Source organism: Cydia pomonella, chromosome 1, assembly GCF_033807575.1.
Source record: "Cydia pomonella isolate Wapato2018A chromosome 1, ilCydPomo1, whole genome shotgun sequence".
In the NCBI taxonomy this organism is placed as follows: domain Eukaryota; kingdom Metazoa; phylum Arthropoda; class Insecta; order Lepidoptera; family Tortricidae; genus Cydia; species Cydia pomonella.
Window position 1 is genome coordinate 28551136 of NC_084703.1, and position 126564 is coordinate 28677699.

At 36.6% G+C, this 126564-nt stretch overlaps 2 protein-coding genes across 4 annotated transcripts; both read left to right on the forward strand.

Annotated features, from left to right (window-relative positions):
- Positions 1-21916: 21916 nt before the first annotated feature.
- LOC133527901 (acetylcholinesterase-like) lies at positions 21917-121272 on the forward strand. 3 transcript variants are annotated; one of them, XM_061865111.1, is made up of 4 exons: positions 21917-22232; positions 72551-72632; positions 109534-109709; positions 112614-121272. In XM_061865111.1, exons 1-4 carry the CDS (start codon positions 22043-22045, stop codon positions 112766-112768), a joined length of 603 nt encoding a protein of 200 aa, XP_061721095.1. In that variant the 5' UTR covers positions 21917-22042; the 3' UTR covers positions 112769-121272. The 3 variants fall into 3 exon arrangements, with proteins under 3 accessions (XP_061721095.1, XP_061721089.1, XP_061721082.1); XM_061865105.1 differs by lacking the exons at positions 109534-109709; positions 112614-121272 and adding an exon at positions 103263-105067 and having other exon boundaries at positions 22177-22232; XM_061865098.1 differs by lacking the exons at positions 21917-22232; positions 72551-72632 and adding an exon at positions 103263-105063.
- Positions 59746-60858, forward strand: LOC133529694 (uncharacterized). Its single transcript, XM_061867477.1, has one exon. It carries the CDS (start codon positions 59932-59934, stop codon positions 60715-60717), a length of 786 nt encoding a protein of 261 aa, XP_061723461.1. The 5' UTR covers positions 59746-59931; the 3' UTR covers positions 60718-60858.
- Positions 121273-126564: the final 5292 nt, after the last annotated feature.

Genomic DNA, 126564 nt, shown 5'->3' on the forward strand with positions numbered 1-126564 from the left:
ACTTAAAACATGACACAGCTACTTACTATGCTTACCAAACATTACTTCACAAGCACCTTTCGGAAAATGGGATATTTGCATCAAAAGTCATATACGTCACTGATGGTGCCTCGCAACATTTTAAAAATAGGTTAAATTTTGTAAATCTTATAAATCATAAAGGTGATTTTAATACAAACGCAGAGGCACATTTTCACGCAACGTCTCACGGTAAGGGGACGGCCTTGAAGGGAACCTGAAACGTTTGGCAACGCGTGCAAGTTTACAGTTACCTCCAAGTAGAGCAATTAATTCACCAATGCGTTTGTACGATTGGGCTCCAAAGACGATATTAAAAGACAGAGAATTTTTTTGCAAGCCAGGTTTGATTCCGCAGTCACAATCTTAGGAACAAAAAAGTTACATGCGTTCATTCCAAAAACTAACGGCCTTCTTGTGAAAAGAACCAATTCTAGCATAGATTCTCACTGTAAAATAGTAAAAATTGTAAAATAAAACTGTTTTTTTTATTACAATGTTTACTATTTTACAAGTATACGCTGTCTTGTGTTTCCTTGTATTGGCGGCAAAGCCGTGGAAAAGTGGTTAAAATGTGAGTACTGTGTTGGAAAGTGAAGTTTAAATTTATCGCTAAACATGTGCACCTTAAAAAAAAGGTATTATAACAATCGTTATTATTTTAAGTCGGTTATAAAGGTTAATATACCGACGAGTTATCGATACAGTCATATGAACATTTTGTCAAGCCCTAGCGTAAATAACTGCAGGGGCGGCCTTAGCCTCTGCGAGGCTCCGGGCGAAAAATATTTGTGAGGCCCCTGTTTTTAGTACTAAATAAAAAAAATTGTAGGTCGCATCACGGAAACGCCTTGTAGACAGTCCAAAGGATCGTTAAAGCGAATAGCGAGGCAGAAAGCCAAGCTCCACCTAGGACAGAAGATCCGGGGCATCAAATCTCGATGGCTTCCCATTCGAAGCTGAAGACTGAGCTGCAAGATAGCAGAGCTTGGAATCGAACTCGCAGAGTGAGTGAGGCCGACGTTTAAGCTCCGCAAAGATAAGGCCGGCAGTCCCGAATGTGTAGAGTTTCCTGCGAGCCTGAAGCCGAGCTGCAGAAGAACATAACTTGGAATTGAACCAGTGGCCAAGTGTAAGCAAGACCGAAAGCCAAGCTTGGCTTAGTGTTTCAGTAAGGCCTATAACTTTCCTGCAGCGCATTTAGGCGTGGCCAAAGGCTGAGTTAATGAAGAAAATCAATGTCCAAGTGTTTTAAAACGCAAGACCTAAGACCGAGCTCCACGAAGGACCGAAGGATTTCCGCATGCGGCTAAGAATCGAGCTACGAGAGATCAGAGCTTGTAATCGGACAAACGGCTGAAGGCTTAAGCGTCCGATCGAGGAGCGTTTCCATACAAGGTCAAGCTACAGGAGAGCATATCCTGGAAATTAATCAATATGATCTCGATTCTCTTGCTACTCAGCCTTTGGCATCGCATGGAAGCGCGACTTGCTTGGATGTTTTGGGCCTTCAGCCGTATGCACTTTTTCAAATTTCAAACGGCTGTGCACCCTGTGCTGTAAATCGGCATTTGCCCTCAGGATGCACAATTCGGACTTTATACCTGATATGGAGCGCGGTCTTCGGCCACCTAGAGCCTTGAAGCACATTCTTGCGATCCGCGAAACACACCATCTTTTGTTTGTGTCTAAGCTCTGCCGTTCTGCATATCGCTCTTCAGCCTTTCGGTTCATTACTAAACAATTAACCATTGTCATTTCCGAATTCAACCCTTCTGTAGCTCTGCCTAGGGCCCCGCACTACGGTGGTGGGTTCTCGAGGGCTGGAATCTCCCTCTCGTTGTCCGATTTTGGTCCGGCGCAGCAAAACAAAAAAATTACTTCATTAAAAATGATTGCAAAAATATAATAAGCGATCGTGCCATGACTGTTTTTTTTTTATTAAACCCTCTTAGATCTTTTTACGGACGTTTAAGAGTCCGTCTTAGATAACTTCTGCATCGACTTTGACTTACTATACTCATGTTTCACGTAAAAAACTACTCAGCCTGTTGCGCGACGGCCCCCGCAAGCGCGAGGCCCCGGGCAGTTGCCCCGTTGGCCACCCCCAAAGGCCGCCCCTGAGTAATAGTTTAGGTTTTTACACAAAATATTCTAAATTATTGACTAATATGATGAAATATTAACACACAATCATGATACCGCCGCTGATCCTGATAGATAGAAATGGTTGCCACTAAAATGCAGGCAACCCTACTTTTTGGTACGTACGTACGTTCGTTTGGTGGTTAGGTAAGTACGAAAGTACATCCTCCAGCCTGAGTATCACATGGCATACGGGGCGCCGCATAATAGAGCGCGGGACTACTGCCGCATTGCGTCCCCAAATTGCATTCACAACTGCGCAAATTAAAACATATTGCGGGTATGCTAATGTATTTATGAGTTGTTTTTCATTTGCATAACCCGAGCGCCACAGACACGCTCCATAAAGATACGAGATTTTTAAAGTCAATCCTATGTTTACATCATTTTGAACTTATTATTTAATAACCGATGATTTGAAGATAGAGTATTATATTTAATAATGAACGAGTATTAAGCAGAAACCTCTGCAAACGATATAACGAATAAAGAAAAACTTACGTCTTGGTAGTTTAGTCACTTGGTAGAATGGGTATTTAGCATCCTACGAGTCGCTAGTTCGAGGCTCGCCCGAGGCAGTGAATATTTCCACTTTTATTTCTAAGCATTGTGATTATTATTTTAGTAGTTTATTTGTATGTGTAGATGTGGTGGGGCATGTTGAGCACATTTAAGTTCACCGCTTTGTAATGTTAAAACAGTTGGTCTTAGAAAAATAAAATTTACTGAAGTATAAAACATTTATTTGAGACAAAACGTCATCAGACATAATTCTTCCGTTACGTATAAAAAACAACAAAAGTGAGAATAGTCAGATATGCTCAATTTATTATGGAGGTAAGTTGACCATGCCTGTGGGGTAAGTTAATCAAGGAAAAAATATATGGATAAACGAAACTTTTAAACATAATTTTGAAAAGTAATTTGACGAACGAATTTCTTTGCACTTATTAAATAACAAATAAACATTACTACATAATATTCATTAATAAATTGAGATTGAGACGAGTAGCCCCATCACAAATTGCACAATTCCCCCTTGCCACTTTTTTTTAGTAAATGTTAGATTATAATGAGAACCTAAACGTTAATATAGTTACTAAAACACAATAGATAAGTAATTTTTCTAAGTACTAAATAAACTACATCTTTTGTTGAAAGTTTAGAAAAATAAATACTACAGCTAACTGTACCCCTAGTGTAAATAAATTCGATTTTGAAACGTGATGTACACGTTTGCGTTTAGTCTCATTTTGTATTGGATTTAGAAAGAGCGCGCCAAGCGGGACGTTTTGGAAACTCAAAATCCTATACAAAATGAGACTTAACGCAAACGCGTTCGTCACGTTATGATGTCGATAAAATTTACACTAGGGGTACTGGGGCCTTATTCGAGATGCACAACTGTCAAATTTCGCGTCCACATCAAATCAACACTTGATTCTATCGCATGTTGATTGTATCAAGTGTTGATTCTATCAACTGTGGATATTATCATTTGGAACAATCAAAACTCATTAATAGAAAAAATAATCAAACAAAAATCAACTTTGTTTATTACTACTATATAGTTTGAAATGGCTCTGAACTCGAAGTGGTTCGGTTTGATTTGATTGTCACCTGACTGTGGATTGCTAATGTCAAATTTTGACAAGTCTTGATTTTATTGCTAGACTTTATTGTCCATGGGCTTGGGCACCATCTTGGATTTTTTGACGTACGACAGGGAATACCCTTCCTTTCCTACAATATATGGCATAGAGTAAAGCGTCTTTTTTTTTAAAACATAAGTTTACAGGAATCAGCGACATCTTGTATTCGATAGGATAAGTAATGCGCTATGAACAATGCGGCGGCGAGTAGTGAAACTGTACCTGACAACGTCAATCAATTAAAAAGTGACCACACAGTTGATGGTCGATAAAGGCGATTATTAATTGAATTTTAACGACAATAAAGAACTATTGACATGCGATCTTTTTGTTGAACCCACACCTACACGTCGAATAATGCTCGCTCCACATATTCTCCTATAAACGCTCAAAATTGTAAAAAAAATTGATGCAATTTACCCCGCACCCAGTCTCAAGTTGCTTCTAAACCACATTCACGAACCAAGTTGTAACCTAACACATCTGTAAATATAAGGCATATGATTTAGAGATAAAGTCCGTTTTTTTTAAATTACGAGATGGTTCATGAATAACCTTTATTACTATAAAAATAATACTACATTTGTCAAAAAATTTTTCTGTATTGCGCTAAAATTACATAATGCATAAAATTAATATAAAGATAGGTACCATAGTAGCTCGCTCACTTGGTCTATCAACAACTATTTTAATGCTCTTTGTACTCGTATACGCGACCCCATTGTATGTATGTACAGTCGCCATCAGATATATCGGAACGCATGTATGAGATCTCAAATTATTAAGATAAGACCTACTGTACTGTCTATATTACTTACCAAGACCTAAGTACCTATTATTTATATGTACCTACACAAAGAGAATTTTAACATATTAAAAGGAGATTAAATACATATTTTGTTATTCAACTACAAATAAAATAAAATTTATCTTTTTCAGTTAACACATTTTTTTACCGATTTCTTTAATAAAATAAAACATTAAAGTATTATGTGACTATATTTCATTGTCTTCGGTCTAGATTATTTACTGATGTTCCAATTTCCTGTATCAGTTTGGTACCAGGAAATATAAAAACTACACCTCTTCAAAAACTTTGCTGGTAGTTCGACATCTGTAAGTTTAAATATAAAACATGATAAAAACACTTAAGTCAAAAACGTATACATAAAATATTTGCCCTATATTCTGGTCGCTCGGTAGGGTGCCCAGAAGGCTGGGTGCATTTCCGCGCTCGTTAACAATGCTGATCCTCTGGTCACCAGAAGCCTATATAAGGCGCTCTCATAGAGCCACGCTAGTGCCCTAGAGTTTCAAATTCAACCCCAAGTGCCACAAATATGTAGTTAAGGGTTTAAATTCTGGATCAAGAACATGGAATACTGTTCGCTAGTAAGGCCATAGGTATTAGAAAAAAATAATAGTAGGAGACGGCCGTGGTCATGGTAGGTGGTACAGGTGGGCCAGGCAAGCTCTGAAATTATGCACCTATTTTACTATAACTTTGTTCACCTGTGTATATTTACTGTTTCCATGATAATCATTTTTAATATGTAGCCCGTGTAATCGGGCTGTATAATTGGTCTCATATTTTTTAACACAAAATCATAATTTTAATTCAATAATTAATGTTTTACATATTAATCATTAATGTACCTATTTTGCAAAATTTTCTTGCATATAATAATATTGTTTACTTCAATTGACGTGTTTATTATTTTCGTTACTATGTCAACGTTAATACTTAAAAAATTATAACGTGAAGGTTGAGTCCGCAGTACAGTTACAGTTTACGTACATAGTGGCATTAGCACAGTCGGATTAGGACCAAACTCGAAATGTCTGAACAGTCATGAAATTTGGTATGTATATACGCCCCTTAAAGGCCCCTTTTTCATGCCCACACCATTTGACATTTGGGGACCTCGAGGAACCGCAGCCATCTTGGAAAATGTGGACCATCCAGGAGAAATTCGCGTTTTACTCTAAATCTACGTTCTTTATTCAATAATCGTGTAAGGCACCATTCAAGCTTATAAAATTCTACATAAAATAGTTTTAGACATCTTTGCGAAAAAAAATGATCTTGCTTTAAAAAATACTTGCTAAACCCAGATTTAGCCCTTATACCCTTTCATGGGATATTCTCTTAATAGGAAACTTGGAAGAATAAAAATTCCACTTTTAACTATACATTTGTACATAATCTACCCCAATATCAATATTTTACTTGACTGCAACTTAACCAGAAAGTAGGGTTATGGGTATAAGTACTGAGGATTCAGGACACCCTGTAGCTTAGCATACTGGACGGATTTTTTAAATGACGTATTATTTAGCCCTAAACCTTTTTCTTCCGTTAATTTTAGTAACTTTGTATTGCATAGCACTTGTATACTAACTGTGGATCTACTGATGTCTGTTTTACTGTACTCCGCTCAATAGTTTAGGCGCTAGAAAAAAAAATGATTTAATATTCGGAGTCCTCTCAAAGCGGCTGTATTGATTTTTCTTTAATAGAACAAGTAAAAGTAGGTTGTGAATGGCAAGAGGAATCTAACGATACGTCATTTAAAAAAATCCGTCCAGTATCCTAATACCTAGCTACTGGGTGTACTGAATCATCAGTACTTACACCCATAACCCTTCTTTCTGGTTTAGTCACAGTAGAGTAAAATGTTAATATTAGGGTAGACCACGTACAAATATATCCCTTTACGACCGGTTCGATATAATTCTGCAAATTACTTTTAAAAAATCCTGCCCGCAAGTAAATTGTCTTTTCGAGCTCAGACCTATTCCGATCGAATCTGCAGACATTAGCGACACGTTTCAGTACTAAATACCGCAGGTCAGTAGGATCAGTCCGTCGCGAGACTGCTTTGAAGATGGTGGCATTTTTTGATGGGAGCAGTGGCACACGTAAGTTCTTAATTTTGTATAATTTTGGTATCAAACTTGTTATTTAATACTTAATTATTACAGTAAAAGAGTTATGTGTGTTTATTTATCACAAATTAGAGTAACAATAAGTTATTAAGGGGAAACTACATGCTCGTAAAAAAGAAGTGCACGAATTTGTGGGTTCGGCCGTAGCCCGTAAATCGATGGTCATAACTATTTGCAAGTTTTTGTCTATCCGGCTTCTGCGCAGAAAATCAAATCAAAAGAAATAGTCATATGTTTGATAGTTTTATAATACTTTTCGTTTTGTAATGTTAGATTTGTGTTTTTTTAAGCGTCCATTAAGAGGCAAAAAATTCCTTGAAATTTTGTGCAATAATGATACGAGTATATCACATGTTGAGGAATTATACGATGACCTCGAAGAATTCCCTTATTCGCTTTTTGAATGAATTGAAAACGAAATCAAAGAATCAACGACGAATACGATGAGATGTACCTAAAGATCTGCTGATGGTGACAGACCCAGTGTCACTAGTTCGGAGGAAAGACAACAAATATGTTTTCCTACTGTCCAACTGCTCGGGAACGATCAGCATTAAGGTTTTCAAGAGATGAGAGAAAAAAGATTCGGTCATACGTGTATGTTACAGCTTCAGAAAAAGTTATGAACTAATAAACCCATGGGAGACCTTTTTTTAAACAAGGAGATGGACACTGAAACTAAATTCTTTCTTTCTTTTTACATGTGAATGAATCAGTATTCATTTTATGGATATTCGCTTGATTGTGATGCCATAGGCCGTCCTAGGTGCGAAATACTGGATTTACTCGATTTTCGCTTCAAAATCTTAGAAATGTTGGTTAAACCACCAAGAAAACGACGTAGTGAAGCATGTCTGAGGCGTCTGAGTGATGTTTCAGATGATGCTTCAATTTGACGATACCAAATCTCCAAGAGCCCGCCAATTTCAGACTGCTTCAGACTGCTTCAGCAGGGCTATTACTCGTTGTATTAAATGCAACGTGTTCGTTACACATCAAAATAATTTTTTCAAGCATTTCCTTTAGATGTAGTTGAATTGAGAGTACTCTACAATTGTTGATTATTGTTTTTAATCATTCTTTAATCGTTAAGATGTTGATTCTTAAAGAAAATTGTGATAATTATGCTAAATTGAATACTGATTACTTCATATGCTATGCATGTGCAGCATACACATGCATTGTTCTGTAAAATGTTGCGTTTTAGTCATATTATTTTACAAAACTCAATGAATTTGCACATTCGTGCATTTCCAGATAGTTCCTGAACGTCACTTTCGTGCACGCGATTTTTTTTATGATAAAGGACACTAGGATTTTTTTCAACATTTTATACGCGTATTTTATAACAATTAAAAACGGTTCACATGCATTTTTTATGAATCTTTGCAAAATATTTTTCCCGGCCGTAAAGGGGTATAGTTAAAAATAGAATTCATATTCCTCCGAGTTTCCTTTTAAGAGAATGTCCCCTGGAAGTGTATAAGCGTTAAACTTAGATTCAGCAAGTATTCTCTATAACAAGATGTATTGTTCTGCAAAGATATCGAGGACTTTTTTGTGTAGAATTTAATAAGTTTTAATGTTGACTGTTGTGTTGATGGTACACATTTTCCAAGATGGTTCGGATTCCTCGAGGTCCCCAAATGTTAAATGGTTTGGGCATGAAAAAGGGGCCTTTAATTTATATACATAATAAATTTCATGACTGTTACAGAGATTTCGAGGTTGGTCCTAATCCGATTATGCTACATTGTGCGTCCGCAGCAAATTCGGTTCTCCATACAAATGTAGTTACGCTCTCATTTTAAAATGACTTGCTAGATTGCTCTGAAACTTTGTACTTACAATAGGATATGGTATGTCTATGCCTATAATTAATTTAAAACATAAATGTGAAATGAGAGCCAATTAAGTTCAATATTAAGAATATGTGTCGTTGTTGACTCGCCGACAACGGAATTGAGAATTTGAGGTGCCATGTTCTGTGCTGTGTAGAAAATCCTGAAATTATAAAGGATTTGTCTTGGCTAGTTTTTACGTATAGGCTACGTATCACCGAAACGTCACAAACACCACGAAGGTTCGGCTTGTACGGGCCCTCGTTTTTCCTATATTCTTATACGCTGCGGAGACCTGGACTATCCGAAAGACAGAGGAGAAGACGATAGACGCCCTAGAAATATGGTGCTGGAGGAAAATGCTGGGGATATCCTGGACCGAGTTTCGGACTAATGTCTCCATCCTTAAAGAACTCCGTATCAAGCAGCGCCTTTCGACTCTCGTAAAGACCCGCATACTCAGTTTTTTCGGTCACGTCTCGAGGAGGAACAACGACTCCATAGAGCGTCTAGTGGTGCAGGGTAGAGCAAACGGAAAAAGATCGCGCAAAAGGCCACCTATGCGATGGACTGACCAAATCAAATCTGCCATGAAGGGTCCCCTGAACGCATTTGCTAGAATGGCCCCCAACCGCGAAAAATGGCGAGAAATCATACGGCAAGCAACATCTGCGCCTGATATCAGCAGTTGACCACGACGCTCTGCAAAGAGTACAACGACAAAGAAGAAGAAGACGTATCATATTTGTCTAAAATTTGGTTTGTTGGTACACACACAAGGGATAGTCTCTAGCTAGGTACGGGGTGCCACACTCGTCAGCGCGACGGCGATATTTTTTACCTTTTACCTAAAAATCTCAAATTTGTGTACGGGCTCAGCTCCTGTTTCGTCTTAAGCCTGAATTTAACAGATTCTGACTCACAGGGGGCTTTGAGCATGCTGTTGCGTTCGTTTTCAAATTTTGAAAAAAAGAACTAGCCTAACAACACAATAAATGCTTGTTTTTCCGCATTCTTCACTATATCTCCCTGTCTCACTACTATCTGACCTTCTAACCCAGAGGGGAAAATATACCGTATTGGGGCTACTCCATCTTCCTCATGATAATATATTTTACTTTACTGAAAAGCAATCGGTACATGATACAAGATGCACATTCTTAAGAGCCGGGGTTAGAACCCCCGAACCATTGGTTTTAAAAAGAATCTTTGTATATAATTTGTATTTTTATAATAAATCTGTTTTCTTGTTGACATTTTGTGGTATTGTATTGCTTTATGTTAATTGTCAAGATATTTCTTTCATCCTGGACGATTGTCACATGCGTCACATGTACGTTTTTATGATAGATCTACATCGACGCAACTGCATGTCATTGTCAAAGAGCATATAATCACTACGTTTTAAGAGACGGGACTTCCATACTAGCGAGTGGAATCAGTTTGTTTCGCAAATCATTACCAAAATGTACGACAAAGAACTGTCAAAGAACCATAGTACCAACATAAGCGATTTAAATAGTGTAGTACGCTACACGCTTACGATTCTTATCGATATCGATAAAATGGGGAGGGTTGAAACATAGGCTCCTGTCTATAAATTTTGTACTCGAAATCAGGTTAGCATCGAGTCCACATTTAAGTTGTATGTTATATAGTGGATAGTTCTTAATTGGACTACTATCTGGTCGGGCTTAATGTGGACCCGAATTATTTTAATACAGTTTTTAAGTCGTGTTTTTTTATTTTATTAAATGCTTGATTTTCATAATGATGTGCACATACATGTTTGAATAAATGTAACTTTTCTATGGGAAGATGTATCAGGTCTTCGTTCCCAACAAATTTGGCCCACTGCCTGCATCTGAAAACATACAGCCTTGGAAAAACATGACTTTATCTACAGTTTTTATTCCATGTGTTTGCTAATGAGATGATCAACTGATTATTTCGCGCTAATATGCATCTATAAATCATGTTTTTCGGCATCCAGTTATCAACAGCCCTTTATCAATGCTTTAACTTTTTATGTATTTATATGTCTGTTAATCATGAGTACGAGTCGGCCTTGTTGGCAGCGACCCTGCCTATGAAGCCGATGATCCCAGGTTCAAATCCTGGAACGGGCATTTATTAGTGTGATGAGCATGAATATTTGTTCCTGAGACATTGGTATTTTCTATGTATTTATAAATACTTATAAATTAGATCTATGTACATATATATATACATTATTGCACAAACTGACTTAGTACTAAAGTATGAATGGCATGTGTTGTGCATGCATGGCATATATATATATATCGTTGTCTAAGTACCCACAACACATGCCATTCATACTTTAGTACTATGTCAGTTTGTGTAATAATGTCCTATAATATTTCTTTATTTATCATAAAAACAGAGATTAATTTTCTTACATTTTAGGTTAATATATTAAATAATCACTAGATAAAAAAAATATGTTAACTAATGACCATTAATGCATAAGTAATAGATAATTTATGCATTATTAATCTTCGACGAATTAATTATGATCATATTGCATGCTAGTTCTAAGGAAATTTCACATATTTAATTTAATTATTTACACTGATGTACAAATAAAACTACAGTTATCGATAGTTATAGTACATCCCTAGTTCACAACGGAAAATAATGTAAAATATCTAATTTTCGATGTGTTTATAGCCTGCTGACCCAAAATAAGGTCAAAAGTATCTAAAGCAATTCTTACCAGTCTTCATCCAAGGGAAATTTCGCCATAAAATCCCTTTTTTCGTGATTTTCTCGAGTGGCTCGCTTGCCACATATTTCACACTTAGTAAACCGTTTTCTCGCTGGCATTGTAACAAACTCGCTCTTTACTCTGATCACGGTTGACTATTTTCGATTTTTGCACTAAATAATAAAGAAATTACACGAAATACCCGAACAAAACATTGAAGCCTTCAAAACAAACAAAGCAATTAGGCTGACAGTAGACTTGATGTAAACTTGACAGAATAAATAGCACTGACGTTTTCTTTTTCTTCGTTGGCAATGATTTGCGAAACAAATTCCATACAAAACTTTTTTCTTCCTAGTTGCGTCAGCCTGATCGGAATTTGGCAGCTAACTCCATCTTGCGTCCAGTAGAAGAATCAAAATCGTACAGGTAAAACTACTCTCTGCCTTAGGATCCCCTTTTAAATGTCATAAATCCAAACATGGCAGCCATACCCATCGACAAAAAAGTCTACCGTTGATCTAATTTCATTTGACAGTTAACTAATACGTATTCGACACGCTTATATTTGACAACTAGAATCCTGACTAGAGCTGGGACTGCGTACCAAAAGTACGTCTCTGTTACTCGTACCAAAAGTACGTCTAAAATACCAGTTTTACGAGTATGACCCCCAATAGGCAGTTTACGTATTTGCCGTGCTTAGGCGTCTTACAAATAAGGATTATTTATACAAATATCGACTTATTATTTCGGTAAGGGTCGGAAATATGGTGACGTTTTGAGTGAAGGCTATGAATCTATTGTCATATTTTTGTTATATATTATTACATTATTTTTAGATACAACAGACACCCAGACGACCATCTGTTAACAACATTTTATTTTACCTAAAGTAACGGTAAGAATGGAGGTACGAGGTGATAAAAGTTTCATATTTGTTTTATTTCAGAAATCAAAGTCCGTACTTTTAAATACTCGACAAGCTAAAAGTAGTCTATTACAAATAACCTGTTCCAAAAACTATTCCGGTACAACGCCCCGCCTCTAGTGTGGATATTGTTCACTGACAGGTGGTGATAATAGCAATTCGACAAGTCACAATATTTCTCACATCAAATGGAAATCAACACGAAACGTCACTTTTAGCATGTCGAATAAGGGCCCTGTTTTTACTTTTGAGTCCGAAAAAACGTAGCATGCTACTAACTCCTGTCCCGTGTGGCAACTGGTAAATAATAGGGGACTGTACCCCTCCCGCGGACCGTACTTTTCGCCATATTGGGTTCCCGCGTCGCATGTTTTGTTTTTCATATGCGGAACATTGACTTATATATACTTACCTACTTCGTAAAGACGGGCACTACGGAGTGGGCAAGTCCGTTGGAGCTTAAATCGCGTTTGCTCTCAAACGCAAAATAATCGTGAGCCGTACGGCGTAGTGTGAAGTTGTCACTAATGCCATTTCCAATTTAAAAAAATGCCTAGTTGTGTCGTGCTTAGGGATCGTGATAGGGAGGATCAGTTTGTAGTCATGTTTGTACAAAATGCTACAGAAAAATCTAATAAGTAGATTGACGATCATTTTAATTGATTATGACCCAGTATTTGGTCCATGGCTTTTACCCAATGGCCTAGTTCGTTTTAGATTTCATCAACTCCTAATACTTACCTCTAACATCCTGGCGGGTGCTGCCTCTGCGTGCGCTCGCAGTACCCCTTATATTTCATTAAAGTGTCAAAAGGGCCTCTGAGTTTTGGCTTCGGCTCCGCGCACGCTTCCCAAATGTCCGGAACACCATAGTGATAGGAAAGACAAAACATTTACATGTATAAAAATAGTATCAAAAATAGTATCATATCTTGTATTATACAGCTGTGGCAACAATCGCAACATTCATTAAATTTTTACTAACGTTAGCTATACAATTTTCACTATATCTTCGCCCTAATAAAGGGACAAAGGTCTCCCTCGAGCTATTTTGCTTGGCGTATTTTTTGAAGGCTCTGAGTGCAAGTCTTTGGGCATCTGCCACGTACAGTCAGTGTCAAAAGTAGCGGATCAAACAACGCTTCAAAAGTATGTACCATTCTGTAACAGCTTAACAAAAAGTAAGGTTTCTATATGTAATACAAATTAAGACGGTAAAATATATATTTCAAGCGTGAATTTAAGAAATTTATCGATAGTTAGAAAAGTTATCAGGAATATCAGATACTTTTGGCGCCTTATTTCATCCGATACTATTGATGCTGACTGTACCTACATTCTAGAAATACCTACTCATCAACATTTTCTTTTAAATAAGTTCCATCTTTACTCATTTACGACGTTGGCGGCGGTGTTGATTTGTTATTATTGCATAACAATTCCTTACATAAAATTCGATTTCATCGTTGGAGGTAAAGTCAGCTGTAGAATCTGGCTTGAAATTAGTTACGAACTGGCTTAGTAAAAACCTGCTCACATTAAACATATCTAAAACTAAATATATTAACTTCTCTATCACTAGTTCCAATCAGCCGAAATTTCCTTTTACACTTAAAGTACATAAATGCTCCAATGGTGATTTGCAAGGTGGTGCAACTAACCCTGCTATTTGTAACTGTGAATTGCTAGAAAATGTTGATCAAACCAAATATTTGGGAGTGATAGTTGACCGACATCTTTCTTGGTCAAGGCATATTCGCTATCTGTCAGACCGTATTCGCAAGCTAATATTCATTTTCAAAAAAATAAGGCGTGTTTCTGACCCACACTTTCTTAAATCGGTCTACATAGCATTAACACAATCATTGCTTACTTATTGCATACCGGTCTGGGGCGGTGCTGCTAAAACACACTTGCTTCCATTAGAACGTGTACAAAGAGCGATTCTAAAGGTCATGTTCTTTAAACCGATTAGATTTTGCACTAGAACACTTTACTCCATAGCTCGGGTCCTATCAGTCCGTCAACTTTATATTGAGCGTGTTTGTCTAAGACAACACAAATACGTCTCTAATCAAAGCGCACGTCGCCTAGGTGGACGTAGAAAACATAAAGTGTTCGACTCAGTTGCGCACAATACAGTTTTTTATCGTCGTCAACTTGACTTCCTTGCACCCTTCCTTTATAACAAAGTCAACGAATGTTTATACATTCAAAATGATAATAAACACTGCTTGATAAAAAATATCCGTAATTGGACTCTGACCCTAAACTACGCTAACACTGAAAAACTCCTTGAAATTGTAAGGTGATTGGCTAGATTGATTCTGTAAGATAAGCATTTAAATAAGTTTTTCTTCTTCTTCGTACTAAAGGTAAAATAATCTTGTAACAGTTGGTCTTATCAATAAAAAGCGATCTAATCAAAATATTGCAACCACTCATAGTCTTATATACGTAAGGGCTATTGTTGACCAACAACCAGCAGTAGGTATATGTATGATAAATTAATAATATATAATGAAAAGTTCATCACACAAGCACACACACACACACACACACATTTCTGATATTGTATACGTATATACTTAATTAAGCAAAATGATTATCCAATTTTTAGATTTGTGTACCAACTAACCTTTGCTGCATTTCTAAAAATAGCGGTGGTTCCCTGATCCCTATAAGACAGGTTTACCTAGTTTAGGGCTCAGGACACTATTCCTAGGCTTTCCAACAATAGAATGCTTCTAAAAATGTAATACTTTTCTACTGTGTAATAAGCTGCAATTTTGATACCTAAATAAATCATTTTTCATTTTCATTTTCATTTTCATAAAGAAATCATGAATTCTAATATCAGTCGAGATGACGTTTTATTCGAAATGAAATGACAATTGCAAACAGGTGTTATCAATGTTCCTGCGAACGAAACGCAACTGCCACTGTCGCACTAATATAGAGAGAGATGACTACGTTAACGATTGGCTTGTTAGCTACATGGGCTGAACATATAAATAAAAAATACAAATAAATAAATAAACGGATTTTATTTCAGGTAAGCACCCATATAAAATAAAGTGATAACCAAACACAAATACCTATAAAATGTAATAAGACACAAAGTGTAAAAAGTAGAATAGCTGTAAAGCAATAATTAAATATTTAAAATTACAATAAAAAATAAATATGTATTACATTGTGCAATGAGGGGGGGGTAAGTGAAATTTTGGATACGAGGGTGGTAAATGATGAGTGGTGGGGAGGGTGGAATTAAAGACCCGAGTTTGCAATATTCTTACGTTATTCTTATGTTTTTCATCACACTTGCAAAAAAAAAACTAAATTTTAAGCGAAATAATTCTTTAATCCGTTGACTAATTTAACTTTCATCCGCCATTTTGTAAATTCTTGACAGGTTAAGCATCGAAGGCACAGACCTATTCGCCACGATTGAAAATTATGTAAAAATATTTTAACGGCTGTTAAATTAATCACATTTAATTTTAAACATAAACAAAAATGTTAAATTATATTATAATCATATTATTATTATTATTTGTATGTCTTTCCATATCTCGGGACCATGGGGTCCCGGACCTTTGGGAGGCATGCGTGGGCAGAGGCCCTTTTAGTCAAATTTGATGTTATGTAATACACCAGCTACAACCCATTCACGGGCACAAATAGATACCCGTAAATCGGTCCCAGCTGGTGTAGGGGCTATTGTAAATAAAGTGGAGAAGAGGGCCGGTTATGGTGTTGAACTTTGGCTGGTCAAAAGATTGGGCTATTGTAAAGAGATCCGGACACCTTCCATAACAATGCTTAAACACGTTATCGAGGCAGGCGGTTACTTGCCGCTGACTAGATGGGCCCCTGAAACTGCCGTCGTAAAGACGACCAGGAGCAACACCGGTGTGAGCGGCTCAGGGGTGTCGAGAGGTGTGCGCCGCTTTCTACCCAGTGGCTGATAGCAGCCACTGTGCCAACTCGCGTCTTATGCATCTTTCACTTCCACCCCCGGAGCATATAGCTCTAACGATTCCTCTCTGGACGGCCAATGAAGGCAAGCCAGAGCTGAGAGTCCTGCGGGTCCCCTTGGGGTCCACTCCGACCGACGAAGACACGCCGGAGACGGAGACCCTGCCCGACTCTCGGGAACACTCGGGTCCGTGGGGTCATTACTCCCCAACAGATCGCCACAAGCTGCCCTGCGGGCTTATTATTAATATTATTGACGTTTTATAATTATATGTTTGCATGCCAAATCATTGACGATCATAATGTAAATTCATATAGATTAACATAAGAATAATTTATACTGTAATTTATCGTTATGAAAATAAATAAATCTAAATCTAAATCTATAAACGTCAGTATTTTCAGATTAAAACTCATTTATTATACTTGGTTTGTATCAATAAGTGACGTAATAAAAAAGGTATAACTCTCTAAGGATTAATCCATTACTTCCCCGGGAACAATATAGCCCTTTGTCCTTCAGTACACTTGAATGAAATTAAATATTTTTCGAGCAGGTGTGATGAAAATAAAATAAAACTACTTCCGGTTCGCATCTTGATGAAGAGACATATGAAGCATATGAAGGACATGAGCATGGATATTTGTTCCTGAGTCATGGGTGTTTTCTATGTATTTAAGTATTTATATATTATATATATCGTTGTCTAAGTACCCTCAACACAAGCCTTATTGAGCTTACTGTGGGACTTAGTCAATTTGTGTAATAATGTCCTATAATATTTAATATATTTAATATTTAATATCTTATACCTTTAAACGAGCAATTCTTGTATATATATATATTTCCGGGATCTCGGAAACGGCTCTAACGATTTTGCTGAAATTTGGTATATGGGGGTTTTTGGGGGTAAACAATCGATCTAGATTAGTCTTATATTCGGGAAAACGCGCGTTTTCGAGTTTTCATGCGTTCTTCTTACGACGCAGAATATGGTCGCTATTTTCGTGATGCCGGCCACTGTCCGTCTGGTCTGGTCCAGCGGGTTAAGACGCGGACTGCTAAACGAGTGTTACGGGTTCGAATCTCGCCCGGTGACTAACTTTTTTTTTTTTTATATGTTCAAGTTTATATATAATTTTTTAATTTTTATTGTTTTAGACAAGTTTAATTTAGTAAAAAATGTAGTTAAGATTATCACCTATACACCACCATATTACAATAAATAGTTATAACCGAGCTAAGCTCGGTCGCCCAGGTACTTTCCACTTAAGTGTCCACAAGGACAAAAAGCGATTAAGATAGTGAACAAAAACAGTTGTTTTTTAAGAATAGTACGTAGGTACTTTTCTGAGTTGGCGCGATGAAAACATTTATTATTCTAATTTTGTAGGCGTGATTGATACGTATATATAACCACGCCAAATTAAATATTGTAATAGTAAAATATGAACTAAAATATGCAACTTTCCCGGTGTATAAAGCGTACCTTAACGTACCCTAAAATAACGTTTTCAATGCTCTCGGGTTTTGCAAATACATCAAATATAGTAAAATCAATAGTATCAAACTTCGCAGATGTCATAAAAGTTACCTTTCGGACAGGAAGCAACGAGTTAAGCCGTAGCCGATACCTAGAGTCAATAACGACGACAAGCTCAATCAATGTATAGTTAGCAGTAAGTAAATTGTTAGTATCAATACGTATATAATGTCACTCCTTTTAACATGTGTAGCTTGACTGTAAGTGTTAATTTAAGGAATAAATAAAAAAAAAAAAAAAAAACTTGCATCAAACAAACATAACAAATAACGTTATGAGATCTAATTCTATGGCTTCATTTTTATTACAATTTACAATCAGTAACTAATCAGTCAATTTTCTTTAGCTAAGTGATATTTTTCTGATTCACCGATTTTCGATAAGACGTCTTTCTTTTCTGAAATAAACTTATAAAAATCAACGCAACTTAGGTCTTTGAAATTATATTTCATTTTTATTAGAGAAGAAACCTACTTGTACACAATATGCCGATAAATACTTAAATTCAATGAGGTGCTTCCTTACATGAAAAGTGTCCGGGGTCCGGGAAAACCCGGACGGATGGAAGCCCTATACACAACTAAACATAAGAAACCATTTTTGTACAAGCTGATGAAACTGATACGCTTACCCCGAGCTTCACACTCGCTAACCCAATCAAAAATATGTAATTCAAATGCAAAAAAAATACAGAAAGTAATATCTGCATACACGTCCGGGGATCGAATTTAGATCGTCGCTGTTACGAAATTTATTCAAAAGGGGGCCGTGACGGAAAATAAAAATTCGCCCAGCCGCCATCCGCCAACCATCCGATAAGGAATTTCGTTCCAATAAAAAAAAGTATAACAGACGGAAATACCCTCTGTTTAGACCGATACGGAGTAGTATGACTTGATAAACAAACCCTTATTTTAAAGTGAAGAAAAATATCATACAGTACATATGGCGCTACTTTACCGTACTAGTGTGATAATTAACTATCTCGAGAATGTAAAGGTCGTGCCATATGTACTGTTAAACGTTGTACGATACACGTGCTTCCTACTTTCCGATCTTGTATCGTAAATAGGTATTCTTTCATACCCGTACGTACGGTCAACCAATTTGATTCCTAGGCTACTATAGAACCATGTCATGATGACTTCTACGACAGTGCTTATTGAGTGATGCATGTCATGTATAGAGTAGTTAAAGCGACAAGGTTCTATAGTGGCCTAGGATTCAAATTGGTTGACTGTACATATCAGCTTAGGGAACCTACTGTATACGTAAACTAAATAGTAAGTATGATTTAATAAAGTTCACTGACGAAGACCTTAATACGATGCAGGAAAATTGGATCGCGTCCGGAGTTTTCCACGTGACTGCACCAACCAGTCAGCTTTGAGCCTTAGTACGCGAACAGCCGCGCCGTCGACGCCCAGCACCGCGAGCCCTATGATATTGGTTTTTGCATCTGACAGCACGATGCCTTTGACCGTTTTACCGCATTGACCAGTATAATTGAGTATTTTATCTTGAAAATCATAAATATAACTGGGATTGAGTGTATAAATCGAAGCATTTCACTGTGAAACACTTAGATAAAAATACATAAAATGTAAAATATGTGATGAAATTGAAATTTACGATTAAATTATGATTTTAAATTATGGTGTCTGGTATCCCGATTTATCTTAGCGATTACAAAACTCATTAGTGTTTGGTGAACTGGTGTAGTATGTGTGGGGGCACACGTACATAGTTCTAGTATATAACATCATGTACGCGTTATATTAACAAAATATATTCGTATTTAGACACCAACCGTTGTGTCATTGATGCCACATCTTACATGGCGATCCTGCCAGTGCGGCCTTGCGCTGCACTGGCGGCGCGTTGCCTCAGCCAGAAGGGAACAAGAACTAATTTCAAGATTATTATTTAGACTTATTGTGTCACATTTTCTCTCATTTAAGTATGTTGGTGCTCTATCAATATTTTGATACTTTAAGTACTAGTTCTAACATTTGCCTATAACTTTGATTAAGTACGTGAATTTCTTAATACCTGAATCTCATGAACAGGACGTGTGTAAAGAAACGGATGAACTAGAAGTTCTGGAAAATATCAATAAAATCAAAACATTGAAACGTAACGAGTTACTGAAAACCAATATTTAGAAGAAATCTGTGGAGTGACTGGTCAGTAGTAATTTGATATAAAAATATCTTGGCGAAACATGTCTATACACATATGTCTTTGTACTGTACATAGTGCACGTCAATGTATATTTAACTCATTTCCTTAGGTACCTTACGTGTGCACAGAAAATCAAAAATATTGTCTAGTATCAAAACTATAATTCCTACTACACAAAGTGTGACCAGCCCAAGATTTTTTGAATTTCCCGCCAAAAATGTGTGTAATATTTCAGTAGCCAGACTATAAACAATACTATAGCTCTCGATTGAGACGTAAATCGTATGCCATGTCATATTTTGGGAAACATACGTTATGCCTAACGATACATTTGACAAAATGATACTTGGTAGAATGAAACTTGACCAAGTAATTTTTTGCCAAACAATAACTTGCCAAAAAAGAGATTTGCTACCTGTAAAATTGGGATAAGTTGTTTTGCCAAACATGAAATGGAAATGATAATATGGGTATAATAGTTTGGGATATGATACTTTGGGAAAAGTTATTTGGCCTTTCATTAATAAAACCAAATTTTGACACAAAATCGCTTCTGTAAAATGGCTTAAATCGCATTTAGAGTGTTATTTATGCCTTTCGGGTATAGAACATTGTTGGAACATTTAGCAAACCTGCGGCTTAACCTAGCATATTGGCTCTCAATGGCAATGCCCTAAACTTCCTTTCTAAATCACTATCGTCTTTAAGACGTGGAGTATACGAGTATGCCCCAAATATGTACTTCAATTGCTGCACTCTGTTTAGTGGAATACCATACTATTTAATCTCCGGTACACTACTAGGCACTTTATTTCCCTCGTTAAAAACCATACACTCGGATTTCGTTATATTGTATATTTCTAGGTCTTCAGGAACAATCTGAAGAGTTTTGATGATCATCAGTGAATGAGTGAGTGAGTGAATTAGTGATTAAATCGGTTTTTTTTAGATATCAATAAAATCGAAAATATAAGAGCTATGCAATTGAAATTTTTATGTTTAATAGGTCTACTATTGATATCATATCCCGAGAATTTTGTTTATGTGGGATAATCCAAATCCAAGTTATGAGGTTTCAAAAAAACGACGGAGCGCTTCGAGAAAAGGTAGGTAGTGCAACAAAATCTTCTCTTAGTATAAAGACGTACGCTGCGAAGGTACTCCCTTGTGCTTGTAATGTACCTACATGATACTTATAGACCCCATTTGGCCTGTTCTGATAGAATGGTAACAACATCCAACATGCTCCTGGTCGATTTTTTTTATAAGTATATAGTAAAAGTAGCCATTACTTTAAATCGGTGCTTATATAATTTTTGTTTCAACCAATAGAAGCATTTTAATCTCAATCTTTATTATTATGATAATAAAAAAGCAACCCTTAAATTGTAAAAAAATATTATAAATATTGCAAAGTATAGATTTGTTTGTTGATATTGAAAGTCGCGGAGCGGGGTAACGGTAAGTAGGTAGCAAAACTTTAAATATCCATTCTGATCTTGGATGCGCCCCTGATGCGACTTTAAATCTCAACGAAAAACTCTATACTTTACAATGTTGAAGATTATTTGTTTTACTTTTAATGTTTGTGGTCTTTTTTGCTTAGGGTTTTTTTATTAATAGCTAGTTATGGACATGTTAGCTGGTGTTGCCATTATATTTCGCCTTTTGTTCCAATTAATTTAATTCCTACATTTTATGTAGGAAATTGTCTTGAATTTATGTGTAAGTACTCATACGAAAGGAAAATCACTGCGTTTCCTCTATAACTGCATTAGATTAAAATGGTTACAGTGTTAGTGTTATAGATTGGTTTTAAAGAAAAATACTATATTTTATGACAAAATAGTGTTTTATTTTAGTAACTTACCTATTTTTACAGACATACCGTGTGCTTACCAAGTACCAACTTCAGGGAGTGACTAATTAGAATTTTTTATGAGTGTATCTAGATCGGCGTGATAAGAAGATGTCGCCATATGTGCGGCGCGGTGCGGCGTGGCGTGGCGTAGCGTGGCGTGGCGTGGCATGGCGTGGCGTAGAGTAGTGTCGGTAGCGCCGGGCCCACAATGCACGTTGTTTATCCGCTGGGGCGCGGTGCGAGGGCGCGGGCGGCGGGGCTCGCCCGGGCCCAGTCAGTCTCTCTCCGCCGCCGCCAGCTGCAGCCGCCCACGTTGCCCTTGCCGCGCGCGCCCTTCCTGCCGCACTACAAACTGACACTCCGACCTTCAATTCGAGAGAACGAGACGTCGATACAAGGTTGGTTCACTTTCAAATTTGAAAGCGATGCGATCCTAATATTCTTACTCCGCTTTAGTCAGCATCTCAGTTTCTCTGTATTTATTGATGAGATTACAAGAGTAAATAGGTAATAAGCATTTTTATGATTTAAGCACCATTGATAAAACAATGCCTACCTATATAAAACCATATTGAACTGATGATGTTTTTTATAACTAGTATTGTTCTGAATCTTGCCAGCGTAGATTATAGTTAGAAAGCGCTCATCAATTATAATTTTCTTGGTCCCTTGGTCCTGGATCCCATAAAAGCCCCTACAAGTTATGTTATTATGAGTGAAATTGACTGCTACCAGTGCTATTTATTAGCTTATGCTGTTTTATTTAATGCGAAATTATATTCTGATGTGAGTGTGTATTTTAATATACTTTTGTACTTATTTATCATTTAATAACGATTTATCAACTAACTACATAAGGCCGCTGCCTTTTGAGGGATATAGGAGAGTGACAGCCCCTATGTATAACATATTAGTAGTCTGTTACATAAATATTTGTTTATGTATTAGTTATTAAAATTGGTTTAATTATTGTAATGCTCGCATTTAAGTCGAGTGGGGTCGTGAGATGAGACACGAGAAAAGTGGGGAGCAGAATGGGGTAAGCGCACGTTGTTGATGGGTGGCTGGGGCGGCTGCGAGGTGTTTGCGAGGCGGTGGCGGGATAGGGCCGGCGGTAACTAGGGTAATGGAGGCGATGCGTGCTCGCGCCGCGCGCCGCCCGATGCCCGCCGCCTGTGCGAGGGAGCGCGGCAAGACCGAACGCGACCATTCCACCGTAATTGTTCTGAAAGCCTCGACCTTGTACTTTACTTCGCCGCTTCGCTATTCGTCACTTAGATTTTCATCTACTCACCGAATAGATAAAATCAATGTTTGCGTGCTAAGATTATCTTAGCCGGGACTCGGACTTCCGAGTCTCACTCACTTGAGTTACCAGGTTACGGCCAAAATATATATCTTTTAAAAAAGTTCGGCATGTTTTCGTACGTTTTTCTTATTTAACTGTTAGCGTGTAGTCAGGTGTAATAAGCAGAGTATTCTTATTCAAATGAGAAAAAAAGGTCGTAAAGTTCTCGTGGGCCCGTACATGATTGTTTGGTAGTTAGGTGCAAAGCTTAAGGGAGTAATATCTGAGATATGATTTTAAAATTTTAGCCATACTTATGTGCCTTAGACGCAATACGTGATTCTTTAAATTAAACTCTCAATATTTATACCTATAATGAGCCACAAAGATCACACAGTGAAAGAAAACGTAACAATAAACGTTTTCTTGAATAACTATAACTATAACTTTCGGTAAATTTTTTGAGATATGTACTGTTTATTCGGTTGTCAGTTCTCAGTCGTCAACAAAGTTATACGAGGCTTTGACTATTATTCTATAATGAAGCCCACTTCTCGTGCAGTTTATAGTAGGATTTATAACTTTAGTCACCTTTTTATTAATCTTATGGTTGATTATGAATAAACAAACAGAAAGAATTGCCTTTTCTATTTTTGATTGGAGGTATGTAAATAAAATTTACGTCGATGTTCAGTTGTATGTTTTTTTCATATCAGACCATATTTGTGTGCTAAGTTTTTTTTATACCACGTTAGTTAGCATCCGGCGGCACCAGGGAATTCATACTTCCAGGAACTCTCATTAACTCCCACAAATTATTAATTACGTATTAGTATTTCAACCATAAAAGAACAGAACTTCTTTTTCAGAACGTTAGTACTTAACGTACTAGAATTCACTACAGCAAATCGGCCAAGTGCTACATGTTTTCTACACCGTTTTTGCAAAGCTGTGGTGTGGTTAAGTAACTATGCCTGATCAATATAAATGACAAGGTCGCGCTATCGTCCTTCATTCTGGATTGTTTCATTGACTAAGTACCTCTGTGCTGATACATAATGATTTCACATGTCGGCAGTAAGTGTTTGATGCGGGGAAGTGTTGCGCGAGGCCACATGCGCTTGACCTTCGGGGCAGGTGTGCAGCACTGGTGTCGCCGCGCGCCCAGTGCCCACACCACGTCCGCCCCGACTCAAATTACCTACAGCACCCGTATCGATTCATATGAAATAATTGGATGCAGGAAGCGCATCTTTTACTTCATGAATCATCATCGACGAATAAACAACAAACTAAAATAGGCGATACGGAGCATTTGGTAATTCCACGTAAATAGATATGGTGAGAAAATAAAGGAAAACGAGGTCATGATGAGATAAAAGTCAATTTGGGAAAATATAACATTTGCTTTAAAGGAAGACGTATAATAAACCCACTTGGGCATAATATAGTGCAGCGGCTAAAAAAATCGCAGGGGAGCTGAACTTATACGGTATATCGCTACTTAGGGTGGCAAATATGGCAACCCTATGAGGAACAGAATATTAAGATCTTCGCAACGTGCCTTGTTTTTGGTCTTGTTTTTATTTTTAAAGCATTAGCTTTTCTCCAGAGGCTTCGGTTAAAATAGTAGTAAGACCCTCCAAATTGAATTTCTGGAAACAATTTATTGAATACCAGCGTGTATTGCAGCTAGTCCTTAGTTTTTATTTAGCGACCATAAAGGCAGCGTCAAAATGAAATTGAACATTTCGGAGCTCCGCATTTTCATACATTTCGGAGCTTCGCATTTTCATACTACACAAAATAGAAAATATTAATGGTTTTATGCACTTGCTCCTTTCGTCAAATGCGTGTATAGTGTAGAGTTGTTTAAACCCCTTTGAACAGCTCTTAAAAGTGCTAGCAGCAATATATAATCATGTCATAACTGTCTTATAGTCAGCAAGTGAAAAGCTTAGATACTTTGTAGGGATAAATACGTCGCCAGGATGTTGAAAGCGTAGCTTGACAGCAGTTACTGTTTTATCATATTATGTTTGTATGGAATCTAAATCGCAGCTACTTGTCTGTTTGAGATTATCAAATTACTAGCTGAGGTATCCGGCTTCGCTCAGGGAGTTGACACGAGATTGTGTGATAGTTGGGATAAAAATTATTTTAACTACAATACTTCTACAATTCACAGTATTTGTTTATAAACAACATTTTTTCCAAACTTTATAAACAACATTTTTATAAAACCGGGGTATATATTATGTATGTATAATTCTTTTGAATTTCCTACTCGTGCGTAGGATATGTATAGTTGACTGTAAAAAAAAAACAAGAGTATATTATCTTGATGCCGAAATTTTTAATATAGTTTGTCATTGCGCTTTGTCGATTGTAAAAGTATAGGCTAATTTGATTGGTAATTGCATTCTTTTAAATTGGAATTGCATTACTAGAGATCAATGGTATTCTCAGGGTAAATAAATAACTAAATAATAAATATTATAAGACATTATTACACAAATTGACCACGTCCCACAGTAAGTTCAATAAGGCTTCTGTTGAGGGTACTTAGACAACGATATATATAATGTATAAATATGTATTTATAAATACTTAAAGACATAGAAAACACCCATGACTCAGGAACAAATATCCATTCTCATCACACGAATAAATGCCCTTCCCAGGATTTGAACCCGGGCCCATCGGCTTCGTAGGCAGGGTCACTACCTACCAGGCCAACCTGGTCGTAAAAAATACTGTCCCTTGTCCTTTCCAGTCGTTAGTTCGGCATCGATGATGTTATTCAATAGCTCTTTGACGATCATCCCAGGTACATAGTTTTAGTGAGTTGAGATTTCTGAGTAGTAAGATAGGAGATCCAACTTCCGTCATCAGTCAATCAGTCCAAAGCATTGAAAAAAGAATAAAAATTTGTTTATTTCGATGTTAATCAGTTGGTCTGCTTTTCACGGTGCTCACTCTCGTTCGTTGGGAACGTAAAAGTGCTTCGCGCTCTTAAACTATTTCGTTTTTGCGCTGCTCTATTTTTTTTTTTGAATTGGCAATATCTCGTCTTTTTTTACGTTGTCATATGTGAAATATAAAAATTTACATGTATTTTTAAGAAATACACTAAATAAACTTTAATCACCTTTCACACTTTTTTCGATTTACCTACATCGATATTCAGCCACTGTATTACTTTGATTACCCAAACTTCACTGTTTGTTTTTATTCATTGGCTACCTACTACCAATGGGTATTGGGCATACAAAAAAGACTGCGAATATTCCATAATGATCTGGGATGTTAGGGGATGTTCCCGAATGTTCGAACCCACACGGACCGTGCTTTACATACCTATTTCAACAAATAGGTAGCTACGTCCATACAAAAAAGGCTTTGACTAGTTTACAATGTTCTAGAACATTCCAAAACATTTGAGTGTATACTGGAACGATACACAATGATCTAGGACACTCCAGACTATTTCCGAACGTTCCACAACATTCCGAAATGTTGCGGGATGTAACCCCACGATGAATCTTGCTTTATATACTCCTACCAATAGCTCGACTCATACAAAAAAGGCTTCGAATGGTCGATAATAATTCAAAATATTCCAGAGTATTCTGGAATGTAGAAATCTAGATATTTCTCCTGAGAAACCAGGCCGTCTAACCAACATGCCAATCGCTTACGCTCCATCGCGAGTTAAACGCAACTGGCACTGTCGCACTAATATGGAAGAGTGATAGAGAGACAAAAAGCATATCGTTGTCTTGTCGTTTGTCACCTTGGCTAGGCCGGCAGGTACCTACAATTTATTTGTAAATATTTCACGATCTATTCTGAACTTCCATTTATTAACTAAAGGTAAATAATCGAGCTTTCTCGGAAAACTGGCTAAAACTGGAATGTTTCCCTGAATCAGGCTTTCTATCAGTAGTTTAAAAAAAAATCAAATGAACGCAAAAATAATATACTTAAACAGAGCTTTATCACGCACCCATTTCCTAAATGTTCCCTTATATTCGATTTCGGCCATAGGAAATGCTTTCTGTAGAAATTACATCCAGTTTCGCGACGTCGTTCTTCTCGATTGACCATAATTTATATCCAAGAATTCAATGCTCACAAAACTTACCGGATTAATTGACAGCTATAATATTATAGATATTCAATAATAATTTCAGATTTTTTTTAAAACATGTTACTTATGTAAAGTTTGTCCAAAGTTTATATCGCACGCGCACACGTTAGACTAGATACTCGTAAGTTTGCATGCCAATCGACTATAAAGAGTGTCCACAAACCGATAACGGAAGTTGCGAACAAGGAATATAAATCATTACGAAACTTAATCCTCAAGGAGCTTAGTTAAAAGCATTTAAGGAAAAATGTGTGTTGATTCGCAACTAGTATAGAAAAAAGAAAAAAAATCCGTAACTCGCGGCTGGTTGCGAATCGCAAATACGTAAACGGCCGGGAGGAGTTTGCTTAGTGCTCACTCTACCTATACAAGCTTCTTACTATTAAATTTAGAGAGAACAAATAACGTGAACATTGTATAAGGGCGAATCAACTATGTATTTTGTATCCAATCAACTTTATGACATAATATGGACTATTAGCATTCTTATAAATTGCAAATATATTTTCAACATACTTGCTCTAAACGACGTTCACCGATTCTTGGCTAATAATCTTAGATATTAAACACGCGTGCTTTTTGAGTATATTATAACACTCGTGCTTTTTCATTATCTCATCCGACTGAGTTAAGAAGGTAACTGATTGTTAATAATATGCATGGAAACGGAGCCTTCTTAATTTGGTCGTTTTGAGCAAGTGTGTTGGAAAAAAATAAAACACCAGCCATTTTCAGCATTTGTTATAAAATTGGAATAGTACCTATTGCATGTTTTTAGTTTATATATTGACGAAAATGTTATTTTCAAGCATGAAAATGAAGAACACATAAAATATTCGCTGCCAGTAATACTAATAGAGGCAAGAGCCGAGAACGGATAGCCTTTTATTTACCATCAAAATCGGGTGAAAAATAATTGGCGGTATATGAAACTTTTATTCAATGGAAAATCAGCAAAAACGCGCAGTCTTTCTTGGAAAACGTGTTGGTAGCTTACTTCAATAAACTGGCGAATAAGTGCCTACAAGCCCAGCACGTTTTGGTGCAATTATGCACCAGCACAACAGCACGAGTGCAACAGTACAACCACCACCCCCGAGGACATTTCGTATGTTCATCTGTCTACATGAATTATTTTCCCTAATTGTCCATATTCGGCTTGATTTGACGTGGATTTGTTGTATAATCTACATCAAGAATATGAGCAATGATAATTGTGCAGCGAAACAGCAGTAGGGTGAATAATTTGTTAATAACTTGTCATTAGTCAGTCACAAAGTTTGAATTCTCTCGCTCAACATAAAAAAACGCGATATAAACCCTGTCAATCCCCTTAAGAGTCCGTAGCAAGCTCGGTCGAATTTCATCGGTACGATAGGATGGCTTCTTTGTGAGGTCCGTAAAAGTCACGTAATCGGCGTGCTACAGCTGCTACGAGATTCGTGACGTCACCGTAGCGCTACGAAATACACCGTAGACAACGTGCAATTCACTTACGCTCCGTAGCGATCGAAACGCAACTGTCACTGTCGCACTAATACGGAAGAGCGATAGAAATACACAAATCATTTCGTATTCGAAGCGATAGCGATTGCCACCTTGGTTAGGCCGGCAGGGTGCCTAGCCAAGATGCCAATCTTTTGCGCTATGACAACAAAACGCTTTCTTAATATATCACTCTACACTTTAGTGCGATAGAGATACAGATACTCTTCGCACCCTGGTAATGAACCGTAATGTAAAAATAAAAATACTTTTTTTGTCACGTAATTCGGACGTCTTACTGCTATACGAGACTCTTTGAGGTTATGATATAATTAATGATAGGCCATATTTTGGTGCATATAAAATATATGTGTATAGTTCTTGTCATCTATAAGATGACGCGCAGATTTGTCAAATTTAACCTTTAATAACATGACATTACGAGTCAAGGCACGCATCTTCGTAAATGACACGATCTATAGAATAAATGCGTCTGCGCTAAAATCAGTTAAAATTATGATATTTTTAATAATAAAATCAGCCGGCATATTTTTTTATACCGTGCAGAATAATTGCTATAATAATATTGTGAAAAATCATCATGTGTTTAACTAATTTTACATTATATTAAATATAAATATACATATTTATGTTTCCTCGAGTGTTCTAAACTAAAAAACTGGTGCCCCTTAATAAAAATGTACTACTGTAGAATCTAATGTTTCAAAGTATATATTCATAATTTATTTGTAACTTCTTAATGAGGACTGGGTTCGGTAACTGTTCGTACCTTTGGCACAAGTGGGGATGGAGCGAGTCGGCGGCGTGCGAGTGTGGAAATCCGGAACTGACTATACACCACATGGTGTTCGAGTGCCCCATCACCAAATACAACGGACCCGCTGAAGATTTCAAAAACCTAACGAAGAATGCCAGTTTATATCTTAATAATTATACATTTTGATTTATTTTACCAGTCCCGAGGCCCGATAAATAAATTTTTGAAAACTTTATACCTACTATATAAACACAATTTTGTGATTTATCACATTCCAAATACAAATATACTAATATAATTATATAGATAATAAAATCAACTGCCGGTTACAAGAGTACGAAGTACGTCTTCTTAATTAATTCTTCAGAATTGTATTATTTTTATGTTTCGAATTTTATTTAAACATGTTATTCAAATCAAAATAATAGGGTTCAATTGAGTTTTAAGCCCATAATCAGATAACCATCACTTTTGGAGCGTTTATTACACTTACACAACAACTTGAATGAGAAAATATTACAAGGAAATCAATTTTGGGAATCAAGGGAATGAAACAAATCGACAGGGGACTGAAATATAGTCAAGGGAAAGATGTCAAAACGGCAAGAGGACGAGAAAATTAAAATCCCTTCCATTTTCACGCCCCTTGTCCCCAATTACAGTAACTTAGAGATTAATTATTAATGAAATTTATTTTTACTGTTTTTTATCCAAAAATAAGTCTCAAAACAGAAATACAGATGAAACACATATACTAAACATATGATTTTCCTTCGACTCACTAAAATACTTGATTGGGAAACCAAAAGTGTTATTTGCCACAGTAATAAAATTTTAGGTATACTCGTATATATATTTTTTATAACCTTTGCTATTTAGATTCAACTAAAATTGAGTCTTGTCTCGGTTAATAAATGTAGAAAAGTTATGGAAAAAAAATGGAGGCGAGTAGCCTTACCACGACTACCTTAGCACTGTCAAACTGACATATTCGGTAACGTCTGCGCAACTGACTTTCTATACATCTCGCTCGCACTACTATGCGAGTACGAGCGAGATGCATAGAAAGTAAGTTATGCACACGCTAGCAAATCTGGAAGTGTCAAACTGGTGGTAGCCGTAAGGTGATTTCAATATCTCGGGTACTTCTTCGCATAGAATGCGGCAAAATTGACCCTTTGAAGAACGAATGATATTTGACATTTGTTTAAATTATTCCAAATAAAACATATACCTACGAAAAAACTTAATTACTAATTACGTTATTACTAAATTGTATGCATTAGATTAAATTTATTTACAGTGATGAAAAAGATCCTAATTTGAGAACCTTGGCTCAAAAAGAATAATTTAAATCTTTTTTGAATATGCACGCTCATAAAACTACCCTTAATGGAGTAAATTCTTAGTAGTAAGTAGATAATTTAGGACAGAACAGACTGACCTTTTAGATTTCGTGAGTTCAAGCCATATATCATTAGCTTGCGGCAGTTTACTGATAACTAATCGCTGCGTTACTATAAGTTAGATTTATCGAATTCAGTATCTTTTATTTCCCGTGTTGTAAAAAGAGCGATATTTTATGAAGTGAATGTTTAATATATGTGTCCATTTAAGCTAGGGACGGTTTGCCTATGCATTCAGGTGAGTATACAGTTCTCACGCATACATTCTAAAAGAAGAAAGCTTGCGTCAGAACTGGATTAAGGGGAGTATTAATGGACCCATCCAATCGTTTTGAGATCTCGAACGACATTTTAAGACGCGCGAGAATTATTTTTGTTCATAATTGTTATGCAATAATATTCGAATGTAATATAAAAATTGTTCTGATATTAAAAATCGAATAAGTATACAAGACATTAGAGTACTTTATTTGCGTAAATTTTCAATTAAAACTCACAACATTAATAATAAACTAAAACTAACTACAATTAAAATAACTAATGCAAAAAATTAAAAATACCTATCAAAATTTTGCGCCCTTGGTAGGGTGCCCATCACGCAGGCAGCGTTCCCGAAGACACTGCCTACCCGGTCATAATTTCGCTATCAATCCTTTTTTCGCTTATACTTGATTGTACTAACTGTAATCCATAAAGTAAACAAAAAAATCTAAAAACATAAAACCGCTCCATCCATCGGTTAATGGTTGTCGGTACTGTACAGTCAGCGTCAAATACTTTGTAGCAACCAAAGTAGCCAAATAGTTCGGTACACCATATATTTAGTATGGTGTACCGAACTATTTGGCCATTTTGACTGCTACAAAGTATTTGACGCTGACTGTACAATATCGACAACATTCGCACCACGCGGCACTAGCTCCGCTGTGTGCTTTAAACGGCAAAGACAGAAAACATTCTGTCTAAACCTTTACGTAAGCTTTCCTATAACTAAATACGTGCACACAATGATACAATTAACGCGCACAAACAGGCTGTGAAAGACAGTGCCTAAAATCGTGCCACTGCGGAACGAAGACGAGCGAAGGTCTCCGATTGGTTCAGAGGATTAAAAAAGTTATAATTATAATTAATTTAGTTATAATTATAACTTAACTAATTATAATTATAACTTTAATTAGGGAAAAATGAATATTATACACGCGTGAAAGTTATACGGTGTGTGTGTGTGTGTGTGTGTGTGTGTGTGTGTGTGTGTGTGTGTGTGTGTGTGTGTGTGTGTGTGTGTGTGTGTGTGTGTGTGTGTGTGTGTGTGTGTGTGTGTGTGTGTGTGTGTGTGTGTGTGTGTGTGTGTGTGTGTGTGTGTGTGTGTGGTGTGTGTGTGTGTGTGTGTGTGTGTGTGTGTGTGTGTGTGTGTGTGTGTGTGTGTGTGTGTGTGTGTGTGTGTGTGTGTGTGTGTGTGTGTGTGTGTGTGTGTGTGTGTGTGTGTGTGTGTGTGTGTGTGTGTGTGTGTGTGTGTGTGTGTGTGTGTGTGTGTGTGTGTGTGTGTGTGTGTGTGTGTGTACCAACTATTGAAATGATGCTTTTACCGACTTCGCAATGTAATTAAAACCAAGAACAATATTTTGGTATGTTAAGTTAGTAGCTCTTATATTAATTTGTAAGCAGATCCAGAGGAATTTTTCTGTCGTTTCGTTTTTTGGAAAATTTTCAAAATTATAGATAGATATTGGCATGATCATTTGATATTTTACCAGTCGCTTTTCGGTGAAGGAAAACATTGTGAGGAAACCGGACTAACCCCAATAAGGCCTAGTTTACCTTCTGGGTTGGAAGGTCAGATGGCAGTCGCTTTCGTAAAAACTAGTGCTTACGCACATACTACTGCACCGTATTCTGATGATTGTAATAACAGGTTAATAATCTGTTGTAATATGGATCAGTCTCAAAAGTGACGTTACTGGTTGAACAAATATCCATAACATCCATATCAAATGCATATTAAATTCAGAGCCTGCTATTACAATCAGTGAAACATTCGTGTACGAGTGCCATGTACCTATTTATGTGCATGCCGGCAGTGTGAGGCAATTGAACTATGGTCCATAATACATACGCCCTTTCTTTCAAACTCCGTTAACTTTGAGGTATGGCCAAGTAAGTACTTACATTTTATTTTATATAATGTAAGTACTTACTTGGCCATACCCCAATTGAAGGAATCCACGGAAAATAATTGGCATAGTGCATACAAAAATATATTTTATTATTTCGTAAAAAGCATTAAAATGCTTCATATAGCGCCCATGTAACACGGGTATTTATTAAACTCAACCAAAAATTTAAAACTTCGACATATCAACATCATATTGAACATAGATCTCCTTGAGATGAGATAGTACTTGCTTTTAGTAGAAAATGTATCAACTCATACTAAACACTAATTATTATGTAAACATGCCCTAAGGCAAGTGTACACGCTGGTTGGGGCCTTATCAAATAAAATAAAAGTAAATTATTGAGCATCTAAAATGGATTTATAATACCGGTCTTTGAGAAAGTTACTTAATTTAAGCTCAGCAATTCACCCAAAAAACACGGTACACCTAAATATGCATTTGTGCAATGTGTGACCATTTCAATTTTTGAGTGACCAAATTCATTACGAGTAACGTAGTTATCTGATACGGATTCGCACGCCAGTCAGATGTGTAAGCGAGACAGCGCTACGCACGTATCTATATGTATAGCTATGTCCCGCTCGCACAAGGGAGCGGCGTGCGGATCCGCATCCAATGTAAAGACCGCCTAATGTTGTGTCACACATAGGTATAAGTATTGTTAACAATTGAATCACTGCATAACATGAGCTCATGACCATTTGTTATGTTCCACAGCAGGATTGTAAGTATGGGATTCTGGGATTCAGTTAAGAGGCCGTTATCGATTTTAGTCGCAAAAATGTCAAATTGATAGATTTAGTCCTAGTTTCTATGAGCACGTCTTATTATCTTTCATTTTAATGAATATTTTTTTTTTTTAACACACTAATTAGTAATGATTTTTTTTCTGATGGACGTTTAGGTATATGCGCGTAAAGCACTGATTTTGTCGATCTTATTTGTAAAATTCGTAAAGTTTGACAGCTAAATGGTAATTTTGTATTAAACAGATCCTGTACTTCAACTTTAATAAACTACAATTTTGTTATTATAAAGTTGAAGTAGTGTAAATGCTTTCATTAGAAGAAGGAGGTGGGACGTTGCCAGTGTGTCTACGCAGGTAGCATCCCACAACATCCGTCCCAGGCTCCAAGGAACCAAGGACACCCCATTAGTCCTCTTGCCATCATCCCTAATAATGTCATTAAAATTAAATACAATCGTATTTAAATAAAAGGCCGAATTCAAGTTTTCGCCTTTTATATTAAATCTCTCCTAAAACTTTTTGGACAGCGTCTTCGGAGAGAGTTTATGAGGTATTACAATTTGTATTAAATAATTTAGCCCACGAATCAAATAAGTACCTAGAGTGAGATTTCTCTTTCTTGGACAGATCTGTTTTCTACGTTGCTAAGCGGCGGTGGTGTCGCATCGCGAAGGCGCGCGGACTCGGCAAACTAAGGTATCTGGGGGCACGGCTGTGCCCCCGTCAAGATGAAACAAAGGGTAAAAGGCAGTGCCTATCTTTTTTCTGCACGTTTCGTCGTATTTTCGAACCCTCATAGTTTCGGTTTCAATTACGCTAGAGAGCCGGAATTTTTAAAGTACTATGTAGTCAGTAGACTTATCAAAAATACCAAGTTTTATTATGCTACCTATTATACTTTATAGATACCTTAATTTTCACTGTCCGAACCATATGAAATCCGTGTCATAGAAAAGATAGACTACTTCCTGGAGTCTTAGAAGGCTGAAATTTGGCATGTAGAGACGGGTCTGTGTGCAAACACATGTGGTCATCTGAAATCTGTAACTTTCACCCTGCAACTCCTTAAAATGAGGGTACCTAAAATACCTACAAACCATACATTGCTTCCTGAAGTCCTAGAATCTTGAAATTTTGTGTGGTAGCAGTAATTGGAATGTTAATAAAAAATACAAAAAGTTTCAAAGCGCTGATTTGAACCCGGTTCACGTAAAGCAGTCCAGTAGCGCCCTCTATAGAATTGCCACTGTTTCTTGTCGTAAACTTTCAAAACCTTACAACTTGTTACAACCAATAACTTAATGAATGTATATTTTAGGATTCCATAGCAAAAATAGATTTAAGCAATATAGTCAGCGTCCTGAATTAACATATCTTCTTTCTTTCTTCCCAAATTGCAATAACGGAACCCCGTATAATTTTGTTATGTCTGTCTGTTTATTAAACCCTATGTGCACTCCATAGGTACCTACATGTAACTTAAAGTGTAAAAAAAACATTTTTCATTAAATCATCATATTATAAGTTTTTAAAAATAAGACTGAGGGTTCCATAAAAGATTTTTGATGAAGTGAATAGGTACTTTTTAGAGTAATGGCTTCGAATGTGCTCACAAAATTTCACGAAAATCAGTTGAGTACCTAATGCGACCTAAAATAATAAAAAAGAATATTTAATAGGAAAACATTTTTGTTTTAAGTGAAACAGACGCTTAGCTCGTGCTTTGCAGTTGCTTGGACATTAAGAAAAATGAAATTTAGGTAAAAAAAAGTTATAAATAATTATCGCATGGATGTCTGGGATTCGAACTGGCGACGCCGCGCTTAGCAAGCAAGGATTTCCTGGCTGCGCCACGGTAGCACATACAATAGAGCCTGAAATTTGGCTTCTTAACGCAAGCAGCTAATGAGTTTCCAAACCATACGTTACATTTCTAATTTCAAAAATGGAATGTCTATTCTATATAGGCACGTCTGCGCACATCTTAAACCACAGAGCAAAGAGGGTTTGAAATGGAGGTGGCATATCAAAGTAAACTTTGTGGCCACAGTAAATTTACTGCCATCTTTCGACACTTGATTAAAACTTTTAGAACGCCATTTAAAGCCCATAGTTTTTTTTCAAGCTCTAACTCTATAAAGCCATCATATTGATTAAACAGTACAGCTTGGCCGTTTCTTTGCTGTGACATTAGTCATGCTAGCGGTCAACTTTTGTGACAGCAGTGAAACGGCCAAGCTGTTTTTTTTTTATATAGACCGAAAGTCAAAACTCAGGATTCAAATCGCCGAAGTCCCTAGAGAAAGGTCTCGAGATTGGTAATTAAACGACGACGACGCTTAGACGCTACGACAAAAATCCCTTTGCTGAACACTTTAATCAGTTATTGCCGATGCCGAGGAGGAAATGACTGCGGTTACAATGAATATTTGTGACCGGCTCGGGCATTTCTCAGTATAATAACATCCGGTTTTTTAGATTTTACTGAGTTTGATTCCCAGCTTGTTTAACCCTTTATACGCCATAAGGGTGTCCGAATTTATGCACAATTGAACTCTATCACATTGAAATAAAGTTCATAATCAGGTGGCCAATATATTCCCTCCGCCTTATAAAGGCTTAACTGTTTAGATGTAAGGGTTTTTTATTTTTATGGTTCCTAAGAACAAATGTATCTCCTAAATCATTGCATGTTTTTTCTTTGTCACTGTCACTCTATTTTATTATAAAAAGATACGGAAGCTTCCTTATGCGTGGTGGTCCTGCACATGTACATATGACCGGTATTCATTTAAAATCATGATATTTTGAGAGGTATTTATTGGCAAAGTAACGCAATTAATTTAACCAAAGAAGAGCACTCTCGTAAAAAAACCGGCCAGGTGCGAGTCGGACTCGCGTACCGAGGGTTCCGTACGAACCTGTAGGTATCTTATACCATTAAACAAGCAATTCTTGTATATTTATATATATATATTTCGGTGATCTCGGAAACGGCTCTAACGATTTCGATGAAATTTTCTATATGGAGGTTTTCGGGGGCGAAAAATCGACCTAGCTAGGTCTTATCTCAGGTTAAACGCGCATTTCTGAGTTTTTATATGTTTTCCGAGCAAAGCTCGGTTTCCCAGATATCTTATAACGAGCTATCTTATCTTTAAACGAGCAATTCTTGTATATATATATATATATATATTTCTGTGATCTCGGAAACGGCTCTAACGATTTCGCTGAAATTTGGTATATGGGGGTTTTTGGGGGTATACAATCGATCTAGAGTTGTCTTATGTTTGGGAAAACGCGTGTTTTCGAGTTTTCATGCGTATTTCCAGCGGCGCAGAATATGGTCGCTAATTTCGTGATGCCGGCCACTGTACGTCTGGTCCTGCGGGTTAAGATGCGGACGGCGACGGAAGAAACGAGTGTTACGGGTTCGAATCTCGCCCGGTGTCTAATTTTTTTATATTATATGTTCAAGTTTATATATAATTTTTTAATTTTTATTGTTTTAGACAAGTTTAATTTAGTAAAAAAATGTAGTTAAGATTGTCACCTATACACCACCATATTACAATAAATAGTTATAACACTTATAACCGAGCAAAGCTCGCTCGCCCAGGTACTTATTATTATATGATGTAACTAAAAATTTACGGTTTTCGCAATTTTTTCTTTATTTGTGCTATAAGACGTTACTTCGTACCAAATTTCAAGATTCTGAGTTCACGAGAAGTACCCTGTAGGTTATGATTCCCTTGCGAGTGTCGAAAGTTTGCGGAAATTTGCGGCATACACGGCTGTATCTTTTGATTGCGTTGGCTTAGACGTTTAATTTTTTCACAGCTCCAAGGGACAGTAGACCTGAGTATTTTATATAAATTCCAAGTTGATTCCTCCATGCGTTCCTGAGAAAAAGGGTCTTGACAGACAGACAGACGGACGGACTAACAACAAAGTGATCCTATAAGGGTTCCGTTTTTTTCCTTTCGAGGTAAGGAACCCTAAAAATGTATCAAAATGATTGCTCAAATATGGGGCAAGTTTAGCGGAACACCAGCGCATGGCGCAGCCCGCCGCACTGCGGTACACACGACTCGTCTACTACGATAAAATCGCGCACACCGCTTACACACAATTAATTGACGACCTTCAGCGGATACTCTTTACGACAGAGTTCTTGCCGTGCCGATCTGCTTACCACCTGCTAAGTAACTAGGTTACTTAACCTATAATAGGCTAGTTGCATAACTAGTCTATTAACCTACTTTTTTGAAACATCAACAGTAAAACGATTTGTTGTTTTGGAGATATTTTATGAGAAATTATTACTTGTCTATGTATATGACCGTTTCTAGTGATGACGCTAATGCATCAATTTATGTAAGTACATATTTGATTTGATTACTCGTATAAATTTACAGATTTGATTTATTTCTATCACTTTATATAATACATTTCAATAAGTTGTTCCCAGTATTATTCCTCAAAGTACGTGATATACAATACCTGTAGATTCATTATTGTTCTTTCGTTATACTTAGTTTATTTATTGGAAACGTGTAGAAATGGCATAGGTAGTTATATTTATTTCTCTTTCATTCATGGCATGAGCTATGTTTTTCACTATTTTTTTTACCGGAAAGCTGCGAAACAATTTAATTTTACGCTGTACCCCGAACTGACAGTACGCGCGAATAGTGCGATACAAAATGCTTATACGTGTACGTGGCTAAATTATACATTTCATAATATATACGTAAGTTTGTAGTGATAAGAAAGCGGGTTTGTCAGTAACTGTATTTGTGACTTTGTGACAATGAAGCCAAAGGGCAAAGTTTTGGCTCATTTCAATGAAAAGACAGTAAATAATAAAAAAATTCGCACGTGTAATTTTGGCAAAACTGTTTATAACTTTAAAAAATGAAAATCAAGCTCAACGGACATCAAAGGTGAATACAGACAATACGACAAATCCTTCACGTCTGGCAGATACTGCGACTGACTGTTGTTGATTAACCCAAATATATTTAAATAACATTTAATGATATGACTTATGAATGAATGAATGAATGATGATAAGACCCGGGCTTTTAAAATATGACTTGTTAGAATGACCGAACTAGCGTTTAATAGAACAAAATGGCAACCATTGTTAAGTCCAGAAGATTTGAAAATTACAGATATCGTTATGACCGATCTACCTATTAAACGAACAAAATAGTTTTTCAAATTAACTGCGATATTTTAGACCGAAACGGCATTATCTTAGTGTTTATATATTTATCCTTGTCGTAGGCGTAGAATGAAACGAAATCAACTCGCCATATTTGTTCTTAATGGCCAACAACAGGTGACAATAACGACACACAATAGTTCACAATATATAAACCAACCTTGTATTCCAATAGTACCTAACGTCGATTTGTTCCCACAGGCCACAGTAACTTTTTATAAGACGTATTTTTTGTAATCTTTGTGACTGAATCTATATTAAATAAAAACCAGTACACGCACCGGCAGAGTTGTAAATAAATACAAGTGAGCTGTGCGTATAGACGCACAGCATCTATGCAGCACCGAGCTGTGCGTGTCCGAACCTGCTCGGTTCGCCATCTCATAGGGAACGTCGTAAAACACAACGTCATCAATGCACGCACGCAGCTGGTTTGTCTCGTCTGAGTTGCAACGCGTGCACGTCGCGCGCACGCGCTGGTCACGCAAGCGGTGTGTCCTCTCTTACGAGAATTCCTATTTTACATTACAACGCAGCGGGACGCGCATGTGCACGTCTACGCACACGCATCCGGTTTGGCCTGGCCTTTAAATGATAACTTACAAATAAATAAAATTGCTGCTGACAGGATACACCTATGTCTATTCTATGTCTAATTAATTGTCAATAAAGTATATCAGATTTTGAGTGAAATGGCTGTGACATACGGACAGCAAGACGCACCGAAGAGTTGGTGAGAGTCAGAATGGCGGGTGTACCTAAATAAAATTAAATGAAAACCATATCATATTTTTGTACCTAATTTGTACTATTTAGTACCTCCTTTAAAAAATTTTTACCTCACGGTACTTAAAGTTATCACCAAAAAACAGGTCACCCGCCATCCTGACAGTCAGAATGGCGGGTGTACTTTATTACGCTATGTTCCCGTGGTTATTGATAAATTCTATAAAAGCCAAATTTTTGTACCTTCATATTCAATTATAATACGAGTCATTTTATTTTTGGTTTCCAAGTTTTACTCATTTTATATTTTGCTTGCTATTACAATTTTGCAGGCGTTATAATTTTTCAAATTATCGATTTCATTTTTAAGAAAAAACGCTAAAGTACAATTATTTCTATTACGCCAGGATTTAGTACCTTTAATGTTTAATCTGTTAAGTTCAAATAACTCAGTAAATCATGTCTTAAAAAAGGCTAGGCGCCAATTCAAAGAAATCTTCCTAGGAAAAATCATTTTTAAGACATGATTTTCTGAGCTATTAGAACCGAACAGATTAAACATTAAAGGTACTAAATCCTGGCGTAATAAAAATAATTGTACCTTAGCGTTAAAAAATGCTAGGCGCTAATTCAAAGAAATCTTCCTAAGAAAAATCATTTTTACGACATGATTTTCTGAGTTATTTGAACTTAACAGATTAAACATTAAAGGTACTAAATCCTGGCGTAATAAAAATAATTGTACCTTAGCGTTTTTTCTTAAAAATTAAATCGATAACTTGAAAAGTTATAACGCCTGCAAAATTGTAATAGCAAGCAAAATATAAAATGAGTAGAACTTGGAAAGCACAAATAAAATGACTCATATTATAATTGAATATGAAGGTACAAAAAAGGTACAAAAATTTGGCTTTTATAGAATTTATCAATAACCACGGGAACATAGCGTAATAAAGTACACCCGCCATTCTGACTGTCAGGATGGCGGGTGACCTGTTTTTTGATCATAACTTTACGTACCGTGAGGTACAAATTTTTTTAAACGAGGTACTAAATAGTACAAATTAGGTACAAAAATATGGTATGCTTTTCATTTGATTTTATTTAGGTACACCCGCCATTCTGACTCTCACAAGAGTTGATTACGGAACCCTGAAAAGGTGCAGGAAAAAAACCTATTTGGCCCTCTGTTTTTAAAGAATAAAGAGTGCCTTACCGAGCTGGTGTTGTGAATTTGTTTCGGTAACGTAAAAAACTCGACCCGTTAGGGGTTATATTTTTAATAACGTTCAGTTAATGTTATTTTGTTATCTTATATTATGCCTTTATAAGAAGTTTCCAAGAATTTGTAATGTATTCCAACTTTCAACCCCTTTTTAAGCCTGTTAGGGGAAGAATTTTGAAAAAACGCTGAAGTTCCTTTCTTGTGTTTTAATAATATTATTACAATGCAAGAACTCTGGGCATATTGCCCGTGTACAAAGTTTCAAGTCCCGCACTCAAAAAAAATCTTGATCTCCATACAAAATTTCAACCCCTTTTTCACCACCTTTGGGGATGAATTTGAAAAAACGCTGAAATCCGTTTTCTTGTATTTTGATATATCTATTTACGAAGTTTCGAATTTTTAGCTTAAAATATAACTTGAACCCCATACAAACTTTCATCCCCTTTTTATCCCCCTTTATTGAATTTCTCAAAATCGCTTCTTAGCTATTGTACAATTTATAAATGCAACCTAGTGTGTAAATTTCAACTTTTTAGTATTAGTAGTTTCGGCTCTGCGTTGATGAGTCAGTAAATCAGTCAAGACACGTGCATTTATACATATATATATATATATATATATATATATATATATATATAGATATGAAAGTTATAGAGGTAGTCTTTTATTTTATCAAGCAGTATTCGTACGATCATATACGACGGTCTCGTAAGAAGTAAGAACGAGGCATGTAAGGTTGTAACTCACTCTAATCTATAGATTGCAATAGGTAGTTAACCGGGTCGTGTAGACGCGGCCTGCGCCGCCAGCGGCTATAATTATTGGCTGTTTGCTTTTTTCTTAGTCGATACGTATTAAAAAAAAGAAAAAAACAATACAGTAATAACTTTTTCTCCAATATGCTCGGAAATGTTCACCTTATTGTAGCAAAAATAGTACGGGAAGTTCTTCGTTATGGTAAAACTCAAATTAAAAAAATTCAAACCATTATTGTCGTGTTTTAGCGGACGGGATAGTAGATTATTTCAGAGGCCGGGAAAGGACAATTCGTGGACGAGTTTCGATTTCCGTTCCGACAAAGAAGACGAATCCACAAATTGCTGTTCCTGCCGAGGTATATATAGTGCTTTTCTCCAAATATGCGAGGAAATCAGGTAAAATAATCATAATTTAAACATGAACCAGCACTCAAATCGTACCTTCACATCAAAAACCTCAACAATAATTTCCCTCTTTAATTATTTTTTAAAAGTTAAAGGCATAACTATTCTGCCATTCAGTACCATTCAATATTCGCTCAATCAATATAATTGTGCAATATAAGCTGTATATTGCACAATTATATTGTTACCAACCGTACATTTGTCGATCATAAAAAAGATGGGTCTGGAATGCTGCTAGAAGGTAAGAGGATTTTTACAGAAATCCCACAAACCTTCCACAATGTCGGCTGATTAATAGTTTTTTTGGCTGTTTGAGTAGTTGAGTGTATAAAAGTAATTGGAGAGCTGAAAATTATGCCCAGCTAATAAAAATGACTCAGGCAGTGTCTTACGTGAGCGAATAACTCGCGAACGCGAAGCGAAGCGAAGCGGCGCGGCGAGGCGCGGCGCGGGTGAATTCAATCCTTTGATACCTATGGAAGTGTCCTACGTGGGCGGTTTCCGAATGCCGTTGGGCCGCCGCGCCGCGCCGCGTCGCATTCGCTCACGTAAACCGCTGCGTAAGACTTGTGTTCCGAAAATGGATAAAAACGGTGTCCAAAGGTCTTATTCGAACTTTGTATCTAAACTACGTCATAAAGCTGACCAGCGGGCCCTATTCTAACAGACATTCATGTTATTGTAAATAATTATCATATATATTATATATATTGCCTAATAATAACAAAGTATCGGAAAAAGTTATATGAGTAATTTTTCACAGCTACGAAATATATATATTTTTTTTGTTATCACCCGTTATGCCTTGGCAGATATAGCAGCAATTCGTGGATTCGATTTCACTAAACGAAACTCAGCCACGAATTGCCCGTTCCCGGCCTCTGCAATAATGTACTAAGGAACCGAACAGGTCTACAATAATAAGCGTGTTCTGATATCTAAGCTCTAGGCTGTCTTTCATTTTAACCTGAGCTTTTAGTTTTAAATAGAAAAATGTAGCTCCTTCAGTTTCTACAGGCATATAAATGCTTATCGCACGAAAAAAGCAATAAAAGAGATTTTACCGATTACTGTAATCGTATACATGAATTTCGCCTTATCTGTAGGTAAGTTCCGCTGTCAGGAGTTAAGTGAGCTTAGCACGAAAAGCGAAGGTTACCTGTCGGACTTTTTGTCTTTAGTTTTTCTGTGTAATGATTAACATGTTTTATGGTCTCCTTACGGTTTCACGTGTAGCTTAAGTATTTACATATCTCAATGTGGTAGCAACTAGCAACGTTCTTTCGGGGCGTATGCTTCAGTGAGTCGAGTGCCTACTCGTATTAAATCAAGTGCGTATTAAATTAACCCGAATACTATACTTGAGAGGCTGTCTTTTTTTGTTATCCTTCTCAATCGATCCTGTTACTTGAGCCAATTAAATGTCGATATGGGACTAATTGCAATAAATGCTTAAAATTCAAATTGATTCCCATTATACTTCCAATCATTTGCCATTCAATTATAGTATTTTATGAATCAGTTGTATAAGAGAAATTAAAAAAGGGCGAGTGCCGTGGTTAAAAATTGAGCCGGGGATTAATTTTGTATGGAAGATCGATCTCGCACCGATATTTCAATTTTGCCGCCTTACTACTGGCAAAGCTGGCTTGCTTGCTGAGCTCGTTCTTATATAACTGTTCAGAAATGTACGAGTATTAATTCGGAGGTAGGGAAAAATGTATTTTCAGTAGTAAATTTCCACTTTGAAAATACTGTTAAATGAAAATTGTTTTGCGGTATGAAGGCTGCTCCTCCCGCAAACTACCGTAAAACTGAGTAACTTTGAACCATTTTTTATATTCATATGACACTTTCTGAGCAGAAAAAAAAAAAACAATCTACAAGATATAAGATATGATATGGTTTTTCTGAAATCTATTTTAATTTAAATAAGTGAAGAAAAATAATTCTGAAGGCCGTTGGCGTCGGGTGCTGCTTGAATGTGCAAACTGTGGCATAGTCTTTGATTTTATTAAGCAGTATTCGTACGATCATACACGACGGCCTCTCTCTCTCTCTCTCTCACATACTGACGTTTATAAATTATTATTTTTCCTATTTTTCCTAGGAAGATTTCTTTGAATTGGCGCCTAGCCTTTTTTAAGACATGATTTACTGAGTTATTTGAACTTAACAGATTAAACATTAAAGGTACTAAATCCTGGCGTAATAGAAATAATTGTACTTTAGCGTTTTTTCTTAAAAATGAAATCGATAATTTGAAAAATTATAACGCCTGCAAAATTGTAATAGCAAGCAAAATATAAAATGAGTAGAACTTGGAAAGCACAAATAAAATGACTCATATTATAATTGAATATGAAGGTACAAAAAAGGTACAAAAATTTGGCTTTTATAGAATTTATCAATAACCACGGGAACATAGCGTAATAAAGTACACCCGCCATTCTGACTGTCAGGATGGCGGGTGACCTGTTTTTTGATCATAACTTTACGTACCGTGAGGTACAAATTTTTTTAAACGAGGTACTAAATAGTACAAATTAGGTACAAAAATATGGTATGCTTTTCATTTGATTTTATTTAGGTACACCCGCCATTCTGACTCTCACAAGAGTTGATTACGGAACCCTGAAAAGGTGCAGGAAAAAAACCTATTTGGCCCTCTGTTTTTAAAGAATAAAGAGTGCCTTACCGAGCTGGTGTTGTGAATTTGTTTCGGTAACGTAAAAAACTCGACCCGTTAGGGGTTATATTTTTAATAACGTTCAGTTAATGTTATTTTGTTATCTTATATTATGCCTTTATAAGAAGTTTCCAAGAATTTGTAATGTATTCCAACTTTCAACCCCTTTTTAAGCCTGTTAGGGGAAGAATTTTGAAAAAACGCTGAAGTTCCTTTCTTGTGTTTTAATAATATTATTACAATGCAAGAACTCTGGGCATATTGCCCGTGTACAAAGTTTCAAGTCCCGCACTCAAAAAAAATCTTGATCTCCATACAAAATTTCAACCCCTTTTTCACCACCTTTGGGGATGAATTTGAAAAAACGCTGAAATCCGTTTTCTTGTATTTTGATATATCTATTTACGAAGTTTCGAATTTTTAGCTTAAAATATAACTTGAACCCCATACAAACTTTCATCCCCTTTTTATCCCCCTTTATTGAATTTCTCAAAATCGCTTCTTAGCTATTGTACAATTTATAAATGCAACCTAGTGTGTAAATTTCAACTTTTTAGTATTAGTAGTTTCGGCTCTGCGTTGATGAGTCAGTAAATCAGTCAAGACACGTGCATTTATACATATATATATATATATATATATATATATATATATATAGATATGAAAGTTATAGAGGTAGTCTTTTATTTTATCAAGCAGTATTCGTACGATCATATACGACGGTCTCGTAAGAAGTAAGAACGAGGCATGTAAGGTTGTAACTCACTCTAATCTATAGATTGCAATAGGTAGTTAACCGGGTCGTGTAGACGCGGCCTGCGCCGCCAGCGGCTATAATTATTGGCTGTTTGCTTTTTTCTTAGTCGATACGTATTAAAAAAAAGAAAAAAACAATACAGTAATAACTTTTTCTCCAATATGCTCGGAAATGTTCACCTTATTGTAGCAAAAATAGTACGGGAAGTTCTTCGTTATGGTAAAACTCAAATTAAAAAATTCAAACCATTATTGTCGTGTTTTAGCGGACGGGATAGTAGATTATTTCAGAGGCCGGGAAAGGACAATTCGTGGACGAGTTTCGATTTCCGTTCCGACAAAGAAGACGAATCCACAAATTGCTGTTCCTGCCGAGGTATATATAGTGCTTTTCTCCAAATATGCGAGGAAATCAGGTAAAATAATCATAATTTAAACATGAACCAGCACTCAAATCGTACCTTCACATCAAAAACCTCAACAATAATTTCCCTCTTTAATTATTTTTTAAAAGTTAAAGGCATAACTATTCTGCCATTCAGTACCATTCAATATTCGCTCAATCAATATAATTGTGCAATATAAGCTGTATATTGCACAATTATATTGTTACCAACCGTACATTTGTCGATCATAAAAAAGATGGGTCTGGAATGCTGCTAGAAGGTAAGAGGATTTTTACAGAAATCCCACAAACCTTCCACAATGTCGGCTGATTAATAGTTTTTTTGGCTGTTTGAGTAGTTGAGTGTATAAAAGTAATTGGAGAGCTGAAAATTATGCCCAGCTAATAAAAATGACTCAGGCAGTGTCTTACGTGAGCGAATAACTCGCGAACGCGAAGCGAAGCGAAGCGGCGCGGCGAGGCGCGGCGCGGGTGAATTCAATCCTTTGATACCTATGGAAGTGTCCTACGTGGGCGGTTTCCGAATGCCGTTGGGCCGCCGCGCCGCGCCGCGTCGCATTCGCTCACGTAAACCGCTGCGTAAGACTTGTGTTCCGAAAATGGATAAAAACGGTGTCCAAAGGTCTTATTCGAACTTTGTATCTAAACTACGTCATAAAGCTGACCAGCGGGCCCTATTCTAACAGACATTCATGTTATTGTAAATAATTATCATATATATTATATATATTGCCTAATAATAACAAAGTATCGGAAAAAGTTATATGAGTAATTTTTCACAGCTACGAAATATATATATTTTTTTTGTTATCACCCGTTATGCCTTGGCAGATATAGCAGCAATTCGTGGATTCGATTTCACTAAACGAAACTCAGCCACGAATTGCCCGTTCCCGGCCTCTGCAATAATGTACTAAGGAACCGAACAGGTCTACAATAATAAGCGTGTTCTGATATCTAAGCTCTAGGCTGTCTTTCATTTTAACCTGAGCTTTTAGTTTTAAATAGAAAAATGTAGCTCCTTCAGTTTCTACAGGCATATAAATGCTTATCGCACGAAAAAAGCAATAAAAGAGATTTTACCGATTACTGTAATCGTATACATGAATTTCGCCTTATCTGTAGGTAAGTTCCGCTGTCAGGAGTTAAGTGAGCTTAGCACGAAAAGCGAAGGTTACCTGTCGGACTTTTTGTCTTTAGTTTTTCTGTGTAATGATTAACATGTTTTATGGTCTCCTTACGGTTTCACGTGTAGCTTAAGTATTTACATATCTCAATGTGGTAGCAACTAGCAACGTTCTTTCGGGGCGTATGCTTCAGTGAGTCGAGTGCCTACTCGTATTAAATCAAGTGCGTATTAAATTAACCCGAATACTATACTTGAGAGGCTGTCTTTTTTTGTTATCCTTCTCAATCGATCCTGTTACTTGAGCCAATTAAATGTCGATATGGGACTAATTGCAATAAATGCTTAAAATTCAAATTGATTCCCATTATACTTCCAATCATTTGCCATTCAATTATAGTATTTTATGAATCAGTTGTATAAGAGAAATTAAAAAAGGGCGAGTGCCGTGGTTAAAAATTGAGCCGGGGATTAATTTTGTATGGAAGATCGATCTCGCACCGATATTTCAATTTTGCCGCCTTACTACTGGCAAAGCTGGCTTGCTTGCTGAGCTCGTTCTTATATAACTGTTCAGAAATGTACGAGTATTAATTCGGAGGTAGGGAAAAATGTATTTTCAGTAGTAAATTTCCACTTTGAAAATACTGTTAAATGAAAATTGTTTTGCGGTATGAAGGCTGCTCCTCCCGCAAACTACCGTAAAACTGAGTAACTTTGAACCATTTTTTATATTCATATGACACTTTCTGAGCAGAAAAAAAAAAAACAATCTACAAGATATAAGATATGATATGGTTTTTCTGAAATCTATTTTAATTTAAATAAGTGAAGAAAAATAATTCTGAAGGCCGTTGGCGTCGGGTGCTGCTTGAATGTGCAAACTGTGGCATAGTCTTTGATTTTATTAAGCAGTATTCGTACGATCATACACGACGGCCTCTCTCTCTCTCTCTCTCACATACTGACGTTTATAAATTATTATTTTTTCGTGTATGTTTATGTATTGTATGTAATTAGTTAATAGGGAATTATTATGCGAAACTCTGCCTAGGAGGCGCCACTACTTCAATCCATAATAATCTGAGGGTCTACCGCGAAACAAGAAAATCGAAATTTCGTATTCGAGCGATGAATAGGCAGATAAGTAATCAATCGTGGCTGAATGCCGGATGGGTCTGTACTTTTTTTGTACCTTCGATGCCTGACCAGTAGGGTTAAGATGGTCGGCTCTTTATCATTTGTCACCATACCTGTCCCGTTCTAACAAGTATGTAAGTGCGAAAGTGACGGGCATAGTGACAAGTGATAAAAATAGAACCATGATGCCTCCGCTGTCAAACAATGATAATATGGCGGGCGAATCTTTGTCACATCAATGTCACCGTGTTTAAGAATTATTTAGCTTAAAATGTAGTTTTTTCTTCGTAAGTGTGATAAAATAGTAGATTCTTAACCAAGGGGTGAAATGGTGCTTTTCACCCGAATTAAACACTCTACTTAACCAAACAAGGCAGCAAAATCATTAATTAAAGTAATAGATCTACGGCTACGTTTTTTCCCTTAGGACTTAGTCGCTCGGAGACTTCGCTTGTCTGAAGATAAATAATCCCTAACGAAAATATTTAGATTGCAATATTTACAACGGGTAAACTATATTTTTTATAATTACTTTTCATATATTATTGTTTGATATATCGTTATTTTAACGTAATAAATGACATACTACCGAAATATAACGGCGGCTAATTAACGACATACATTATGTTATTATTGGTATAATAATATACGTTGCCATAATTAATTATATACTCTAAAAGCATATTATTTTTTAACAAGTGTCATCACATAATTTGTGTGGCATAATCAGTTGCATGACATAAATGGGTCAGGCTAGGTTGGAACTGCGAGTTAGGAAAACTTGAGTTTAAGCAGATATAACAAAACACGTGTACATTATTTTTTCCTGTTCTCAAACATATACTCAAACAAGCCATTAACTAGCAAATTGCTCGAACATCACTTTCTATAGGAGTTAGAAGATTTAGTAACTTTTTAGTACTTTGGAGGACAATTTCTCCCAATAGGTTGAGTTTGGGCAGCTAAAAAAAATACGTGTCCGTTATTTTAGACTGCTCTATAACATATATAAATATAAATCAAATCGGAACCGGACAGTTGGGTACCTTTCCTTGTAAGTTTACTTCACGTTTCCAGAAATATAGACAGGACTGTTCGGACGTCATCTTCCGAAGAATTCGTGGTTAGTCATTGGTTAGCCAAGTTTTGTAATAACGTACCGCAGCAACATCAGCGTTCGAGGAACCCGTGATCGATCATTGGTTAATCAAGTCAATTCTCTCGAGAGAATAACTTTCGAGCAAATTGTACAGCGTAGCGGGAGGTATTCAAGTCATAGAGAAGGTATTGAATTTACATTTTGTGACATTGGATGGACGCTGATTAGCAGTACTTCAAGCAGTCAATGTCTCGTTGTAATGCTTCATTGTCAGCTAGGCTTTGTATGTCCAGAAATGACTTTAGTACGGCTAGCACCAGTTTGCTAGCTTGTGCGTAACTTACTTTCTATGCCTCTTGCTCGTACTCGCATATGAGTGTGTAAGATTATTATTTATAAATTGTATTATGTATGAAACTGACCTGTTTCTCTGACGTCCAATGTTGATAAATATTCACTATTTAAACAATAAACTCAATATCACGTGAAGTTTACACAATTTGTGATTTATGTGGGTACGATACGAAACCACGGTTGATTAGAGAAACATGGATAGTGGTAACTTTGAGACGGTAGTTAACCTACTAATAAGATTCGTAAACTATTTTAAAGTGATTATATTATGTATTAATATTACTTATTAGTAATTATGTATAACGGAGTTTATTGAAAAGATGTTGTGATCATTTTATTCTGCATTATTCGATAAATGAGAAGATACGTTTGTGATGTCACTTCTCGAACGACAAATGGCATGATTAACCAGTTGCGAGTGGCTGGTTAGCAGTGGATATAAAAGGGCCCGACCCCATTTATTTGGATCATTCTCATTATGATTCTTCGTTGCGCTGCAGCACTGAGTTAATCGTCGCCACAGGAATATTGAAAGTTAAGTAAATACTATGTTGATCATTATGTTAATGTTTTTGTACTTTTTACTTGATTAATTTGATGAATTAATTATTAAATAATATATTGGTGAATTATAAAGTATTAGTGATTGTATTTATTAGTTGTTGATGATAAGGTTAATAAATTGGTTTATTAACTATAATAAAAAGGTTTTATTTTCAATTATATTTGTTCATTATTTAATTTATCATACTAGTAATCCAAATAGCATCTAGTGATAGTTTTAGCAGTTTCTAATAATTCTGAATCAAGGTAAATAAATAACTTGAATTTATACAGCTAACTTAGTGTTATCAAGCAGTATTGAGAATTTAAGGTATATCGACTATTAATTCTGTTTCAATTGCTTGTTTATATAGCAGCAGGGTTTGCTTTTATCTGCTCGGACATCCATTTTAACTTATTATTCTTACAAGTGCGAGCAAGATGTATAGAAAGTAAGTTACGCAGATGTTAGCGAATATGTCAGTTTGAGACTGCTAAGGCAGTTGTGGTAAGGCTACTTAATCACCACGTACGAAGGATATTCATAGCGATCAACGAAGAATTTTAGCAGCTTCGATTGTTTCGTTATGGTTATTACATCAATCATAAATAATTTTACCGCAAATTTTACATAAACCACAAGAATACATTAACTTTCTTTAGCAAACAACATAGGTATAAAAACATGCATATGACGTATGAATGCAAATGTATAAAGGAGGGTGGGTTAATTGGCCCATTTGACCAATAAGGGCAAGCGGTATGTTGTCGCCGGAAAGGTTATTCTAAGTTGTAAACTTTTACAGGTACGAGTAGATAGAGATGGGTAGGGGTGAGTAAATACGTATTTAGTCAAAGCTTTTATCGGGATAAATACACGTATTTATTAAATTAGGTCGGTAAATCGATTGCTATAAAAAGGGTTAACGAGTATTACAGTATTTACATATTAAGAAGCATATAGGACGCTTAATTTTTTGAAAAAAAAAATGGGAATCAGCGGTGAGAGGCAATTTATGATAATGCGTAGTTAACGATTTCGTTTGAAATAAGAAGGCATTTACTTTTAAAATATGGGACTTAAGTTCTATATAACAGTTTCGCGCAAAAGTGCGTATTTACGCTGCACTTACGACCTTTTATTAAGGGTTTTTGAAGGCAAACTCAAAAAAGTATTTTTAAGTACTTTATTCTATAGCTAATCTCCCAATATTTTTTCATTTTGTTCAACTTTGGTTCGAAAGTTATAGAGGGATAAACATTATGTCGGCCTTTAGAAACAGTTTTCTTTCAAAAGTATTTAATTTATCTAAAAAACTTTTTAGAAACAGTCAAGTTATTTTTAAAGACCCATTTAATTATGTGCAACAAGTTCGTGGTTTGTGATTTTTATTATGACAAATAGTTACATGTATGGAGTGCCCCACTTAAAATATATTTCTTACAATTTTGAATACTTGATCCAGTAGCGGCTTACAAAATACACCTATATTTCAAATGTATATGCCCCTTTCAGCATTCTAAATAGTTTATACTCACCAATTACAGTATAAACGAGTAAATACGGGTATATTGAGTTAATACTGAGTATTTACTTAGTATTTACCCGTGAGTATTTATTTACGCACTACCCATCTCTACTGGCAGGTAGTCCCAAATCATTGTGTGAAAAAAGTTATGGCCGCAAAAGGTAGTGTGAGTTGCACCATGAATATATAATTTTTTTACAATAAATACTAAGTTCCTGTATCGTAGATCATAAAGGTTTTGTTATTTCTGATCATTTTGTGACACGATATTTTAGTTTTTTATGTTATTTTTTTTGGGCCATGTTTTTTTTACACAAAGATTTGACAAGTCTCATCATACTAAACATTAGTATATAAAATAACCTTTTCGATGGTACGAGTATGTCGCTTATTATTATTGGTTCCTGGGTCAGTGTCTATACTAATCTGCCCATCCTCATTTAGTGTAAATCACCGACTCAAGCTGATAAGCAGAAGTAGCCTTGCCTATTTGCTAATTTTAAGACTTTGTTTTAGGTGTTTGATCGTTGAGCAACTAGATCAAAAGCGAGCGTCAATCATTTCTGAATGGTACCTAGTAGGAGTTCGCACTCGTCTCATGACTCAAATGAAACGTAATCGGCACGGCCCCGACCAGACGTAGCTAATGCAACATCCGGGTACAAGTGACATTTTTATGGGCCATTCAGCTGATGACAGATGCGAATCGCTACTGGATCGATATTATCCTGATGGGCAGGTCACACGGTCTAATTATGAATAGTTTAATTCAAATAATAGTGATTAGATGGTAGATGGTTTTACACACGCTCCTTCGGTGGGTATATATAGTAAGTATATTTTTTATAGCTATACCAAACCTCTAAGGTATGAGACGAAGTTTAAATAACGTAGTTTACTAAATTACTATCGTGAGTTCACAGTAGGAACAAACAAATATTGAAATGCTTGGTTGCCTTGTTTTGTTTTATAATAGATCAGTAATTGGTCCAAGTCTTCTAGAAATCGATTTCGGCACAAATCATCTTGGATACTTATGGGTATATTTGGTATATGGGTATATGCAGTATGATGTCCTGAACACAAATATTGGGGATGATAAGCGCGAAAATAGTGGGGGTAGTAACTATGACGTCATAAGGTCGATGGTACAAAGAAAAAAAATCTATTACACATACCATGTGAGGTATCAAATGAAAAGGATTTGGTGAGTAGATTACAAATATTTATAAGAAACTTTGTACTTCCACTATTTGGTTTAATAAATTATTAGAACACGTCAAATAATTTCATAATTCAGAGTTGCCTTTAAACTTTTCTAGATTGAAAACTACTGAATGAATTATTCCAAAATACATACCAAGTGATTCTGAATATCGTCTATATGTATAAAGTCTAAAAATAATTAACCAGCTATATCAAAAAAATAAGAGAAGTACATCAATTTGAATAACAATAGGTATAAGTTTCTGTTATATAAAACTACTAAAATACCTGTCCCGGCTAAATTGACAAATACATGAGCCCGACATGCATACAAATCTATAATGCAGCTGAATTAGCCGCCGCCGTGCAGGTCAGGATCAAGACGATTCTAATAAAACTTCGATTTGTAGTGAAGTGTTATAATGTTACAAAAGATACAGTACCCCTAGTGTAATTTTAGTCGATAGCGAAACGTGACGTACGCGTTTGCGTTAAGTCTCATTTTGTATGGGTTTTTGAACAGCGCGCCAAGCGGGACGTTTTGGAAAGTCAAAAATCTCATACAAAATGACACTTAACGCAAACGCGTACGTCACGTTTTGCTGTCGAAAATATTTACACTAGGGGTACTGGTTTACAAGGGTTCTTGACAAACGGTTAAGTTCAGAAAGTGGTTGTTGATAGTATGGAGGATGATGAAAGAGTTGTTGCAATATTTGACCAGTACAAAAGGAGGTTTAAATTTAGGTGCCTTTAATAGGCCGCGATACAAATATGTGGAGCGCTCCTATAACTAGCAGAGACCGACGGCTGCGTTTAGCTACTGCATTGGGAATATTTTTGTCCAACACTAAAAACTACTGAACGAATTTTCATACGACTTTCATCTATCAACAGAGTAATTCTTGAGGAAAGCTTAGGTATATAATTTGTTAAGGTTTTGTGTAAATTGGTTGAAATATAACGATGTTGTCGGAAAAAATCAGGCTGGCTAGGAGCTTTAATCAGAAACGCTGCCTAATCCGTTTGAGCTATAACAACACTATGTATGGTGGGGTTGTTTCTCATTCATAGGTCTACAAAAAAGTCCGCGATGTTAAATTATACATTTATCTTCTAAGGATAACTTACTATACCCATTCTTAACTTCTAGAAAAAGATCACGTAATATGTGGCATTTGCAAAGCTCTTTATAATTATGGATACATTATTAACAATTATCAAATTAAATACGTTAAGCATTTCATACAGATTACAATGGTCCCTTACACCATACATTTTTAATGAATATTTCAGGAGAAATCGTAAATTAAAGTTTCATTTCGAGCCATATAACTTGTAGGAAATGGTAAAGACGCTATCCGCAGTTAGTTCTAATTTTTACCACCTTATGCGCTGGGTTCACTTTACTTACCCCCACCATGCACTTCGCAGTGATATCACTGACGTTTAATTATGTATCCAGTAGCAACATGATTTTTGATTGTTCTATTGGCCGAGCGGCTACGTCTCTACGGGAAACGCCTAACTACGCCTGCGCGCTTGGCCAGTTTCTGAGACAGTCGACTTTGATTGTGATTGTAAATGTTTGTACCTATTTACTTAGTTTTAGATAGTAATCGTTGATACGTTTTTTTATGAATTTAGGTTTTCCGTTTTGGGGTATCGCGGAATTTTCGGTACCGTGCCCGTTGCGTATAATAGAGTGTGTAAGAAACATTTTTCATCTAGTAGAGGCCTACACATTCATCAATCACGAATTCATCAGGTATGTCCTCCCATTAAGCATTTCCACGCCAAGTTCCGAGCTGCTTTGGTTTACCTCAGCACTCCCACACAACGCAACTGTTGCACTTCATAATTACGGCCGGCACAAACAGAAAACACCAATATTAAAACGCGTGCCATGCGGTGCAAGATCCGCAGTAGTTGAAGCACTTACCTAGACCATCAAATAGAAGTGTGTTCGGCATAATAACGTAAAGGATTGGCACAATCGTTTAACATTTCGTACAAAATGCTCCACGTATTCTAGCTCAAAAACATTAATATATCCCTTACTCAGTAGATCAAAAATGCTCAAACGTGGATGACGACGTCACTCACCGCGTAAATGTAGCGTGGCAAAAATGGAGAACACTCACAGGAGTATTGTGTGACCCTCGTGTGCCCGTAAAAGTAAAGGGCAAAGTATATAAGACTGCGGTTCGCCCGGCGCTACTGTACGGATCCGAATGCTGGACAGTGAAAAGAACTCACGAGCAAAAGGTACATGTCAACGAGATGAAGATTTTGAGATGGGCGGGAGGTGTGACTCGACTCGATAAAGTACGCAACGAATATATAAGAGGCAGCTTTAAAGTCGCACCAATCACCCAGAAACTCACCGAAAACCGTCTCAGATGGTACGGACATGTCAAAAGAAGAAGTGAGGACCATGTGGTACAGCTTGCACTAGATTTGCCAGAACAAAAGAAAGGTAGAGGCCGCCGGCCCCTAACCTGGTGGTCAAAAATACAAAGATACCTCAAGGACGCCCATTTGCCTGAAAAAACAACCCAGGATAGATTAGCCTGGCGCAGAAGAGTGAGGAGACCCGACCCCAAATAATGGGAAAAGGGCAGGACGAAGAAGACTCAGTAGATCAAAAATAATACCTAAAACTCGGACATGCCCACTCTTAATATACGCCCTGGATCCAATAATAGTAGGTACTCGTAAATATATCCTGTTTGAGAAGGTCGAGGAGAAAATTCTGCTTACTCTTTTCCGATGACTCTCTGGCGCCTGATACACCCGAAACCGCGGCCGCTACAGTCTAAACACCCACCAGGTACTTCCCAGCCCTATTTTTGTGGATCCTCCATCTGACCTTGATTTCAGCTTGTCTCCAAGCCACTGACAAAGACGTTATAGCAGCTCTGCTATCGTTCCCAAAAGGGTCTGCGTCCGGCCAAGCCGGCATTTCCCCTCAGCATCTGATTGACCTCACCAGTTATGGAAGAGGTGTAACTGGGGAGCACTTTGTTTCTAGCATTACAAAGTTGTTCAATCTTATGCTGATGGGATATGTATTGTGTGTCAAGAGGTGACGTCGGTAATTTATGGGTCATTGCCCTCTCAAAAAAAGACGGTGGCGTACGCTCTAATGGCGATTTCGAAGTTTATCCTTTTCCGATTGTACTATTATTTGCAAACCTACTATTAGTCCAATCTATGGTCTCTAGGTGAATATGTATTTTTTATGTCTCAATGAATCCCACCAAAATTATTATATGTAATTAATGAAAATTTTACTACACAGTTCTTCTACCGCAAATATGTTTTTGTCGGCATTTCATTCCCTTTTGTAGGTCTATAGTCTTTATTTTCTTCCCTTTTTTTCTTTTGGGTAGGTAATGTTTTATTTATAATATTCAAACGATAGGTAGACAGGCGCGATATCACGCCTGCGTACTCACAGCAGCCATCGTAATGGAGTTAAGGAATAATTGCTATTATTTGCTTGTGAAATATTGAACAAAAAAAAACTATGACAACTACATATACATAATATGTAGTTGTCATAGTTTTTTTTTGTTCCAAAGTGAAATGGAGTCGAATGTCACATTTTTATAATTTTAGATTTATCGGATTCCGCCTCTGATCTGATTCGCCTTGTTCCATCCTTTAACTCCTAACTATGAAGTTTAATACTGAAACTGCTTACTGTCTGTTTATTTTGCAACCGACGTAGTATAATAAAACATACGCATTGTTCTGTATAATATAAATGAGCTCACTACAACTGTGCTGGAATAAACGACGATGATTTTAATTTTGATTACTTGTGAGCGATAAATATGACAAACAGAAAACATCAATACTTGAAAATGAAAATATTACGTGTTGATAACCATTTCCATATGGGATATCTTTTAAATTAAATAAAAATCCCAATTTATTGCGTTACGTAGTTACTTACTATTAATTGGACTTAGACACTCGGCCATTCTCGACATTTATCAGGAGTGATCGGAAGTGCAAATGACACGAGACACATTGCTGAATATTTATAATAATGTGCAGTTAACAGTCTAAAACAGTAATGCAGAATTATCCTATATATACCTATGGACAGTGATCGGAATAGGCAGAGTATAAATAATAACTTAACTTGGTAAAACAAAGTCATAAAGTGGAGACTGCCTTCCGATAACATATATTTCCGGGACTAAGTAATTAACATTGTTATAAATACGGTAAAAATTAATGCATTCCTTGTTTTTGTCCAATAGCATCAATAGGCGTGAAATAAAACAAACAATTTTCTTTTTACTTTTTATATATACTGCTCAAAAGAAAATAGAGGCCACTAAGCGTTTTACATGTTAAGTGAAAAACAAAACGTGGAACAGGGTGTATGGTGCCCCGCACAGACATAATACACCGATACATATAGTCGCCATGCGGCTACTCAGCCTGAAGCCGAAACACGATCGACGTGTGCGTGCGACGCTCGTGTCTTACGCTCAGAAACGCACTCAAGTATACAAAAACGGGTTGCCAGTATGTATTTATTCCCGTCAGAGTAGGGGTATTTTAACAACATTCTTATACTTGGTTATCAATAATTTGGAAGTGTGTAGATTTTTAATTTTGTAACAAAAAGCTTTTTAGGGTAAACAAAAAGCTTTTTAGGGTTCCATTATTACATTGAACCCTCAAAAATTTAGTGTGATTGCAATATTGCTGCGTTCGACCGCATTACTGAAGGAAATGCCAAATACATAGGTCATTTACTTAATACAAAATCTATCAAATTAGTCTATAAAACCGGATAAGTGCGAGTCGGACTTGCCCACCGAGGGTTCCGTACTTTTTAGTATTTGTTGTTATAGCAGCAACAGTAATACATCATCTGTGAAAATATCAACTGTCTAGCTATCACGGTTCATGAGATACAGACGGACGGACGAACGGACGGACGGACAGCGGAGTCTTAATAATAGGGTCCCGTTTTACCCTTTGGGTAAGGAACCCTAATAAAAATGTATCATTAATTACCCGTTCTATAGCGGTGCGCGGCAACCACTGCTAGACACCAAAATTGGTCCGGCCGTGGACCGCATGTACTTGCAAGATTCAAAAATTTTAGTTGTACAACATAGGTAGATTACAAGATGTTACATAAATATTTTGGTATCACTATGTCGTGCCTATTGGCATACAAATTCAATAGCAATGCGACGAAATCGCTGGGAGAGCCACGCCTGTTGTTTGGCAATAAGGTTTAAATGAATAAGCTTTTACTATAGTATTTTTATTTTACAAATATGAAAAAAATACTATATTTGAATACTTTTTACAAGTGTTCAAACAATGAGGTATCTCACAAGTTGACTCTGTTCAGTATTGGCGCTATAGTGTCGGATTTCTAAATCGATCATTACATGAAATAAAAATTAAACTGAAATATTATTAAAAAAAACATATTTTGAAATAAAATAACGAAAAATATAATTTCCTTTAATAATACAAGTAACTTAAAGCGTACTAATTTTAGAATGTGAACGTCAATGCTCATGTGGAGGAAAAATGATTCATTTAACTGGCAACATTTATAAGCAATGGCGGCTGACGAAGGTTTGGATTTTAGTATTCACAATTACGTAAAAATATCATATTAAACTCGATGCTTACGCGTGGAATGTAATATCAGGTGATTTGTTTTTATTTAGTGATGAATCGAGACACCCATTCAACGCACAAACAGCCATCATTCCTGTATTTTTTAATTTACAACCGGGAGGTGTACACAAACCGACTGGATCTTGAGTACTACGAGGGCCATTCGAACGAGTGCGACATAATGTCGCCCCTGAAGTGGCTTCACTAAGGATGTGCGGACTACTCATCTATGCTTTTTAAATCTATGGTGCCCCGTTTACAAAAAAAAATTGATGAATACGGCAAAATATTTACCGCATTCATCAAAGTTGCGTTTACTGCGTTTCCGGGATTTTAGTCCCGAAAAAAATGTTATTGAGGCAGTCTCCACTTTATAACTTTGTTCTACCAAGTTTAGGTATTTTTAGTCTGCTATATTCCGATCACTGCCTGCCTGAATAACACAGATGTGGACTGTAAGCGATATTTACAATAAGTACTAATTGTATGATTAATAATAATCAAACCATACCCTCTCAATCACTTTCACTGTCTGAATTAGAGGTATTGATTATAAAACTGTCACTATCAAATCCAGATTCAGTCGGTATTACATATTTGGTTATTCTTGAAGCTTCTTGAGACACTCTTTATCTCAGTTAGTGTAATTTATTTATTTAATTATTTAAACAATATTGCAAATTTGTATCCCAAAAATCATCCCTCAAGGGTGTGAAAAGGGAGGTGGAAATGTGTATGAGCAATCAAGAACCGCGTAACCGATTTCGATGAAATTTGGTATAGATATAATTTGAGTACCAGCGAAGAACAAAAAAGTGACCCCTTGACTTGGGACCTAAACATAAACAATTATTAACCTCAGACGTCGCCGACGCTGAAGGTGGAAAGCAAACATAAACACGCCTGGTGCCCATGGGGTACTTCATAAAATATAAATTATCAAAAATAATAAATATAAAATTTTAATATCAGGATTATCAGGTAAGTGTGGGTAGGTGAATAAAACTGAGCAACATCTTGTGCACAACATTTATTATTTAAAAATATTTATTAACAACTTTTGGCAACTAAAACTAAATCAAATCTATGTATTTTTAGTGCTAATCACCTACCAGTAATTTCCTTGTTTGTTTCCAAAAAGTTACACCTTTTTGTCTCACATTATTAATAAATATTTTTTGACACAACACAATGGCTGAAGTAGCTTCTATCAAAGATTCTGTGTCAGGCTTGGCAGACTTCTTTAAACAGCAGATGGCTGAGTTTCAAAGTAGCCTCAGCAAAGCAGACCCAGCTAGCCCCACGGTTGCTTCAGTGTCATCCAGCTTTGCCGCCTTCAAGGAGTTTGTACTGAAAGCTCTCGACATGCTTCAAAAGCAAGTGGATCTTGTGACTCGCCAGGTGGATCAAATAGAGATACGCTCCCGTCGCAGCATGCTGCTGGTGCATGGTATCGCAGAGGCAGAGTCTGAAGATACAGCGGTTCTTGTGGTCAATGCACTTCAGGCCACCCGTGACAACTTAGCCGCTGTGGATATCAAGCGAAGCCATCGGTTGGGCGGGCGCAGTGGCCGCGACAAGAAACCTCGCGTTGTTCTTGTTGAGTTTAAAGACACTGCAATCCGAGACGACGTTTGGTTCAACAAAGTGGAACTAAAGGGTTCCGGGGTGACGCTGGGTGAGTTTTTAACTAAGCCGCGACACGCTGCGTTCATGGAGGCCCGCGAACGCTTTGGCATCCGCAGCTGCTGGACGCGAAACGGTGACGTGTATATCCTCGGGAAGGATGGGGTGAAGCATCGTGCGAACTCCATTACTGAAGTCAAGTCTCTTCCAACCACACTGTCCGCTGCTGTGGCAGCGCCTGCCGGACCGTCCGTGGCCTTATCTCCGACCCCGATTAATAAGGCAGCTCCCGAGGCGAAGCAAGAGCCGAATAAGAGGTCCAAGCGTGGAGTCTCGAAGTCCCGATCATAAGATGATTGTTTGATGACTATTAATACTGTTCTGTGCGAGGCGAACTCTTGAATTTGATCGTGTTATAATCCTGTTTTTCTGTTTGTTCGCAATTAGTCGGGTAACATGTTATATTCTACCTCCTTTTTTATTTCATTTAATGTATCGTTTGACTTTGTTTATATCTGTATAGTCTTTCTAGTTTGCTGTCACTTAAGTCACTTTTGACATACCCGTTCAGTGTTGCCATAATAAAAATTGCGTTTTGTTTTTCCTATGTACCGTAATTATCTTATACGCTGTCATGTGAGATAACGTTGTAACTGCTAACTACGGAAGGTGGAGATGAAATTCCACACTTCATAATTGTAACTTAATTTATTTTCTTCTAGTATGCTGGCAGGTAGCGTTAGTGCCCTAGTGTATTAACTTTACTTTTATATTTATTTGTATTAAGTCTAATTTATCGATATTTATTATATATATTTTGTTTTGTTTATCTATGTCCAGCCATAGCAGTGCCTCTGATCTTGATAATTTTGTGTCATTCTCTTCAGGTGAAAGTGTTACTGACGACAGTTTTTAAGAGCTTGCCACCGTCACTCCATGATTTACTTAGCTCAGAATTCTGTGACGTTAGTAAAAATTTTAATATTGTTCATATTAATGCTCAAAGCATTCCAGCGCACTACAGTGACTTGAGTGCGACGTTTGATTTAAATAATGTTCATGCGGTCCTAGTTTCAGAATCCTGGCTCAAACCCTGTTTGCCATCCACTTCTTTTTCTTTACCAGGATTCCACCTAATACGTAACGATCGCTTGGGCAGAGGTGGTGGTGGAGTTGCTATCTATCTACGTTCCCATATCCCCTTTTCCATTATAGGCACCTCAGCACACTCTCCTTGCTCAGACACCGCTGAGTTTCTTTTTCTCGAAATCTCTGTCTCCCATACGAAGCTTCTCCTTGGGGTCTTCTATTCTCCGTCACTAACTGTCAATTATTTCGCTTCTCTTGAAAAACTCATTGAAGATCTCATGCCTTCGTATGACCACCACATTATAATGGGGGATTTTAATACCTGCCTCCGCAGAGACGACCATCGGTCGCGGTCTCTTAAATCCCTGGCGCATGCCTGTAAATTGAATATCCTCCCTTCTGGCCCTACGCACCACTTTCCAAATTGTACTCCGTCCCTTCTTGACCTTACTCTCACGTCCTCGCTTTCTCATGTTGTCAAGTATGGCCAGCATCCTGCTGATGCTTTCTCATATCATGACCTTCTTTTTCTTTCTTACAAAGTAAGACCTCCAAAGCCTAAAGCTAAAGTACTTCTTCAGCGTAATTTTAGTAAGATGGATGTAGCTAAACTTCGTGAAAGCGCATCGGCAATTGACTGGGGTGTTATCTCTAGAGCTGCCTCTGTTGACGATCAAGTGTCAGTTTTTAATTCCTTACTGACCCAACTCTATGACGAGCACGCCCCAGTCCGCTCGATTAAGGTGAAGCATCTTCCTGCTCCTTGGCTTACTGACGAAATCAAGGCGCTATTGGAGAAAAAGAACTCTGCCAAATCTAGGTACAAGTTGAACACGTCTGATGCTAACAGAGCTCGCTACCACGCCCTACGTAACCGCTGTAGCACCATTTGTCGGGATGCTCAGCGACGCCATATTCACCAGTCTGTTGAAAATGGTGACCCGGCGAAAGTATGGAAATTTCTTAAGTCACTAGGAGTTGGAAAGTGTCAACAAAACTGCCCTAAAGATATTAACTTCGATCAGCTTAACAAGCATTTTTCCACTTCTGCTGAATTTAGTGGCCCTGATAAAGTTAAGACTCTTGACTACCTCTCTTCTCTTCCAACTCCTGACTCGTCTCCCTTTTGTCTTGTTCCTTTTACCGACACTGATATTAAGAAGAGCGTACTGTCCATAGCGTCTAATGCCGTTGGGGTCGATTGTATTAGCCGTAAAATGATCCTTCCTCTCCTTGACCTACTCACCCCTGTCATTTCCATCATTCTTAATAATTCAATTTCAACCAGCTCCTTTCCTTCACTTTGGAAGGACGCCTGTATCGTTCCGATCCCTAAAACGTCTAAACCTTCTTCATTTTCAGATTATCGTCCCATCTCAATTCTCCCTTTCCTGTCCAAAATTCTTGAGCGTCTCGTTCACCAACAGCTTACATCGTACCTTAACACAAATAATCTTTTAAATCCCTTCCAGTCTGGCTTCCGTCCTGGGCATAGTACGGCTACTGCACTCGCGAAGATCACTGACGACATCCGGGCGGGGATGAATGATCAAAAATTGACGGTATTAACGCTGCTAGATTTTAGCAATGCGTTTAATACCGTTGATTTTGATATTCTCCTTGGAACACTACGCTCTCTGAATATATCTCCTGCGGTAGTCGAATGGTTTCGTAGCTACTTGATTGGTCGTCGGCAGCGCATAAAGGTGGATGATTCCCTTTCTTCTTGGTGCAACACGTTGGCTGGCGTTCCGCAAGGCGGCGTGTTGTCTCCTTTATTGTTCTCCATATTTATAAATTCAATTACTTCTAACCTTACTTCACATTATCACCTTTATGCCGATGATCTTCAGATTTACTTGCAGGGCGTCACTGGCGATCTCGTGTCCATCATCAATAGGGTGAATAGCGACTTAGAGGAAATCTCGAAATGGAGTCGCAGTTTTGGCCTAAAAGTTAATCCGTCTAAGACACAGACTATTATAATAGGTAGCCCAAAACTGCTTCCCAGAATCGACTTTAACAACCTCTCACCTATTTACTTTAATGGTGTTTTGATTCCCTACTCGCAGCAAGTAAAAAACCTTGGCATCATTATGGACAGTACCTTATCGTGGGGACCTCAGGTGGCCGAAGTTAGCAGGAAGATGTTCGTGGCAGTTAGCTCACTCAGGAGATTACGGAACTTCCTTCCCATTCCTACGAAAATTGCTCTCGCACAAACTCTTCTCCTCCCTATTCTGGATTACGCTGACGTTGCTTATCTCGATCTCACTGAGGAGCAACTTAATAAGCTTGAGCGTATCCAAAATGTGTGCATACGGTTTATATTTGGGTTACGCAAATATGACCATGTCTCTCACTTCCGTTCGCAGCTCAAGTGGCTCCCTATTCGCTTACGTCGTAACTCTCACGTTTTGTCCCTTCTGTATTCCATTCTTTTTAACCCCGCGACTCCCCGCTATCTCAAGAACCGTTTCAGTTACCTCCGTTCTGTTAGGTGCTCCCAGAACTTGCTTCTTTCTGTACCATCATCCTCTTCTAAATTTTATAATCATTCTTTCACGTCTCAGGCTATCCGACTATGGAATTCTCTGCCGATAGATTTAAGGCGCGCTCAATCTCCTAATTCTTTCAAGAGACTCATTAAACTTCACTTTTTACCTGCTCCGTAATACTTTTATCTGCTTCCTTTTCCATACTTATGGCTGGCATTTATTATATATATATATATATAATATATATTTTAATATATGTATGTATATGTATTTATATATCTTTTTTATTTATATTTGTATATGATAATTATATTGCTTAGTTTTGTGTTTATTCTGTGCTAGACTTCTTTTATTGCATCTGGAACACCTACTGTCATAACATTTTTTTTTTTTTTTTTTTTAATTCCGCTACCTAAAGGTTGTCTGGAAGAGATCGCTTTTTAGCGATAAGACCGCCTGTTGTTTACCTCTTCTTTATGTGTTGTATTATTTGTACTGTTTCTGTATTGAGGTGTGCAATAAAGTATATTTGTATTGTATTGTATTGTAAGAGGTACGAAATAAGTGTCTATCAGGTCAGCCTAACATTTACTAAGCTCAAGGTTCTCGACCGCGCTCGACTCGGACGGAAAGTGCTGGTACTTGAAAAGAGCTGAAGTACTCATTATTGGCTCGCACAGCAAGAGTATTAACTTAAAAAATTTGGCTCTAGCATCTGGGTACTTATTTCATCAACTGTTTCTGTTAACGTACGAGGCGGGCGCATTTCGTACTTTTAGGTTTTTCGTGTTGGGTATAATTTACCTTTGGTATAATGAACGGAAAAATTGCGTTTTGAGATGGAAGTAAGCCGTTTTCCATGGTAATACAGTTTGGTTAAGTGGGACCTAAGTAAGTGAGAAAACTCTATAACTGGAACACATGCTGCGGTCCCGACACTTTACCACTGAATTACCTCTGTTAGTAATACAAAAGAGACCTCTGTATCTGAGATGAGGTCCTGTCGATTTTTTCGTCAATATTACCTCTATAACTGAGACTGTGAGAGTTTTTACCTGACACTATTTAGTTTCAATTTTCGGAAGGACAACGAAAACTAAAACGTAAACATTCATCAGAATATCCTGAACTTGAACCGTGCCTTTAACATGAATCGTACAACAAAACAAAAATTACAATTTTTTTAAAGTGACACACTTCTTTCATACAAAAACACGAACTTGATTATTTTTGTTGATTTATTACCTTTTTGTGATTACCTATATCTAAAGTTTTCAACTGTATGTTTAATGTTTACAAATAACGGTTGTTTTATTTAATAATCTGACCTCTATTACTCCTCTACAACTCCTGACTCCATCGCGATACCCTGGACGTCATCTAGATCGATGGTGCTCGATACACGAAACACGATGGAATTATAATGAGTAGATTAGGAGTTCTGGTGACCAACTCCTGACTCCATCATTGACCTTCATCCGGGTCAAAAATAATAATGCAAACCCTAACGTAATTTCAAGTTACACTGTAAATCTATCAATAAGTGAGAGTCGGTTGTTAAGCACAATGTAAAAAATGTACTTGTATTAAGATTTCTAATCGCAGTATACAGCACTTCTCGGAACTCCGTAGCTGGTTACGAACGCAACGAACGCATGACAATCGAGCACAGGTCCGTCCTCTAAGCGCACTCCGCGGAAACTGAGCGCGCGGCGTCGGTGCAGCGTGATTTATACATGTTTAAAAAAAATATAAATTTACCGCAATGTAGGTCCCATAGTTATGATTTTATTTGATAGGTTATTATGAAGTTATCGTTTGCTATAATATTATTTTAAAAGCAAAATATAGGGGGAGTCCAGGAGACTTGAACCTCTTTTTACTCAAAAGCCACTAGAGTTTTATCCGTAAGTGTTAGCAAATCGATATTTCGTGTATAGATGACATATCTAAATAGGTATCTTTAGAGCATAGCAAAGTGCTGATAAAGTACAAAATTTAAGTTAGGCTCAAGTCTCCCCACCCTATGGGAGAGTTGACCAGCGGGTGAGGGAGATATGACCATACATATGTTAGGTAGGAAAAACAGTGAAAAAAGTGCTGTTTAATCCAATATATTTATTAAAAAAGGAAAGTAGTTGTAACAAAGTATTTTTACCCATAAAACAAAATGTTAAAATTTAAATAAACTTTATAAAATTTGAAAATCGGCAACATTAACATGAAATTTAAGAGATCAATTATCTTTAAGTTATTATTATTCCCTTTATTTATTTTTGGTCTTAGGCTAGGTCATTTATAATATGAATATAAAAGTAAAATATAAAAACACTTACAAAACTATACAAAAGATATAAACACATTATAAAAAACCTAACCTAGGGTGCCGCCAATTATTATTATTATTAATTATTTCTATGAGATCAATTCAGCCAACAAATTATCAAAGGCACATGCAAGGTCCTTTTCATTTTACATAACGTAATAATCGAAAACATAATTCTTCATGTCAAATAAAGTTGTCCACATCTTTGTCAGTTAACCCATCGCAATCTTCGTGAATATACCTATCCTTTGCAGGAACCACACAGTCGAACATTTTTTATGCAACTTACGTCGGTGGCAAACAAGCATACGGCCCGTCTGATAGTCAGCACTGACCGTGGCCTATGGACGCCTGCAACTCTAGAGGTGTTTTATGCGCGTTGCCGACCCTAACACTCCGCACTCCGTACCCTCGTTGAGCTCTGGCAACCTTACTCACCGGTAGGAACACAACACTTGTTTTTTATTTAATTTTGGATTATTTTCTCTATCTTGCAACACCTTCCTCTTACCTACTTTGACGTTTGGCCTGCATAAAAATAAAGCAAACCCTTATTTAAGCACAGTGTGGGAGAATTGAACCACTGATCATGTCTTCCTACCACCATGCGGCTCAACTCTCCCGCACCCCCCTTTACTTTATATACATTATGTTTTCTTTATACTCTTACAATAAACATTCCAAATGATCACTGTTAGTAATAGTACATTACGATACAAGTGCGAAAAATAGGAAATTCGAAACGAGTGGCGAATTACCTATTCGCACATGTATCGTAGAACGTTTTACAGTACATATGGCCCTTTAAATGTTCGACATAGTAACTTAATATGGTAATTTTCGCACTAGCGTGGTCAAGTAGCACCATATGTATTGTAAAACTACATTAACCAACAAGTACAATAAGATAAAATAATACTACTCACCTGTTTAATTGTCAAAATAGTGCAAAAATATAAAATTGTTATTTTTTTCACTTCGCGACAGCGAAACCACGTTTACTCCAGTCATTTCCAAACCAGACTAATAGCGGCCAATATGGGTCGCCAAAAGTTGTGCCTTCTGTTAAAGTAAGAGATGAGCTGTCAACGGCGTCGGTGGCGAAATTTGAATTGAAATATTTGTCGTGGTTCAACTCTCCCACCTGGTCATATCTCCCGGACTCCCCCTACGTACAATTTGCGGAAAATAAATATAATGTAACCCTATTTTCGCCAAAAAAAATGAAGAAAACTCGGAAGGTATTTCATAATATTTTTCAAATGAATTTTCCATTGTAAATCATTCCAGACCCTCGTACAAGGTATGTTGAATCAAATTTTAATCATTCATGTACCAAATGATTCCTGTTTACTGCAAAATTGAGAACCGAAACGACACTTCTCACTGCAAAATTTTAAAAAGACTCCCAAGATAACTCATTAAAAAAGAGGTTTAAAAAAGAAAATGATGAACTGTTCCAGACCCTAGTTGAGGAAATGATTATTTAAGCACGTTACCAGTTTTGAATAAATACTAATAGTTACGTCGTAATCTTGAATGAAAAAGGAAGCATTTTACAAAATACGCTCATCTTTAGGAACAAGGCCTCTTAATATTAAATTTAATACAAAGTGGTGATGTGATTTTGTTTTTTGACTTTTGTAACACAACTGTTCGATAGGTAGTTTTTTAACCCTTTTCCAGGCCGCACCAATCAAAAAAATTCAAATATATTCCAATAAATCCCGCTTTGCTGATTCATTAGAAGACAAGTCACATTTTTCGAAAGTGCAATCTAATTTGAACCTTAAATCGGATGGCTAAGGTTGAAATTCTATTAGCGCGTATGTGGTCGATAAATCGTACTATGCCTGGAAAAGGGTTAATCATCTTTGATGTAATTATTAATGTGACTCGAATAAATAAAGAGTATTTGTAACGAATAATAATATTTCCTTTTATTTCATAACTATATTGACTAAAACGTCATCACATAATTGGGCTAAATGTTTCCGGGTGTATTAATTACATTTACTACATAAATAACGATTCAATGGTAAGTTCTTAGTAACACATACGACAAGCAAAAGTGATCTTTGTCCAGAAAATACTGTCGAATGTGGCATTTCCGACAAACGTCAGCCATCCGGATTCAAATAAAATAGTCGCCAGTGGCACTTCCGACAAAAACAGTGACACGTGTCCAGGAAAAAATGTCGTATGTAGTACTTCCGACACATAATATTTATCAAGTTTCGATTACAAACGTATCAACTGTCATTTCCGCTATTTAGAGTGTTTTTAGGGTTCCGTAGCCAAATGGCAAAAAATGGAACCCTTATAAATTCGTCATGTCCGTTTATGTCACAGCCACTTTTTCCGAAACTATAAAAGCTATACTGTTCAAACTTGGTAAGTAGATGTATTCTATGAACCATAAGTAAAAATAATAACGATAAGTACTTTAGTGACAACCAAAATAAGGCAAATCATCAAAATTTTATCTGGTAGGGTTGCTTAGCTGTATCTATATCACAATTTCAAAAAAACCTTGATTGTTAAATTTTTTTATTTTGTCATTTTCCACGATAAAATGACAAAACAATAAAATTATGCTAGTACGAGAACAAAGGACGCGCATCCAAATCCCCCGCTAGCATGTAATGAGTAAAAACGGTTTCGTCCTTCACCTCTCGGGTGCCAAGGTCGTGTCGCAAGTATAAAACCAGCTGCGATCGCGAAACTGTCTTTGGAACATTTTCTATCATCAGGGTTTAAATTTTTTGTACTTTATGTTAATAGAAGATTGTTCCTTTTTAATGAATACAAGGGAAAACTGAATGTAACCAATTATTTAAAAAAAAAAACGAATATAACCGAATCAGTGTAATTCGTTTCCTCCTAATTCACTTGTAATGAAAAAAGTTTAAAGAGTTGTTTTTACTCATTGGAACAAATTTTCTTTATGCTGGTATATTATTACGTCATTTTAAAAATATGTGACATAACGTCAATATACTGGATTGCCAATTTATCAACAAAATTCTTCACATTAAACGTAAACAATTGTAATTCTTGAAATTTTATTTATAATAATTACAGTTCTCATAATTTCTATCTAGCAGTAAATAGTGTCTACCAGTTTTACTGCTCTTCTACGTGTTCACATGCTGTGAAAGTTAATAATAAAATGGCCTCAAATGATTCCTCATGATATCAAGATTCGACCTGCAGTTCCAGCGAGATTTAGTGACTATATTATCAGTTGAAAGATTGAAATATTTAAGGCCAATACCATCGCAGAGGTCTGGTTTGTGTTGAGTTCATGTGATGATGTAACGATTCTTATATAAATGTATGTAACAAATAACCAACATATACACAGTGATGAGGGTAAGCAATTCATCGACCGCATAAAAACCTATTTAAACCAAGATACTGATGACAAAGAAAAGCCTGCGCACGAAAAGTGGACAGATTTCGAAACATATTGCCAGGAAAACGCAAGAAAGATACTCGGCGTATCTAAAGGTCGCCTTGCTGTGGCAAAAGTCACTACATTGTGGAATAGCGATATCAAAGAATTAATCAATGCCAAGCGCGACGCGTTTAAACTATGGCAAAAATCTGGACTAGGTAGAGGAAGACCGAGAGTGTTACAAAACGTTGAAAACCATAACAAAAGCTGCAGTCGCGCAAACAATGTCTAACCAAAAGTTCTATGAGAAATTGGAAAGCGCTCCGGATGAAACTACCATATTCAAAATTGCTAAACAACGTCACAAATCATATCACTGGATATCAAGTGCAATAAATATATAAAAAACATTAGGTGTAACTAACCTGTCGTGTGCGTGAAGTGTGTCTGTGCATGTAATGGGGTAATTTGTCAGAATCTGAAAATTTACCCTCCTCTGGCCCTCTTAAAACTAATACGGGCTCTTACACATTATGCGTGCTTAATTCGCATGCTCTTAATCTATGCCCCTCAGTTTCTTTAATGCTTTTACACAAAGAAGGTTTAGATATCATAAACGATTACTTGACATATAGGATATACACGGTGTAACACGAAGAACCCGCAAGATTTTAACCACGCACTACTGAAGCAAAAAAGTAGATTTTTTTTTATATGAGTTTAAGTGAATTTCTAAAAAAAAAAACAATTTGGTAATGATTTTTTTTGGAAAACTTATTTTTTACAAAGGGTAGGTACTTGTAATTTTTTGACATCAAACAATAAGGATATTTAGACTACGTCCCATATTTGCATCATCGTCATCATTATATTGGCATCATCGCCATCAGAGGCGTTTTGCACTAAGTTAAAACTAGATTTTTTTTATTGGTATTAACTTTGAAACTAGGCGAAATCCAGAAAAGTTTATATGACATTTTAGTCTCTATTTTTTTATTATTTTTTCATTTTTTTTCTCTCGTCTTGTTGGAAAAAAACCAGCTCCTGTCTGACCGTCAATTTGGCTTTCGCCAAGGAAAGTCTATGGATGAGGCTGTAAAACAATTAACAGATCTTGTCGTTTCACATCTCGATGAAGGCAAAGAATGCATTGGTGTTTTCCTCGATTTGGCAAAAGCCTTTGATACGGTGTCGATTCCCATCCTGCTCAGAAAACTGGAGGCTTTTGGAATCCGTGGAAAATCGTTGGATTGATTTTCTAGCTATCTTACGAGTAGAAGCCAGCATATTAAAATAGTAAACGTTACTAGTGCTGCGAAGCCTGTGATATTCGGCGTACCACAAGGCAGCATACTTGGTCCTACATTATTCATTGCATATATCAACGACATCATGTCGCTAGACCTTAAAAATAGTGAAGTTTTATGTTACGCCGATGACACAGACATAGTGTTTCATGGTGACTCATGGCGGGACGCCTATGATGTGACTACAGCAGGGTTACACCGACTATCCACTTGGCTAAACCAGAATCTTTTAACCCTTAACGCTGTCAAATCAAAATTTATCGGATTTCATAAAACAGCGGCATCATGTCCTCCACCTGCCTTTTCTTGTCTTAAAATCCACAGTCACACTTGCATAACACCGCCTACCTCTGCGAGCCCCTGTGATGGTATAAATAGAACCAGTCCACTCAGATACTTAGGCGTTATAGTCGACGAGAGCCTTAACTTTAAAAAACATATTTCAGCGACGTCTGGTAGGGTTCGCAAACTTATATACACTATGAAACTTTTACGGGAGGTTGCGGATACTCACCTGCTTAGAGTTGTATATTTGGCTCTGTGTCAGTCTATTTTAAGTTATTGTATACTCGCTTGGGGTGGTTCTGCTAAATCAACTTTAATCACTTTAGAGCAAGCACAAAGAGCAGTTCTGAAGGTCTGCCTATTTAGGACTCCCCCGACGACGGTATTCTACTTCTGAACTTTTCATTAAAGCGCACGTCTTAAGTGTTCGTAGATGGTTTTTACTGCGTGCTTCCCTTTACGTACACAATATGGTCTGTCGTCAGCCTAATCTACAAGACATGATACTAAAAAGAGTCTACAAAATTCCTAAGCCCCTTGTTAAAACTGCTTTTGTTATGAGATTCTCGGCTTATCTCTTTCCGCATTTATACAATAAATTAGTAAAAATCTGCAACATAAGGCACTGTAATTTAACTGAAGCAAAAAGGCATATCCAACGCCTATTACTTTCTTGGAACTATGATGAATTGATGAGTCAGAGGATATTTTGAAATGACTGTAGTAGACGACAATATTCAATTGCGTCTGCTCCCGAAAGATGAATAACTTGTACAGCTACATTTCTTTTCTTTTGTTTTCTCTCACATTCCGTAGTTATACACGCACATATTCATAAATACATACTCACATACATACACACATACCCTCACATAAACACTTTCACTTACATACAACTTACTGAGACCTTTTTACTTTTTTTGTGCTTAGTTTGATAGTTAGTCATATAATAAAAAAATCTTATTTAATTTAGTTTTAACAACAACTTCTCTGTTTAACAACAACCGCACCACTTCTCTGAGATTCCCACGTTACAGGCTGACCCTAGTGTGGGGATCAATGTACTGCTGCTCTTGTAATGCCAAATTCTTGAAATAAATATATTATTCTTATTATTATTCTTAAATGTGATCAGAAATTGACTGTTAAAATCTGTCGGTTTCCTTTTGTTACACCGTGTAGATAGGGACAAACGATTGTCTACGGCATATTCGATTTGACAGAAATTTATGAATAACGCCATAATCAGATATTTTACGTAATGTAATGTCTTCCGCAGGCATTCTGCGAAAGTATGTGAAGTGGTGGACCACGCGCACCCCCGCCGGCCATGACGTGCTGCAGTTAGTGCCAGACAACAGGTACGACTTTTTAATATGCCTCTTGTTAGGGAAGCTTAGGTTCTCATACTACTTATGTATGAGTGAATTAATAAAGTAGTGGATATGAAATGACAGCTTTTTACTATGAAAACCAGTGTCGCCGAACTCACACATTCATGATTAAGTGACAATAAGGCATGCACTCTGTTGATTGATAGCAACTTTCCATTCCGATAGGGTGATACTGATTGATATTTCTATAAGTAGAATGAATCAACTGTAGGTAAGATATACCATGGTCTATACTATAATGTCAAAGTTATGAGATATATGCTCTTTAATTATCTCACAAAAGCTCGCCTAACACCCATATTATACAGCTACTTAACACTGAATGGGGCTGTAATAAATTATTGAAAAAATATTAAAATCGCTTACTTATCAAGGGTTAACGAAGCCGGTACAAGTGAACTCTCCGATTATGCATACCGTATACCTTATTATCCTCATATTTGTATATTATTAATTTATCATAGTAGTCTCTACTTGTATCTACTCTCACATCCAATTTCTACAATCCTGCACCAAACTGTTTCCGTTCAGCCCAATGACTGATAGAGAATGCTTTAAGGCGTTAAGTCCGCCATTAGTATTCTATTTTGTCAAATTGTGCTATAAAGTTTAAATAACAAAATTATGGGTACTCGCTAGATATCATACTCGTACCATATTACATTAGTTTGGTTTGATTAAAGGAAAAAAAAATGAAGCGCCCATATAAAAAAGTAGGCTTTGGTACTTGTTCAGCCAATCATCTAAATCTATCGCGATCCGTGGTTGATTTTCACTTTTTAATTATTTTTTGTAATAAATTTTTTATCTAGGTAGCTGTCTAGCTAAAGAAAAAATCAATAGCTAAGTTATATGAAGCATAAAACTAAAAGTAACGTTCACTAAATTAAAAAAAAAGTACCTAACTCAAATTTTTTAATTTTATGCTGAAAGCTTATACTTTTGGATGGAAAGTAATTAAATGATCAGCCGTTTTTAAAACCAATTAATCATTTGGACAGCATACAAAAAAATGCTGGTAATAAATAAAAATCGAGCTACAACTCTTGTTCCGCAAATAATTCACAAACGTTCAACATTATAACCAATATCGATCTGCTTCTGTTATAATTTATCTGCTAAATAAAACATTGAGCTGCAAATTTATTATTTGGTCAGCAAGATCAAAAAATTGGTTCATAGAAAAAACATGTCTCTAAGCAGTTAAAAATCGGCAGAGTTGCAGGCGGAGCGAAATCAGACCAACGTGACACGATAACACCATCCTCCAGGTCACCAAAACCTCAAGGTTACCAAAATTTCAAGTTCATCTAAAACCGAATCAAAGCACCCTGTGGTCTTGTCTGTACTACCCCTAGAGAGGAATTGCGAAAACGGAGGTGCGGAGGGAGGGCCTCGCCCGCTGCGACGGAGCGCGAGTACTAGTGAGGCGAGCGGCTTACGTGAGCGATGAATCGCCGCTTTTCGTTCGCGAGTTATTCGCTCACGTAAGACACTGTCTTAGGCTGGTCGCCGGCGACCAGCAAGCCGAAGCTGCGGAACCGAGTGTAGTCACCGAGTTTCGTCACGCGAGGGCGGAAGGGCTGCTCTTTCGCAGCGCCGGAGCTACCCAGATCTAACAGCTTCACCCCGCCGCAGTTGCGTCTCGGCCCCCACGCCCCTCACCATACAGTCTATATTGTAAATATTTAGACATTTCGGGGAGTGCGCACAGAAAATGCGAGATCTGATCCCGCCTTCCCCTTTCCATCACCGGACATCTAGGCGTAGGGAACGAATGCACCCGTTCGTGGTAAACGTTCCATTTGTTCGCACGAAACGGTGCGCCTTCTCTTTTTTGGCACGGATGGCTAAAGAATGGAATGCGCTCCCGCCATCTGTATTCCCTGATAAATATGACCTCGGTCTCTAAGGCAAGAGTGGATAGGCTACTGCTGAACCGGTGCGCTCCATCTTAGGCCCTGTCTTCATTTTCCATCAGGTGTGAGCCAATCGCCGATCAGTTTTTAATAAAAAAAAAATTATAAGTATTATTCGGTAAAAATAAATATAATTTTAAAGCGTGCGTTGGCTTGAAATTGAAATGTCCATCTATTTAATGCTTAATTTTAAAATATTTTATTTATTTTATTTCATAGAAAAATTTCATTTACAGCTAAAGTAACAAAATAGAAACAGTATAGCCATCGATACGCACCCTCCTAAATTATGAAGTTATGGTAAGTTCAGCATTTAGTGTGACATAAAAAATCTATTTCCACATGCAGTGCTCTTTAGAAGCGCGGTGGAGCCGAATGAGTAGAGAAAATTATAATTAAGTCTTTTGTATGTGGCGGCACGTAGACAAGCGTGCGGTGACTTTATAGTCTAGTGATAAGGATGGGGCGTGCCAACGAATTATGACTGCGTCGATCATTTCACCAACCCACACTTGGTTTTTCATTAAAAAAATATTAAGTGCTCCTTAGCGCGATTTCTTGTTAAACGATTCTAAAACTAGCTAATGCGCCAAATATGACAAAATAGGTTACTAATAATAGCAACAAGAAACCTAATTTCTCTTTCTCTAGCCCCTGTCCAAAGAATACAATACTCACTAGAAGAAGAACGTTAACTCCATACAAAAAAATGTCCCTTTCAAAACTTCGTTTATACTAGTGGCGGTCTCTTTGTATATATGTACCCCTAGTGTAAATATTTTCGACAGCGAAACGTGACGTACGCGTTTGCGTTAAGTGTCATTTTGTATGAGATTTTTGACTTTCCAAAACGTCCCGCTTGGCGCGCTGTTCAAAAACCCATACAAAATGAGACTTAACGCAAACGCGTACGTCACGTTTCGCTATCGACTAAATTTACACTAGGGGTACAGAACTAAAATTCACAAGCGGTTTAGCCTGGCGGGGTTTGGTAGGTAGTAATCCAGTTCTAGCGTGTGGTTCTGGGTTCGAATCCCGATGACGGAACTTCTTTTTGTATTTTTTCTATTTTGTTTTTGTTGGGATGTGATTTTTAAATTAGCATTTCTCAAATAGAAAAATATTATGTTAGATATTCAACAAAAGCACAGGCATCATTTGTACTAAGAGATAATGATTTCTATATTTTGAAGCTACGAGTATTTCAAAATAAAAGGTAAAAAAAACAGTTATTATCAAGTTATAAATATTTTTACAGTACATATGGTGCAATTTTACCTCATTAGTGCGATAATTAGCAAATTACGTAACTTGAAAATAAAATAAATATTATAGGACATTATTACACAAATTGACTAAGTCCCACAGTAAGCTCAATAAGGCTTGTGTTGAGGGTACTTAGACAACGATATATATAATATATAAATATTTATAAATACTTAAATACATAGAAAACACCCATGACTCAGGAACAAATATCCATGCTCATCACACGAATACATGCTCTTACCAGGATTTGAACCCGGGACCATCAGCTTCATAGGCAGGGTCACTACCCACTAGGCCAAACCGGTCGTCATTTAGTAACTATGTCCAAAATTTAAAGGTACGAGTATGTACCATATGAACTGTAAAATGTTGTACGATACATGTGCGAATAGGTATATTTATTGCGTTCAATTTGGTATACAAGATAGTAATAGACTAGGTGTTGTAAGTACTTGAATTGTTCAACTTTAAAACTTCAACTTCAAAAATAGTTTATTCAAGTAGGTTTCTTTTTACCTATGTTCATATTTGTGTACAAAGCAGCATTAGCTTCGTCTTCTGTGACTTGTGTCTCCATCTGACTTAGAACTCTTTCATGTGGGCATAACTGACTTGGCTAGTTCTCAACTGAGCGTTTCTTCTTTGATCTTAACATCGAATTGGACTTGAATTCAAGATATTCCGGAGATAAAGTAAGGACAGGTAAAGTGCACATTAGGAGAATTTCTGGTAATTTCGTCTCGCTCTCTAGCATCGTAAACAATTCGCTCCAGATATTATTAAAAATAAACACATGAGTAATGATGTCGTGGTTCGGGTCCTTCTTGTACTAATGAATTTCAGGCATAGGACGTATGTCTTGTCTACGTACGTACAGTCAACCAATTTGATTCCTAGGCCACTATAGAACCATGTCATAATGACTTCTACGACAGTGCTTATTGAGTGATGCATGTCATGTATAGACTAGTTAAAGCGACAAGGTTCTATAGTGGCCTAGGATTCAAATTGGTTGACTGTACCTCCATAGATGCACTCTATCTCGTCTAACTTAGCGGAATCAAATTGCACAAATCTTCGCAGAGTGTCATCGGGCATGTTTGTCGTAAACAAAATTAAAATAATCATCGCTTGTTTTCATCGCTGCATGAGCGCTAAGAAGGACGGTATTTTCTTCTTACCTTAGAAAATATCTAAACCTTGCTTGAACCCGGCATTGCCTTGAAGACTGTTAAAATGTTAAACCTCCAGGTTTTGTAACATTGGATTATTGGGATTCTAATTTCCTTATTTGAATTTGACTCGTGTTTAATGCTTGCTCCGATTTTTCTCTGCTCTGCTCTGCACTTTAAAAATAATAGAGAAATAATAAGTTCATATCAATCGTGTTTAATTTTTGACAGTAAACAACAGTTGCTAGGTAACAATATTATGCATAAAGATAGGTCTTGACATACGAGGTATATGCAACCTTCTTAATGTTGTATTCATACCTTTAAATTGTACCAATTTTATAGTGACATCTGGTGATGTAGTTTGTACAACCGGTAGTCAACTTTTTGCAAAAGTAGGTTATCGGATCCCATTAATAGAAATCGCCGCCATCTTGTTAACTACATTTCTAAGTGTCGCCCCCTGGTCCTAACCGCCCATACCAAATTGCAAGGCCTTATGGAAGGTAGACGTGCCTCTGACCTCCATAGATTTTATGAACATAGACACAGAAAAACTGAAATAGGTAGGTAATAATTTATATAAAATAATAACAATTTATATATGGTTATGACATTAATCAAAATATTTAATAAAAATAATTTTATTTGTTTCCAAAGTTGTATAGACAAAGCCAGATGGGAGCAATGTTGCAGTAGCAAAATATTTTTATGTTAATTACTGCCAACTGTTTCTCCAGCATCAAACCACACATGTCATGCGCAATTATAAAGGGTCATGTCTTTCTAAGAAAGTCGATAGGCCTTGCACCTGTCTGTCTGTCTGTCTGTCCACGAGGACGTTCGAGGACGAGGAGACCAAATAAAATAAGCATCAACATGTCTGCACTGAGGTTTAGTTAAATATGATCCGGAAACATTTTTCGTCGAATCGTATCCCTTGGAACCCGATCAAATGCCTTTTACATGGCATCCTTTTAGGGCGATACTTCATTCTTCTCAACAATTGTGTTCAGAGGATCGGTAGTCGATAAACTGCCGTGTTGTGAAAAAATGCTGTACAGTCAACCAATTTGATTCCTAGGCCACTATACTTATTAGCACTCGGGATGAAAGTGGCGATCATTTTCTGATAATCTAACAACAACAACAAAATCTAACAAGACGCATTTGATCCATTCGCAAGATTTGAAAATATTTTTCCTAGTAGGTATGTTATTTTCATGGAATGATTATTTAAATTATTTAAGCGGTGGTGGCCGAGTGGATACGACGTCCGACTTTCAATCCGGAGGTAGCGGGTTCAAATCCTGGCTCGTACCAATCAGTTTTTCGGAACTTATGTTCGAAATTTCATTTGATATTTACCACCAGCTTTTCGGTGAAGGAACACATCGGGAGGAAACCTGCATACATCTGCGAAGAAATTCAAAGGTGTATGTGAAGTCCCCAATCCGCATTGGGCTAGCGTGGGGACTATAGCCCGAGCCCTCTCGCGTATGAGAGGAGGCCTGTGCCCAGCAGTGGGACGTATATAGGCTGAATTATTATATTATAATTATTTAAATAAGGATACATAAAAACAATTCCAGAAATATATTTTATAAAATACAGGTAGAATAAAATTGTCGATAAACTACGCTAATGCTTTTTATAGCTAATAATAAATACAAAACGCAATAAGTTTAATAACAAATACATGTGCACCATCACTTTGGATTTTGTTTAGATTAGAAGTCGCGATCACATTGAGCCAACTAATGTCGGGCAAATGTCTGTGTCCTTATAACTCCAAAACATGTTGACAAAACCGTGACCTCTATTTTCTGTTTGGCCACATTTGGCACATTAGGTTTCACAAATTTGCTATAGGATTTAGGTCAGGCAACTTAGCAGGCCATGAGATAACAGTAACTTCGTCATCATGTTGATTAAACCAATTGGTCACAATTCCTGCCTTCTGTGTTGGGTAGTTATCATGGACGAAATTTAATATACATTAGGCACTTTATCTTGCGGATAGAAGAAACGCACAGTTGGCAGCATGACGTCTTCCTAAATAGCCAGATAATGTGTTTGATAGAGGAAACATATAAACATATAACACACAACACAGCTAATTCACATTCAAGACTCATACACTTCATACAGGCCCATAGATTAACACTGATATTAACACTGATGTGGCCTGGCGCGTGGTTCGGAACAAAGTGTTGTCATATTGACACAAGTGCAAACGACCTATCTCATTAGATTGGTAGGTTTTCTCGTCTGAAAATATAACATTCGTTCAACTAAAATCGTGCGAAATTTAATCTGACGTATTTGTGTCTATTCTTTCTGCATAGTGCCTGTGATGAAGCCCCATAGAATGTAAATGTTTTGTATTGGTTTCAACACATACGTTAAATTGAAATATATAGTAGGGTTGAATCCATGTTGTTCGTAATGATACCGCATTTGTATTCTTTGTTGGTCATTTACTCACCTAACACCATGATTGCGACTGCGATGATCAGTTAAATTCCCATCCTCTGGGTATCAATAGATACACAAATGTACTGTAGCTCGCTGAAAATAATATACGTTATAATATTTACATATAATGGAAGTGGGAGAATCAACTTTTTAGCGTCACTCGTTGCCATGGTTACGATTAGTTGTCCAGGGGACAAAAGTTCATTGAAATACTGATTTTATGGTACTTAAATGTATCAAACTTGCGTTTTTGTGGTCGTTATAACCAATGTCCATAATGGGCCCCCTACTAAGCATGTTAATAGAACGGCATACAACGTCTCTTCAAACAAACTGTGCCACTGTTGTCCCTTGGACAACGGGACAGGATAACAAAACAAAAAAAGTTGATTCACCCAAATAGATACTACCAACCACTAACCTATCATACATAGACGCCTAGTCCCCATGCGGCTAATACGCCAAAAGTGAAGCTGAAACACAATCGATGTGTGCGTGCGACGCTCGTGTCATACGCCCAGCAACGCGTACACGTATACAAAATTATGTTGCCAGTGTTTATTTATTCCCGTCAGAGTAGGGGTATTTTGACAACATTCTTATATTTTCTTATGAATAATTTGGAAGTGTGTAGATTTTTAATTTTGTGACAAAAGCTTTTTAGGGTTGCATTATCACAATGAACCCTTAAAATTTGAGTGTGATTGTAGTACAGCTAAAGCTTTGTGGCAGTAATGCAGTCAGCAGCAGTATTGTAGAGCGACATTACTGCCTTACTAGTTACTGTTGAAAATGTAAAAATCGATGACGTTTGCGACAGTAATATTGGAGTCGACAGCAGTATTGCAGCGCGACAGCCTTATTGTTGTAAGTGTCAAAATCGATGTCTAAATAATCGATCGATCGATCGATGTGTAAAATATTTACATTGCCGTAGTAATGCAGTCGACAGTAATATCCCAGTCAGTAGCAATATTGCAGCGCGACATTACTGCCGCAGTAAGGCAGTAATGCAATCGGCAGTTTTGTCAAAAATGGTGTGGACGTGGACCGCATGTATTTGAAGCGTCGCGTCGAAATCGCGGGGTAAGCCACGTCTGATTTTGGGCAATAGGGATTTAATTAACTTTTACTACCTTATTTTATATTACATTAAATTTAAATGGTGGCTGACGAAGGTTTGATTTCTGTATTCACAATTACGTAAAAATATCATCTTAAACTCGGTACTTATGCGTAAAATGTAATACCATGCGATTTGTTTTTATTTAGTGATGAGTTGTGAAATACATTCACCGCACAAACCACCATCTTTCCAATATTTTTTAATTTACAACCGGGAGGTGTACATAAACCGACTCTACCTTGAGTACTGCGAGGGCCGTCCGAACGAGTGCGACATAATGTCGCAGTTGAAGTGGCTGCACTAGGGATGTACGGACTAGGGATCCTTATAAATTTATGCTACCAACATTTTCTTGTATACCGTTCATGAAACCGATTTATCGATGTGTTGTATGGTCTAAGATAAGATAAGAAGTAAGGTCTAACTTCACGGATCTGCCTACAGCATGTAACTTATATTTTATCAAATAAAATATGTTCCTGAACATATATAAATAAGATTCAGTTAGGTTGCTTATCTTTTTCTGGTCCCTATTATATGATTGGCGTGTACAAACAGGCAAGTTGAAATTGATGATTGCGCTCATCTGCAAATTTGCAGCTTGAAAAATATATCAAAATGATGGCAATTTTATTGCGAATATAGTAGTATAGGGTTGCCTGTGAAAATCCGGTCGTAAAATAATGGTTGCCAGGCTTCTAAACAAAATAAGAAGGGAAGACTTTTAGCGATAACATAAAAACGGCTTAACCTGATCACGTTTGTTATAGTTTTTATTGAGCTCTAGTTTCATGTTTTTTTTTCATATTTTTTGGACCGATGGTTCAAAAGTGAAGAGGGAGGACGCATTTTTTTTTCAAAGCGATTATTACCGAAAATATACAGTATCAAAAATATGGTTGTTGAAGACCTATCAAACGAATGAATGAAGCGAAAAAAAAAACAACGGGTTGCACTCCGGGAGTGCCGGCAGAAGTGAAAACTTAAATATTAACGTTGTGCATTTTTGATATTTTGGAGAAATTGAGTAGCAGTTTTATAAAAAGAGATAATTCTCTATTATACCTACGTACATAAATTTGAGTGTGGAAGATATTTTGAAATGCTAATTTTAATGTTAAGTAATATATCATATATACAGAGTAATTCATGAGACGTGAGCAGGACTACAGCCTACACAATCAGTAAATGTTAATGAATCGTTCACCATCATATTAAGTAAAACAATCACGCTTCTTTTCTGTTATTTAACTTTTTGGTAAGGAAAAATTTGAGTATCTACAATCATGGACACCCAACAACACAAAGACACAATACGACGCAATTAACAAAGATTAAACCTCTTTAACCGTTATGACAGCACTTTGATTATGAAGAAAATAAAATGTCACACTTGAATTAGTTTTAGACTTAAAGTAGCAACTATATGTAATTGCATTATTTCTATAGTAATCAAAATTGTATTTTTTTCTTAATGCATGTTAATTATAAAATGTAATGTTTTGAAAAGATGTGTCCCGCCGAGTTTCTTGCCGGTCCATATTGGGATATCCTCCTCCAATTGAGGGGGGATTTAAATCTTCTCGGGTCAGAGGTGTAGGGTTAGAGCCGGTGTAGCTTTATTTGACGTTCATAAGCGCATACCTACTATAATAATACTGCTCCTACTTGAATAATAAACTATCTTTATCTTTATAAGAATTCAAGTCTTGGAGACCCTCTACATCTCTAAGGATATAATTTAATGATTTTTTTTAAATTTTATCTTTGACACTTAGAAACTTATACATTTCTAAAGAATTTTAGTATTTGTTGGTTTTATTTTTTTATCATAGTTTTATTTGTGTAATTTGACATTCAGAGACAGTATACATCCCTAATAAAGTATATATTATTTCATTGATTCCATATTTGTGTTTGTAAAAATTGGCATGTAAAAGTGCCCCTGTGGCTTATTTGCCGAATAAATGTTAGATATTTGATATCTATCACATTTAACAATAAATTATTAACATTGAACTAGATTAATATAAGCTTGTTTCTGTCGTTTGACTTTGAAGGTAAGTGAGATGTCGTCTGCTAACATTACTACGAGTATATCATGGTGGGTCTTTACAAGGGATGGCAAGTCATTTATGTAGATAAGGAACAGGAAAGGCCCAAATATTGACCCCTGTGGCAAACCCATAGAGACCAATGACCCTGGTGATCGCTGTCCATTCACATCGACCCTTTGTATTCTACTATTTATGTAAGACTTAAGTAAATTCAGTGGCGCTCATCTAACTCCATAATAGTGTAGTTTCCTTCACGACAAACGTAGCCGAAGGCCTTAGACAAATCACAGAAGATACCTAAAGCATCTCGTGACTCCTCCCAGGCATTGAAAATATGCTTAATTAGTTCAACACCAGCGTTGGTTGTCGAGCGACCCCGTGTAAAATGAAACTGCTTATTATGCATTTAAGAATTGACGTTAAAATGTCATACTAATTGAGAAATAACAAAATTTTCAAATTTTTTTAATGAATGTTGGTCGCAAAAATGTCGGTCTAAAGTTGATGGGGTCAGAATTGCTACCCCATTTAAATAAAGGAGTTATTTCACTATGTTTATGTTTAATTTGATCAGGAAACTCGTCGCAGTCAACACCGTTGTTAAATATAACTACTAAGTCAGTCGCTATAATTTCTACTAAGGATTTGACAGCATAGACAGAGACTCCCCAGAGGTCATTAGATTTTTTGACATGAATTGAATTGAACGCCTTTACTACATCTCTGAGGTACAAACATGTTCAAAATGAAAGTGTCCACAGCAGTCTGGAGCGTTTTTCTTCTTTCTCGCGTTGTCCCGGCATTTTGCCACGGCTCATGGGAGCCTGGGGTCCGCTTGACAATAATCCCAAGATTTGGCGTAGGCACTAATTATTACGAAAGCGACTGCCATCTGACCTTCCAACCCAGAGGGTAAAGAGGGTAGCGGTAGAGGGGTAGAGGGTAGAGGGGCTCTGGAGCGTTATATTTTAATAATGTAACAGCGGAATGAATTAATCTATAATTTTGTTATCAATATTTAGTTTGAGAGTTGAGTGATCATTCACTGTGTGTTTCGAGCGACCAGTCATTGATTACTTTCCAGGTTGCTTTAATAATATTGGATTTATTGTTTATTTTTTGATTTAGATAATTTCGCTTACCTATATGACAATCTATTCTAAACATTTTCGAATATTGCTAGACATGTTCTTTAAATTCATCACTCGTGTTTTAGAGTTCTATTGAAGCCTTGTAAAGAAATACATATTAGTTCATTGTAAACATGTCCCATAATATATTACATAGGTACATGTGTTTATACGAGTATTATGCCGATGTGTTTTATTACGTATTCTTTCCGTCATTTGTTTTTCTTAAGATAGGATCTTTTGTAATATGGATATAAAATAAAATACAAAAAGTATATACTTAAAAACATATTATTAATACAGTAATTTTATACATTAGCATTTGCGTCAATTCTGGTAGTTATGATTTTTTGCAGACTTGATTAAAAACTAGTCTTTTAAGAGATATTATCGCCCAAATCATTTATTCGTTAATTGGAACTACGAGTATTGTATTCTATTGTGTCATAAAATACATATACAAACGCTACTACTACTCGTACTTACTACTTAATCGTACGATCGCTCCACAGTATGCATAGCTATGCATCAAAAAACCTTGCTGTCGCATTGCTACCTTTCAAGGACTGTCTTTGAAATGCAAATGGCTGCTATATCTTTACAGACTCGTAACCTTCGCGCACGCGATTCGGCTGTATCGTAATTCTTACGGCAAATTAAAAAATCGTGTTTTTTTTACTTTTTTTTTAAATCAATACGTTTAATTTTCAGTATGTAATAGTAAAATTTCACAAATGCGGCACGGATTTTTTAGATTTGATTCTTCATGCTTCATGGTGGGGTTAAGGAAGATTTTAAGAGCCCTTAATCCTTGGAGCGTTCTCCGATTTCACGAAATAACGCTCGATAGATGGCGTTGGCGCTCGGTATGCGAGCGCCGGAAACGCGACGCGCGTTTCAATGCAGACTAGAATAATCTTGATAGTTTTCAATATAATGTCAAGCAACATTAATTTTAGTGTTATATGATATCATATGGGCACACTTTATTTTATTTTATATGCACAGTAGTTTTTTTTATGTACACTACTACTAAGTGTACAGACTACAGAGTGTACTATAACCCTTGCTCTTTATTCTGTCTCTTTCACACCAATGGAAAATGAAAAAGTTAGTAAATGACTGCAGGTATAAATAAAGTATATTAGTGCGATAGAGAGACAGATAGTGTTTCGTTGTCGTGACGTAAAAGATTGTCATGTTGGCTATGCACCCATGGCGCCTAGCCAACATGACCATCGTTTGCGCATGTTAGTGCTATAGAGAGACAGTAGTGTTTCGTTGTCGTATCATAAACAATTGGCATGTTGGCTACGCACCCATGATACCTAGCCAAGAAGCCAATCGATTGCACATATTAGTGCGATAGAGAGACAGATAGTGTTTCCTTGTCGTATCGTAAACGTTTGGCATGGTGGCTACGCACCCATGCTGCCTAGTCAAGATGCCAATCGTTTGCGCGCATTAGTGCTATAGAGTTTCAGTTTTATTTGAAATCACGTTAGGGTTTGTATTATTATTTTTGACCCGAATGAAGTCCATCCAGGTTCTCATGATGGAGTCAGGAGTTGGTCACCAGGAGGCCTACCGCGAACCACGTTCGACGTGTTGCCTCTCTGTCGCACTTGTAAATCCGTACGTAAGTGTGATAGGGAGGTAACTTGTCGAACGTGGTTCGCGGTAGGCCCTCTGAACTCCTAATCTATTCATTATAATTCCATCGTGTTTGGGCTCAAAAGATTTGCCCTGACGAACACCATCGATCTAGATGAGGTCCAGGGTCTCATGACGGAGTCAGGAGTTGGTCACCAGAACTCCCCAGAACTCCTAATCTACTCATCATAACTCCATCGTGTTTGGGCTCAATAGATTTGCCCTGATGAGCACCATCAATCTAGATGAAGTTCAGGGTCTCATGATGGAGTCAGGAGTTGATCACTAGAACTCCTAATCTACTAATTATAATTCCATCGTGTTTGGGATCAATAGATTTACCCTGACGAGTACCATCGATCTAAATGAAGTCCAGGGTCTCATGATGGAGTCAGGAGTTGGTCACCAGAACTCCTAATGTACTCATTATAATTCCATCGTGTTTGGGCTCAATAGATTTGCCCTGACGAGTACCATCGATCTAAATGAGGTTCAGGGTCTTATGATGGAGTCAGGAGTTGGTCACCATAATTCCTAATCTACTCATCATAACTCCATCGTGTTTGGGCTCAATAGAGTTGCCCTGACGAGCACCATCAATCTAGATGAGGTCCAGGACAAACACGATGGAGTTATGATGAGTAGATTAGGAGTTCTGGTGACCAACTCCTGACTCCAGCATGAGACCCCGGACCTCATCTAGATCGATGGTGTTCGTCAGGGCAAATCTTTTGAGCCCAAACACGATGGAATTATAATGAGTAGATTAGGAGTTCTAGTGACCAACTCCTGACTCCATCATGAGACCCTGGACTTTATCTAGATTGATGGTGCTCGTCAGGGCAAATCTATTGAGCCCAAACACGATGAGGTTTGATGAGTAGTTTAGGAGTTCTGGTGACCAACTCCTGACTCCATCATGAGACCCTGGACCTCATCTAGATCTATGGTGTTCGTCAGGGCAAATCTTTTGAGCCCAAACACGATGGAATTAAAATGAGTAGATTAGGAGTTCTAGTGACCAACTCCTGACTCCATCATGAGACCCTGGACTTTATCTAGATTGATGGTGCTCGTCAGGGCAAATCTATTGAGCCCAAACACGATGAGGTTATGATGAGTAGTTTAGGAGTTCTGGTGACCAACTCCTGACTCCATCATGAGACCCTGGACCTCATCTAGATCTATGGTGCTCGTCAGGGCAAATCTTTTGAGCCCAAACACGATGGAATTATAATGAGTAGATTAGGAGTTCTAGTGACCAACTCCTGACTCCATCATGAGACCCTGGACTTTATCTAGATTGATGGTGCTCGTCAGGGCAAATCTATAGAGCCCAAACACGATGAGGTTATGATGAGTAGTTTAGGAGTTCTGGTGACCAACTCCTGACTCCATCATGAGACACTGGACCTCATCTAGATCTATGGTGCTCGTCAGGGCAAATCTTTTGAGCCCAAACACGATGGAATTATAATGAGTAGATTAGGAGTTCTAGTGACCAACTCCTTACTCCATCATGAGACCCTGGACTTTTGATGGTGCTCGTCAGGGCAAATCTATTGAGCCCAAACACGATGGAGTTATGATAAGTAGATTAAGAGTCCTGGTGACCAACTCCTGACTCCATCATGAGACCCTGGACCTCATCTAGATCGATGGTGTTCGTCAGGGCAAATCTTTTGAGCCCAAACACGATGGGATTATAATGAGTAGATTAGGAGTTCTAGTGACCAACTCCTGACTCCATGATGAGAACTTGGACTTCATCCGGGTCAAAAATAATAATGCAAACCCTAACGTAATTTCAAGTAAAAATGCGTTTTTCAGAATATCGCCGCCAAATAACACTAAACCCTACTCATAGTGTTGTGTTCCTGCCGGTGAGTAAGGTTGCCAGAGCTCAACGAGGGGAGGGAGGGGGTTAGGGTCGGCAACGCGCATGTAACTCCTCTGGAGTTGCAGGCATACATAGGCTACGGATACTGCTTACCATCAGGCGGGCCGTAAGCTTGTTTGCCACCGACGTAGTATAAAAAAGGACCACTGAAAATCCATCGATGAGCGAGTCTGTTGTTAAGCATAGTGTAAAAAATGAACTTTTATTAAGATTTTCTAATCGCAGTATATAGCACTTCTCGGAACTCCGTAGCTGATTACGAACGTAACGAATGCCTTACAATCGAGCACAGGTCCGTCCTCTAAGCGCGCTCCGCGCGGACTGAGAGCGGGGCGTCGCTGCTGCGTGATTTATACGTGTTTTAAAAAAATATAAATTTACGGCAATGTAGGTCCCATAGTTATGATTTTTTTTTTATAGGTTAACATAAAGTTACAGTTTGCTATAATATTATTTTTAAAGCAAAATATGCGTACAATTTGCGGAAAAAAAATATAATAAAACCCTGTTTTCGCCAAAAAAATGAAGAAAACTCGGAAGGTTATTTATCAGTTTTTTCAAATGAATCTTCGATTGTTCATCATTCCAGCCCCTCGTACGAGATATGTTGAATCAAATTGTAGTCATTCATGTACCAAATGATTCTTGTTTACAGCAAAATTGAGAACCGAAACGCCACATCTCACTGCAAAATTTGGAAAAGACTCCCAAAAAAACTCATTAAAAAAGAGGTTTAAAAGAGAAAATGAAAATTTGAACTGTTGGAGCCGCTAGTTTAGGAAACGATTATTTAAGTACGTTACCAGTTTTTGAATAAATACTAATAGTTACGTCGTAATCTTGAATGAAAAAGGAAGCATTTTACAAAATACGCTCGTCTGTAGGAATAAGGACTCTTAAAGGCACTTTTTGTTTTACCCAGTGTGTTTAAAATATCCAGCATCAAAAGTAGCGGATCAAATAACGCTTCATAAGTATCACTATTCTATAACAGCTTAACAAAAAGTGATGATTTTAATATAGAACAACCAAGACTGTAAAATATATATGTTTGAACATGAAATTTTAGAAAATTATCTAAAGGAAAAGTTATACGAGATATCAGTTACTTTTGGCGCGTTGTTTCATCCGCTACTTTTGATGCTGACTGTACAACGGATTCTAATATTAGTATTTACTTATTTTATTCTTTGCATTGAGAAATATCAATAAAATATCTAATTTTAATTTTTTGGGTGTTAAAAATTAACAATGCCAGTTCCTTCCATGGGAGTTTTCAGAAAATAGTGTACCCAATTAGCGTAAGTTGTTAAGAAAGTTATTCGTTATCAGTTTTGTAACGTTAATTAAGCATGTAATCTTTATGGGAATCAACTTTTTTCCAATATAAACATTGGAATGTTGCTTAAAGTTTATGAAATGAACACCAAAACGTTTAAGTATTTTTTTGCTTAATAACCTTTTAACCGCCTATAATTTTTCATCGAGCGTGCTCGGGTCGCCGCCCGTACGAAGTTACATGAAGTTTTGTCTTATATATCAGACTAAAATGTACATTGAATTATGAACTTACACTGTTACTATTAACTAGTTTTACAGTACATATGGTGCTACTTTACCGCACTAGTGCGAAAATTAGCAGATTACGTAACTATGTCGGAAATTTAAAGGGCCATATGTAAGAATAAGAATAATATTTATTTCAAGAATTTGGCATTACAAGACCAGCAGTACATTGATCCCCACACTAGGCTGTATTGTAAAACTTTGTACGATACATGTGCGAATAGGTATTTCGCAAATCGTGTCGATTTAAAACATTCCCTTCGGTCGTGTTTTAATTTATCGCCACTCATTTCAAATTTCCTATTTTTCGTACTTGTATAGTAATGTACTATTAAATGATTGGGATCGTTAGTCCGCCTAAAGTAATTAACTCTGCAGCGATTTTGACAGAACAGGGAAGAGTCATTATATACGTTATATTTTCAGAGAAGTTTGCTTTACTACGCTTTGTTAATGCATATGCTACGTCGAGTTAGCTTGGTCCGTCGCTATTGCTCGTAATGTCGTAATCGACACAAGTTTATCACGGTCCATGATTACTGCTGGTGAAACTAGACGAGTAAGGCGCTACTTTTGGCATACGAATATCATATCATTTGGCAACCTTATCTAGTTCCATTTCAGGATGATGCCAAAAAATCGCAGCGAAGAGGCTTTATACTATAGTATAATTGTGGCTATTTTTCAATAATTCCGGTCTCTGGTTGTCACCTAATCTGTAAATGATTAAACATCGATCACACGAAAGTCTTAAAAATTATGACATTAATCAAAGATTTCTTTTTGTACGAGATATATTGTGTAAATAATATATTAGTAATCCCAACTTTATTGGTGTTAAATAATTACGTGTAATTATTTGCCAAAAAAAGGTTGACCACCCCTTTGCATTTGGTTTATTATAAAAACTGGTGTTTATTTTGAATCTGAACTATATAAACAATTTAAACTACACTTTTAATTGTCATGATTTTTTTTTAAACTCGACTACAAACATACAACGTGTCTCTACTCTCTGGACAGTGACCGAGATCTCGAGTAGTGTTCCTTCTCAGGAATGTTCTAATACTCGTATGGTATTTGATTAGATCGACATCATTTCATTTCCTTCATTCATAACAATTAATATTGTGTAGAACATTTATTATTACTAACTAACTAATTATAATATAAAATAAACAACACAACATTAACAATTAATTACAGACAAAAAAATACAATACCGACATTAAAATTATCAAAGAATGAATAATTCATATTCAAACTAAATTATGTCCAATTCATTAGAAAATAAAAAAAATTACCATCTGCTACAAAGTCACGTAGACACACTGGCACCGTCCCACCTCTCTAGTCCGATGACTAATGTAAAAGCCGGCGCAGCAGCCGAAAGCACCGAAATTTTAAAACGAAATAAAAATAAGAGCCTCGGTAGAGTGCCATTTTTTAATTTGGCGTTGAAACTCTATGGCCGTGGGGTCCAAACTTCTTCTTCTTCTTCTAATAAAGTGTTAAGAAATAGCCTCATCTCAGCATGTTGCTGGCAACTTCCAGCGCTGATCATACACCCATATGACTTAGATTTTGAAACAAAAGTTGCTCCTCTTGTGGACATTACTTAACAGTTTGCATTAAATAATGATTGGATGCGATTAGCTCAGGATCGGGACAAGTGGCGTACTGGAAGAGAGGCCTATGCTCAGCAGTGGGCGATAAAAGGCTAATATGAATGAATGAATGAATGATTTAATGACATGGGTTAAAGTAAAAGGAACACCCATTTATTCGGGTTTAATCTTTTTTTTAATACCATGACGGTGGCAAACAAGCATACGGCCCACCTGATGGCAAGCAGTCACCGCAGCCTATGGACGCCTGGAATTCCAAAGGTGTTACATGCGCGTTGCCGACCCTTTAAAAACCTGTATACTCCTTGTTTGAAGAAGCCCATACTGTGGACCTTCGGGAAAACCTCGGAAGGGAGCTCATTCCACAGGCGGAGCATCCGCGGGAGGAAATCATAACAAAATCTTAATCTTAATCTTCACAAAAGCCCTTAATTTTGGGTGATTTTCCAGAAAAAGGGTATATTTTAAGTACAAATAATACAATAAACTTTTTGTACACGCTTTTATTTAACTCGCGATGTTCGTAGGTAACTATGTAAGTTGTGTTAAAAATTTGCAAACCAGTTATTTATTGCTTTCAGATTGAGCTAATATGAAAAGTCAATGACAATGTAATATTATTATGACAGCGAGCTGATCTGATGATGGGGACCGGAGATGGCCCTAGAAACTCAGTGACAAAATTATGCAAACCCATTGAGTTTAAGGGTTGTTAAAATCGTCTAGATGAGTAAGAATGTGAAAGTAAACTTATAAGGAGTGGTTCAGTAAAAAAGTGGCAGTGAATTATCTAGTACATTTTTTATTTTTTACTGGTTATAAAGCAGTTTATTTTTTTCAGTAATCTGTAGATAAAATACTATATAATAACAATAAAATCATATTGAGAAATATCAGATTGTTTGAGTTTTCTCATTTTAATTGCAATGTACTTCGTAACTTTATGTACAACACAATTTGCAGTCTTCACCTGCCGTTTTCCACAATGCCACACTTGAATTTCAATTTTCACAACTAGTTGTATGCTTTTAGGAATATCATCTTACGAGTAAATTATACCAATAAACTGGAGTTCATCTTCGGTAGTCAGGAAGACTCTCCAATCTAACCTCTGACAGAGGTTTTTCTATGGGAGACAATTTCTTTAAAAATCGCAAATACACAAAAATGGAAATCCATGTAATTACCTACCTCAAAGTGAAGTCAAATAAGAAAAGTGCAATATCGAAAAGAAAATTTAATAATGTATTAAATAGCTTATCAAACTTAAAGAAAAAACTATGTTTATGAGAAACACCCCATAAATTCTCTCAGAAGACGCGGTTCAAAAAGTCTTAGGAGACATGTAATATAAAAGGCGACAACTTCAATTCGCTCATTTATTTTAAATACGATTGTATTTAATTGTATAGAATAGTAATGCCTCACAATAGTTTATTTGACCCTCGCCATTTTGCGGATTTTCAATGGTGCTAATTTCTTTTACTGGCAACAAGTATTCTTTGGCAACGAACGTTGGATGTCATCGAATGTCACCGATGTAAATAAACAGAAAATATCTACGAATATATTCAAATATAAACGGTTTTATTACGAAAATGCCAAAAAAAAAATCCAAAGATGCGAAAAAATTGTAGTGAATGTAATCAAATACTTACAGCTTAAAAAAGACGAACGATTACATAGCATTCCAATAAGCCGTTTAGGCGGGCCCGGTCATATTCAGGATCCGCCAGTTTAGGTTTAGGTGAAAATCTGATTGAGTACGATTCTGGTTATACCAGATTCATTATAGGTCTGTTTCTGAATTAGATACTTTCAGGATACGACTAATAAGGTGGAAGTCATTTTCTAATTAAGTTGATTTCTGACTAGGTCAGATTCTGGGTAGATCGCTGTCATAATAGTATTACGGCGTATTAGCGAAAAGATTGTTTCTGCAAATTGCATTTTCTTATTATGACGGATTCGTGTCGCGTAGTTTTCTTAATTAATTCGAATCGTACATTAACTAATTCTGAGGCATTCAATTTCTTATTAGGTCAGTTTATGTACAAGTCTAATTCTGAAAAGAAAAGGTATAATTCACTAGAAAAAAGACCATGGAGAATATTCACTTAGTATGACTCAATAGTAAATGTAATAGATACTAGCCACTTATACACTAAAGAAACACGATAAGCACAAATCATATTATTCTTAATGACAATGTCATATATATATTAATTGTTTTGTTCTAAGAAGACTTTCGTAAAATGGAAGCGGATAGCTTTAAATTAATAAAAACTGCAAAAGATCGACCTTGCATACTTTTAAATGGCTTTAAATATTGCTATCAGTTAAAAAATAAGTCGGGTACAGTGAATTTTAGATGTGCCAACCGTAATATGTGCAGTGCGTCCCTAACAACGAATTCAGAGATGACTAGCGTGTGTCGAGTGAGTGAACACACATGCTTGCCGGATCATGAACGAAACAGTAGGTATTGAATGGGCAATGTTCTCCTGTAAAGAAAAGGCAGCAGAAAGTTTTGAACCAATACAGCCTATTTTTGAAGAGAGCATACAGGAGCTGCCGCCAGATCTGCATTATTCAATACTACTGCCGACATTTTCATCAAAAAAAGACTCAATATATTCATGGAGAAAACGAGCTTTAGGCATCGACGCTTTATCATATGACAGTACAAAAGACGTAAAATTACCCAAAATAATAAGTGACAACTTCCTGATCGCTGAAGATGGTGATAATGATGATAAACTGTTTATTTTCTGTAGCGATACGTCAAGGAAGATATTAAAAAAAACGTACAGATTTCTAGGGGACGGTACGTTTAAAGTAGTCCCTAAACCTTTTCATCAGCTTTACACGATTCATGCAATGATAAATTATGAATCGGACAGTAGTCGTGTGATCGTGCCGGTGATTTACGCCCTATTACCTGACAAGCAAGAATCAACATATATTAGACTATTTCAAAAATTAAAAACAGTTCTTAATATACAAATCCAACATTATAAAGCTGATTTTGAATTCGCTGCTTTAAATGCGGTATCTCATGTTTTCCCAGCAGTGAAGAAAACTGGTTGTTACCTGCATTTCATCAAGGGAATTTGGAAAAAATCCAAAAAAATTGATATTTATAGGGATGATGGGAAACAATTTGTGAGGTTTCTGACGTATGTGCCTCTACTCCCGGTTGAGTATATCGAAGAAGCGTGGCTTATTCTGATTACACAATTTTCACATGTGAACAACATTAAAAAATATCAAGAGTATTTTGAAAAATATTGGTTAAACACAGTTACGCCGGCTATGTTTGGCTGTTCTAACGAAAAATATCGGACAACAAATCATCTAGAGGGATGGCACAATCGCCTGAATAAAAAATTAAGTAAGAAGCCAAATATATTCAAATTTTTATACACTTTGAAAAAAGAGGCTAAACATTACGATATCAGCATCAAACAAGCGTGTGCTCATCGAGCATCTAAAAAATCAAGAACAGTTGATATAAAATATGATCAGCACGTAAAAAACTTAATAACGGACGTGAAGAACAAAACTATACAAGTCATGGAATTTTTGGAAAAAGCTTCTTACTTAAGTTTTGAGAGACATATCAAAAATCAGTTATTTGGCAGCCATGATGATGAGCCAGAATCTGACAACTCGAGTTCTGAAAATAGTTCTTGCAGTGATTCCTCGAGCGATTCTTCTAGTGACTCGGAAATGATAACAACAACAAACGACATATTAAAAGCAATAGACGAACTGCAATAAAAGTATATAAGTGTGATAGAGTTGGATGAGATATATAATGTTAAGTTTTATTTTATTTGCGAAATAAGTGTAATTTTTATGTTGTGTTTTATTATAAACGTCATGTGGTTATGGCAGATAAGCAAGCTCAATAAAATTATACTTTTTATGTTATGTATTTCAATTAGACTGTCAAAAGTATGGTAAACCGAGGTTACTTTGTTTCTTGAGGTAAACTGATTAGCTATTTTTACGTCATATGTAGGTATTAGAGACACATCTCCTAATAAAATGACATAAAAATTGCTTATAAACATTTATGCTTTAGTATTTCGACTACCATAGGCTCAAAAGGCGTAAGAGACAGAACACGATTTTACATTACGAATATTACGATAGTATACATTCTAAGTTCTGCATTCATAAGTCATTTTCGCCATTTGGTCCCTTACGCCCGCCCTTTAAGCCTACGGTAGTCGATTTAATAATGTAAGTATTTCTTTAAGAGGTAAAATTATATAATAGTAGTTTATTCAACCGGTGCATAATGAAGGACCTTAAAATACGAGTGTGTGTTTTATGAAACTAGCGAGTGAGTTTATACATAAATACATAATAGATCAATACTTAAATACATAAAAAACAACCAAGACTCGGAAACAAATATTCGTGCTCATCATACAAATATTTGCACTCATCATACAAATATTTGCACTTACCGGTAATCGAACCCAGGACGCTCGCTTAGTAGGCAGGGTCACTACCAACTACGCCAACCGCGTCGTCAAACACACATCATCATTCGCTTGCCCTTCATTTGGGAACACACATATCAATAAGTATTCTGAGATAGAACCTCTACTGTCATGTCACTCGAGATTAAATTTAAAGTGAAACAAAATGGGTGATCAAGGTTACCCCATGAATCAAAGTAACCCCGGTTTACGGTAATATAAAATTAAGGCATAAAAGTACTTACTTATTTGTAGTATGTTCTTATATGAGTGTATATTTTTGAAAACATTTTTCTTGGTCTTGACTGTACACTCGCCTAACGTGGCCAGAAATTGATTAACATATTATCTGACCTTCTAAGAATATACCCTAAACATAATTTAAGCAACATAGAATCGGTCGTACTCCCATTTCGACATGCTGAGATTCTGGAAATGTAATTTTCTGACCTACTCAGAATCCGGCATTGAGAGAATCTGAAGTGCTAGGAATTTGTTATATGGATAATCTAACATTATAGGAACTCTGAAAACTTAGAAAATGCCTCATTCCGAATTATACGTATTTAGAATATGAATTAAATAAGAACAGGCTACCCTAGAATCGTACTTAATCAGATTTTGACCTATGGCTTAACTGGCGAAATCTGAATATGACTGGGCCCGCCTAAACGCAATAAACAATGTTTTAAAGTTGGTTGTGACATGACCGGTATTGACATTTTATAGTGCGGTTGTATTGAACTGGTTAGTTGTTTGGTTTAAACTTTAATATTTCATTTAAGGATTATGTAGATCGACGCTAAAAAATATTTAAAAAAATAATGAGACGGCCTTGACTTTGCCACCTGTACAAAACAAAGCCCCACACAACAAGAGAATTCAAATAGACTTCGATAAATGTGCCATAAGGCATAAAATTCATGAATTTTACCGAGTATCAAAACTCTGCTCACTGCTTTGAAAAAAGACATTGGATTTCCAGGCACCAGATAGTACTTATGAAAACTGATGCACAGTATGGGATTCAAACATAAAAACTGCAGAAACCAACGGTCAATATTGATGGAGCGTTCCGATATTATGGTTTGGTGTGAAAGTTATTTGGATCAAATACAAGAAGTAAGGTATAAAAATATGCTTATAGTTTATTTGGACGAGACCTACATTCTCTGAACCACGCCAAATGTTGGCAGAGCGAAAATGAACCTGGAGTATCGAAAGCCATTTCAACAGGGAAACGACATATTATTGTTCATGCCGTGCACTTCTGGTATATAATGATAAAGAAAAAAAGCAGATTACCATGATTCGATGAATAAATAGTATTTTATGCAACCGTTGTTTAAGAGAGGTCAAAAAAGGCGAGTGGCGTGAGTAACAATTTGAGGCGAAGCCGAAAATTGTTAATAAAGACGCCACGAGTATTTTTTAACTCAGTTAAACAACGTTGCATACAATACTTTTTCTACGACCGAGCACTTTGAAATAAAATTGTAAATTTAACAAATATTTTTCATTTCATCTATCGCGATTTTGAACGTGGAAAATTTTTAGTGATTTCTTGGGCCATCACTGATATTTCTTCAGGCGTAGACACTAAGTTTTCGTTTTCATCCATTTTAACTTGAAAGACATACTGTTATTTAACACAAAAGTTAAGTTTTTATTCGACAACCACAATAACCTCATTCAAGAAGTAACAAAGAATAGAGTAGGGTACGGGCGGGAAAATGAATTAATGAAATTTAAAAAAACTTGTCTATGGTTCACTTATTTGTCACAGATGACATTTAAAATAAGGTTGGCAACATTGTATTTCATACTATATTCTTTAAGTGGTTATTACACGAAGTATCGAAAAGTACCAAAAAGATACTGAGTGTATGCAAAAATGCGTTTTTGGGGAATAGACTAAAGACTTGTCTTACCAACTATACGGTAGGGTTTTAAAGATGTGTGCACTACCCTTTAAATGACAAATAAAAGTACGGGAGTAGAAAAAGCAATTTTAAGAAATGGGTTACGCAGAAATTAATTCCCAATCTAAGTGAACCCACATGTATATAGTTTTGGATAATGCCCGATACCATTCCTTTCGCATTTATAAACCATATGTTTGGAATTTAGTTATGTAAATTATTTTGAATTCAGTATATATCATTAAAGATTTTTTTTTTTATAAATTATCATCGTATAGGAAGAATCAAGAAAATGGGAGCAATTGAATGTTAAAAAATTTGAGACGATTATAGGAAAAAGGTCCTATACTTAATCGAATTGGAGACTGAACGTTTTATAATCGAGGTTGGTGTTCCTGAAAGCGACATAACATCTGATGAAAATCAAACTTCGTTAGAGTCAGAAAACGAAGAATATATAAATATTTAATATTTAGAATCAGATTTTGACGAATAGGTAAATTGAAAGAACCGAATTCTCTGTAAGCAATGTTTTGACATTATACGAGTATGAACATGAAGCCAATGCCCACTACCCCGACTATACATGACGTACGTACATTATTGCCATACGTAAGCAGTTTGCAGCGACACTATCTCAGGGTTAAATAACCTCTTGTCAGGCTTTATGTACGGATTACTATTAAAATGCGCTACTTAAAAAATATCACTAAACAAAATGAAAAATCCACATAATGTGCTGCAACTTTTTTTCTGAACCACTCCTTAATAAAATATTGACGCTCATTATGATTTCTGGTACACAAATTTATTAAATCTACAATGTTGTATCTTGGTATTGTTTGTTTTTAAGGTTCCGTGCCTCAAAAGGAATAAAAACGGTAATCTTATAGAATCACTTTGTTGTTCGTCCATCTGTCCGTCTGTCTGTCTGTCAATATCCTTTATCTAGGGTCGCGTGGAGGTATCGAGTTTAAATTAAGACCATATACTCAAATCTACGGCCCCTTGAAGCTGTGAAAAAAAAAACTTCTAAGATAATGTAGAAAATCATTCGCCCTTATATGCCGCAAAAACTTTATATTTCGGCACTCTCCGGGATATCAAAAATTATAGGGTACCTACTTCCCGTTGACTTAGAACTATGAAATATGGCAAGTATTGTCTTATAGTATACGAGTGCAGGGAAAAATCACAAAACTATAAAGGCTTTAGTCGGACTTTCATACATTTGCGACCTTTGATTGTAGATAATAGTTTTTTTTTTTGTGGTAAGCACCCCTAATGGTATCTATTATTTTGCCCAAGTTTCAGCTTCTTATGTTTGACAGTTTCTGACTTATGTCACTTATACGGTTTTCAGAAAATAATGATTTTCTCATAAACTACCCACACAATTTTTTTGAAATTATTAGTCCATATTCTATTAACTAAGACCCATCTTTACAGAAAATATTAATATCACTTGTTTAAAAAAAAAGAAGGACATACTGTACATTTTAACAAGACATTTAATGACGTACACAAACTTCAGCAGCGGTATCATGGTCGTGTTTTAGTCACTTGTCATATCATGCGTCACGTTCGCACTTACGTATTTGTTAGAGCGTGACAGGTAGGGTGACAAATGATAGACAGCCGACCATCTTAGCCCTGCTGATTTCTAAATTAGTTTTCTTATCAATCCTTCACGTTAGTTGTATATAGATAAAATTACTGCTGGCCTACTTCCTTTTTCCAAAATCATTGACATTTATTTACCTATGACATAATTAAGAAAACAATCTAATGAATGACGTTTATAATTTGCTTATGACTGCTGCTCGTCACTGCTACACGAAATAAACTTGACTAATTATTCCTAGTAATTATCGCTGAACACACAAAATGTCGACCTTCGCAACATCCAAACAATTGTTGTGGACACCCAAGATTGAAGGCATGTGTATATTTCCCGGCCGCACCCAAACAGACTTTACCGATGTACCAAACACGGTAAAAATAAATTTCCTGTGCAGATTACACTTCCTAATATCACCTGGGACGCGTGTTTGCAGTGTACATAGCCGAGTAGGGGAAGATGCTTGGACTGAAGTATTTGTGTCCCACAACAACCGATCGGATTTTGATTTTTGACGCCCGCCATGCACAGAACATTGCTGATTTGCTGCGTTTCTCTCTAGACATGATACATGGTGCGGTGTCGACAATGGTCTTCAATGTTGTGGAGTAATAAAAATAATTTGTTTGTTTTTTAATCTTGATTTTTTATTTAATTTCTTTCGTAAAAGCATGTTCAGAAACATAACGATGCAATAAAATTATAAATATGTATATTTTTTAAATGAATCTTATATTTCATAGATGATTAGCAGATGCCGGAATTCTCGTGGCACTTTTGAGCTGTCATAAAGACCTCGTTTATCAACTTCTGATATAATAATATGATTAAGAGTATACGGGAAATAAAAAATCTCCCGTCTTACTACCAGAGCAGTTAGTTGTAACACGGGCAAAAAAAATACCCCAGTTACTACTGGTCGTAAGATGGGTAGTAACACGGGTAACGAAGAGTCTGTGTACATTCTAACAAGACATTTAATAATGGCGAACATAAAAACCTTTTACTTATACGCTCGTCACTATTTAGGTGTAAGTAAATGGAAGATTTATTTACCAGTCATTTATTTTTACATAAAACATTGGCATTGTACAATCATAACAAAAAAAATCGTACAGACGCTGTGTGCTTGAATTTAACACAAAATTTTGGATGCCACTGCATGTGCACGATTCCTGGAGAACAAAATTATCCTCTTCATCAATATCCATATCATAATCAGGAAGAGAATCGAAGAATGCTTGTACAATTTTTTCCTTGGGTGATGGTAACGACATCAAAGGGATGTTGTTAGCAATTTTCATCAACTGGAAAAACAAAATAAATTATTACCTAGATAGAATGAGTAAATAAATATTTTTAAAGCTCTACGGTATGAAAATAATACTCTATATTCAAGCGAAGCATTCTCGTTTAAGCAGTCTTCATAAAACTGTCTTAAATCATTTTGAATAACTTTTAATGATAAATTCAACAATGAATCCACTTTTCTCTTCCATACTTGATGAAAGCTCCACATTTTTCAAAGTTTTCGTTTTGTAATTATTTACGGTAATAGTCAATCGATTGAGAAATATATGGAAATTGACATGTTTGTTTTATGACATAAAAAATTTAAAAAAAACCAGCCAGCCTGTGTAAAAAAACTGCATATGTGACGTGGATATAGAAAAATTAAGTTATTTTAGTTCAGCAAACTAAAGTAAGCATATAAAAATAAAATAAATAAATAAATAAATATTATAGGACATTATTACACAAATTGACTAAGTCCCACAGTAAGCTCAATAAGGCTTGTGTTGAGGGTACTTAGACAACGATATATATAATATATAAATATTTATATATACTTAAATACATAGAAAACACCCATGACTCAGGAACAAATATCCATGCTCATGACACGAATAAATGCCCTTACCAGGATTTGAACCCGGGACCATCGGCTTCATAGGCAGGGTCACTACCCACGAGGCCAGACCGGTCGTCATAAAAATATAATTACGTTTATCCAAAATAATAATCTTTTAGTCGTCATCACTTTCTTCATTGATCGTGATAATTATACCTTTATTGTTGAAAAGGTTAGTCAATGTTGGTGACGGCTGAGGTAATTTCGTCAAATATCTACCATATGCCAAGAAGTATATAACTGCCGCCACGTGGGAGCAACATCCAACAGTACGAAGACCATTAGCACAATCACAATAGTATTTAATATCATTAATATTTACGCTGTTTGCTCATACTGTAAAGAACATCGATATTTTTTTCTTGATATATGCCTCGATTGTACCTGCATCTTTAACACATTATTCTCTTTTACATTCTCTATGTTAAGTGCTCCTTTGTCATTCAACATTTCTGCTAGATATGAAATTGCTTGGCCCATCTGATAAGTTCCCGTAAACAATAACTGCATATCAACTTCAGATAGTCGCGGAAAATCCATAACATCATCAGACATTTCTTCTTTTTTTTTTGTGCATGTGTTTTAATATTTCATCATTTTGATGTTGATCTATTATTAGCCTTTTTCCAGATTGATTTACCAAGTATGAAGCTATTCGATAGTAACTTTTTATTTTTGGTAACATTTTGTTATCTAAGATATGGTCAAGAAGGCTGAATTTTTTTTTCAAGATCCCGTGAACTGCTTCAATGACCCAGCGAACTTTGGTAACAAACCGGGACTTTTAGGAATTTGAAGGGTGGTGCTAATTAAGGAATTAGAATTTCATGTTCGTAATTTAATCAAGAAAACAACTAGTGCTGAATTAGTCTTTTACGACGGCATCATCAACTCGAATTCTGATATTTGCTCCCAAGTAAGTCCCGAAAGGATTTTGATATCTTTTTCCGGTAATGTTTTAGATTTGATTTTATCAATCATGCTATCATTACTCGTCATTGGTGATGAAGATTTAAAAAATCTTTGATTGTGAAAGTGCTGGCATAAACTTTAATACTGTCTAGGCCATCTGTAGAAAACTGATTGTTATCAATGTGATTTGAACAACATTTGTTCAAAGGTGGTATGTAAATTAACTTACATTCATAAAGCCTGCATTCTTGCTTCCTGTGGTAAGATTTTGAAAAATAATGACTATATAAGTTACATCCGTAGATGAACTTAGTGTTTTTTGTTGTCCTTTTAATTTTTTCAAATATTTATTGCAGTTTTTACATTTTTTATTTACGCTTACACTACATGGATCCATTTTATAATAAAACAATTTGCAACAGAACATAATGATGACATAAATATGCATCAAGGTGACTTTATATGGCCAGCAGTGATTTTATCTATATACAACTAACGTGAAGGATTGATAAGAAAACTAATTTAGAACTCCGAGGTTTGTGTACGTCATTAAATGTCTTGTTAGAATGTACAGTATGTCTATATATACACAGACATTGTAGTTTTTAGGTATGAAGTACCAAATGCAAAAAGTTGAAACTTACGCAAGTAGTAGACAAGAATATTAACCACTTTATAAACAAAAACTGTAGGTGTCGCTAGCACGTAACACATAAAAAAAAAGTTTGAACTTTTCAATTCCTTTTATTTCCTTCTTTTTTTTATACAAGTGATATTAATATTTTCTGTAAAGATGGGTCTTAGTTAATAGAATATGGACAAATAATTTCAAAAAAATTGTGTGGGTAGTTTATGAGAAAATCATTATTTTCTGAAAACCGTATAAGTGAAATAAGTCAGAAACTGTCAAACATAAGAAGCTGAAACTTGGGCAAAATAATAGACGCCATTAGGGATGCTTACCACAAAAAAATCCATTCTCTACAATCAAAGGTCGCAAATGTATGAAAGTCCGACTATAGCCTTTGTAGAAAATAAATAAAATAAAGATAGAACCCTCGGTGGGCGAGTCCGACTCGCACTTGTCCTTTTTTTGAGATAGGGCCCACCCCTCTTCTAATCTCAAAACTGTCTGTATTTTACGCAGCGCAATTTGTACTTTCATAGTAAAGCTTCTCTTAGAGCTATAGTATGCTTTTAATAATATTTATCTCATATCTTTGTCATAAGTCGGTACAGTCAAGTGTAAAAATATAGGTGCACTCAAGTTGTTATATTTCCACACTTGACTGTACCGTAGGCGTATGGTAGACTCTGTTATTCACGTAAATCACGTGATAGATCTTAATTAAGCTCGTAACTTTTTTCACGCAGTGCTATTGAAAGAGACAGACACTGTTATTATCGCATATCTATTCTAGTGGATATGATGGTCGCATTTATATACGTGACAACGTAAAAAAACAGTACCCGTGTTTTTCAATCGCGTGGTGTTGATAAGTGACACGTATTTCATCACGTGGGGCGAAGCTACGTGATGAAATACGTGTAATTATTATATCACATATAAATCACATGGAAGTGGTCCATCTTTGGGTCACAGACTTTAGACTTACATATGTATACGAAATTTCAACATAATCGGTAGTTTCGGAGCAAATAGGCTGTGACAGACAGACACACGAGTGATCCTATAACGGTTCCGTTTTGTTCTTTTGCACAAACATAAATCACATAGTAGTGATATAACTAGGTAATAGATATTATGTTTTCGAGAATTATGATTAATTAATAGTGTCTGTGTCGAAATAAATGTAGAAAAATATTATATTTCAGGTGCTGATTGTGGGGCGTTGGGTAACGGCGGTATGCGCGTGGTGTTAGCAGCGCTAGCGGCGCTTGCGGCGCGAGCGCTGGGTAGCCCGCATGAACACCGCGCGCGGCATCATGCGCCAGACCATCCTCTACATTTTCCGGCGCCAGCTCCTCCTCAACCATATAGAGGACATGGCGAGGCCGTGCGCTATAATCCTGAATTAGATACGATCTTACCCCGTATTGATGAACATGAAACCTCTTCAAAACGCGCCAAACTAGAAGATGCTGAAATTTTATCTAAAAGAGAAGAAAAATATTTTTCCAATCATGAACGAGGCGAAGAAGTTTTTATGGCAGATGAACCACAAATGGGACCTGACGATGATGATCCGTTAGTAGTTCGCACTCGTAAGGGCAGAGTTAGAGGTATAACTCTTACAGCTGCGACAGGAAAGAAAGTTGACGCTTGGTTTGGAATTCCTTACGCACAAAAACCCCTAGGTGACTTGAGATTTAGACACCCCAGACCTGTTGAAAGCTGGGGCGAAGAAATTTTAAATGCAACAACACTGCCACATTCATGCGTTCAAATAGTAGATACCGTGTTCGGGGATTTTCCAGGTGCTATGATGTGGAACCCTAACACAGACATGCAGGAGGACTGTCTATACATCAATATAGTCACACCTAGACCCAGGCCAAAAAATGCAGCTGTTATGCTTTGGGTATTTGGGGGAGGATTTTATTCTGGCACTGCCACTTTGGATGTATATGATCCTAAAATCCTCGTGTCCGAGGAAAAAGTTGTCTACGTTTCAATGCAATATCGGGTCGCTTCGCTCGGTTTCCTTTTCTTTGACACGCCCGATGTTCCAGGAAACTCGGGACTTTTTGATCAATTAATGGCTTTGCAATGGGTTAAAGACAATATAGCATATTTCGGTGGAAATCCTCACAATGTAACGTTATTCGGAGAGTCAGCTGGAGCAGTATCTGTTTCTCTTCATTTACTATCACCTCTTTCGAGAAACTTGTTTTCCCAGGCAATTATGCAATCGGGAGCTGCAACAGCACCATGGGCTATAATATCAAGAGAAGAAAGTATTTTACGAGGCATTCGGTTAGCAGAGGCTGTACACTGTCCTCATTCAAGAATAGACATGGGGCCCATGATTGAATGTCTGCGAAAAAAAAGTGCTGATGAATTAGTGAATAATGAATGGGGAACATTAGGTATTTGTGAATTTCCTTTCGTTCCCATTATCGACGGTTCCTTTTTAGATGAAATGCCAATCCGTTCCTTAGCGCACCAAAACTTCAAAAAAACCAATCTTCTCTTAGGGTCAAATACTGAAGAAGGATATTATTTTATATTGTATTATTTGACTGAATTATTTCCCAAAGAAGAAAACGTAGGCATTACCAGAGAGCAATATTTACAAGCCGTAAGGGAGTTAAATCCATATGTCACTGATGTAGCTCGTCAAGCAATAGTGTTTGAGTACACTGATTGGTTAAACCCTGATGATCCGATCAAAAATCGTAATGCATTGGATAAAATGGTGGGTGACTACCATTTTACTTGTGGTGTAAATGAGTTAGCACATCGTTACGCGGAGACTGGCAATAACGTGTATACATATTATTATAAACACCGTAGTAAGAATAACCCATGGCCCTCATGGACGGGTGTCATGCATGCTGATGAAATCAATTATGTATTTGGCGAGCCTCTGAATCCCGGAAAAAATTATTCACCGGAAGAAGTAGAATTCAGCAAACGAATGATGAGATACTGGGCAAACTTTGCGAAAACTGGGTAAGTGTTCTTACTATTTTAATTTTCAAGTCGCAATAAAATAGAAAAAAACATGGCAATCGCATTCAATTGTTACAAGTTCTAACCACGTCCAAATGTTCGAAATATAAGAGTGATAAAACAAGACGTGTAAGTTTTTCACTTGTAGAGGCCCAATTAAATTTTTCGAGTTATGGAGGTAAAAACAGTACTGGATAACCGTGAAGGAATCTTTAGTTACTTCGTTATGAAGTTAAATATTTCGAGTGTTGGAAGTTTTGTGTGTGATTACAGGGTGTCATACTGTGATAATGTATCACGATATGACCCCCTGTAAGGGTACCTATTACAATGTTATCTAACACACTAGATTTTGCTTGGTGCGCGGGGCCCGGGGGCCCCGCGGTGTGCATGGTGCTGTTGTTGGTGTTGTTGTTGATGAGTTGTTGTTGTAGGTGCCGTTGTTTTAGTGAAAAAGTTTGTTTTCCAAAGGGAAAAGGTAAAGCAGTTGTACTTTTGCTTGCAAGGAATGGTCCGCGTGCGAGCACGCACTCCCGCAGCTCGGCCTTCGGCCTCGCGTGCTTGGGCGATCCAATGGGACGCTCCGGGCCTTCGGCCCTACGCGGAGCTCGGCCTTCGGCCTTCGCAATATGGTTACTTTGAGGGTTGAAGCGAAGCGTGGCGAGCCTCGAAGGGGACGCTTCGGGCCTTCGGCCCTACGCGGAGCTCGGCCTTCGGCCTTCGCTAGCCTCGACGCTTCGCCGTCGGGCCTTCGGCCCGCCGGCTCCGCTTATTAAGACAGTTAACTTGTTGCCGGTTCGCTTTATCACTTTTCCCGTTATTTTTGTTATTATTAATATAAAGAAGATTTGTTTTCCAAAGGGGAAAGTTAATGCGGTTGTACTTCCGCTTTGGGCCGCACTCTCGCAGCTCGGCCTTCGGCCTCGCGTGCTTGGGCGATCCAATGGGACGCTCCGTGCCTTCGGCCCTACGCGGAACTCGGCCTTCGGCCTTCGCTGGGTTTCGAAGCTCAGCGTCGGGCCTTCGGCCCGCCGCTTCGCTTATTAAAACAGTTAACTTCTAACCGTTCGCTCTATAAATGCATTTTTCCCGTTATTTTTAGTATAAAGAATATTTGTTTTCCAAAGGAGAAATGTAATGCGGTTGTACTTCCGCTTTGGGCCGCACTCTCGCAGCTCGGCCTTCGGCCTCGCGTGCTTGGGCGATCCAGTGGGACGCTCCGGGCCTTCGGCCCTACGCGGAGCTCGGCCTTCGGCCTTCGCTGGATTTCGAAGCTCAGCGTCGGGCCTTCGGCCCGCCGCTTCGCTTATTAAAACAGTTAACTTGTAACCGGTTCGCTCTATAAATGCATTTTTCCCGTTATTTTTAGTATAAAGAATATTTGTTTTCCAAAGGTGAAATGTAATGCGGTTGTACTTCCGCTTTGGGCCGCACTCTCGCAGCTCGGCCTTCGGCCTCGCGTGCTTGACCAATCCAGTGGGACGCTCCGGGCCTTCGGCCCTCCGCCGGGGTCGGCCTTCGGCCTCCCAGCCTGAAGCTCGCCCTTCGGGCTCGCTTAACCTACTTGGAAATTTGACTTTGCCCCAGTCCGCCGCCATTTTAGATTTTTTCAAAAAACTTTTTTTCATATGGTAATCTTGGCCCCCAGGCTCGCCGCATGCAAAATCTCAGCGCGCTCGGACCAACATTAAAAAAAGAAAAAAAAAAAGTCGGCCATTTTGAATTTTTTTTTGATGCAGTTTTATTTTTCTCGGGGTCCTCTATGACATTTGGTCGAGCACCCCCCACCTATCACGCACCGTTTGAGAGTTGCCATACAAAAGTAAACTGGCCATTATTCCGCCATCTTGGATTTTTTCCAAAATTTTTTTTTTCCATAGGAGTCGTTGGGGCTCCGAGATACCGCGACCAAAGTTTCAGAGCGCTCGGACCTTTTTGAAGTTTTAGAAAAAAAAAAAGTCGGCCATTTTGAATTTTTTTTTTCTTATTCAGATTCCACTCGGAGCCCTCTATGACGTTTGGTCGAGCTCCCTCGACCTATGTCTCACCGTTTAGCATGTGGGGGATTCGAAAAAAAATCCCATACAAATTTTTTTTCGAGCTAAAAAAAAAAAAAAATTTTTTTCGAATGCGGGGGCCCATATGTACCCACATACCGGTTCTCGGCGCTCTCGGACCGTTTTGAAATTTCGGCGCCATTTTGAGTCGGCCATTTTGAATTTTTTTAAATGCCATTCCATTCGTCTCGGGGCCCTCTATGACATTTGGTCGAGCACCCCCCACCTATCTGTCACCGTTTAAAAGTTGCCATACAAAATAAAAGTGGCCATGGTGTCCGCCATCTTGGATTTTTTCCAATTTTTTTTTTCCATACCGATCTAGAGGGCCCCGAGATTCCGTGACCGAAATTTGAGCGCGCCGGGACCGACATGAAAATCGGCCGCCATTTTGAATCCGCCATTTTGAAAAAAAAATGGCGGCCTCCGAAACTGCCCAGGGTCCTCTGTGACATTCGGTCGAGCACCCCCCCACTATCTCCCACCGTTTAGCCGGGCCGTCAAACATTTTTCTGTCCCGATCCGGTAGACCGAAAGTCGGATTTTTCCGGAGGTCACCGGACCGCCCCCTGTACGACCGTACCAAACTCGAATCCCCCCCGCGCCTCCTTCCGGGAGAACAATTCGTGTCAATTAATGTTCGGGCTGCAGCTTTATATAATTATCTAACACATACATTAATCACAAATTATACGCATATTTATGGTAATTATTACAATTTGAACTTTGTTTGAACTAGTTAGGAGGTCATAACAAAAGTCCCCGGCCGTAGCCCTTTAGCCAGGGGGTAGAAGGGTTTGAAGGTCCCATTTATCGGTTTTTATTTATATATCTTAGAAACTTTGCGTCGTAGCATCATGCTACATGTACGGGTTAATATCGCCATTACGTCCGTAATAATAGGCTGCGAAACAATGTGTAGCTTAGGATAATAAGGATCGGTTTTAAAAAAAGGTTACGTTCTATAAGGATTCGGATAAGGTTGGCAGCTTTTAATTTTTTTTTATATAACTTAATAATTTAATACACCTTTTTTGCAGTATGAATTAATCTATACTATTTTTGCTATTACCCCACAAAATGATTTCGTATTGGAGCTGGGTAAATGCATGATAAGCACTAAGAGTTTTTTGTTCATCGGCAGACTGGAAACATTTACTCCCTTATTCATAAACGTGTACTAAAGTTACGATGCCGCTAATCATCGTTTGTCCCTTTCCGACGTATTGGTATTCGGTATTTATTACTCGTAATTTTGCCAGATCAGTATTATAGATTAAGAATGGATGCAGTCTAAAACACTGCCTTGAGGAATAGAACTTGAGAGTTGTCTTTTTTTGTGAACATATTTTTGAAAGAGAGTTTGTTAAAATATTATATTTTTACGTGTTGTATCCCATTTATCAAGTATGATTTGAACTAGTCGTCAGCTGTTCTACGAATTCCTATGCCATACAGTATTATTTAGAAGAATATTATGTTGAACTCGGTCATAGGCTTTGCTCATATCAAGTAAAAATACAAATACATATTTCTTAATGTCAATAAACACCAATAATTTCATGCATAAATTTGTAAATAGTTAATTTTCTTTTCTTCCTGAAACCAAATTAACCATCGTCGAATATCTCGTATTTGTCACAAAATGCTGACAGGCGTTTAGCAATTACTATTTCAAAGATTTTTAAGAATGTCGGCAACAGAGCCATGGGCATTGGCCAGGGTCAATCAAGTCTCTCGTGTTTGGAACTGGTTAATCAATTGCTAATTTCAAGTCATTGTCTAAGGTTTCTATAGGAATTGATCGTGCCAGTAATTTTGATGCCGTTTTTAATACACGTCGCGAGCCGAACGACTAGACGAAACGAATAGCGAATGCGAATATGTGGGCGTAGGGTAAAATTAACCTCTCGCTATTTATCTCGTCACTTGCAAGCATATATAACACCAGGATCACTTGTCACTGTTTGCAGTGGCTGACTATACTTGATATTTTGTATGTAGGTATGGTATAGGGGTGGGTAATTTAATGTACAGAAATAATGCTAATACATTTCAATAGGCCCTCGGACATAAAGTAAACCTAAATAAATTGTTTTATTTAAAAGGAAATAATTAATTAATAATCTTAATTACTTTTAAGTCAAGACAAATCGTTCTTTATGCAGGCCTGAATGTTAAGATGTAGGCCTAGGCATCACGCAGTTTCTAATTTTCAGTTACAAGTATCATCTTCAGCCAATTAACAGAGCAATTGATGAAATTATTATTGTAAAAACATTGGACTATTTAATGATTCATGACTTTTATGAGATTGGATCGAATTTAAACATGATTTTTATTTGGTTTTACAAGTATTTACATGATATGTGTGCGGGATATTAATGAAGTAATATATATTTGTTATTTTCAGAAATCCATCCTTAAGTCCGAATGGAGAAATGACTAAAGTGCACTGGCCGGTGCACACCGCGTTCGGCAGGGAATATCTGTCTCTGGCAGTCAACTCCAGCGCTGTGGGCCACGGACTGCGAGTTAAACAATGTGCTTTTTGGCAAAAATATCTCCCCCAATTAATATCAGCAACAAGTAAGTTGAATTCTAGTTTCATACTGAGCAAAAACTAGGCCTTTAATGTAAAATGTATTACTTATATTACTGGTTTATGATGCTCAATTTTTAAGTTCTTAACGGCATGAATTTGATTCAGTGTTTATCAATTTAACAGTAAAAATCCGTGACATTGCCATAAATTCTGTCTTACATGAAATGATGTTAATTTTGAAAATAAAAGAAGGCTTATTAATCGATTAGAGTTATTTTTATTAATTATCTTATATAGATTCTATAAAATAAAATATTTATTCAAAGTGTCCACCTTTTACTTTAACACACTTTTTTAAACGGTCTGGCCACTCGTCTATGATGGCACGGACGGTATCGATGGGTCTTCTATACCGCTGCCCGCACTAAATCTAACTTGAGACACTCAACATTACGATGAGGTTTAGAGCAGGCTTTCTCCTCCAAATTATTCCACAGACCTTAGTCCAAGGGGTTGAGATCGGGGCTTCCTGAGGGCCAATCTTCAACCGCAATAAACTCGGGTAAATGCGTCGCTAACTACCGTTGCAAGACAGCTCTTAGCTTTATGTGCAGGGGCAGAGTCTTGTTGAAATATCCAATGCTTACCGGCAAATAAAGTATCATTTAGCGGCTTAACAACTCTCTTCAAAATGTCGTTTTGATAGTTCATAGCAGGTATTTTTACCCCTTCTTCACAAAAATAAAGCTCTGTGACGCCTTCATAGGAAGCCTTCAAACTATGACATATGCAGGATGGTGGCATCTTTCTACCATTGGAACTTTTTCCGAAGTTTCTTGGGAACTGTGAGCATGTATTTTATCATTTTGGCTGTTGAATTTTTGCTCCACGGTAAAGATTTTTTCATCTGTGTATTTTTTCATCTTAATAATCACTGTAATACGAATTTTTCGTTGGTGTTATCCTTACTAAGTTGATACTCTTTATAAGACGAAACCTAAAAAAATAATAATATAAAATTTACATAATATAATTAACATAAGCTGCAAAAATTAAATAAAAAAAAAAAACAAAAAAATAAGCACTATAAAAATATCGCTCCCACACCCCGAGCGTGGTTGAATGCATGCACTTACTTAGCCACTTCCACGCTCGTTACATCCGCGCAATTCTGTTCGTCTTATCTTATCTACTGCGAGCTGACTGCGACTTGCATCGCGCAGCGCGGTACGCTCCTAGCAATAGCAACCACACTTCTTGAACTTGTTTTGCATGTTTTTGTTCTACCTGACACACACCACTTTTATTATATTAGATTGTTTCTCTACTACTTACTAGCGCGGCACCATTATTTATGTATTTACTTTTATCGCTCACTAATTTAATTTGTAATGGATTGTTGTTTTTTCTCATATAAGTGAATAATTGTTATTCTTTTGAGAAATAAATCTTTAAACGGAAACCTCGTTATCACGAACTTTTTGGCGTTTCCCTTGAGATTCGTGTTATCGAGGTACAACTGTGTATACATATATACGTAGTCTTGCCATAAATTCTATCCCAACTTTTTTAAAATGTAATAATGGAATGTTTGATGTACTTTTTTTTCTGGATTATGCTTAAATAGACATTTGCCTGTCAGAAAAAGTACATTTAGATCCAGGTATCGTTTCCCTGAAGATGGAGTGTTATAAATGAAATCCAAGCCCCAAGATTAAGGTCTTATTTTATGATACGCGACATAGTTCTAGGGGTAATTTTCGTTTCCCTAGCCATGATTTTCTGCTTACGTAGCGGATTTACATTTATAACACTCCATCTTCAGGGAAACGATACCTGGATCTAAATGTACTTTTTCTGACAGGCAAATGTCTATTTAAGCATAACCAAGAAACAAAAGTACATCAAACATTCCATTATTACATTTAAAAAAAGTTGGGATAGAATTTATGGCAAGACTACGTATATATGTATACACATTTGTACCTCGATAACACGAATCTCGATAATCGAGGGAAACGCCAAAAAGTTCGTGATAACGAGGTTTCGTCTTATAAAGAGTATCAACTTAGTAAGGTTTTTCTGGATTATGGCTCATTTAAAAATAATTTCGAATTACCTATGGAGATAACACCAACGAAAAATTCGTATTACAGTGATTATTAGACAAACACGTAATAGTACGAGTACCAGTCCTTTTGTTTTATTCGAGTTACAGAGGTGTTACTTAATTAATTTGAGATATAGAGGCGATGATACAATACGTCTATTTTTTTGAGGTGTAGAGGTCAATTAAAGTTTTTCGAGTTACGTGGTTAATAATTGTACCTACTGAATTCCCATGAAGGTAATCATTTGTTACTTCGTAATAACGAGGTTAAATAGTTCGGGTTGTAGAGAGTAGCTTTGAAGGGAAGGGAATACCGTTTTATTTCGTGTTAACCAGGAGAGTTATCGAGATTCCACAGATAGTCCCATAATATTAAATTACCTCCCTGTACTATTTTTACAGAACAGCTATATACGGTCGAGGAAATTGATTCTTTAGCAATTCGCGGTTCAATGAAATTCGGTTTTACATACTTATGCTAAGAACTGTCCAATATTAAGTGAACCATTAACTGCTGTCATCGACCGTACCAGTTTCGAGTTTAATCCTATCTACGGTAAAATTCAGTTCTCCTTTTTGGAAGTTGGGTGTCAATTTGATTCTGATTCTGATGAGACTCAGAAGGGAAAAAATAGAATAACGATTCAAACAGCCAACGCAGCCATGTCTATGGCAACCTATCCGCAGGGTTAAGACCTGGGAGGCCTAAGTTAATTATATTATTTGTTAATTTGCTTTAATTTTGTATGTAAACATATTTCTGTTCCAGATGAACCTTACTAAATATACCAAGTCAAGTTACGACAATATATTAAATTGAATTATGTCATTATTACAGAAAAAACGGAACCACCCCGGAATTGCACTGGCAGTAGTTCCTTACTGCGCCCGTCGCTGCACACGCTAGGACTGGGCGTCGCGGCGGCGGCGGCGCCCTTCACACACCACTTGTTGTTGACACATTTAGTGTCCATGTTCATAAACATTGATTAGAACGTTTCACGCATATATCGGATGGTTAATTTGCTCTGGCCTGCTATGTCTTTTCCGATGAAAAGTATTTGAAAATGCCATTTAAAAGTAATGCTGAGCAGATCAGCTAGATTACGAGACGATTGCGTCTACACTTGATACAACAGTCGTTGATAAAATTCTGATTTATTAGCACTACTTATAGTGGTCAACAAGCATAAAATGTTCATCACACTTGCTCGTAACGGTCAGTACTTTTGGTATTTGACGCAGGTTTAGCGGGCGAAATAGCAACAAAATCCATACGAAAGAAAATCATATTTTTCTCAAACATGCAATGAAATATTGATATTACGAGGGGTGATCCAAAAGTTATAATAATCAGTATGAAAGATACATCACATGTTTAAACCAACACAAAAAAATAATATGTTAAAAACATATCTTATTTTACAATTTAAGCTCTTAGTAAGCTTACTCACATAGGTAGACCATCGTTTACCCACTGTTCATTAAAAAAAACTTTTTTTATGACCTTTAAAAACTGCCTTCACTGCGGCCATTACGAGTACTTCCTTCACTGCGGCCATTACGAGTACTTCGCTATCATCCAAGATTGCTTCTAAGATGTTTCTTCAGCCGTAGGAAGGCATAAAAATACTGGGGGCTATATCTGCCGAATATGGGGTTTTTCCTGGCAATATGAACCCTAAAGCGCTGGTAAAGCGCTGGTGGCCTAGCGGTAAGAGCGTGCGACTTGCAATCCGGAGGTCGCGGGTTCAAACCCCGGCTCGTACCAATGGGTTTTTCGGAACTTATGTACGAAATATCATTTGATATTTACCAGTCGCTTTTCGGTGAAGGAAAACATCGTGAGGAAACCGGACTATTCCTAACAAGGCCTGGTTTACCCTCTGGGTTGGAAGGTCAGATGGCAGTCGCTTTCGTAAAAACTAGTGCCTACGCCAAATCTTGGGATTAGTTGTCAAGCGGACCCCAGGCTCCCATGAGCCGTGGCAAAATGCCGGGACAACGCGAGGAAGAAGATGAACCCTGCATGACATATGGCTGATACTGAAACATCAGCCTTGTAGGGTAGGTGGGGTCTTTTGTGCGACCGGGAACATTCTAGGCACCCAACGAGCGGAGACATTTTTCATGTGTAATTCATGCGTTAAGATTTTTTGAATACTGCATGAGGTCCTGGTGAGCTCAACAAGATGCCTGATAGGTATCCTTCTGTCTGCTGACTCGAGATCGTAATTTTTTTGACGTTTTCGTCAGTAAGGACGATAGATGGACGGTTTTCGTGGTGTTCGTCTTTAGTTGACGTTCTAACCAAATTAAACTGCTTGTACCAGCGTGAAAGCGCGTAGAATACGGAGAATTAGAGGCCCCCAATATTTCCGCTTAGTCAATGTGCATATTTTCCTACACATTTTTTTCAAACAGAAGTACTTTGTTGCGGCTCTCACTTCAGTTTTCTCGATTTCCACGCAAGGTTCTCTCCAACTCACAAAAAAATGAATTTATCTCATTAACAGGTAATTTTTTTATTTCAATTTTTTTTTACTTGCCAAGAACCGCTTTCGTTGACTAAAAGTATTTAATTATTATTACTTTTGGATCACCCCTCGTATGTTCCTTATAATAGCTGAGAATTATTACGTTTCGGGTGCGGCTAGACGAGAGGACTTTAATGAAATTTTATACAATACTGTATGTAGGTCTAGGCCGGCAAGATGCTCGTTTTTCATTTCCATTTCACACATATCTGTGACACAGCATCATTAAAAAAAATCTATAAGCAATACCTGTAGTCCGTCAAGCCATTTCCGTCAGTTGAACAATACCGCAAATTTAAAATAAGGGTTATCGTCCTATAGAAAAATTGAGTTTCAAGCTTTTTCTCCTGACAGTTGAAGAAGAAGTTGATTGACAGACTATATTTGCTTTTTGGTTCGTTATGATATTTTGCTACTACGCCTATTGAAAAAACAATAAACGATGTTTGCTATAATTTGCAGTTTTATTTTTATAAAAAAGACATGAACATAAAATCATGAGCACAAAAAATTAACAAATTCCAACAATAGAATTGCAAATGTAACTACACAAATACACATTTTGAATATTAGCGTTGGCAAAGTTGGACATTTTTCATTAAGTATTTTTATTTTAATAGATTTATATTTTCTATATATTACTATTTTATTATGCGTTGTTGATTTTGATATTTGAAAAAATTAAAGGAATATTAATAGCACTCTACCGGAATTGAGAGTGAAAGCATAAATTCGGGATACTGAATTCATTTATGGTATCACATTGACACCATTCCTAAGTAGAAACGTATAGAATATGAAGAAAGACAAAAACTTTTTGTTAATAATTGCTCTCCACACTTAAACCGTTGAACCAATTTAGGTTGTTAAAATTTGGTGTAGAGATAGTTTGAGTCCTGGGGAAGAATATAGGATAGTTTTTATCACATTATCCATTAAAAATGAAAGGGAGGGAGAAGTTTGTATAGGGAACCAAAAACCGCTAAACCGACGTAGATGAATTCTACGTCTACATCTTTGATTTAGTTGAAAATGATACCAGACTAGACTTAGAACCTAAATTTAAACAATTATTAACCTCAGAGGTTGACGGCGCTGAAAAACCTGCATCAAAAATCTGAGTGGATCCACTTCTTAAATACATCTTAGGAAGACAAACATTAATTCTGCCAAAGGAAATCTTTTGTTCAGTGAACGGCGTATTTGACCATTTTATGTTCTGTGCAAGCACAACTACTTACTTCACAGCCTCTTTAATGTAATGTATTTTAGTATGTTACCCAATCATATGAACTAAGAAGGTAATAAATAAAACATTTCCAATCAAACTATAAAAGAGATTAAAAATACTGATGTTTATTATTTTATTTCTTTTGTTCATTATTTAAATGTCATATTTTAATAGCTATATAAATATATTTTAAACAAATTTAAATCTTGGCTGTATGGGTACTTTCATGTCTTTTCGTCAAACAATAAACATAATGGCGAGAAATTTGCAGTTTTACCGTATATAGCAGTTATTTAGCTTAAAAAACATTTTTTTCTTCGCAAGTGTGATGAATGAATAAAAAAATTGTGTATAACACGGGAGGTACGAAAATAGTAAACTCGAGTCATAAAATCTCTCTGTGCTACGCACATCGCGTTTCTATTGCCTTTCGTTAACAATTCTGTCCATAATGTAAGTACTATTATGGCAAATAATTAATTCCCTTTTCTTTTGATCCCTATTTTATGATTTTTTTTTAATTGTACTATTATGCATTTTGTGCGACTGTCCCATATTTAGATACATTGCTTTTGGCGATTGTATGGTGATGATGTTAAGTATGTTTGCATGCGCGAAATTGCTTGCTCATTTTTACATAGTATTAAATATAGCTTTTACACGTGTAACTCATTGTCGACGTAGCAAATTGCTCTTCGGTTTTTAGTATTTTTTACCAAATTCGATAGTTTCAAAGGGTGTGTAAACATTGGAAAATCGCCGCAAAAAAGAATCTTTTTTGCGCCGAGAGAGATTATTTTACAAAACGGTATTCTATTTTTTTTTATACTACGTCGGTGGCAAGTAAGCATACGGCCCGCCTGCTGGTAAGCAGTCTCCGTAGCCTATGTACGCCTGCAACACCAGAGGAGTTAAAACCTGGAATTATAATAACAAGTCAAACGGGCCAATAAAAATCATAAATTACTAAAAACGAAGTTTATACAATGAAATATACAATAAAGGTCTCATATTGATATTATAAATAAAAACTTCATTTTATTAATATTAAAAACTGGTCCGGAAAAGTTGTAGCAGGTAATTTGTATAGGGACAACAATAGAACGATACGCTGGCGCCGCCATCTTGCATACAAGACACAAATTAACCACTCACTAAATAGGAAAATAATAACAATTGCAATTTCTTTTACACTCTTATCCATATTTTAGGCCTTTGTTTTTATATTCATTTGCTTTTCAAGCACCAATATAAATCAATTATTTTAAAATAAGGCATTTAAAAAATTTACTCATAATTTCAACCTTATTCGTATTCGTTGTCGCCGTTCACAACAGTCACATGTGATGACTACCTATGCACGCAATACATTGCCGTAAGATTTTTTTTTTTTCAAAAAATCATTGTAGTGGAAACTGTTGCACCCGGAAATAGTTTTACCTTGGACAGTTGTCAATATTTATATCAAAATGTATTAGGTAAAGTTACGTTAGTTAGATACTCGATGGTAAGAAACGATAATTTTAACCGAATCTGTCCAAAAAGTTGCTGCAATTTGTATGGGACCTGCACACCGATTGCACGCTAACGTCGGCGCACAGTTCCCATACAAGTTGCAGTCTGTGTGTACCGGCCCTAAGTCACGGGACATAGATGATGTACCTTAGCCAGTACTTGTTACTACTATAGTTTTTTAACTAATAGTTTAATATTTTCCATATTTACTATTATCGGTTATCTACGTCGTAAATTACCAAGTAAATAATCGATTTTTGAAAGAATCCCTAATATTTAAAAAAATTGAAGATGTCTACTAAGAATTTCTAAAAATAATTAAATATGCTCATATTATTGCCGAGAAACGGAAAGAGAGGGGTTTTTTTGACGAGGAACTTGTAGTTAGCAGAGCGAGGCTTGCCGAGGCATGGAACATTTCGAGTCAGAATATGCCTGTTAAATATTGTTCAGGTATAAGTATATGATAGTGCTTTTTTCAAACAATGTGAACAAAAAAAGAAAAATATATTGCTTACAACATACGAATTACCTGAAATCACAACACTAATATACTTACATAAATATGTTTTTTTATTTAGCGATAAACATGTATTTTACGGACAAAGCGAGGGCATTTCCGAGGATGTTTGGGAAAAATATATTTCTTTTCTTATCATTTGTAATATTTATTTATTCTGTTTACTTTTTAGAGAGTAATTATAATATAACCAGATTAATTTATGACTATTATAAATTAATCTTAAATAATATTTATACCAAAAGTATAAAAAGATACCTACGTTAAATCCTTTCTCAAGGATTGAATCAAATTAGTTACTAGGTTTCTTAATGATTGTATCATTAAATCCAATATGTACTACAACTATTCAAATTGCTAGATTAAGCACAGACTTTTTGATAGCTTACCTGTGTAATGATCTTTAATTGACGAATCTGAATCGATGAACAGACTGTTTCATTCAAATGGGGCAGTGGACGAAAAAGATATCTGCGACTAACGGTAACTGCCAAATTTCGTCATCTACCAAGACAGTAGCCCAGAGACGCAATCGTAACATTTTTCTACGAAACTATATGTTTTCTATTTTAATCTATTGATGTGCTTTGGTTTACTTATTATTGGTTTAAATTTTGTCAAATTAAGCTGCTTTTTATAGTACTTGATTTTCCGTCACCGCCCCATTCGGATGAAACACGCTGTACTCGTATTTGACATCATTTATAATGGCCGACATCGCGCACTATGAGTAGGGGCACACTGTGTTGTGCTGACCGAACAGAACGGCCGCTAGGTTACACCGCAAATATTTTCTTATGAGATTATTTTTATAATTATTTACGAAACGTTAAAATTTAAGCAGATTTAGTTTTAAGCCATGTGAAGTATTGAATTGCGCTGTCCAGTATGTTTTGTTAGTTAGTATTCGAAGTTCGATATTAAGTTCGGATGGTAAATGTAGTAGTCAAGATTATACTGTTAATAGATAAATGTTATGAATTATTATTAAGAGGAGTGATTTCTCCATCAACATATCACTTGTTAATAATTAATTATAGAGTTACGTACGTAACTAGATGTAATTTTGTCTTAATTCTAAGTCTTTACATATCCTCACAATGTAGAGTCAAGTTTGTTAGCATTATGGGCCAGAGACAAATACTATTAATAAAATGATCCTAAACAATGATCTTTGTCTTAACTAGTTTAAGCCTACTGTAATGTATAGACTTATGAACAACATTGTAAGGTTTGGGATACATGAAAGAAGGAATCTTAGGTGTCGTGCGATGGTTAGAAAGACTTAGAAAAAATACATTTTTAGCTTTAATGCGCCTCTATAATTGCAATACATATCACGCAAGGCATAGAAATATGTTTAAGTTCAGTCTAGGCTTAGTGTATAAGTTAAAGTAAGCTAGATCATTTCACAACTCTGTAGCGGACCAATATTAGAAAGTTGTACGTCTTGTATGGTTCGATTGATGTAAGACACTGAAGCAAACTTGTTAAATGCATAAAATAAACCTTATTTGGTTTTCTGGTACTCAAATAACTTATAATAAAGATGGGTATAAACGAAAGACTTAGGTATTTAAAGTCATTTGCTATGAATACGCGGAGTTTGACAGATTCATCGACCTATGTAATATGGATGTATATGGAGATACGAAAGCGATGTCAAAAACTCAAATGAATATAGTGTATCACTTTTGGGATGCGATGCGAAGCAATACTGTAAAATATTCTTCTTAAGTCAAAGGTCTTCTATTAAAGTAATTGGACAATTTAATTGATAACTACACAAACTTCTAATTGTAACTTTGTGTTGTTATCGCTGTTGCCTCTTATCTTTGTATATTTTTTTCTGCCAGTATTAAACGAAGCGAGGTAATCTTATTTTTATTATACACCGAAATCAATATGCTTAAAATAGCCAGTTGAAGTTGGGTGCAATGTGTTTGTTAAACGTTTTGAATATTTTTAACTTATCTTATTGTTACAATGTTACACGATTCTTAGACAGACTATACTATAGCAGTCTCTACCTTTAAGTGGTACACATATAGCCAATGTGTGTACAGCGACACGTGACGTGTAAAGTGTGTAGAATATTGAGTGTGTTAAGTCGTACAAATAAGTATCTTAACTTCGATACGTCTAGTTTAGAGATTGTAGTGCCCAACAGTTCAGCTTTCGAATATTGGTATAAACAATTGATTAGAAGAATCTTTACAATTCGTTCAGGATTTAAGATAAAATTTACTAGTGCAATATAGTCAATCTTTACTGTAAAGAATGAACTCTCGCAAAAGCTACAATTTGATTAAAATTACAATTCTTTAGTGTAAATAAGATATGGGTGTTAGACTTTAATCTAGGAACTCATTGTTGTTTGGCTATTGTAGATTTTTTTGTATTGACATGGCCACGGTTTCTCAAAATGAAAACGAAATGAACAAGGAGTATGAATTGTAGTTAAAATTAAAACCATTAGTTTGCCACCATTTTATTTAAAATTTTCTGTCAGTTGTCGAGAAACAGTGGTCAAAGCGTATGTGATTAACGTTTTCAAAAGTAAAACAATGTTGTGGAAGACGATACTCTATAATATAGTAAACACTTAGTGTAATTTTTCGTAGGTATACTTCGAATTTTGGGTTACAATCAGTTTGTGACTAGACGACATGTATACAAAATCTATTTCTGTATTTACAAAGATGGTGTAATCTATATTCGCTGGTGTTAGCAATTGTAAAATAGTATCAGTATTCATGTCTAGTTCACGTTCGATGTTCACGAACTACGCTTATTTTAACCTGCGTATGTAAACCTATAGAGTGCCTCTTGTTCACTTTTATATATATTGATATAACACTATTGTTAGGTAATACTGGTAGATGTAGTAAATGCGTTATATCTTAACATAACTGCACAATTTTCTTTTCTTATACAATTATTACATGTGATATTGGAAAGGCCAACGAATGTCGCGTAGTGCCAAAATGGAAGATGTTATAGAGTTCATAACTCAGACGTTTGACTAAGAAATCAGAGGAGAATGTAGCCATTAAACATAATATATACTCGTGAGTTTATGGAAACCACTTGTATTCGATCTGTACGCACGGCAATTATGCTCATAAGACGCGTGGACGTTGGAATGTGCATTACGAGTACAACCTTCTTGTAATGCAGTTGAAACTGACAATCACATTACTCACTTTTCTATTAAAAGTTTGTTACACGTACCTTATTATTAAATATTATGGTTACTTAATTTTACAATAAGCGGTGACAATAAAAGAAGATGTTTAAGTTGAAACTCATTGGTTCGTATTATTTTGGTTCTTATTAAAATGGAACTGATAAAAAATCTCCCCTGTATTGAAGTAATAAATCTGCGATGTATTCCATTATTACCAATATTTTTGATAACATTTGCTTAGCTGTATTTCTCAGAAAATAAATAAAATTTCGACGTCGGTGTATCGCGAATGGCCTAATTGTAGATGAGTTTTAAAAGCACGATTTGTTGTATGGCCTACAAGCATTGCAGACTAATTATTTTTCATTCAAGTTATCTTTTCAAATTTTAATAGTAAACATATTTCTAATAAATTATAATAAATATTATAGTGCTATGATTGCATTATTGAATGTTTGCCAGATTTATGTTTAATTATAAAATAAATGCTTGTATATAAAATAATGGTTTTTTCTTTTACGCAGCCAGGTATCAGAAATGATGATGTAACTGTAGCTTGACATGTCCACTGGTAGCTCAAGAAAATTAATAAAATCAGAACTAATTCGTGTAATTTTGAAAATTGGTATAGTTATACCTTGTGGTCTTTAAATAAACATACTAAAAGTCCTCGAGGGTGGGGGTTGTACTGAGGGTGTAAGAGTGGTTGAAGATACCTCTTTTCAGATTTTTGCTCATATTTAAAATATTTTTACAAATAGCATTATAATTACTTCGGACAAAAGATTTACCATAAAATTCCCTATAAAGGTTATGTTTATTTTACTCTACGATCAATACTTTAGGAGCAACAGGGTGTTTAAGTTAACAAACAGACAAAAAATAGATACTTAATTTAAGAAAACGTCGTTTTTTCGTAATTGTTCATCATAACTCAGTTTTTTTGTTTAGAATAAGCAAGCTTAGTTACCTGCTGACCGAATATAAAAGAACCGGCCAATAACATGTTGGGCCATGCTCAGTGTAGGGTTCCGTAGTTACCCGTCCGTCAACATAGACTTTTTGCAAAAACTCAACAATGGCTAAACCGATCAGGTTCGCTATAGTGAAAGTATTCCTTGAAAGTCTTTACTAAGCTTTACTTTCACAATTTTTTTCATATTTTTTTGTACCCACGGTTCAGAAGTTAGGGGAAGTAGAGGGGGAAACATATTGTTTATTTGCGAAAATTACGTTTATCAAAAAATGATTTTGAAAGACCTATCCAACGACACCCCACACTATAGGATTGAACCCATAAAAAAAATCATCCCCACTTTTGGTATAGGGGGAGTCACCCTAAAAATGTTTTTCTTCTAGTTTTTATTTTACGACTTTGTTCGGATAACTGATTTATATATTCGTGCTAAATTTCAGCTCTCTAGCATTAACGATCACAGAGAAAAGTCGCGGACGGACAGACGGACATGGCGAAACTATAAGAGTTCTTAGTTGACTACGGAAACCTAGAAATGCCGACAAAATCATTAATATACACCGTGTTTTTATTGAATTTCGTTAACTTCGGGGTATCGGTAACTACGTTTAAGGAAACTAAATGGCATAGTTATTTTTCCAATAAAAGAATATTTTTTTATTTTACTTTTTTTTCATAAAAGGTAATTAAATGTTGAAGATAGCGTTGTTTTAACACGGGCATTACATTTAACTCAACCAAACAATTGAAAACTGTGACATGCCAATGTCATTTTTAACATCGATCGTCCGAGATAGTACAGTCAGCATCAAAAGTAGCGGATGAAACAACGCGCCAAAAGTATCTGATATTCCGGATAACTTTTCCAAATATAGATAAATTTCTAAAACTCGCATTGAAAAGTATATCTTTTACAGTCGTAGTCTTTTTGTTAAGCAATTACAGAATGGTAGATACTTATGAAGCGTTATTTGATCCGCTACTTTTGATGCTGACTGTACTAACGTTTAGTAGCAAATGTATAAACTCGTACTAAACACTAATCAATATGTAAACAGGCCCTAATGCAAGTGTATACGCTCGTGAGGGCTTTATAAGATAAAAATTTATGATTGATTATCTCTGAAATGGAGTTACTTAGAATACCCGTGTCTTTGAGAAAGTTACATAATTTAAGCTTAGGAAATGCACCCTTGAAATAAATGGAAATGATAAAAAAACCACGGTTTATAACCAGGAATAACAAGGGTCCTAAGATGGTTTCTTGAGGTAAGTACACATACTTTGTTGTTTTTTTTTGTGACGGACCTATACCGTTGAATATTATCAATTATTATTATCAGATCTGTTACTTCTATTGTTTGACGTGGATTGCTTAAATAACTCTCTAGCCATGAGTAGACTAAGCCTCTTATGCCATACTAGGAAATTGGTGGATGATGGAATCCTAGTTTTGTTTTTAGCGAAACTACGTCCTTAGTATTTTAGGTCCATGGTAGGTACTTTTTGAATTAAAATAATAACGGGGACATTTATTGAAAAGTTAAGAAACCGAAAGGAAACCCGAAATTGATTCTGTACGCGATTCAGTAAGCAAGAACGTTATGTGTTATGTATTATTGCACTTTTGCTTATGTAAATTTGGAGTAAAAAAAAGGTCAAAATGGGGATGCGGAATAACTTACCAATTCGGTCATTCACTGACGGCACTTTTGTATATTACTACAAGTATAAGCAAGTTCAAGAGCTGAAGGGATCCCTTTGGGTTTTATTTAGTATTCTTCTTCTGCATGCAATCGTATTAGCGAATTATCTTTATACATATGACATTTAAATGTGTCACGTATGTTTTCTTTTGCGCCCTTGCCGAATTTCGAACACCCGACAAAGAGGTCAGAGTATTCTCGTAAGTAACAAAAAGGTTTTTATCGAAGGGCAAAAAACAGGTACTTGCGTGTTTCCACTGGTCCATGGACTTGTCCGGCCGTAATTAAGTTAAGTTGGTCCCACTCTGTAGCGATCTGTTGGGGTCCGAGTGGGTCGCGAATTTACTTGCTGCAAATAAGGGGAAGAGCGGCGCCACGTAATCCACGAGTTTCTGTATTTGCAATGGAGAACTTCGTAGTCTAGAAAGTGTTAAAAAATTAAAGATATTTTCTTTGTTATAAATTGTTTTGCGCAGATATAAAGAACATTTTTTCCTTATTTACAAACGATTTATCAATGTCGGGAATAGCAAATGCAGCATGATTCAAAATTATTCTGTTTTTGACAAACAAACTTCGCAACCTTGACTTAGTTTATACCCAATTAATACTATAATAAAGAAAAATTGTTTTTCTAATGCAGTGTTGCCACTTGCAAATACCAATAATAACATAAACATGTAATTTCTGGAGTTCATAACATAAAAAAAAGTTGTTTAGACGAAGACGAGGATCTCTAGAACTGTGTCGTATGCATAATAATTAGACCCGTTTGACTTCAGATCCTTGTAGTTGTGTTTCTTAGCTTCAAGAAACTAGATGTTGCCAGGCCGAAAAGTGGTACATTCACCGTCGAAAAAATTACACCTTTTTCACAAATCAGACTCATGTGAGTCCAGCTCTTTGCGTAAATATACGCGGCACCATGACTATGTTTTTATTTGATGACAAAAAATATTTATTGACAATAACAATATACATAATGGATATATACAGATGATTACTATAACTAGCTTATATCTAAAATAGGCCCTTGAGGCATTGTACCAAGGATGCTGGCGGCATTTCCTCGTTGTATCGCAATACTGATACGTTGTGCGAAGAAGCCGCCAGCTCTTCGGTCACCAGTTACGTCAACCAGACGTTTCGCGATTTCTCCAAAAAACTTGTGCGCGCTGGGACCCCATGGACCTAGAGTTTCAACGCCAAAAGGTACAAAATGGTACTCTCTACCGAGGCTCTTATATTTATTACGTTTCAAAATTTCGGCTCTTTCCGCCGCTGCGCCCGCTTTTACATTAGTCCGTTGGAGGTGGGACGGTGCCAGCGTGTCTACGCAGGTAGCATCCCACACTAACATCCGTCCCAAGCTCCAAGGAACCAAGGACACCCCATCAGGCCTCTTGCCATCATCCCTGATAATGCCAGTTGGCTCAAGAAGAGCAGGCACATTGATGGTGGCAAGAGATCGACGAATTATGTCATTAAGCGACGCATGTCTTGAAAAACGACCTGCACTTTTTTGACAAGATAATCCGTGGTGTCCCAGTCGGTCCACGTCCGTGCCACAAGAGCATATATGTGGCGTACATACCGAAACCCCGAGTCGCAAACCAGTCGCCAGTCTTAGGGAGGTCGGATCCAAGAAAGTACCAGTATTAGGTGAAGGATGGGCATGTAGCCAGTAGCCGGCTTCCCGGGCTCCGACCGCCAAAAGTCTCGCGTGATCTGGACCCGTACAGTTGTTTAGAAGAGTATTGTAAGTTAAATCACAGTAAATGTTTTTATTTTAACATTCTGTAATGGTTCAACCGATCATATTCAAAATATTTTTCGATGAAAATATTAATACTTAACGTTTACATACCTAGAATTTTTGTGGTGGTGGGGGAGGGGGCTGAAGTTCCAAAAGTATTCATGTAATCAAAAATGTTTTTTTTTTTATTAAAGATCTTGTAATGTCCTGTTACCTTCCGTGATTATTTCGCACTCGAAGGTCTCATCGGAAGATCAGCGCTGGAAGTCGCCAGCAACATGCTGAGATGAGGCCATTTCGTGACACTTTATTCTCACTATGTTCTCTTTTATGTATGTCTATTACTGTTTGTGTGTTTATGAATGAAACAAATTCTATTCTACCTATTCTATTCTAATGATGTGCCACATGTTAAATTTACTTGTGTTTTTTCAGTTTTAGCTAAGAGTACATGTATGAAGAGCTCCCCTCTCCCCCCCTCTTAAAATATATAATCATAAAATATTTTAACTTCTAAACTAAGTAGCGGCTAATAAGGGACGAACGGAGAGACGGACATGACCAGAGGATTCCGTTTTTGTCATTTTGGTTATGGTACCCTAAAAACTGATAAATCGTGAGTTGGACTTTCGGAAAAAATAATAAAAATCAGTGTTAAAATCTGTTTGATGGTACCGAAACCGAGAGATGCTTGTTGCAGGATTTTTTAAATATAGGTATCCTCCTTTATTTTAAATTGAAATCCATGCTCATGATCGAGCCTGTTGATGAGATGCAGAAATCATCAGTTCTTTTCAGTCTTAATGCCTTCGTGAGGTTGAAATTGTTTACATGTGATTGAGTAGTTTCCGAACACACTTATTACCGTCATAACATATTATTATAGAATCATTTATTCTAGAGATGGGCCGAATATTCGGCATGTTTTTTTTATGTTAGTATTCGTCTGAATTATTCCGTTAAACTTACGAATATTTAGCAAATATTTTTTGTGTTTGTTAGGTTGTGACACTAAAATGTAAGCTCCTTCAGAATTTTTCAAGTTACTCTTTGTTAGGTTACGTCACGAAGCCTCACGAATGTCATCAAAGCCTCACGGAAGTGAGCAAAGAAGGCAACAAAGTAACAATTCAAAACGATGCAGCGGACGAACTGGCCAGGAAAGGCTCAGAAACACCGGCATATGGACCCGAGCCCATCATACCCCTACCAATATCCTATATACACAACCAGCTAGACCTACATCACAGACAACTGCACAATAAATACTCGAATGAAATGGACACATGCAGGCAGACTAAGGATTTTCTACCGGAACTGAACCACAAACTCACCAAAATACTACTGAAAACACCTCG

Bases quoted from the DNA above. Each gene is read 5' to 3' on its own strand.
- LOC133529694 (XM_061867477.1), top strand. From the start codon at position 59,932: ATGGCTGAAGTAGCTTCTATCAAAGATTCTGTGTCAGGCTTGGCAGAC.
- LOC133527901 (XM_061865098.1), top strand. From the start codon at position 103,295: ATGCGCGTGGTGTTAGCAGCGCTAGCGGCGCTTGCGGCGCGAGCGCTG. The intron at 105,064-109,533 runs GTAAGTGTTCTT...TGTTATTTTCAG, and splicing joins GCAAACTTTGCGAAAACTGG to AAATCCATCCTTAAGTCCGA. The intron at 109,710-112,613 runs GTAAGTTGAATT...TCATTATTACAG, and splicing joins CCAATTAATATCAGCAACAA to AAAAAACGGAACCACCCCGG.